Source organism: Oryctolagus cuniculus, chromosome 3, assembly GCF_051225735.1.
Source record: "Oryctolagus cuniculus isolate XC-2025 breed Fujian yellow rabbit chromosome 3, ASM5122573v1, whole genome shotgun sequence".
Classification (NCBI taxonomy): Eukaryota; Metazoa; Chordata; class Mammalia; order Lagomorpha; family Leporidae; genus Oryctolagus; species Oryctolagus cuniculus.
In genome coordinates this window covers 32,214,208-32,358,386 of record NC_142869.1, presented here as the reverse complement: position 1 = coordinate 32,358,386, position 144,179 = coordinate 32,214,208, and the positions used below count along the sequence as shown (strand labels likewise).

General features: G+C 42.7%; 2 protein-coding genes across 27 annotated transcripts; one reads left to right on the top strand and one right to left on the bottom strand.

Annotated features, from left to right (window-relative positions):
- The first annotated feature begins 43,076 nt into the window (after window positions 1-43,076).
- On the top strand, window positions 43,077-119,645 carry CREB1 (cAMP responsive element binding protein 1). 26 transcript variants are annotated; one of them, XR_011387141.2, is made up of 11 exons: window positions 43,077-43,263; window positions 65,602-65,723; window positions 71,063-71,209; window positions 71,935-71,976; window positions 74,758-74,823; window positions 79,553-79,653; window positions 81,978-82,120; window positions 88,361-88,543; window positions 90,581-90,731; window positions 113,484-114,051; window positions 115,356-119,645. XR_011387141.2 is itself a non-coding variant. In XM_070070302.2 (10 exons), the coding sequence occupies exons 8-10, from the start codon at window positions 88,438-88,440 to the stop codon at window positions 113,626-113,628; spliced, it is 402 nt and encodes a 133-aa protein (XP_069926403.1). In that variant the 5' UTR covers window positions 43,077-43,147; window positions 65,602-65,723; window positions 71,063-71,209; window positions 71,935-71,976; window positions 74,758-74,823; window positions 79,553-79,653; window positions 81,978-82,120; window positions 88,361-88,437; the 3' UTR covers window positions 113,629-119,645. The 26 variants fall into 26 exon arrangements, 16 of the variants coding, with proteins under 16 accessions (XP_069926403.1, XP_069926402.1, XP_017198551.1 ...); XR_016231924.1 differs by lacking the exon at window positions 74,758-74,823 and having other exon boundaries at window positions 43,077-43,147; XR_016231926.1 differs by lacking the exon at window positions 65,602-65,723.
- A 3,371-nt stretch (window positions 119,646-123,016) lies between these two features.
- METTL21A (methyltransferase 21A, HSPA lysine) lies at window positions 123,017-143,101 on the bottom strand. The gene is made up of 4 exons (XM_002712604.6): window positions 141,079-143,101; window positions 140,076-140,251; window positions 138,689-138,800; window positions 123,017-126,451 (listed from the first exon to the last, which is right to left on the bottom strand). Exons 1-4 carry the CDS (start codon window positions 141,530-141,532, stop codon window positions 126,054-126,056), a joined length of 1,140 nt encoding a protein of 379 aa, XP_002712650.2. The 5' UTR covers window positions 141,533-143,101; the 3' UTR covers window positions 123,017-126,053.
- Between the last annotated feature and the right edge of the window lie 1,078 nt (window positions 143,102-144,179).

The window sequence follows — 144,179 nt, the reverse complement described above, 5'->3', positions numbered from 1 at the left end:
CTGAGAGCCAGTCCGTTTTCTTGCCTGTTCTGATTTCTAGCAGCTGCCACAGTCCTTGACTTTGGGACCTCCTCTGCTTCTCCCTTCAAAGCCATCAATGGCAGTTCTTTCAGTGCCATTTCTGTTTTGCCTCCACCTCACTCATTTAAAGGCCCAGGATGGTCCCCTCCTTTATATAAGGCCAGCTGAAAAAGACAACTCCACTTGGCTAATCCTCCACCTGCGGCGCCAGCACCCTGGGTTCTAGTCTGGCTCCTGGCTTCGGATCAGCGCAGCGCTGGGCGGCCATTAGGGGAGTGAACCAACGGAAGGAAGACCTTTCTCTCTGTCTGTCTGTCTGTCTGTCTCTCTCTCTCCCTCTCTCTCTCACTGTCTAACTCTGCCTGTACAAAAAAAAAAGACAACTCCAATTTCTTCTGCAACCTTACTTCCCCTTGCCAGCTTATATAACATAACATAGTCACAGGGTCTGGGATTAGGACACATGTATCTTTCAAGGGCCGTTATTATGTCTTCCACAGCACATAAGAGCCAAAAAAAAGGGGGGTGCGGGAGTGGGAGAGCACAAAGGATGAAATGACGATGAATGGACACAATGGAGTGGCAGCACTGGTGACAGTAAATAAGTCTAGAAACACATAAGACTTTGTGCATTGGACAACAAAATTCTGGATCCATGCCAAAAAAAAAATGCCTATTCTATGCCTTAGCTCATTTCAAGCATATGCATACACACACAGAGAAAGCTGTATCCTGATTAGCTGATGCCCTACTGGGAATATTCCTGTTGACTAATATTAATCAAGAAATGAATGACACATCTGTTATTTATAGAGCCTTCGTAGAAAACATTCCCAAATTCCTTTCTTCCTAGAAAAAAGTTTTTTTTCTAGTCCCTTCCAGCCTCGTTCCCATCTAACATTTCTGACAACTGCAACCATCAGTTTCAGTTTATATGTATTTTGACCAGTATTTAAGATGATGCCTGATGGTGATTGTTAAAGTGCACTCCCAGGACTGGCCACAGGCAGCCAGAATTAGAGGCGGAGGCTGGGAAAGATCGCCCTCTGGTGCAGAGAGGCAGAGGAGCCATTCTCCACACAGCTCCCAATCCAGCCTGCGTGAGGACATTTCTTGGCATGCCACAGAAAATGCTTATTTGGAGAGTGAAGTTCCCCAGCATTAGAACCAACCATTTTCATCTTTTTAAACCTACTTATTGGGAAAAATACTCTCTAAAATATATTACACAAAAAGGATAATTATATTGAGTCAATACTGCATGAAAAGATATAATAGTATATAATAAATTATTCATCCCCTTGCCATTCAGAGTACTCTGAACGCATTTTTAACAATTTTTCTGGCTGTGAAGCTCAGTTCTTATACTGTTCTGTGCAGTAGATAGAACACCAACCTTCTTTTGCATGTCTATGTTATTTTTTAAAAGGTTGTTGTTGTTTGATTTGGTTTGGCTTGGTTTGGGATTTTGCCTCCTCCTATTGCTGTCAGTGGTCACTTTTTTGTTTTGGTTTTGTCAGAGTATAACACCCTCTAGCAATTTCCTTCCCCTTTTCTTTTGCTTTGGAAATAGTAACCAGGATACCAGTCAAGTTAGAATTGTGTAAAATGAGGTTAAATAGGATCCAAATAAAACCCCCTCTTATAAGTGAAGTGTTTGCGATTTAAGACAAAACCAGAGTGACATTGCACACAGGACAACCTATTCCATCTGGAATCCATGGCTTTCTGTCATGCATTTGGCTACTTAAAAGCCATTATTACCTCTCTTCCTTTTTGGTTCTGAATAGGTTAGTGTGAAATAATTGTGTTTTGGCAAGAAGAAACACTGAATGTGCCAAAGTCTTGAACTGGATTAAAGAAGGGTCCTGAGCCCCAGAACTAAATCCCTCACCAAAGCCAGGATCCATTCAATGCTTATGGAAACTTGCTATATAACCAGTGCCACGGCCTAGATGACTTAACAGGAAAAAAAGCACAGCCTGACCCTTCTGTGTATGAAATACCATGCAGCTATGACCTGTGCACACTCTCTGCAGCTATATGCACTGACTGGGAACTATGCTGTCATATGGTTCAGTGGAAAGGGGAGGGCTGTTACTTTTAAAAATACCTCCAGGGGCCGGCACTGTGGTGTATCCGGTAAAGCTGCAGCTTGCAGTGCCAGCATCCTACATGGGTGCTGGTTCAAGTCCCAGCAGCTCCTCTTCCAATCCAGCTCTCTGCTATGGCCTGGGAAAGCAGTAGAAGATGGCCCAGGTTCTCGGGCCCCTGAACCCACATGGGAGGCCCAGAAGAACCTCCCTGACTCCTTTCTTCTGATCAACCCAACTCTGACCATTCTGGCCATCTGGGGAGTGAACCAGCAGATGGAAGACTTCGCCCTCTCTCTGCCTCTGCCTCTCTGTAACTCTGCCTTTCAAATTAACAAATAAATCATTTTTTAAAAGGTATATTTATTTATTTGAGAGGCAGAGTTACAGAGGGAGAAACACAGAGAGAGAGTCTTCCATCTGCCGGTTCACTCCCCAGATGGCCACAACAGCCAGAGCTGGGTTGATCAGAAGCCAGGAGTCAGGAAGGTTCTTCTGGGTCTCCCACTGGGTGCAGGGCCCCAAGCATTTGAGTCATGCTCCGCTGCTTTCCCAGGCAATTAGCAGTGAGCTGGATCGGAAGTGGAGCAGCCAGGACTTGAACCAGCACGCTTATGGGATGCCAGCACCACAGGCGGAGATTTAAACTACTGTGCCACAGTGCCAGTCTCTCAGTCTTCACTTGTGAGGTTAAGAAAGCATTGTCCAGTGAGGACATGGAGTTTTGAGCTGCCTTACCCATATTGCAGCCACGGGAGCAAAGTCTAGAGAATGGCAGAGAAGCTGCCTCAGAAGGCTGGCATCATTGGGCCACCTCCAGACAGCTCATCCTGTTCAAGTCGATTTTAGTTGAGTTTTCTGTTGCCTGCAGCTAAAAGTACTTTATGGGATACAAGTGACCAAAGTCCTATTTAGAACTGAAGGCAAAGGGACAAGCCACCTTGTGGGGAAGAGAGTAGGCATGAGCCAGGCATCTTCTGATGTCCATAGTCCCAGTTTGTGGAGAATGGGGGTCTTAGAAAAAACAGAGACAAAAGAAGGGGGAGTGAGTCCCATGGTTTCGATTTTTCAGGCAGTAAATTCCTTTTCTCGCCTACGATAATTCACTTTCTATCACTTGCAAATAAGAGTCCCGCCTAATATCAGTTTGAGTTATTCTTGTTTTTGAAAAAACAGAAAGAGGAAAGAGTGGGTGCATGGGTGTGAATGTGTGTTCCTCTAAGCACAGAAAATGTCTGGATGGATCAGTAAGCACAAATCCCTGGGGAATAAGGAGGACTTGTTATGAACTTGCTAATGTTTAAGCTTGTTTTAGCAAGCTTGTGTCACTTTGTAATTTGTAAGACTGAAAAGCTGCAGGAAAGCTCTGAAATAATGAAAGTGTTATTTTTTTAACTTTTATTTAGCAAATATAAATTTTCAAAGTACAGCTCATGGATTACAATGGCTTTTTCCCCCTAAACTTCCCTCCTGCCCGCAACCCTCCCAACTCCCGCTCCCTCTCCCATTTCATTCACATCAAGATTCATTTTCAGGCCAGTGCCGCAGCTCACTAGGCTAATCCTCCGCCTTGTGGCGCCAGCACACCGGGTTCTAGTCCCGGTTGGGGCGCCGGATTCTCTCCTGGTTGCCCCTCTTCCAGGCCAGCTCTCTGCTGTGGCCAGGGAGTGCAGTGGAGGATGGCCCAAGTCGTTGGGCCCTGCACCCCATGGGAGACCATGATAAGCACCTGGCTCCTGCCATTGGATCAGCGCGGTGCGCCGGCTGCAGTGCACCAGCCACGGCGGCCATTGGAGGGTGAACCAACGGCAAAAGGAAGACCTTTCTCTCTGTCTCTCTCTCTCACTGTCCACTCTGCCTGTCAAAAAAAAAAAAAAAAAAAAAAGATTCATTTTCAATTATCTTTATATACAGAAGATCAATTTAGTATATATTAAGTAAAGATTTCAACAGTTTGCACCCACATAGAACATAAAGTGTAAAATACTGTCTGAGTACTAGTTATAGCATTAATTCACATTGAACAACACATTAAGGGCAGAGATCCTACATGAGGAGTAAGTGCACAGTGACTCCTGTTGTTGACTTATTTTATACTGCTGGGTTTGAGGTATACAGCAATAAAAAATAATTCACAGAGGGAGTCATTACAAACTGGATAACTATTGCTTGCAAACCACAGACGGACAAGCATAGATCTCAATCCCACAGAAAACCAGTAATAACATGCTGAGTGAAGGACTTATGCTGGGAAGTTGTATCTAACTGGCCTGTGACCATGGCCTGCGGTGATGTCCACCCCCACAACCACCACCCTGTGTGCACACATAAAAATCCAACCCCAGAAAGCCCACAGCCTAAGTTTAAATAGCAAAATCTAAAACAGCATGCTTGATCTATGAAGGCAGCGTCTAAGCAAGTTCATTCATCGGCCCTTTCATAGCTCAGTACATTCCTAGATGGAAAAATCTTGAGCCTCCACAGGTCAATGAGTATGTGTAAAAAAGCCTACATGCTAAGGGAGGCAGGAAACACGCTGGATGAACCTACACACAGAGATTGATGGGATGGAGCCAGGACTAGAGAGGATGGGATTACAGGAAATGGATACAGAGCCTGGCTCGGCCACGGGCCATTTAGCAGACAACCGGAGCACATAGTTGTAGAGATATGACATTCTAAGGGTGGAAACTGTATTAGCAAGTGGAGCATGGAGAGCTAGAAAGCAAGCAGGGGACAGTTCTGAGTGATGCCAACAGGACCCTACTGATGGCCAGAGGGTGTCTGGAACAGAATCCCAGAGAAGACTCGCAAGAACCTGTGTAGGGCTAGGGGTTTGGAGGCAGCCTCCAAAGGTCGGTGAGACCCAGATTTCTGGGCCAGAACACTGAGGCAAAAATCCAGAGTTATGAATAGTAAGGGCTACTTCCTGTTAACATGCACACTCACTACATGCCAAGTGCTCTAAATTCGTATTTCACTGAATTCTCCCAGAACTCTGTGAGGAGGGAACTTTTATCACTTCCAATTTTCAGATGACGAAACGAAGATAGACAGAAGATACGTGATTTGCCCAAAGGCTGCCATAACAAAATAGCATAGACTGGCTGGCTCAACCCTATTTTCTCGTCTAACATCAAGGAGCTGGCAGGGTTAGTTCCTAGTGAGGCCTCTCTTCTGGGCTTGAAGACTTCTGACTTCTTACTGTGTCCTCGCGTGGCCTCTTCACTTGTGTGCTTGTAGAGGGAGCAATGTTTCTGGTTTCTCTTCCTCTTCTTGAACAGACATCAGTCCTGTCTGATTAGGGCCCCATACTTTTGACCTCAGTTATCCATAATGACCTCCCTAAAGGCCCTATCTCCAAGCATAGTCCCTGGAAACTGGGCCCTCAGCACATGAATTTGAGGAGGACACACGCCAGCTCATAACAGCTAGTAGGCAGCAAACACACAGTAATCCAGAGCCTCATCTCTTTTCATGTGTTTATCTTAATATCCACCTTCTTGGGGAGTAATTTAAATATTACAGGTCAATGCATTTTGAACTCATGAACCCACAATCCATGTAACCCACTTTCCTGTCAAGAATGTAGAATCACATCGTATTCTTCACCACCCCACTTTGCCAGATGATGTGATGACAGGAAGTCCTGCCAGAGGGAGGATCATGGTGGCAGCCAGGAGACATCTCTGCAACCATAGACATGAGGTCCACTCCCAGCAGGTCTTGGCTGAGCTTCCTCCCACACATGCACACACCCTCTGGGCTCTCCCGGTGCACAGGCCTTCTGCTCTGCGTTCCAGGAGACTGGCCCCGGAGAATTCTGTTTCCCACCATATTTCCCCCTTCCTCTCTGCCTAAAGTAGCATCTCAGCATCTCCTCTGTAGGAGGAGAGCTGAGCTCTCTCTGTAGTTGCAGCTACAGCAGTTTTCCACCAGATGATCCTAGTCTGTCCTCCCTACTGACCTCAGGTTTAGCTTTTTTAGCGTTTGCATTCTCCCACCAGGCATTGTTGGGCTTCTCTGCTCTTCCACCCCCCCGAACAGCCAGTTGCCTGCATTAACTCCCTGAATTTCAAACACTCAGCATGGTTTACCTTTTGCTGGCGATACTTTCCTAGTATACAGACACACTCCCCACTTGTCTGACTGGCTTAGAAACTAGGGTGTTTTGGTAACAAGATGGAGCCCACGCACCGGGGCTAGGGGCTGGAGGACTCATCTGCTCAGGATTCTCCAACAGCACACCAGGGACTGTTTTTACATTTGTTCTCCACTTGCTGACATTCTCTCGGCCCATCTTGTTTGCAAATTCACACTCTTTCTCCCATTCGTTCATTGCTCATGGCTCACCTGCTTTTCAGGTGGATCCCTGAAACTTGTCAAGTCTAGAGATGGCTTTAATCACCTGCTTCTTCAGCCATTATGGACAGTAAAGGTACTAATTGAATTTTCCAACCTGTCACACACTTTCAAACACTGTGCCTGTTGGGGCTGGTACTGTGACACAGTGGGTTAGAGCCCTGGCCTGCAGTGCCAACAACCCATATGGGACACCAGTTCCAGTCCTGGCTGCTCTACTTCCTGTCTAGCTGTCTATTGCGGCCTGGAAGAACAGTGGAGGATGACCCAAGTCCTTGGGCCCCTCTACACACGTGGGAGACCCAGAGGAAGCTCCTGGCTCCTGGCTTTAGATCAGCCCAGCTTCGGCCACTGCAGCCATTTGGGGAGTGAACCAGTAGATGAAAGAACCTCTCTGCCTCTGCCTCTCTCTGTAACTCTGTCTTGCAAATAAATAGAATAAATCTTTTTTAAAAAATGTTTATTTATATATTTATATAACTGGTTGGAAAGGAAAGGGTAAGAGGGCAAGATGGAATATGCCAACACCGGGGAGCCCTCAGCAGCCGGTGGGCATCACCAGGGTTCCTGTCAATCAGCTGGGGGTGGGAGAGGAAGCAGAGGTCATATGCCTCTAGTTCCAGGTTAGTTTACATTTGACCCAGGATAACTGTCAAATCCGTATCAAGTTGATCCCCGTGTCTACTGCAGAAGGATCTCCATCTCTAGTTTGGCTGCAGAACTAAGCCTTGCCTTCCAAAAGCCTTGGGCTTTAGGAAGGAGAACCAGGAGGCAGCCTGCATCGACCAGCTCCATGGCCTACAACGCTGCTGCCAGGGCCTCCGCCAGAACTGCAAGAGTTAAATTTCCCCTCTTCAGCTCACACCCTGCACCCAGGAAGCACAGGTGCTGGCCTGCCCGGTCACTGGAGAAGCCCCACTGTCTGGGGGAAGAAGGAAAGCAGACAGTTCCCACCTCTCTTTCATTCTCTACGTGCTAAGTTACTTCAGCCGGCAGAAGAGAACGGCTGTGAAACGAGCTTGGCAGCTAGTGGGAGAAACGTAACCCGAAAAAAAGAAAGAAAGGAAGAAAGAATCCTGTTAGTCACAGAGCTTTTCATCAGAGCCACGGAACAAGCCCTTGCTTTCCGTGGGAAAAATAAAATCACAGCTCTCTGCTCTATCAGCCCCTCAGACAAAGCACCTTCCTCACATGTAACTCTTCAGGGTTTCTGGGCTGGATGTCCTTGTCACTGGGTAAAAGCATAAATTATAAAGGGGGGGGCTAAGTACTCTTGAAAAAGTCAAAAAAGTAAATAAGCTTGCGACTCACTCCAGGAAAACAGGGGCTGGGAGGCTGTGCCTCTCTGTGGTCTGCTCACACCTGGTGAACAAACAGTCTCTGTCCCAGCTGGAATTTTCCCACAGTGGATGGCGAATTCAGAGGCCCAGCAGGATGCTAGGGCTGTCTTCCAGACCTTGGAAAACGGGGTGAGAAGGACAGGTTGGAAGGGATAGTTAATGATAAAGGGGAAAAAAATCACAAAAATTAAAAGTTATCACAGAAGGGCCCCAAAGCATATTACTCATGGTAAGGTGTTTAGGATTAAAAAGAAAAAAAAAAATACTCTGTAGAGAAGTGTTTAGCAAACACACACACAGAGGACATATAGTATTATAGGAACAAAAGACTATCCCCAATAAAAAGTGGGTATGGATTTGGTTGTTTTCGCATCAAGGAAGCCTAATTCAGGCCTCCTAAACTTGAGTCCCTGTGAGGTAGGGAACTGCACACTCAGTACTTCTCTTTCCATCCTGCCCATCCCCACTCCTCCCTCCTCTGCCTTTCAGCGCTCCCTCCCTGCAAAGGCACCCAGACACAACCCTCCCTGAGAAGAGTGTTCCTCTAAATTATTCATACTAAGGGCTACTGACTTCCTGTTGTTTCCCTCCCAAAAGTATTCACTATGTTACAAGCCAGTGAAAGTGAGCAATGCTTGAAGCACATGATGAATCACTCCTGGTAAAATTTCAGGCACTTGTAGCAACTTCATAGGGCAGGGCAAGAAGAGGAGTCTCTTCCCCACATCCTACATGACACCACACACATAAACAGATAATAAACTTGGCCCTTTCAAAGTGGCAAATTCACACTGCACAGGTGGTACAACTTGTTTTATTTTATATTTTAAAGATATAGGTTTTCATTTTGAAAGGCAGAGTTGCAGAGAGAAAAAGAGAGGGAGAGACAGAGGGAGAATCTTTCATCTGCTGGCCCACTCCCCAGATGGCCACAACAGCTGGGGCTATGTCAGGTCAAAGCCAGGAGCCTGGAGCTTTCTCTGGGTCTCGCTCCTGGGTGGCAGGAGCCCAACCCCTTGAGCCATCTTCTGCTGCTTTCCCAGGGGTATTAGCAGGGAGCTGGATCAGAAGCAGGGCAATCGGGTCTTGAACCAGTGCCTATATGGGATGCCAGGATCACAGGCAGCAGCTTAACCCACTATACCACAACACCACCCCAAATTTTGTTTTATTTAAACACAAAATACATACATATTCCTGGAGCACTGTGTGATTTTTCTTCCTATTGCTTTTATTAATAATTGCACATATTTATGGGCTGTACTGTAGTGTGTGATTGTGTGTATGCACTCATATACACTGATCAAATCAGGGTGATCAACATTTCCCCTTCGACATTACTTTATGATTGGAGGCTTGGAGCTTCCTTCTCTATTTATTCACACAATATTCAATAGGTTATCACAACCTGTAGTCTCTGCCCTCTTCAGCATAACACTGGCACTTATTCCTTTGATCTAACTCTGATTTGATACTCATTATCCCATCTTCCTCTGTCTCCCCTCCTCCATTCCTCCCAGCTGCTGTTAATCACCATTCTGTATCAGACTGAGCAGTATTTGCCTTTCTGATTTATTTCACTTAACATGATGTCCTGGGGCCGGTGCTGTGGCACAGCAGGTTAAAGACCTGGCCTGAAGTGCCGGCATCCCATATGGGCACTGGTTCTAGTCCCTGCTGCTCCTCTTCCAATCCAGCGCTCTGTTATGACCTGGGAAAGCAGTGGAGAATGGCCTAAGTCCTTGGACTCCTGCACCCGCGTGGGAGACCCAGAGGAAGCGCCTAGTTCCTGGCTTCAGATCAGCACAGCTCTGGCCGTTGCGGCCATCTGCGGAGTGAACCAGTGGATGGAGGACCTCTCTGTCTCTACCTCTCTCTCAGTAACTCTGTCTTTCAAATAAATAAAAATAAATCTAAAAAAAAAAAAACCAACTATGATGTCCTCCAGTTGCATCCATTGTGCTGCAAATGAGAGAAATTCATTTTTTAGGGATGAATAATAATATTCCATTGGTACATATACCATATTTTCTTTATCTGGTAGAACATTATTTTTTAAATGCGGTTGAAGTCATTAACTTTCAACCAAAATAGCCATGCATCTAAAGAGGACTAACGGAAAGATACCAATAAACTTACTCCCAGCTTGTGTTCTTATGCTCACCTTTGACTTTGAACTTTTACATCAATGAATGATGCCTATTTGATCTTGCCATACTTCTTTTTCTATCAGTTCAACCAAAAAAATTTGCAAGTGTTTTATCTAGAGCACATTCTAGTCCCAATAGTGATAAAAACCAATAAGTGGCAGGTCAATATCCATATGAGAACAATAAGGGATCTCTGTTATTTTGGCATTCTCATTCCTGATGGTAGTAGAATATTGCAGAGACAGCTACAATAATCCCTTCCAACTGCACGTTGTTTTCTGACGCACTTTTGCCACTCCTCTCATCAGCAGGTGAAGTTGGTGTCCTCCCTGACTGAATCTTGGCTGACTTCATGGCTACTTTGACCAACAGAATGCAGGAGAAGAGATGCAGAGCAATTGCTAGGGCTATGCTCTAAGAAGACTTACAAGTTCTGTTTTGCCTCTTGGAGCCGCAAGCCTCCATGGAAGGAAGTCAGGGCTGTACTGCTAGAGTCTCCTAGACACTGAGGTGCCCCTGCTGGCAGCCAGCCCCACACATATGAGGGAGGCCCTGCTGGGTCCTGCCCCAGACAAGGTCAGTGCCTGTGGAGCAGAGGCAAGCCTCCTCTACCGAGTCCGGCTCCAAGTGCAGCTCCACAGACTCATAAGCAAATGACTGCTTTGAGTTACTGTGTTTTGAGGTAATTTAGGGTAGAGCCTTAAGATGACCAAAACATTGACCTTATACAAAACTGACTACATTTGTACACCCAAATTGGACAGATGGAAGATGGAGTACTAGAAAAAAAATGAGATGCTTGATCTCAGGAAGCATAATCTCAATGCAAAAATGTAAATGATCAAAGTCCAAATAATGCTCTTAGACTTTTTTCTGTTGTTATAGCAGAATATATAAGATTTGGCATTTATAAAGGTCTACTTTAAAAAAAAAGATTTATTTATTTATTTGAAAGGCAGACTCACAGAAAGAGAGATCAAGAGAGAGAAGTCTTCCATCCACTAATTCACTCCACAAGGCCGCAACAGCAGGAGTTGGGCCAATCTAAACCCAAGGGGTCAGGAGCTTCTTCTGGGTCTCTCATGTGGGTGGCAGAGGACCAAGTACTTGGGCCATCTTCCACTGTTTTCCCAGCCATTAGCAGGGAGATGGATAGGAAGTGGAGCAGCAGGAACTCAACTGGTGCCCATATGGGAGTCAGTAGCTCTATGCCACAATGCTGGCCCCTAAAGGTTTACTTTTGCTTGCAGATTTGGAGGCACAGTGATGGTGAGGGCCTCAGACAACTTCAACCCATGGTGGAAGCAGAAGGGCAAGCAGTCATCTGCAAAAGAGACAAAAGGGATCTTGCTTTATAGCAACTTTCCCTTGTCGTAGCTAATCCAGTCCCAACAAAGCGAGAACTCAGCTCATGTGAGAAAGGAATTCATTCATTCAAAAGGCTCCACCACACAACCCAAACACCTCCTGATAGGCCCCACCTCCCAACACACCTTCAATGGTAATCCAATCTCAAATGAGTTTCAGAGGGGACAAAGCATATGAAACCAAAGCATGGTCCACATCAGAGGCTGCTCCTCCAGTAATCATTCCCCTACCTGGGTAACAGCATGTCTCGAAATGAAATCTGGACCAGTGTGATCAGCAACACATGGGAACTTGTTAGACATGGGAAACTGGTATTTTACTGTGTGAGCAACTCAGGAGATGGGGCTGAGCAATCTGGGTTTCTGTAAGTTATGCAGTTAATTCTAATGTGTGCTATATTTTGAGAATCACTATTCTTTTCTTTAACATTTGTTTATTTATTTGAAAGGCAGAGTGACAAAGTGAAAAATATATATAGAGAGAGATCTATATATTTATATATCTTCCGTCCACTGGTTCACTCCCCAAATGGCCTAAACAGCAAGGCCTAGGCCAGGCCAAAGCCAGGAGCAGGAACTGAATCCTGGTTTCTTACATGAGTAGCAGGGGCCCAACCACTTGGCCATCAGCTGCTGATTTCCCAGGCCCACCAGCAGGGAGCTAGACCAGATGCAGAGCAGCTGAGACTTGAATTGCCAGCATCACAGGGGGCTGCACCACAATGCTGGCTCCAAAAATCACTATTCTACAGCAAAATAATCTCTGCCGTCTACCTGGTTTACATAGTGACCTGGATAAAGACTAGGTAATGCAGGGACCAGCGCTGTGGCATAGCGGGTATAGCTGCCACCTGCAATGCCTGCATCCCACATGCGCACCGGTTAGAGTCCTGGCTGCTCCACTTCTGATTCAGGTCTCTGCTATGGCCTGGGAAAGTAGTAGAAGATGCCCCAAGTCCTTGGGGCCCTGGCTGCCTCACCTGCTACTATGCCAAAGTGCCTACCCCATCAAGGAAGGAGGTACCTTTCTCTGAAGGGAGGAGAGAACTTCCACTTTGACTATGGCCTTGTCTAAATAAGATCGGAGTTGGCGAACTCAAGAGGCTTTTTTTTTTTTTTTTTTTTGACAGGCAGAGTTAGACAGTGAGAGAGACAGAAAGAAAGGTCTTCCTTCCGTTGGCTCACCCCCAAAATGGCCGCTATAGCTGGCATGCTGTGCCAATCCGAAGTCAGGAGCCAGGCGCTTCCTCCTGGTCTCCCATGAGGGTGCAGGGCCCAAGGACTTGGGCCATCCTCCACTGCCTTCCTGGGCCACAGCAGAGAGCTGGACTGGAAGAGGAGCAACTGGGACAGAATCCGGAGCCCCAACCAGGAATAGAACCTGGGGCACCGGTGCCGCAGGTGGAGGATTAGCCTACTGAGCCGCAGCGCCAGCCTCAAGAGGCTTCTATAGCCTTGGCAGCTCATGACAAGAGCCTAGGGTGATTACTGACGTCATAAATAAGAGTGTCAATTTTTAAATCAACAGGAGTCACTGTGCACTTACTCCCCACGTAGGATCTCTGTCCTTAATGTGTTGTACTATGTGAATTAACGGTATAACTAGTACTTAAACAGTACTTTACACTTTGTGTTTCTGTGTGGGTGCAAACTGTTGAAATCTTTACTTAGTATATACTAAATTGATCTTCTGTATATAAAGATAATTGAAAATGAATCTTGATGTGAATGAAATGGGAGTTGGGAGGGTTGCGGGTGGGAGGGAAGTTATGGGGGGAAAAAGCCATTGTAACCCATGAGCTGTACTTTGGAAATTTATATTTATTAAATAAAAGTTTAAAAAAATGATAAAGAATCCAGCCTCAGATATGTTGTTATAACAACAAAAAAGAACTAATACAAAGATTTAATAGTTACTCTCACTTCCTTCACCTACTGAGAAATTCTTTAATAATAATTTTTAACACAAGAATACTTTATGCTCTTTACTTGTCACAAGTTGTCTTAGATTGTTTATTTCTTTATGTGTTTATTAACTCTTTTGCTGTCAGGAAGTCCCAAAAAAGCAGTTTTGCTTTGTTTATCATCAAGTCCCAGCATTCAAAACATTTCTACCTTCACAGTAACAGCTTGCTGTATATCTAATGAATTGAATGAACAGCTGGAAAGATAGATATAGGCAAATGAAATTTCGTCCAGTTTCTCAGCACTGATAACCGAATAAGCTACAAAATAAGTCTTTCTTTTAAACACCTGATGTTTGCAGCAGGCAAGTGGTGTAGCTATTGACTCGCCACTTGGGACTCCCGCATCCCATATTGGAGTGCTTGGTTCAAATCCTGGCGACTCCACCTCTGATCCAGCCTCCTGCTAATGTGAACTCTGGAAGGCAGCAGATGATGGCTCAGGTGCTTGGGCTCCTGCCATCTAAATAGAAGACCAGATGAAGTTCCTGGCTTGTGGCTCCTGTGTTGATCTGAAGAATGAGTTAGCAGATGGAATCTCTCTCTCTCCTCTCTCTCTCTTTCCCTCCGCCCCCTTTCCATCTCTGTCTCCCTCCACCCCACTTTTCAAATAAAATGAAAATAAATAATTAAAAACTAAATATGGACTGTTCAAGAAAACTTCCCCTGCCTCTCCACAGCCCACTTCTGTTTACATTTTAACCTGAATCCAAAGTGATAATAACAATATCCAACACTTAGTAACCTTAAAATGTGCCAAAGACAAATTCCAACATGGAGGCATCCTACAGTATACCTGATCAGTACTCCTCAAATTGTTAAGGTCATTAGAAATAGCAAAGTCTGGGGCTGGCGTCATGGCTCACTAGGTTAATCCTCTACCTGAGGTGCCAGCATCCCATAAGGGCGCCGGGTTCTAGTTCTGGTTGCTCCTCTTTCAGTCCAGCTCTCTGCCGTGGCTCAGGAGGGTAGTAGAGGATGGCCCAACTGCTTGGGCCCTGCACCCGCATGGGAGACCAGGAGGAAGCACCTGGCTCCTGGCTTGGGATCGGCGCAGCACCGGCCATCACGGCCATTGGTGCTTAGGAGACACAACAATTAAATGTAATAGGTGTTCTGAAACATGTTTTGGAACACAAAAGGATGTTAGGCAAAAACTAAGGAATTCCAAATAAACTACAAACTTCAGGCAAGAAGACTGATAACATATCATATTGGTTCATTAATTATCATAAATGTTTCATAGTAATGCATGATGTTAGTAATAAGGGAAACTGTTAGGTGGAGCAGGAAGGTAACACAGGAATTCTGCACTATTTGCTCACTTTTTTTCTAAATCTGAAACTGTCCTAAGAAATAGTCCATTAATAAAAGAAATGCATCAAAAGGCTATTACATATATTAACCCCTATTACATATATTAATTCTCACAAAGACAGATATGGGGATGATGATGGATACTCTTTTATAGACACAAAAAATGTACATTAAGTTCTGTTTCCCCAGGTCCTTAAGATTTACACTGTATGTTTCTTTTGGATCAAAATGTGTTTGTTTCAACCATTTAAATAATGTGTGTTGATAACTGTGTGGTGTGTGGTGAGGGGCTGAGCAAAGTCAAAGTCCCCTTGGCAGAGGGGCTTCACACCAGCCCACTGGAATGGAAAGGGCACAAGCAAACATTTTCAAGAATGTACAATTCTAAAATGTGTTATATTTACATGTTGACATCACATACACTCCTACAACAACCAGAAACAACTGAGCCTAATATCTAATTATCAAAAAAAGAGTCAATGATGAAGCCACCAGATTCACTTATTGTTAAGAACACACAGCATACATCATAAGGCACGAAGCTGATTCAGGGTTTGTGTCTCCCAGGAACCAGGATAGTGAGGGCTCTATCTCTGAGTATAATCCCTGGTCTATGCTAAAAGAACACCTCACGTGAGAAAAATCTCTATGTCACTGCATTGCTTCCTAGAGATATTCACTCCCTCAATGATTATTTTGGCTAGAAGAACTCAACATTTTCATTACTGGCTAACCTCTTTTTTAAAAAATATTTATTTATTTATTTATTTGAGAGGTAGTTACAGACAGTGAGAGGGAGAGACAGAGAGGAAGGTCTTCCTCCTGTTGATTCACTCTCCAATTGGCCGCAACGGCCGGAGCTGTGAAGATCTGAAGCCAGGAGCCAGAAGCTTCCTCCAGGTTCCCCCAGTGGGTTCAGGGACCCAAGCACTTGGGCCATCTTCTACTGATTTCCCAGGCCGCAGCAGAGAGCTGGATTGGAAGAGGAGCAGCAGGGACTAGAACCGGTGCCCATATGGGATGCTGGCACCACAGGTAGATGATAAACCTACTGCACCACGGCGCCAGCCCCACTGGCTAACCTCTTAACCAAAACAAAGATCTGGCACCTTCACTGGTCAAGTGACATTCCTAGCCAAAGTAGTTTGACCATTAAATGTTATCAGGGCTCATAATGCTAGCATGGTACCCACAGAGAGAAATAAGTTTCACTGAAGAAAACCTTAGGGTTTCACTTCCATACTCTGAACTGTAGTCAATAGGTAGTATCCAACCCCCACACAATGGGCTGAATATTTGTGAATCCCCTGAAATTCCTATGTTGAACGTCTAAACCCCACTGTGATTGTGTTAAAAGGTAAGGCCCATCGATAGGATTTGGGTCGTGAGGGTGGATCCCTCAAGGATGGGATCACTACCATCTTAACAGACCCTGGTGAGGTCTCCAGATGTTTCTCTGCCATGTGAAGATACAACAGGAAGATGGGAAGACAGCCATCTGCAGCCAGAAAGAGGGCATCGGCCCCAGAAGGTGAATCTGCAAGTGCCTTGATCTTAGGCTCCCCTTGTGTCTGTGATCTCTTCACTTCTCACTTCCTTCACTGCCTCACTCTGTTTATCCTGAAAGAGTCCACTGAAGCACTAACTTGTCACAATCTTTCTTAACCTGCTCTATGTGAACTATTTCTTTTTTTAAGACAATATTATCTCATTTAACTCTTTTTTAAGATTTATTTATTTATTTGAAAGGCAAAGCTACAGAGAGGCAGAGGCAGAGGCAGAGGCAGAGAGAGAGAGGTCTTCCATCTGCTTGTTCACTCCCCAGATGGCCGCAATGGCTGGAACTCTGCCGATCCGAAGCCAGGAGCCAGGATCTTCCTCTGGGTCTCCCACATGGGTGCAGGGGTACATGGATTTGGGCCATCTTCTACTGTTTTTCCATGCCACAGCAGAGAGCTGGATTGGAAGCGAAGCAGCTGGGACTTGAACCGGCGCCCACATGGGATGCCAGCACTGCAGGTGGCAGCTCCACCCACTACGCCACAACGACAGCCCCCTATATAGACTATTTCTAAGCACTGCATTGGTACCTTGTGGCTGACATTGGTCATATGATTTTTCACAGTTCAGTAGGATTCAAGAAGTATTGAATGGGGGGTGGCAGATTTACCCACTACACCACAGTGCCAGCGTCCCCTATGGGCTGTTCCACTTCCAGTCCAGCTCCCTGTTAATTTGTCTGGGAAAGCAGCAGAAAATGGCCCAAGTCCTTGGACCCCTGCACCCATGCGGGAGATCTGGAAGAAGCTCCTGGCTCCTTCCTTCAGCCTGGCACAGCCCCAACAATTGTGGACATCTGGGGAGTGAGCCAGCAGATGGAAGTTCTCTCTCTCTCTCTCTCTCTCTCCTTCTCTCTCTTTCTCTCTCCCCCTCCATCCCTTCCTCTCTCTCTGTGCAACTCTTTCAAGTAAATAAATAAATCTTTAAAAAAAATTTAAAAAGGAGTGTTGAACAGATGCTTATAAGGCACTATTCTTTTTTTTTTTTTTTTTTTTTTTTTTTTTTTTTTTTTTTTACAGGCAGAGTGGACAGTGAGAGAGAGAGACAGAGAGAAAGGTCTTCCTTTGCCGTTGGTTCACCCTCCAATGGCCGCCGCAGCCGGCGCACCGCGCTGATCCGATGGCAGGAGCCAGGTGCTTTTCCAGGAGCCAGGTGCTTTTCCTGGTCTCCCATGGGGTGCAGGGCCCAAGCACCTGGGCCATCCTCCACTGCACTCCCTGGCCACAGCAGAGAGCTGGCCTGGAAGAGGGGCAACCGGGACAGAATCCGGCGCCCTAACCAGGACTAGAACCCGGTGTGCCGGCGCCGCAAGGCGGAGGATTAGCCTAGTGAGCCACGGCGCCGGCCTTATAAGGCACTATTCTTAAAGTTGTCTACCTTCCTGAGGGGACAGATAACAATAACCTATAACACTCAAGAAAATGTTGGCACATATACTGCTAAGTGCTATGGGAAAAGAAAATGTGGAGCGAGATAAGGGGACAGGGTGCCCAGGACACAGAGGAGGTTCAGGTTGTAGTACTAAATAGGGGGGCTGGGGGCCCTGTAGTAAGAACATGAGGTTTGAACTAAGTCTTGGAGGAGGGAGGAACTTTGGCTCCATAGAACCTGGAGGAGAAGCACTCTGGGCAAAGGGAAGAACAAGAGAAAAGACCCTCCAGCAGTATCATGCCTTGCCAGACTGATAAACGGCAAGCAGGTTTGAGTCAGGAGCAAAGTGTAGCAGAAGTGAATGAGAGAGGAGAGAGGTGAAGCTGGCAACACTGAATCTGTGGGACATGTGGACCATTACAACAAGCTCGGCTTTTACTCTGAGCTAAATGGAGAGCTGGGTGTTGACTGAAAGAGAGACATGATCGGGCCTAGTCTTTGTAAGCTTTGCTCTGGCCACTAGTGAGAATAGAATTGTGCTGGGGCCAAGAAAGAAGCAGAAAAACCTGCTAAGGGGAAATTATAGGTGAGAGATCCCTTGGGCCAGAATTAAAGTAGCAGTAGAGGAATGCAGAATCTAGATTTAGAAACTTAGTGGACTGGATGTAGTATGCAAGGGACAGAGAGGAGTCCAGGACAACTCCAAGGATTTTGTCCTGAGCAATGTCTACCATGGAGTTACCATGAAGTAAGTGGGAGAGATCATGCAAGAGACAGGTTAGCATCCAAAGGACAAGAATTCAGGAAAGACTGTGAATCTAGTTGTTGCCTGAAAATCTTTCATTGACATTTCTTGGTGCAATGGGGCAAGCACAAGGGGAATGGATGTTAGAGATTTGGAAGAAAATTTGGGATTCAACAGTGGGCACATTTTTAAAATGCTGCATTCCTAATTTCCAACACTCCTGGTATCACAGACAACACACTGTGAGAAAAATGCAGAAATCAATGTCTCTCAATCAAAAAGTAATTCCATGGGGCCAGTGCTGTGGCACAGTGGGCTAAATTTCCACCTACAGTGCTGGCATCCCACATGGGTGCTGCTTCTGATTCAGCTCCCTGCTAATGACCTGGGAAAAGCAGTGGAAGATGGCCCAAGTCCTTGGGCCCTGCACCAGCATCGGAGACCCAGAAGAAGCTCCTGGCTGCTGGCTTCGGATCAGCTCAGCTCCGGCTGTTGCAGTCATTTGGGGCATGAACCAGTGGATGAAAGACCTCTCTCTCTCTGCTTCTACTTCTCTCTCTCTGTAACTCTACCTCTCAAATAAATAAATTTTAAAAATCTAAAAAAAAAGTAATTAGAATTAGATTCTGTGAAAAAAAAAAGATAGGAATACCTTAAATGACTTGTTTACATTTGCCTTTTTTATATATGTTCTGAGAATGAAAAATAATTTCTAAAATCTGTCTAGACCTAAAAAATGTTCATACATGTAAAATAATTTTGGTTATGAGAAATCTTCATGACACAGTTTAATTGGAAATTAATTCTAAGTGATACCAAAAAATGACAATTTAATTAGATGCAATGAAATAGAATAATAATATGCAACACTAATAACTTACAATGTCGCCCAGAGACAGTGCTAAGCAATATACATGGATTTTTTCAGATCATCCTCACAACAATACGGTGACATAGGTACCATTATTCCCCACCACCACCACCACCACCCCTCTTTTAAAGTAACTCAAAACAGTAGAGAAAACTTACATCACCTCTATGTCCTGTACAGATGTAGTACTTTGCTCAATTTTTACATTGGGAAAAATTGTTAGTTTATTTAATAATTCCTTACACTTAAGGACTTAGCAAGGATCTTCCATGCCCGCTCTGTCTGTGCTCCAAGGATGGCTGCAATCTCTGCTCCACATGGATCTCTAGTCTCAGTTTCTCGCATCCCGGGTTTTGGGTGCTGAATTTGCTTCGTGCTGCACAGGTGAGCAGACAGACTTAGAAGGAGATACTGGAGCTAAAGGGATGAGTCATTACTCCTGGCCTTGAGGCACTTCCAGTCTAATGAGTTAGACAATACATAAATGAGTAATGTAACTCATAACATATGGCAGGTGTTCTGCCCCTGGGTGTGCAGCAAGCTCTGACAGAGAAGGAACAACTTAGGACAAGCCCTTAGGGAAAGCAAGAGAGGATTTAGGGGGGACGAAAACAATCCCTTTGGCCTCATCCTATATTACAGAGAACTCCACCAAGCATTCCTGGGCTGCAGCAAGCCACTTAGGGAATGGGCAGGTTATAAGGCTTTCCTATCTTCTATCACGCAGGACTCAAGAGCACACTCTATTTGTTTAATCTTGGACTAAAGATGATAGACTAGGTTATGTAAAAGTTCTGAAAATGATCAAGTTCTAGCCTCCTAGGAAAAGCACAAGAAATTCTGACACACAATTACAGAAGCAGGCTACTGTCTCAGCTCAAAATCACAGTTACAAAGACCACTGAGCATCTGCCACAGGGTAAATATTAGTAACATTTCTGGGGTAGAAGACAGTAACATATTAGACAGTAACAATGTCCTGGGGAGAGAGAGACACAAAAAGGACATGGCTTAGAAGTTCAAAGTCCTGCTAGGAAGACTCTGAAGTTTAATTAGGAAAGCACACTGTAGAGGCCGGCTCTGTGGTGTAGAGGGTAAAGCCACCGCCTACAGTGCCGGCATCCCATATGGGCACCAGTACACGTCCCCGGCTAGTCCACTTCCAATACAGCTCTCTGCTGTGACCTGAGAAAACATGGAAGGTGGCCCAAGTCCTTGAGTCCCTGCACCCACTTGGGAAGACCCAGAGGAAGCTCCTGGCTCCTGGCTTCGGATTGACACAGCCAACTGGGGAGTGAACCATCAGATGGAAGACTTCTCTCTCTTTACAAAAAAATAAAATAAAATAAAAACACTGTAAAGAGCCAAGGCTGAGAGCATACCAAATTCTAGCAAATTCAACTTCATTCACCATTTATAACCCTAATTCATAATTTGAGAATATATGTAGTAAGAGGCCTATTATCTTAAAAGGACCTCAGAATTTTAACTGTGGGTGCTCCAACCAATATGTTAAGGTAGAAAAAAAATTTTTTCTGATGTACAAATACAAAAGCCTAATACAAAATCTGCTTATGCAGGGCAGGCATAAACATGTGTGATTTCTTCTAAGTCTTATTGGCAAGAAGATAGCTCCTGGAAGAAGTAACACTGTAGTTAATGTAATGTGCACAAATACACACACTAAATCACTGTCATTTCTTATAGGCCCTTTAAAAAACGACATGTCAAATAGCAGAACGAAATAATTTAGCTAACAGAAGTACATACCTTGCTAAAGTGAGGCCACACAAGAAAAGGATACTAGTGATCTTGATATAGGATTTTTTAAGGGTTCCTATTTTGGTTTGCGGCCTATGAATGTATACAGAGGAAAAGATGTATTCTCAGATTTATTCTCACTACTGGAGATCTGTCAGCATAGTAGCTATTTAATAACAATGTAGATCATGCTTTAAAACTGCATGAGTAGATCTTACCTTGAAAAAGACCTTGATTTGCCAAAGTGATCTTGAGCAAATAGAACAAAGCAAGAGGCCTTATGCTACCTGACTTTAATATACACTACAAAGGTGCAGTAACTAAAACAGCACAGTACTGGCTTAAAAACAGATCCATAAACCAATGGAACAGGATAGAAACCTTAGGAATAAACCACACAGGACATCCAATTGATCATTAACAAAGGTGCTACTTTGCCAAACTCTTCTATGAGTTCCAGTAGTCTCTTAGTAGAGTTCTTTGGATCTCCTAAATAAAGAATCATATCATCTGCAAAGGGGGATAGTTTGACTTCTTCCTTCCCAATTTGTATCCCTTTAATTTCTTTTTCTTGCCTGATGGCTCTGGCTAAAACTTCCAGAACTATACTGAATAGCAGTGGTGAGAGTGAGCATCCCTGTCTGGTACCAGATCTCAGTGGAAATGCTTCCAACATTTCCCCATTCAAGAGTTTGCTAGCCGTGGGTTTTTCATAAATTGCTTTGATTGTATTGAAGAATGTTCCTTCCATACCCAGTTTGCTTAGAGTTTTCATCATGAAAGGGTGTTGAATTTTATCGAATGCTTTATAAAATCAATGCACAAAAATCAACAGGCAATGCCACGGCTGAGAAAGAACTGCTAAGATTAATCCCATTCACAGGCCGGCACCCCGGCTCACTAGGCTAATCCTCCACCTTGCAGCACCGGCACACTGGGTTCTAGTCCCAGTCGGGGCACTGGATTCTGTCCCAGTTGCCCCTCTTCCAGGCCAGCTCTCTGCTGTGGCCCGGGAGTGCAGTGGAGGATGGCCCAAGTACTTGGGCCCTGCACCCCATGGGAGACCAGGATAAGTACCTGGTTCCTGCCATCAGATCAGTGCGGTGCGCCATCTGCGGTGGCCATTGGAGGGTGAACCAACGGCAAAGGAAGACCTTTCTCTCTGTCTCTCTCTCTCACTGTCCACTCTGCCTGTCAAAAAAAAAAAAAAAAAAGATTAATCCCATTCACAATAGCCACAAAAACAATCAAATATCTTGGAATAAACTTAACCGAGGACATTAAAGATCTCTATGATGAGAATTACAAAATCTTAAAGAAATAGAAGAGCATACCAAAAAATGGAAAAATCTTCCATACTCATAGATTGGAAGAATCAATATCATCAAAATGTCCATTCTCCCAAAAGCAATTTATAGACTCAATGCGATACCAACCAAAATACTTTGTGTTTCGGTGTGGGTGCAAACTGATGAAATCTTTACTTAATATATACTGAATGGATCTTCTGTATATAAAGATAATTGAAAATGAATCTTGGCCGGCGCAGTGGCACACTAGGCTAATCCTCCACCTTGCAGCGCCGGCACACCGGGTTCTAGTCCCGGTTGGGGCGCCGGATTCTGTCCCGGTTGCCCCTCTTCCAGGCTAGCTCTCTGCCATGGCCAGGGAGTGCAGTGGAGGATGGCCCAAGTGCTTGGGCCCTGCACCCCATGGGAGACCAGGAGAAGCACCTGGCTCCTGCCTTTGGATCAGCGCAGTGTGCCAGCCGTGGCGCGCCAGCCGTGGCGGCCATTGGAGGGTGAACCAACGGCAAAAGGAAGACCTTTCTCTCTGTGTCTCTCACTGTCCACTCTGCCTGTCAAAAAAAAAAAAAAAAGAATCTTGATGTGAATGGAATGGGAGAGGGAGCGGGAGATGGGAGGGGTATGAGTGGGAGGGAAATTGGGGGGGGAGCCATTGTAATCCATTAACTGTACTTTGAAAATTTATATTTACTAAATAAAAAATAAATTTAAAAAAAAGAAGTGGAGCAGCCAGGACTTGAACTGACATCCATATGGGATGCCAGTGCTGCAGGTGGTCTTAATTCACTATGCCATAGCATTGCCACCTCCTCCCCCCCATGACTATTAAAGAACGCAAAGCAAATGTCCATACTCAATGTCTTAGGGCTTAAAAACTGGTGCTTTATTGTGATAAAGTAAACTACAATTTATTATAGGCTAAATTCCAGAAGTGCCAGAGAACGTATTTCTTATTGAGAATTATGACATTTCTTTTGATATGTGAGTGAAAAGCGTGAAATGGTCAGCACTTCTGCCAAGCTTAATGCAGAAGTTCACATGCATCTTGATAAAACTCTTCTGTTCTCTGGGCTAGATGTGGTTCAGTTATGAATGTTGTCTTGGTAACGCTGGAAAACAGAACACAGCAGACTCATGCCCTAACAAGACTTGTTACCACCTAAAACCACATACAGGATATAGTGGTTCAAACCATGTTCTAAGTAGCATCCCCTCCCTGAATAGCAAAAGGCTATCACCTACCCACCAGTTACTCCCAAGTACCTGCAAGAGTCAGGACTGGGTTAGACTGCAGCAGGTCTCCCATGTGGGTAACAGGGACCCAACTACTGGAGCCATCACCAGCTGTCTTCCAGGGTGCACAATAGCAGGAAGCTGGAGTTAGCCATGGAGCTCCAGGCCCTCTGAAGTGGGATGTGGGCAAACCCAATGTGTCCTAAACCACTGCATCAGATGCCTGCCCTCTGTCACAAGTTCTTATTAGTCATTTCAGTGTCAGTCCAGCATGTGTTTTTCTGCTCGTTTTAAATTATTTTATGAAGTTATAATTAAAATAAGCAATATATACACTTAATGTAGATTATTTTATCAGTTTGGAAATAAGTACATACCCATGAAACTGTCATCACAGTTAAACCCACAAATGTGTCCATCACCTCCAAATTTTCTCTTGCCTTCTGTATTTGTGTGTGTGTGTGTGTATGATGAGAATACCCGCTATAAGATCCACTGTCTCAGCAAATGCTTAAATATACAATCTGGCATTGTTAACTTTAGGAACTGTGCTGTACAGTAGAACTTCAGCACTTCCTCATCCTGCATAAGTGGGACTTTGTAACTCTTTGGCAGTACATCCCTCTTTCCTCCTCTCCCAAGCACTTGACAACCAACATTGTACTCTCTTCTTCAGTGAGTTTGACTATTTTAGATTGTGCATATAAGTGGGAGTAATGTAATATTTGTCCTTATGTGTCTAGCATATTTTGCTTTGTATAATGTCTTACAGGTTCATCCATGTTCTTGGAAGTGGCAAGAGTCTTCCACTGTACATATTTATGGGATACTATGTGATGTTTTGTTACATGTATACATTGTGTAATGTTCAATCAAGGTAAATACATTATCTTTTCCAGCATTTAACATTCTTAACAGAGAAAACATCAAAAAATTCTATCTTCTAGATGTTTTTCATAGAGAAATATACAGTAAATTGACATCTATCTACACCCTACTGGACAGCAGAACCCCAGAATTTCTTACTCATAACTAGCATAGACTAGTACACATCAATCAACCTTTCTCCTTTCCTCCTTCCCACTTCCTTCCCAATCCTCTGATAACCATGTGTGCATGTGTGTATCTTCAATTCATTTTGAGCTGCTTTTTGTAAATGGTGAGAGCTATAGGAATCTAGTTTCATTCTTCTGCGTGTGGATATCCAGCTTTCCCAGAACCATTTATTTAAAAGACTGTCTCTTTTCTAGTGCATGTTCTTAGCACCTTTTTTTTTTAACTTTTATTTAATGAATATAAATTTCCAAAGTACAGCTTATGGATTACAATGGCTCCCCCCCCTATAACTTCCCTCCCACCCGCAACCCTCCCCTCTCCCACTGCCTCTCCCCTTCCATTCACATTAAAATTCATTATCAATTATCTTTATATACAGAAAATCAATTTAGCATATATTAAGTAAAGCTTTCAACAGTTTGCACCCACACAGAAACACAAAGTGTAAAATACTGTTTGAATACTAGTTATAGCATTAAATCACAATGTACAGCACATTAGGACAGAGATCCTATATGAGGAGTAAGTGCACAGTGACTCCTGTTGTTGACTTAACAAATTGACACTCTTGTTTTTGGTGTCAGTAATCACCCTAGGCTCTTGTCATGAGTTGCCAAGGCTATGGAGGCCTTTTGAGTTCGCCGACTCTGATCATATTTAGACAAGGTCATAGTCAAAGTGGAAGTTCTCTCCTCCCTTCAGGGAAAGGTACCTACCTCCCTACCTCCTTCTTTGATGACCTGTTCTTTCCACTGGGATCTCACTCGTGGAGATCTTTCATTTAGGGTGTTTTGTTTTGTTTTGTTTTTGCCAGAGTGTCTTGTTTTTCCATGCCTGAAATACTCTCATCGTCTTTTCAGCTGGATCTGAATGCCTTAAGGGCTGATTCTGAGGCCAGAGTGCTGTTTAGGACATCTGCCATTCTATGAGTCTGCTGTGTATCCCGCTTCCCATGTTGGATCGTTCTCTCCCTTTTTTATTCTATCAGTTAGTGTTTGCAGACTGGTCTTGTTTATGTGATCACTTTGACTATTAGTCCTATCATTATGATCAATTGTGAACTGAAATTGATCACTTGGACTAGTGAGATGGCATTGGTACATGCCACTTTGATGGGATTGAATTGAAATCCCCTGCACGTTTCCAACTCTACCATTTGGGGCAAGTCTGATTGAGCATGTCCCAAACTGTACATCTCCTCCTTCTCTTATTCCCACTCTTATATTTAACAAGGATCACTTTTCAGTGAAGTTTCAACACTTAAAAATAATTGTGTATTAATTACAGAGTTCAACCAATAGTATTAAGTAGGACAAAAAAATACTAAGAGGGATAACATATTAAGTTGTTCATCAACAGTCAGGACAAGAGCTGATCAAGTCACTGTTTCTCATAGTGTCCATTTCACTTCAACAGGTTTCCCCTTTGGTGCTCAGTTAGTTGTCACCGATCAGGGAAAACATGATATTTGTCCCTTTGGGACTGGCTTAATTCACTAAGCATAATGTTTGCCAGATTCCTCCATCTTGGTGCAAATGACCGGATTTCATTGTTTTTGACTGCTGTATAGTATTCTATAGAGTACATGTCCCAAAATTTCTTTATCCAGTCTACTGTTGATGGGCATTTGTGTTGGTTCCAGGTCTTAGCTATTGTGAATTGAGCTGCAATAAACATTAAGGTGCAGACAGGTTTTTTGTTTGCCAATTTAATTTCCTTTGGGTAAATTCCAAGGAGTGGTATGGCTGGGTTGAATGGTAGGGTTACATTCAGGTTTCTGAGGAATCTCCAGACTGACTTCCATAGTGGCGTAACCACTTCTGATCCATCTCCCTGCTGATGGCCTGGGGAATCAGTGGAAGATGGCCCAAGTGCTTGGGCTCCTGAACTCATGTGGGAGACCTGGAAGAAGCTCCTTGTTCCTGCCTTTGTATTGACCCAGCTCCAGCCATTGAGATAACTGAGGGTGAAGCAGTGGATGGAAGACCTCTCTGCATCTCAAATAAATAAATAAATCTTTAAAAAGAAAAAATAGTCATCAGGTAGCACAGACCTAAAGCCTGAAGGGAAAGGCACAATGACCTAATGAGCCAGTTAAAAAGGCAGGAGAATCCCTATCGTTTGAGTTATTACTACCAATATTTGCGATATTTGACTGTTGAAATAAGTATTAGAGTAGTAAAAAAAAAAAAGAGAGAGAGAGAGAGAGAGAATGTGAACATGAATGCAAAAAGTAAGCTTGTTATCCTTGTAAAGTTAAATGCCTCCTCCTTCTCAGGGTTACTAATGCTGTTTTCTCACAGCTTTTTGGAAAATGTTACTGTTTTCTTTGGGTTCTTTCCAGGTGCTTTATTGAGGGGGTAAGAGGGAGGAAGAGAAAGCTGTAAACAACCTAATTATGGAAGGATGGGGAGCACTAACCTCAATATGCTTAGGTTTCTTCTACAGGATTTCTTGTGAATGTAACTGTGGATGAGGAAGGATGTCAGGAAACCATAACACTGCTCATATGCTGATAGTTCTAGCACAATAATTCTCACATGTTTTTATCAAATAGTTTTGTCTTTTTAAAATTTTTTCTTTTAAGATTTTATTTATTTATTTGAGAGGTAGAGCTACAGACACAGAGAGAGGTCTTCCATCTGCTAGTTCACTCTCCAAATAGCTACAAGCTGGGCTAATCTGAAGCCAGGAACCAGGAGCTTCTTCCGGGTCTCCCATGCAGGAGCAGGGGCTCAAGCCCTTGGGCCATTCTCTGCTGCTTTCCCAGGCCATAGCAGAGAGCTGAATCAGAAGAGGAGCAGCTGGGACATGAACTGGTGCCCATAGGGGATGCAGGCACCACAGGTGGAGGGTTAGCCCACTATGCCACTGCATTGGCCCCAATAGCTTTGTCTTTATATGCTTACTCAGTGTTCCTAAAACAATTGTAATGAAAGATCAATTTAAAAAAATTTTTAATCTACTGCAGACCAATGCTTTATAAAATACACGTAAATATGAATAACCAAAAAATTTTACAAAGCAAAAATAAAATAAAATATAACCCTAGAAATTCATATTATTTTAAGACATAAAATATCAAATTACTATTAAAGTTTATAAATTCTTACTCCCAATTTCTGTACTTACCTCACTGCAGACCAGTAACAAATTTCCTAACTACAACTCCAGAATCATGGCCGGGCCCAGCACTATGGCTTAGCGGTTTAAGCCCCTGCCAACAGTGCCAGAATCCCCTATGGATGCCAGTTGGAGTCCTGGCTGTTCCACTTCCAATCCAGCTCCCTGCTAATGTGCCTGGAAAAGTAGCAGAGGATGGTTCAAGTCCTTGGGCCCCTATACCCACATGGGAGACCGGAAAAAGCTCCTGGATCCTGATTTTGACCAGGCCCAGCCCCAACCATTGCAGCCATATGGGGAGTGAAGATCTCTCTCTCCTCTTTAACTCTGCCTTTCAAATAAATAAAAAATAAAAATTTTAAAAAGTCATGTAATGAGGACTTCTAAAAAATTTTTAAATTATGGCCCATTTCACATACATATAATACATACAAACATAGAACACATGCACATTGCAGAAACACACACAGAGAAACCCATCAGGCAAAGAAAAGCTAAGTTTCTATAAATTTAAAAAACGTCTTATATTTGTACTAAATTCTAGTTTTTTTCAAACCTCACTTCATACCAAAAAAGCTGATGAAAATACAACAGCTTCCCACCCTACCTGTCCCTGTCTTCTAGTGCCTCTCCAGAGACGCAGACATCGCACAAACCTGTCCATTCCCCACCCCCACCCCCTGCAACATGACCTTCCTCCTGGAGCTCTCAATCTCAATTTGTTCCTGAACCCACTGCACACATGGTGTTGTAGGTATTCATTTGCACCCTCCTATGCAAGGGTTTCCTTTGAGATAGATTGTATTATTGTCCAAAATATTTACTGTTCTTTCACTGGAGTGGACTCACCAAACTGTAGATATCAGAGTTGACCATGACTTGTGTTGTCCCGCCCTGTAGAAGGATTTTACATCTCTGCCTTCTGGAACTCAGAAGAGATCATGTGATTTGATTTGGCTAGTTATGTGTCAGTTCCAGGCAGAAAGTCAACAGACAGATACTGTGGGGAGTAATCCGGACTAGACTGAGTTACTGGAATTAAGACTTATTCTATGCATCTGCTCTCCCACAATATGGCGCTGGGAGAGAAGTAAACAGCTTCCGCACAGCTGCCTCCAGTTCAACCAATAAACTGTAGGACTTGCTCCTGATTGGAGGAGAGCAGCGTACTCGGCGTGTGGGCAGCCGAGTTGGGATTGGCGGAGGAGGACTATAAAGGAGGAGAGAGACGGCATGCACCAGGAACATCTATGGGGAACATCTAAGGGGAACATCTAGCTGAAGGAACACCTGTGCAGCCCCCGAGAAGAGCCGGCCGGCGGTGTGCCGCTCCCCTGCGGAAGTGGGGAATGTGGCCAGGGGGAACTGCCCTTCCACGGAGGTGGAAGGGATAGTAGCCAACCCGGGAAGAACCAGCAGCAAACCCGGGGAGGGCCGAGCAGACGAAAGAACAGCGCAGGGTCCTGTGTCGTTCCTCCACGAAGAGGGGGAGCGACAAGATACACCATCTTTCTCCCTTTTCTCTCTGCCACAAGATAAGCAATGTCCCAGACAGAGAAGGTGACAAGGAGTAGAACTACAGCGTACCCATGGTGGACATGTTGGGTAAGAAATAAACCTTTACTGCAAATCATGGAGAGTTTGGCGTGGTTAGTTACTGATTCACAGCCTAAGCTGATGGATATACCCTGTTTCCTGTATCTTGTTTCTTTCCTTCATCTAGGTAATGCATATCTCCTGGTAGTTTCCTAAGAAAGTGTTCATGATAGGCAAAGGCCTAATTGTCTAAAAATAACAGAATACTGAATCTGAAATTATGTACCCTTAGAATTAGAAAGCATTCATATATTGCCTTCCAGCTCTCAGTGATGCTGCTGGCAAGCCCAGAGCCATTCTCATTCCAGTCCTTTGTACGTGATCCTTAATCTCCCTACAGGATGACTGGTCCTTTTGTTTAACTGGCACTTCATGGTCATGTGCCTTGAGATGGGTCTTTTTCAAGAGATGTGAACACCTTGAGCCAGCATTGTAGCATAATGCGTAAAGCCGCCACCTGCAATGCCAGCACCCCATATGTACTGGTATGAGACCAGGCTGCTCCACTTCTGATCCAGCTCCCTGCTAATGTGCCTGGGAAAGCAGCGGAGGATGGCCCAAATGCTTGGGCCCTTGTACCCACAAGGAAAACCCAGAGGAAACTCCTCACTTCTGGCTTCGATCAGGCCCAGCCCTTGCTGTTGTGGCCATTTGGAGAGTGACAGGAGATAGAAAATTTGTCTCTTTGTAACTCTTTCAAATAAATAAATTAAAAAAAATTTAGCTGTATTAAAATTCTACATCATAGTTTGAAGAGTCAACAGATTTCTCAGAGTATTTACCATCAAAAGTGATAAGAATCATGAATTCTTTGAGCTGATTCTTTGGTATCAACTGTCACATCTCCAAATAGCATGCTTTAATTGTGGCAACTTGGTATTTCTGCTTTAGGCATTGTTCACTGGCCTTTCATTATGGAAATGAGGGTTTACGCTCTTCCTCCTCTGCATGCCCACCACATACACACACCTCTCACTGTCATTATTTCAGTTACATTAATAATCAGTATTTACACAGTTAGAATCTTACATTTTAATCAGATTCCAGCCATAGAATAAAGTAGGATTACTTCCTCCTAACATTTTGTCTTCCCTGGATAGAATAGCTGTGATATCTTATCCATCTACTTAGTTTTCTAAGCACAAACCACTAATGCAAAACTCTCCACCACTTATTCAAATCTCATCTCAATAGATTCATACACATCAGAGTTTCTGTTTGGCTGGTTAATTGGTTGGACAGTCTGTTGGTTTCTTTCATGCTGAACGATTTCCTTAAATGTATGCAAATCTCTGATGTCCAGTCATATTTAAGAATAAAGCAGTATCATGATAGAAGGCAGCTCTGTGTACATGAGCAGGACTTGACAAGAAGGTTCCTCTGAGGGTATCTGCAGCGAGCAGAAGCCTGCATCAGAGTGCCCCCACAGGGAGGGCCTTCCTCTGCATTTCTCAAGTTAGGAGGAGAGAAGATATTTTTAGTTAGTAGCTCATGGGCTAGACTTACGAACATTAAGTATTGAGCTAAATGTCCTACAGGCCCTTTCTGTTTCTCTTTTCCTGGGCTCTGCAAATGGAACTGAGAAGGTGTGGCCCCTAGTTCCTTCTGCAGCCAGTGAGGCTGCAGCTTCCTCTACTCTGCCAAGTCGGTTACCTTTCCTCTTTCTGCTTTCCATCTTCCAACAAGGTGCTGAATTCCCTCAGCTGCTACTGTCTCCTTTACTATTCTGTCTGTGGAGAATTACACTGGTTTCTTTTCTTTTTTTTAAGTTTAGTTATATGTGTATTTATTTATTTTAGGATTTTATTTATTTGAGAGGTAGAGTTATAGACAGTGAGAGGGAGAGACAGAGAGAAAAGTCTTCCATCCCCTGGTTCACTTCCCAAATGGCCGCAATGACAGGAGCTGGGGCGATCTGCAACCAAGAGCTACTTCTGGGCCTCCCACAGTAGTGCAGGGGCCCAAGGACTTGGCCCATCTTCTACTGCTTTCCCAGGCCATAGCAGAGAGCTGGATTGGAAGAGGAGCAGCCAAAACTAGAACTGGAGTCCATATGGGATGCCAGCAACCCAGGCAGAGGATTAACCTACTGCACCACAGCACCAGCCCCGTACTGGTTTCTCATTGTCACTGTAACAATTACCACAAACCTAAAGGCTTTAAACAACATAACTGATTATCTTGTACTTCTGAGGGCCAGAATCCAAAAGCCATCCCAGTGGGCAAAAATCAACATGTTGGCAGTGCTGCATTTCTTCTGGAAACTTCAGGAGAGAATCTATTGCTTTGCCTTTTATTCCTCCAAGAGGCTGTTGACATTCCTTGGTTCATGGCTGCATCTGCCATCTTCAAAGCCATAGCTAAACAAATTCCAATTTCTCTCTCCCTCTGTCTCCCTTGTTTCCCCTTTCCTTAGCAATTTGTGACTGTATTGGACCTACCCAAATAATCCAGGATAATCTCCCCATCTGAAACTCTGTAACTTAATTATATTTGCCAAGTCTCTTTTGCCAATGAACATATTCATGGGTTCTAAGAATCACAATATGGACATCTTTCTCGGGGTATTGTTCTGCCTAATGTAAGTGTTTATATAAGGGCCAGGAAAGTGCAGACCAAAAAGCATAAAGTGAATGACCTTATTCATCAGGAGCCCAAATAGTATATGTCCTGGTTTTCTAATCTCTGAGAATCTTCTCAGATGTTTCTGATATAGATATGATATTAGCATAGAAATAATAGAGATAACCAAATGTCACTAATGCCCTCAATCCATACACTAGATTAGGACAGGCCCCAGGAATGTTATCATCGTTTGCAAAAGAAGCTGTCAGAATAAAAACAGGAAGGGAATAACTAAACAAGGAAAATGGGGGGGGGGGGGCAAAAGTTTTTGAAGGAGGTATGTATGATAAGATTCTAAAATATATATTTGTTACTTAGTGATATGAGCCCTATTAGTAGACAAAGATCAGAGATGGGAACAGGAAGAACATCGTGCATTTTTTTAAAAAGAAAGCTAAAGTTAAAATTCCAGGTTCTAAATTCATATCTCAATTCTTAAAATTACAGTGTAATCACATACAGGTCAATTAGGTATCATGAATATATGAGGGAACTGAAACCCAGAGAAGTTATCTCAATTTAAATTAGCAATATACGTGAAAGACCTTAGCAAGACACCTATCACATGGCAGTTGGATGGTGTTGACACTGCTGCAGAAAGAGGTACTAACTGCTAAGTACCATTATGGCATTGGCAATGATACCTTAACATGAAAACTCAACAGCTGGAAGGCAGGCAAAAAGAAAAAGAAATATTTTCCATTTCTGTAAAAAGATGGAATAGTGGGGCCAGTGTTGGGGTGTACCAGGTTAAACTGTCACATGTAATATCACCATCCCATATAGGTGCTGGTTCGAGTCTCAGCTGCTCCACTTCCAATCCAGCTCCCTGCTAATGTGCCTAGGAAAGCAGAGGAAGATGGCCCAAGCACTTAGACCCCTGCATCCATGTGGTTCTCCATGTAAGAACACTTTTTGCATGAGTGTTCTGGCCTTCCATGCCTGAAATGCTCTTGTGGGCCTTTCAGCCAGACCAGAATGCCTTAAGGGCTGATTCTGAGGTCAGACTGCTATTTAAAGTGATTGTCATTCTAAGAGTCTGCTGTGTGGATTGCTTCTCATTTTAGAGCATTCACCCCTTTTTAATTCTATCTATTATTATTACCAGACACTTAATCTTATCCACATGATCATTTTAACACTTAAATTGGTATTTTTACCACCCAGCTTAAAAAAAATGGACTATCTTAGCCACAGAAAATTCACCTTAATATATGATTTTTTAATAGATTCCTTTAAAGATTTACTTATTGATTTGAGAGGCAGAGAGAGAGAGAGGTTTTCCATCCCCTGGTTCACTCCCCAAATAGGCCCAGCAGCTGAAGCTGTGCCAGTCCTCAGCCAGGAGCCTGGAGTTTCTTCCAGGTCTCCCATGTGGGTGCAGGGCCCAAGGACTTGGGCCATCCTCTGCTGCTTTCCCAGATGCATTAGTAGAGAGCTGGATCAGAAGTGGAGCAGCCAGGACTTGAACCGGCGCCCATATGGAATGCCAGCACTGAGGGCGGAGGTTTTATCCACTACACCACAGCACAGGTCCCAATGTATGGTTTTGATCACAGATATTTTACAAAAATACCACTTTCATTCATCAAAAAAAAAAAATCTATTCAACCTCTTCAATGTGCCAAACACCATGTTAAGCATTAAGAATACAGCAATGGGACTGTCACTGTGGCATAGCAAGTTAAGCTGCAGCCTGCAGTGCCAGCATCCCTTATGGGTGTCAGTTTGAGTACTGCCTGTTCCACTTTCAATCTAGCTCCCTGCTAATGTGCCTGGGAAACAGCAGAAAATGGCCCAAGTGCTTGAGCCCATGCACCTACATTGGAAACCTGGAAGAAGCTCCTGGCTCCTGCCTTCCATCTGGCACAACCATGGCCATTGTGGCCACTTGGGAATTGAACCAGCAGATGGAAGATTTCCCTCTCTCCCTGCCTCTGCCTCCCCCTCTCTGTAACTCTGCCTTTCAAATAAATAATTTTTTTAAAAAAAATTAAAGAATACAGCAATGAATTAAGACAGACACAATCCCTGATCACACAGAGGTTAGAGTTAGTAGAGAAGCAGACAAATAATGAAAAGTGTGACAGGTGCTTTGATGGAAATAGAAACAGAGTTTAGGCACCTAGTTCAGACCAGGGTGTTGATTTGGGAGGAGAGGGCAGAGGGAGTTAGGGAGGGGTCTGAGTTAATGATACACCCTCTAGAGAACAGCTAAAAAGCATGAGCTTGTGAAGCAAAGATGAAGGGGAGGTGTTTGGCAACACATTTCAAGGAGGCCACTTCTTTGCCTCGGAAAACTGACAAGGCATCTTGGAAGCCAGAGAGCCTGATTCTTGTGTCACACATGAAAATAGCAACAGGGCTGACACCAGGAGAATGTTCTTGGGTTACTATGGTGCTTCAGAATGACAGAATTATATTGGTGGAGTCATAATTGCTTTCTTTTTCAAGCAAAGCCCCTTCCCCCTTTCATTCTGCAAGCAGGCAATGGAACACAGAATGCTAAGAATGCAGGCTCCAGGGTCAGACTCCCTGGGTTCACATTCTGTGTCTGCCACTTGCTAGCTCTAAGACCTCAGACATATTTCCTCTCTGGCTTCAGGTTAATCATCTGTAGAATGTTCCTAATATTAATATTCCACTCACTTGGTTGTTAGGAGGATTAAATTAGTTAATACATCAGAAAGTACTTAGCATAAGGTAAGCACTCAATAAATACTTGCTGGCATTACTGGTTTTCATTGTCAACAAATGATCTTTCTTGCACTTTCTAAGAGTTAGGTCATTTGACTTTGCTTCCACGATGACATGGGGCAGGTGAAGAAGGCAGCAGCACTAGTACCTTATCATTTGGTCCTCAAGTAATAAATAAAACACACAAGAATCTTGCTGATCAGTTCTTCCTCAGTTCTGACGTTGGGACCTGGGAAGTCCACAAAGCTTCAGAGGTCTTCGTCTCTTTCAGATTAAATGGAGCTGAGACAGAAATGGCAGGTGGAGGTGGGTGTAGGGCTAATAGCTTTCATCAAGGTAGTAAAAAGAAGGGCCTCACAGAAATAGGGGCATCAGGGCAAAGGCCTGATGTAGAAATCAGGTCCACAAGAAGGCACCTGGGTGGAGCCACCATAACTCAGGCCACAACAGAGAAACACACTATTTATAGATGCATCCAGAGGTGATGGGGCTGAGAGACAGCTGTGCATGCTAACCAAGTGCCCAAAAGATTAATAGTAAATCCAGGGTTCCAACTGAATTCATTCAACAAGTATTTGAGTGCCAACTACATAGCAGGCACTCTTCTAGGATGCAGTGGTGGAGGAAAAGAGAGAGAGAGAGAGAGAAGTCCCTGCCCTCAAGGGAGCATCAAATAAATGAGCTGAAACACAGCATACTAGAAAGTGACAGATGCTATGGAAAAAAAGAAAGTAATATAGGGAGAGCAGATGATCAGGGAGGTAGGTGTAGGGCTAATAGCTTTCATCAAGGTAGTAAAGAAGGGCCTCACAGAAATAGGGGCATCAGGGCAAAGGCCTGAGAAGGTGGGGAACACATGAGAATGTCTGAGAGGGGCACAGGGAGCAGAGGGAATGAGTGCCAATGTCCTTAGGAGAGAATGTGCCCAAGGGTTTGAGAAACAGCAAGGGCACCAATAAGACTGAACAGAGAATGGTAAAGGAATAACAACAGGAAGTGAGATCAGCAGCACTGAGATCCTGTAGGACTAGTTGTAAGAATCCTGCCTTTTCTTCTGAATAAGATGGGAGCTACTGGAAAGTTGTAAATGGAGCTTTGATATTCTGTGCTTTATGTTTTAAAAGGATCACTCTGGCTGTTGTGTAGGGAACATAAGTGTATGGGTAGCTGATATGCAATCATAGTCAAAGGCCACAGCGGTCTGGACCAAAGTGCTCTCAGCAGAGCTAGGGAGCATGGCTGTGGATTTGAAGAGAGAGTAAGGGGATCTGCTGACAGACTGGGTATGGGGTGTGAAGGAGGTACTGGGTTACCCTCAGCAATCAAGTGATGGAGCTGCCATTAACTGAGATATTGAAGGCTGTTTGTCAAGGATGTTTTTTTGAGGGAAAGGTGGATCAGGAGTTGAGATCAGGAGTTTAGTTGATATATGGCCTGGGAAAGCAGAAGATGGCCCAAGTCCTTGAGCCCCTGCACCTGTGTGGGAGACCCGGAGGAAGCTCCTGGCTCCTGGCTTTGGATCAGTGCAGCTCCAGCCATTGTGGCCATCTGGGGAGTGAATCATCGGATGGAAGACCTCTCTCTCTCTCTCTCTCTCTCTCTCTCTCTCTCTCTCTCTCTCTCTTTCCCCTTCTCCTCTCTCTGTGTAACTCTGACTTTCAAATAAATAAATAAATAAATCTTAAAAAAAAATATTGAGCACCTACCACATGCCCATTACTAGGGATGTAAGTTCAGCAAAACAGAACATTGTTGTTAGGGAGCTCATTGCGCAATAAAGACAAGCAAGTGAATAATCACAATGTTATAATTATTTTTAAAAGGTCCATGTATATATAAGGGACAAAAATTATTTAAATAGTTAACTATTCAGTAGAGAGGGCATTTGGGTCATTCACACTTGGTTTTGCCATTTCAGAGGATTTCAACTGATTTCTCATCCAGAAATATTTATTAGTATCTATTACATAAAGAGTATGGGAGGGATGGTCATTTGGTTCTGTGGTTAAGATGCTGCTTAGGATGCCTGCATCCCATTTTGCAGTGCCTGCATTTGAATTCCACCTCCATTTCTGATCCAGCTTCCTGCTAATTTGCACCATGGGAGATAGCAGATAAAGGCTCAGGTACTTGGGGCCCTGCCACTCAAGTGGGAGACCTGGACCGAGTTCCAGGCTCCTAGCATCAGCCTGACCCGGCCCTAATTCTTGTGGGAACTTAGGGAGTGAACCAGTGGATATAAGCTCTTTCTGTGTCTGCCTTCCCCTCTCTCTGTGTGCTTCTACCTTTCAAACAAATAAAAAATAAATAAGAAAATAAAGACTGCAAATCCCACCACATGGAAAGAAATCCATCATATACCACCTAAATGAGCAACCAAGAAAAGAAACCTGAACAGTTTAAAACACCTGAGACAGAAAATAGGCAAGCTAGAACTCATTCAACAAATATATATATATATATATACATATATATAAAATATATTAAGTACTTACTATGACGGGTAGTAATACTAGTAGTACTTACTATGACAGATAGTTCCAAGTGTTTAAGATACATCATCAAACAAAGAAACAGCTTTTTAGGACTTGTAACAGAGGAAATAATCAACAATAAATATAAAAAGTGGCAAAGTAGGTAGTCTTTTGAAGGTAGCTAAGTCACAGAGGATGGAAGTAGACGATGTGGGTATTAATTTGTAGTTTTTATCAGTGTGGTCAAGGCCTGAGTGAGAAGACATTTTAGAAAAGCTTTGAAAAAGGTGAGGGCATTAGCTGTGGATATTTGGGAGAAGAGCATTTTAAGCACCAGAACAGCCCCCCAAATGAAAGAAGTGTGACTGGTGCATGACAAGGGAGGAAGTCGGGAAACTTCCGCAGAAGCCAGTGCAGTAAACCAGAGAAGAGCTGAAAGTTTCAGACCCTGCTCACTTGCAGCGGTTTGGGGATACATTTTGGAGGCACACTCAATAAAATGTCCCGATGGAATGTGGAAGGCAGGCAGGCGTTAAGAATCAGGGATAGATTTTTAACCTTGGCAATTAACACTGGAAAGGCTGCAGGTGCAGGAGACAAGCAGTTCTAACTTGAGATGTCTAGTTTACAGCAGCTCAGCCACTCTGAGTCTGGCTTGCCTGTGTGGTTTTTGGCAGTTTATTCTGCCTCTACTGCCAATGGCCAACCAATTCCAGGCTATACCCACCCATAGCACGTTGTCTCACAGCCAGACCCACATTTTCTAAAGGTCTGTTGGGTGCCACACAAAATGGAAATGTTTATGTGTGCATTGGGCATGTTGAATCCGGGAGAGTACTGTTAGCCTCTCTTTGACTCATTCTTGACTTCCTCCCCTGATTCACTGGTTTTCGCTACCCTCAGTGCCCTTGATTCTACTCCCTAAGGAAACAACAGCACAGAAGCTTTTGCCTCAGGTCCTACTTTCTGCAAGAAACCAGCTAAGGCAATGTCCAAGTGGAGAAGTGAGGGGTTAGTTGTTTAAGCGAGTCTGGATTTTGGAAGACTGATTTTGGGAGAAAATCTAATTTTGAGAGTTGTCAAAATATTCACAATCAGGTGACTGAATGGGAGCACAGCAAAATAAAAATAAATAAATAAATAAATAAATAAATAAAAATAAAAAAATGTCAGGAAAGTAGAGAAGTTGAAGATTCTAATGTCTCCAAGAGCAGAGGCCAACTATTTTGTTCCCTGTTATATGTTTAGAAGAATACATGGCACAAAATAGGTGCTCAACGGGGACTTCTAGAATAAGTCAACTGGGTCACTGTGGTCTGGGGTTAGGTGTGAAAGCAAATCAAGTCACAAGAAATGACCTAAAAGTATAGGCTGGGTTCACGGACCTTGAGTTCACAGTAAAGGTGAAAATTAGGTACAACAGCAGAAGCAAGAGAAAAACAACAGGAAAAGGAAGCCGTGGTCAGAGAAAAGCTCTCAAATGTAACTTTCTCCTTGAAAGTTTTACAATCATCTCATGAAACCTGCCCCCTATCTGGACCTTGTTCAAGATTCATCAGTCTTATTGTACATTCAAGTTAATTCCATGTGCTGTCCTCTACTTTCGTCTTCCTGTTATTGACCATATTTTCCCAGTTGGGAAGTTGAGTCAAAAAGGGAAATGGCTTCTAAGTCCCAGAGAGAAAAACTGGATGCTGGAAACTTAACATTTCTGGTCCACATCTGCTTTCTGGAGATACCACACTAGATTTCAAACCTGGCATACACCCAAAGTGTTCAGTAAAATAACTTGCACTTGAAAGAGTGGTCATGTGAATGAGTAAACAAAGTTAGGAGGGAACACAGCCCACTAGAGCAGAATTCAAGAACACATGATTTAAACACTGCTGAGGCTCACTGGTCTGACAGAATGGCAAAAAATGAATTGGATAAGTAGTTCTCAAGTTAAAAAGCACCTAGGATTAGTAAAGCAACTGAGATGCGATAAGCCCTAAGGGAAGGTCACTATGAATAAAAAGAAACAGGAAATTTTGAAATGAAAAATTACCATGGGGCAGGTGTATGGGAAAGCAATTAACACATTGCTGGGGCTCCCACACCCCATATTAAAGTGCCCATGTTTGAGTCCTGGCTACGCTTCAGATTCACCTTCCTAACGCACACCCTAGGAAGCAGCAGCTGATAACACAAATACTTGAGTTTCTATCACTCACAAGGGACACCTGGGTTGAATTCCCAGCTCCTGGCTCAGCCTAGCTGTTGCAAGCATTTGGGAAGCAGTAGTTGCAGATCTGTTTCTCTCTTTGCCTTCCAAATAAATAAGAAGTTTTTTAAAAAATTTACTTATTTGAAAGAGTTAGAGAGGGAGAGACAAGTCTTCCAGGCCTGGTTCACTACCCAGATGGTGGCTGCCTACACCTAGGCCAGACAGGAGCCTAGAACCATCAGAGTCTCCCACAAGGGAAGAAGGGCCCCAGCACACTTGAACCAACTTTCACTGCTTTCCCCAGCATGAATAGCAGGGGCTGGACTGGAAGTGGAGCATGCTTATACAGGATGATAACATTGCAGGCTGCAGCTTAATCCACTGTGCCACAATATGGGCCTCAAAATAAAATGTTTTAAATTGTCATATTCAATGGGGATTGGTGTAGGCCAAGATGAATCCAGAATCTTGGTATCATATAGAACCAGTCTAAAGAGCAGGGGGTCCAGCCTCAGTATTGCCTACAATGCCAATGCCAGCACCAGTATCCCATAGGAGCCCTGGCTGGTGGTACTGGCAGCTCCACTTCCAATCCAGCTTCCTGCTAATGTGCCTGGGAAAGCAGCAGCAGAAGGTACAAGTAGCTGGGCCCCGGTTATCCACTTGAGAGACTCGGATGAAGTTCCAGGCTCCTGGCTTCAGCATGGCCAAGCTCTGGCCATTGTGGCCATTTGGGGAGTGAACCAGAGAATGGAAGCTTTCTCTCCCTCTCTGCCTTTCAAATAAGTAAATAAGAGCAGGAAGAGGATACACTCAATTTAAAAAATGTATTTGACAGAGATTTCCAATCAGAAGCTAGTTAAAGGCAACATTTTATTAACATTTATTACATGCCAAACATTGATCCAAGTACACAGTATCAGGTAAGTGCTATTATCACCATTGTTACTTTATAGATGGGAAAACTAAAGCACAGAGTGAACAATTTACCCAAAGTCACTAGCAGTAAGAGCTGAACTTGGGCAAAGAGCTGAAGGTTTGTGCCCTCCCCAAATTCATATGGTGAAATCCTAACACCCGGTATGAAGGTGCCAGGAGGTGGGGCTTTGGGGAGATAAATGAGCTCTGCGAGGGTGGAGCCTTTATGAATGGGATCAGTGATAAAGGAACCCCAGGGAGCTCTCTTTTTCAGCCCTGTGAGGCTGCAAGCAGAAAATGGGTATCTGCAACCTGTAAGAAGGCTCTCAGGAGAACCTGACCAGCTGGCAGCCTCCCGAACTCTGAGATTTATTATTTCTGTTGTTTATAAGCCACCAGTCTGAGGCCTGACCCCCCCGAGAGTGCCAGGATTTGAGCTCCAAAATGTTAGTGAGATTACAGACATTCACCATTCAATGAATATTTAACCAACATTGTTATATTCTAGACATTGTGCGTTTTTCCAGGTGGGAAAGGAGAGAGAGGGTAGATAATGAGTAAGGTATTACTCGGACACTAAGCAAATAATTACTAGCATGACGAATCAGAAAAGAGAGTGATAAATTACAGGTAAGTAGGAGGAGTGGATGAGGGAAAAAACTACCAGGGGAAAGGAATGGCATGTGTTTACATGCCTTGGAGCAAAAAGAGACTGTGGTAGGGACAGAGAGAGAAAAACACGTTGGAGTGCAGAGAGCTAGGCAGTTGGAGAGGGTGTGGAGGAAGACAAGTCCAGATAATAGAACTCACACTGTGTGGTAGCCAAAGGGTAGACCATTCAAGGACCCAAAGCAAGGTAGCAACTTAACCAGAACTGTCTTTTAAAAGATTACTGTAGTGGGGACGGTGCTGTGGCACAGTGGGTTAACGCCGTGGCCTTAAGCGCCAGCATCTCACATGGGCGCCGGTTCGAGACTTGGCTGCTCCACTTCTGATCCAGCTCTCTGCTATGGCCTGGGAAAGCAGTAGAAGATGGCCCAAGCCCCTGGGCCCCCGCACCCATGTAGGAGACCCTGAAGAAGCTCCTGGCTCCTGGCTTCAGATTGGTCCAGCTCCAGCCATTGCGGCCATCTGGGGAGTGAACCAGCGAATGCAAGATCTCTCTCTCTGCCTCTCCTTCTCTCTCTCTCTGTAACTCTTTCAAATAAATAAATAAATCTTAAAAAAATAAAAAATTACTGTGGTGTCAGTGCAGCAAATGGACTGGATTGAGGCAAGGGCAATTTCTGAGGTCCTGGATGGGGCTTATCATGAGCCATCAAGCAAGAGATGAAGGCAGCTTAGACTAGAGGTAGGAAGGAAACAGAGTTCACAATTCACTTTTTCAGGAAGCAGACAAGTCTAAGTGACTCTGATCTGTTAGAGATCCGTAAAGTTTCTGGCTTGAACTGAGCAGATGGAGAGAATGCACTTTACTGAGCCAAGGCTATGGGAAAAAAGGTTTTGGAAGGAATATGATACTACGAGTACAGGTTGACATTCCTCAGTCATCCAAATGAACTGCAGCAAAGGCAGTTGGAAATAACGTGTCCACGTTCGAGAGGAAGGCTTTGGCTTGAGTTTTAGGATCAGACAGGTCTTTGACAGAGGACACCTGAGGCCCTGGAAGAGTATGAGACAGCCTTACAAAGCACAGGAGGGGCACTCAAAAGCGGCCCAGGGAGCCCATTACACGAGTGGGGGTAAAGCAAGGACAGGAGGCTGCGACTGCCCACGAGCTAACAGGTGGAGTCGCTGAAAAGGCGTTTACCATGGGTAGAAATAAGCATGGTTAAAATATTGGTGCAGAGATGGCAGGAAGGAAAGCCTGCAAACAACTAACGGAAAGGGGATGGCCAGCAACAGGAAGGAGAACTCTCTTCCTAGCAGAAGTCAGTGGGTAGCAGGGCCAGGTCTACTCCAGAAAGACAAGTCGGCTTCAAGGGACACGACTTCACCCAGGGAGAGGCCTGCAGGAGCGGAGAGGAGACTCGGTGGTTGGCCTTGGGCGACCTGGGGGAGCAGTGCCAGCAGCCTGGAGGCCACGGAAGTCACAGTGTCAGCCTTAGGGTGGGGGTGGGTGCGCAAACCACTGCGGCAGAAAGGCGGCGAAAAGAGAATGAGGCACAGGATGTCGCCCCAAGAAGGGCGGGCAGGTGGGGTGGGGCCGAATTTCGAGCGCCGAGGAGGAGCAACCTCGCTCCGACCGAACCCCAAGACGGGCTGCCCACGTCGCAGGGCTCAACCGCGAATTCCGGAGCCCCTGCCTTCCGGACAAAGAACGACCCCGCTCGCGGCCGCTGGGCAGCCCGCGCCACCAAGGCCCTGCGACGCCCCCCGCGGCCTGCTCGAGCGCCAGCGCCCAAGCCAGGCCCCGGGCCTGCGGGTGCCGGCCGAGGCGCGGTGGCCCTCGCTCCCCTGCCCGGTGGCCGCCGCACCCACACCGTCCCCGCCGTGTTTGAAAGTTCCCGGGCCGGCGGCGCGCGGGGGCTCACCGTGGCCGCCCTAGAGCCCGCCGCTTACCGCCTCGGGGTAGGCCTGCGGGGGGTTTCCAGCCAGTCACCTAGAACCCTTGGGAATTCCCCCACCGGGTCACACACCAACCCCGCTTCCTCCTGCAAATTTCCGCCGCGGGGTTTCAGCGCCCCGAACGCCACGCCGGGGTAGAGAGCGCTCCTCCCCGCACGGGTCTCAGCCCTCGCCGCCCGGCCCCTTCCCCGCTGAGCCCCGCTCCGCCTGGCGCGAAGGAGCCCGAAGGCCTTCGGCAAGTTCCGCCTCCAACGCGGGGGCGGGGCCGCTCGAGCCGCTCCGGGCCGCGCTCGGCTGTTTCCGTGCGCAGCCGCTGCGCACTCGGCACTGGGCGGCGCTGGCTGGCTCCCTGGCTGCGGCTCCTCAGTCGGCGGCGGCTGCTGCTGCCTGTGGCCCGGGCGGCTGGGAGAAGCGGAGTGTTGGTGAGTGACGCGGCGGAGGTGTAGTTTGACGCGGTGTGTTACGTGGGGGAGAGAATAAAACTCCAGCGAGATCCGGGCCGCGAACGAAAGCAGTGACGGAGGAGCTTGTACCACCGGTAAGAGGAGCAGGAGGAGGAGGCAGGAGCCGGAGAGAGCCGGGGGGACGGAGGGGGGACGGGGAGGCGCCGGACACCCGCGCTCGGGGCCTTCCCCTCGCAGGAGGGGCCGCGGTAAAGATGGAGCCTCCGCCCGAGCCCCACAACATCGCCGCCGCTCGCAGCGAACAAAGAATAATGGCGGCGGACTGGAGCCAGCGGCGGCCGGGGCGGCAGCGACTCTGCCTGCAGCCAGCGGCGGCGCTCATGGCGGGGGGCGGCGGGCGGGCAGCGGGGTGGGAGCCGGCGGCCGGGGTGTGTGTGCGGGCGGGCGGGCGAGCGAGCGGGCGGGCGGGCGGGCGGCCTCGGCGAGCTGGCGCCCGCGTTCCCGCCGCCGCCGCCGGGCCGGGCGCGGAGCCGGGAGCCGGGAGCCGCCCCGGGGGAGGCCGCCCGCCCGGCCCGGCGCTGCCCCCCGCGCCGCCCGCTCGCTCGCTCGCTCGCCCGCCGGCCGGCCCCCGCCGCCCGCCTCGCCCCCGGCCCGGCCCGGCCCGACTCGGCCCGGCGGGGCAGCCGCGGCCGGGGAGCCCGTGGGGGGTGGAGAAGGAAGAAGAAGGCGACGGTCGAGGGCAGAGGAGGTGAAGGTGCCTGCCGCCTTCCCGGTAGCCTCCGAGCCCGGCGTGCCCGCTTCGCGCGGGCAAGAGCCGCAGCGTCTGATCCGCTCTCCCCTCCACGCTCTTTTGTGCAATAAAGTTCGAACCCCAAGCTTTCTTCTCGTGCTGTATTTTTCTTGGTGCCCTTTTCCGCCCCCCGCTCCCGCAACGTTGGGGAAAGGCTGTCTTCTGCCCTTTTGCCGCTCAATTGAGATGATGAGAGGTCGTGCTTTTTTTAGGGAATTTTTGACTCTTTCCCTTACTGCCCCCTCCCCCCCGCTTCTTTTTTTAAAAGTCAGTAGCCATGGAAATGCATTCTTTTTGGAAGGAACGGGGTGCTAAGAAAAACATTTGTAATAACTTTAAGAAAAAAAAAAGAAACCTGTTGGGATCTTGTAAAAGGGAAGCTGGTGTTTGAAACAGTTTCGGTTTTAACCCTTTTCAGTTAGGTAGTAACCAGTTGAGGTCTAACATTCTGAAACACTTCGTTGAAACGAGCATTCGCAGACGTACTTTTGTTTTGCATCACTTTGAGGGGGGTGCACACATGTCAGCTGGGTGAGTCACCTGGGTCTCTCCTCACCCCCTACCAAGTTTCCCACGGATCTCTTTATAAACTTTAATGAGAAATGGATGTCCTAACAGTGCTAAAAGTAGACATTAACAGTATCCATGATCTGTCTTGCATACAGTGGGGAACCCCATTCTGTAATTTAAGCCACAAAACTTACTTTTCTTCGTCTTTTGAGAAAAGGGACAGCAGTAAAGTCACTGACACAAGGTTAAAACACCACATTTTTAAAGGACGTGCAGTATGACCTACTTAGATTTGTCGCTCCTTACCGAGTTTCACTCTAGCCTTAGCTTGCCCTTAGGTCTGTCTTCTGAAGGTTTAGTGTAAGATCCTTTTCGGTAGCTGCCTATTGACAACTTGTACTTTTAAGCATTTCCTGATTTAAAAGTGAAGCCCCAAACGGTCGTTTTAGATGGTGAGAGAGATGAACAGATAATTTGTTCTAAAAATACTCACCTGTCACTGTGTGATTGAATTGTGATTGATACATGCAAGGCTTCTTCTGGTTTAGGGGTAAATCCTGACCGGCGGGAGCAGCATTCTCTTCTGACTTTCCTGTATCTAAGTCAGTTTTCTTGTAGTTGTGTTGCTAGTCTTTAAAAGACCACATTGGCAATTTGTCATTGCTGAGAAACTTGAGAAGATGCAAATAAAGGGAATTTCCTTTTTTATTTCCAAACACTGAAGAAGTTATTGGTGGTGGTAGATTACTGTTTTTTCCTTAATAAATTTTTCCTGCAAACCAGTTAGATTTTTTTTCTGAGTTTTTTAAAAAGTTTCTAGTGCATTCCTTCTTCAGTCTTATCCAAAAGGTCTTTAAAATTTATAGATTCATAATTTTTGAATATTAGCAAATCCAAGTGAGATTTCTCAAACTTTTATAGTCATTAATATTTGAACATTCACCAGGAACATGGCATGAAATTAAACCTCTGTGCTGTCCTAGGTTCAGTAAAAATTACAGCTGGGTCTACTTAAATTTTTTTTTTTTAGTGGACACTTGCATTTAGAAAGCTAATGAATTCTTTGTGACATAATTTTCCTGAAGAGTGTTCTTTTGGAACTTAAAACTCTATAATGTTACTACTTTTGAACGACTTTTCCTCACATAACAGCCTGAAAAAAAACTTAACCCATTATGTCCCATTGCACTGTGTAAAGAACAACTCTAAATACTTAAATTGAATAACAAATATATCACTAGTGGTAACTTTGAGATAAATGTTAAGTCATTGAAATATTCACAGAAAATGGAAACTTGGGGCTTAAAGCCTGATTCATGAAATGGTACCTTTTTCTTTTTGAAACTAATTAGATGTGATTAGTGGATAATTTGTTTTCTTCAAAAAGAAATGGCTTTATTTTGTCTCATTCTAAGTTATTTGGTTTTGTTTCTGTACAGCATGTTATAATGAAACCAGCTGTTCCATTTCACATCATTTAAGTATTTTCCCCACAGTGCAGAAAATTATTTACATGTAACTTAATGCTTATAGTGTGTCACTAGAATTTATAATTTCATTTATTCCATAAATATCAGATTTGGCTACATAAACTTGTTTTTAGGCAACCTAACCTGTAACATAGTCTTGGAAAATTCTTGATGTGCTGTGTGCCAATGGTGGATTATTTATTTTCTAGTTAGAGCCTAGATCTGAATTTAAGAATGTAGTAGAGAATCTTTGAAAATGCAGGAATTTTTTTTATTACCCATATGTGAACTCAATTTTATAATTTGTGGTAATTCAGATATTTATTTAGCAATTAAGTATGACAGAATGTAGTTGAAAGACATCTAGTTGGAACCATAGGCCTGAGTTTGAATCCAGTGCTAAAGCTGTGATGTGAGCTATGGGAAGTTTCTTAAATCTTCCTCAGCATGGATTTCCTTGTCTTAAAGTTAGAATAATACCACCTACTTCATAGGGTTGTGAGATCAGTGTAAAGTTCCTTAGGGAATCATCTCACTAGTTACTAGTTGGCTGTTTATCTTAAGCTTTTATTTTAGCTTCCCACTTGGGGGACCTTGGGCAAGATTCTTCTCCACACCTCAACTTTCCTTGGTGATAACCATACAATAATAGCCTGGTATTTTACAAGTGCTCAATAAGTGTTACCTAATTTTTTTTTTTTAAGTTTATTATTGTTAGCACTATGTTAGTAGACTTAAGCAGATCCAAAGATGTTAGTGTCTTACCTCTATCCCCAAGAAAGTGTTGGGAGCATAATGAGTAGTAAGAATATGCATCAGAAGAAAGCATTTAAAAGAAAGACATCACCGTTTGTGAAGCAAAATCTAGCAAATTATATTTTCAATTTTGTTTTTGAATGAGTAATTCATTCAGAAGTTTCAGAACATATACGGTGTAACAAAATATCCTGTTCTCATCACCCAGTTTTATTTTTTATTTTATTTTATTTTATTTTTAAGATTGATTTGAAAGGCAGTTACAGAAAGGCAGAAGCAGAGAGAGAGGTTGGTCTTTGATCCACTGGTTCATTCTCCAAATGGCTGCAACGGCCAGGAACCAGGAGCCTCAGAGGGGCCCAAGGGCTTGGGCCATCTTACACTGCTTTCCCAGGCCACAGCACAGAGCTGAATCATAAGAGGAACAGCTGGGAGTTGAACCAGCAACCATATAGGCTGCCTGCAATGCAGGCGGCAGCTTTACCTGCTGTGCCACAGTGCCAGCCCCATCACCCAGGTGTTAACCTTTTTTATTTGTGTTTCCTGATATTTAATCCATGTCCTCCTCCCCTTTATACAAATGATACATACTATAATATCCTATGTTTTCCTCCCTCCCCCTTCACTTACTGTGGTTTAGCAATTAGATGGTATCCCCATCAAGAGTTTCTTCATTATGTATAGATATAGATGTACTTGTATCTCTTAACCAGTGAGTGAACTGATTTCATTTTTAGCTCTTATATGACCTTTTAAACTAAGGAAATTCGCCATTATACCTTACTTCTTTAAATGGAAAACATTTCATTTGAATGAAAAACTGTTTTTGATAGGAAGTTGTCATTTGAACTGCCTTATTCTTTATTGCCATTTTTTGAAAGTTTTAGTGAAATAAATGATAAAGATATGTTAGGGATTTTTGGAAAATTGATGAATTTCAAAGTTATTTATAGCAAAATAAACATGTTTTTATTCCATTCTCAATGAACTTTTTGAAGTGTCTTCCTATATGAGGCAGACAAGTCAGCTGTGTTGAGTTAACTTAATGGTCTGTTAAAATTCTTACAGTCTGGAACAGATTGCCACAATCAATTATTTTGGCAAAAAAATTGAGAGAATTTCGTATAGTCGAGTTTATGTTTTTTAAAACAGATAGCTCATGCGACATCATTACCCAGCATGGCTGTTATAAAAATACACATCTTCCTTGAATTTATTTATTGGTTGTATACTCATTAACTTACCTTAGTGGTTTTCCAAAATTTCTTAGTGTAATTATTAGTGGGTTTTGTATTCTGTACCTACATTTGAAACATAACTTCCCCTATGTGACTGAGTGCTAAGATTATAAACCTTACAGCTTAGATTTTGTTTCTTTTTTAACTCTGAAAGTCCTTGACCAACCATTTGGACCAAGTACTACACATTTCAGCTAACACACACAAGTTTCAGTGCCTCTCTGTTTTTCTTTCATGGCTCTTCAAAGCAGCATTAGGCAATAGTGTATTTTAAATGCATGTGCTGTTAGTATATTTATCTTTAAAATACATGTGCTTTAAGTTTTTATCATTGATTAAACTCAAAAAATAACTAATGCAGCAGCTGGGACACAAATAAAACTATCATTAAATAGTGTCATTCTTTGTATGCTCAGGTTATAGTAAAGGTGTTGTGATCATAGATACTAAAGTTTTTTTTTTTTTTTTTAAGATTTATTTTATTTATTTGAAAGTTACAGAGAGAGGTAGAGATAGAGAGAGGTCTTCCATCCGATGGTTCACTACCCAGATGGCCACAATGGACAGAGCTGCGCCGACCCAGAGCCAGGAGCTTCCTCTGGGTCCCCAACGCGGCTGCAGGGGCCCAAGTCCTTGGGCCATCCTCCACTGCCCTCCCAGACCATAGCAGAGAGCTGGATCGGAAGAGGAGCAGCCAGGACTTGAACCAGCACCCATATGGGATGCCAGTGCTTCAAGCCAGGGCTTTAACCCGCTGCGCCACAGCGTTGGTCCTACCTAAAGTTTTTAATTTGAGAACACTTTACGGTTATCTTGAAGTTTTACTAGTATTTAATGTAAAATATTAATATGTGCTGTTTTTACTGCTAAGTGATTAAAATGTTTACAGAGCACTTATCTTTACAGCTTTGGGGGTGAGGATAGTATAGATAATTGAAATCTATAAAGGCAGAAACTTTTCCTTCTGGGACATATTTTTAGGCTACCAGAGAGCTCAGTGACTTCTCACAGTGTCATGAAATAGTAGATTGTCTCCTGGGGTATGGGCAGACATGATTAGATTAGAGCAAGAGCTGACCGTGTAAAGATGGCTTTTAGTTTTCTGCCATTTTAATGTACCCATAAGCACTTCACAAGTTCATGGAAAAGTATACATAATTTCAAAAGTTTTTGACACTAAAATAAACTTCTAATTCCATTTTTCACCAACTTTTATGAAATACTCTCCAGTTATTATATGAGACCAACTCTGGTTAGTGCTGATGCTGTAAAGAGAGTCTGGTTTTAAATTTTTTCCACACTTATCAGTGTGTAGGTTTTTTGAGGTGAAACTTGGATAAGAGTAAACCATTAGTTTTTCTTTCCATAATTCACATCTCTCCCTGTAAAACACCCATACACTTGTCTCAACTCTTTTTGACCTCCTAAGTTTTGTTTTGCATTTTTCTCCTCTGTTATCTCTGCCAAACAAGACCCTGTGAAGATATGTTTCACATTTTTCCCAGATTGTTGCTCATCTATGTGTTTAATCAATTCTTGAAGCTAGTAAATCTCAGCTTAAACAAGTCCTCCATAAATTTTTGACTGCCTAAGTTGCTTTTCCTCGTGGTTGAGGTAAGGTTATAAAGGGGTTTATCATAAATGAACCCACTGTGTGGACAAAGATATTGAGCACCTGTCAGTTTTCTTCCTCATACTGAATTAATCTAGGATCTCTAGATAACCAAAAAAGGGACAAGACTTGGAGAAGAGGTCTGAGGATTGATGGTGAGTTTTTTTTTTGAAAGGACAGAAGAAAGGACCACTTTCAGTTGGAGAAGTGACAAGATAGCCAAGAGAGGACCTTGGTGTAAGGGTGGAGGTGAAATATACCAGTAGTGATAGAAAGTGTCTTTACCAAAGGTGAATGAATTTTGTCTGAAAGTAAGATTTATTTTAAATATTTATTTATTTATTTGAAGTGCAGAGTTAGAGACAAAGAGAAATATCTTCCATCTGCTGATTCACTCCCCAAATGGCTACAACAGCAAGGGCTGGGCCAGGCCAAACCAGGAGCTTCATCGTAGCTTCCCAGGTGCCTGGCAGGTAGCTGCCTTCCCAGGTACATTAGCCAGGAGCTGGATCAGAAGTACAGCAGCTGGGAGTCGAACCAGTGTTCATATGGGTTACCAGCATTGCCTGTGGTATCTTGACCCTGGAAACAGATTTTCTTTTCCATCAAAAAAGTGTCCCTAATGAGCTGGTTATATGAGTTTTTCATAATTATATGACAGTATAGATATAACTAAAAATGTAATGTAGACAAGTTTGAATAAACATTATTGTTGAGGGTTATTATTCCTGTTTGTAAAGTGGTTAACAATAGTAGACTCAGAAATATCTTATTTTCATCACTGAAGTGAAAATCAATGCTTATTCTGAAGTATTTATACTTTTTTTTTTTTAAATTTGACAGAGTTAGACAGTGAGAGAGAGAGAGAGAGAGAGAGAGAAAGGTCTTCCTTCTGTTGGTTCACCCCCCAAATGGCCGTTATGGCCAGAGCTATGCCGATCCGAAGCCAGGAGCCAGGTGCTTCCTCCTGGTCTCCCATGCGGGTGCAGGGCCCAAGCACTTGGGCCATCCTCCACTGCCCTCCCGGGCCACTGCAGAGAACTGAATGGGAAGAGGAGCAACCTTGACTAGAACCCGGCACCCATGTGGGATGCCAGCGCCACAGGCAGAGGATTAACTGAGCCACAGCACCAGCTTCGGTATTTGTACTCTTAAAGGGGTGTCATTTTCTTGTGTTACTTTATTGTTGCTGTGACCAACTTTTTATTTTTCTTTCAATTTATGTGTAAGACAGCTCCCATTCCCAAATGCCCACAACAGCCAACACTGGGCCTAGTTTTTCCTGTAAGCGGCAGGAACTCAATTGAGCTATTACTGTTAAATCCCAGGGTTTAATGATGGAAAACTGGAGTCAGGAAATGGAGCCAGAAACTGAACCTAGGACTCTGATGCAGGGCCACAAGCATCTTAACCACTAAGCACCCACTCCATGCTGTGACCAATAACATTAATGCGTTGGTTTTATATACTGCCATTGACTCATTTATTCAGTGCAAATTCATTGACTCAACTTTATTGTTGAAGAAATAATCACAAGAAAGTGTATTCAGGGCCGGCGCCGTGGCTCAATAGGCTAATCCTCCGCCTTGCGACACTGGCACACCGGGTTCTAGTCCCGGTCGGGGCGCCGGATTCTGTCCCGGTTGCCCCTCTTCCAGGCCAGCTCTCTGCTATGGCCCAGGAGTACAGTGGAGGATGGCCCAAGTGCTTGGGCCCTGCACCCGCATGGGAGACCAGGAGAAGCACCTGGTTCCTGCCTTCGGATCAGCGCAATGCGGCGGCCATTGGAGGGTGAACCAACGGCATAAGGAAGACCTTTCTCTCTGTCTCTCTCACTGTCCATTCTGCCTGTCAAAAAGAAAAAAAAAAAAAAGTGTATTCAGTCCAACATTTAGAAAAGTAATAACCTAGGGGCTGGCGCTGTGGCACAGCAGCTTAAAACCCTGGCCTGAAGTGCCGGCATCCCATGTGGGTGCTGGTTCGAGACCCGGCTGCTCCACTTCTGATCCAGCTCTCTGCTATGGCCTGGGAAAGCAGTAGAAGATGGCTCAAGTCCTTGGGCCCCTGCACCCACATGGGGGACCTGGAGGAAGCTCCTGGCTTCGGATTGGCACGGCTCCAGCCGTTGCGGCCATCTGGGGAGTGAACCATCAGTTGGAAGACTTCCCCTCTCTCTCTCTGCCTCTCCTCTCTCTGTAACTCTTTCAAACAAATAAATAAATCTTAAAAAAAAAAATAATAACCTAGATGTTAAGTGAAGATTGTTCTAGTTGCTGTGAACAATAAAGCCTGCATATATCTTTCCTACCCTCAAGGAGATTAAGGTATAGTGCGGAGGATGAAATAAGAAAGAATCATTTATATATGGCAGAATGTTAATTTTCACTGTTGTCTTGAAGGGCTACAGATTTCAGAAGAGAAGAGGCTTCAGAGAAGTTTTGTGAGAAAAGTAGAATTTAAATTGAATACCTGAAGAACTTGGTTAGGTAGAGATATGGAGCATATTCTAGGTGGTAGAATAGGCAACAAAAACAAAGACTTTGAAGTAGAATGAACTTGGCCAGCACCGTAGTTCACTAGGCTAATCCTCTGCCTAGCGGCGCCGGCACACTGGGTTCTAGTCCAGGTCGGGGTGCCGGATTCTGTCCCGATTGCCCCTCTTCCAGGCCAGCTTTCTACTGTGGCCTGGGAGTGCAGTGGAGGATGGCCCAAGTGCTTGGGTCCTGCACCCGCATGGGCGACCAGGAGAAGCACCTGGCTCCTGCCTTCGGATCAGCGCGGTGCGCCTGCTGCAGCGCACCGGCTGCGGCGGCCATTGGAGGGTGAACCAACGGCAAAGGAAGACCTTTCTGTCTCTCTCTCACTGTCTATTCTGCCTGTCAAAAAAAAAAAAGAATGAACTTGATAATACTCCCAAATTGTTTAAGAAAATGTTAGTGTAGGCCTATGTTATTAGGAACCGTGAATGAGGTAGAGAGCTCTAAATTTCAGTTGAGAGGAGAAAAGATACAAACCAAAGGAATGATATGATGAATTGAGCTAAAATGTATATTTCCTGACTCCCTGTCTTCTTCCAGGGTATGCATGTGTGTATGTTTTATGAATTTATATTGTGGTTAAAAATTGTATATCTTAGATCCTTTTTAAAAACAGATACACACACATGATACAATTCACTGATTTTTGTGTATAATTTGGAGGTTTTAGTATGTTCACTAGTTGTATATCTATCTCCTTAGTCTTAGGACATTTTCATTATCCCAAAAGAAACTTCACATCTCAATTATCACCTTTTAATCTCTCCATATCCCAGCCCAAAGCAACCACTAATCTACTTTGTCTCAGTAGATTTGTGTGTCTAGATACTGTATATAAATGGAACTGTATAACCAATATATTGTCCACTGTGATAAACTGCTTTCAATTAGCAAAATGTTTTCAAAGTTCATGTTACAATACATATTCATTTTTTAATGTCAAGTAATAGTCCACTTTATGAATATTCTCCATTTATGAGTTTATGAACATTTGAACTTTTTTTTTTTAGCTGTATGGATAATGTTACCATGAACATCGATCCATGTGAACTTGGGTTTGTTTCTCTTGTTTATATACCTAGGAGTGGAATTGCTGAGTTAAATGGGAACTGTTTAATCATTTCGTGAACTGCCAGGTTATTTTTCAAAGCTACTGCATTTTTTTACATCACCACCCATTATTTGAGGTTTCTAATTTCTCTACATCATCACTAATAGTCATTATTACCTACCCTTTTTTATTGTGGTCATTCTAGTGGCTATAAGCAAGTTTCATTGTACTTTTGATTGCATTTTAACTAATGATATCAAGCATTTTTTTCCACATGCTTGTTTACCATGTTTAGATCTTTGGGGAATTGTTCATTTAAAAAAAAAAAATAATGGATTTATTCGTTTGAGAGGTAGAGTTACAGACAGAGGGAGAGACAAAGAGAAAGGTCTTCCGTCCACTGGTTCACTCCCCAGATGGCTGCAGGCTGGGCCAGTCTGATACCAGGAGCTTCTTCAGGTCTCCTTCAAGGGTGCAGGACCCAAGCACTTGGGCTATTTTTCACTGCTTTCCCAGGCCATCAGCAGAGAGCTGGATGGAAGAGGAGCAGCCAGGACACGAACCAGTGCCCATATGAGTTGCTGGCGCCTCAGGCAGAGGATTAGCCTACTGTGCTACAGCATTGTGCCTGTTTGTTCATTCTTAAATTGGGGAGTTATCCTAGATAACCAGTCCCTTATCAGGTATATGATTTACAGAAATTTTCTCACATTTTATAGTTATCTTTTCATATTTTTCATGGTGTCCTTAAGCACAAAAGATTTTAATTTTGATTGTTTCTAGTTCATCTCTTTGTTTTGTTTTAGTGCCAATGCTTTTGATGTCATATTTTGTACATCATGACTTGTTTAATTATTATATAAACACTTGTAAATATTTCTGTGAAAGCCCTGCTAAACAGAATGAAGAATTACTGAAGCCTCCAATGAGTGGGGTTACAGTCTCCTTTCTGCTCTTCCTTTATTCTTTGTCCACATTCCTCAGTTTGGAGTGACAACTGGAAAGCAAAGATCAAAATCAAGAAATGACAACTTTGAGTGAAACATGTTAATTGGTAGAACGTTGTGAAAAGTATTGATTATGAGAATTTATTATGTCTGTGTGGGTGTAGTCTGTTACTCATAAACTCAGTTATATTTTGGAAATTCAGTTACAGAATTTTACCCATGAAGGGAGTAGTAATTCCTTCATATTTTACAAATGACTAAACTGAGCCCTGGAGAATTTAAGTGGTAAACTTGCTTTGTGGAGCCACACAGGAAGGCATAGTCTTCACCATTTCCATAGTGTTATCTCTTTGTAAGTAAAGTTTGCAAGGTTCTTGCTTTATTAATAGCTACTATAATGTTTGTTCTTAAGCCGTATTTTGTCTTATAAATAGTTCACGTGAAGGAAATATTCTTGCCAGTGTCACAAAAAAAAAAAAAAAATACTGATGTCATTATAATATTAATCAGCTCTGCACCAGTGGAAATAGAAATCTGCCTGAAAGGTTGGACTTGACGTTGATTCTTTAGGTAAAGATGCCTGAACTTGAAGCAAGTCTTTTATCAAAACTGTACTTAAAGAAAAATACTGTATAATACTGTAATGGTGGATACATGTCATTGTTCATCTGTGTAACTCCATAAACTATATAACACCAAGAGTAAACCCTCACACAAAAATAAATAAACAAGCAAATTCTACATAAAGTCTGTGCTGTTGTCTGCATGTCATTTACCAGCTTTGTAGATTAACCATAGCCAGTTTTTAAATAGCCTGTTATATCCTTGGTACCTTGGGTTTTGAGTTTGTTTGGCCTAACTAGTAAGCAAAATGTAATTAAAATGATTAACATGTTGCTTGTTAGTCCATGCAGTTCCAGTGCCAAATATATAAAGTATTCTTCACTTTTTATCATATTGAATGCTATGTGGTATTGGTCTGAATCAGATTTCATAAGATCTCATAAGATTTCATAAGCAAATTTCATAAGATCTCTACTTCTGCATCTGTGAAGTCAGAGCTAAAACCAGAATTCCTGTGTTATGACTCTTAATATGACATGTGTTGTCTCACTTCAGGAAAACTGGATTTTCACTATTCACTAGTCTAATTCATAAATAATTTACCAAGAACAGCATTTAAAAATTTAGTTCAGAACAGAACTATCAAAATAACATGTTGCTTCACAAACTTGTTTTTAAAAAAGCACTTGAGCATTCATTTCCCATTTGAATGCAGTGGTTTTCACATAGTCACCTAGGTTTGGTTAAGTAGGTGGACTAGTAGGCTACAAATATTTAACTTCTGGGGTAACTTTTGGGTCCTTACATATCAGCATTGAGCTATTGAAGCAGAATATGAAATTTGAAGACAGCGCCAATCTTTAGTTAACGTAAAATTGCTTTTATAAAAGTAACTGTAGGAGGTATATAATCATTTTTCCTTAACACTCCTAAAATTCATTTAGGAGCAGTTCGTATGTTGATATATCTATAGAATCATTTTCAGAACCTCAAAAGTGTAAAAAGCTGTGAACATAGTATGCGGTGGGTGTTTGGCAAGAAACGGGAACAAGAAGAGACGGGATAAAAATGTTACCTAAAATAATGCATAGTCATGGTTGATACTTTGCTAAGCAACACTGTTTGTCTCTTGGTGACCAAGTATATGAAGGCATAATGAGTAGTCTTAACCTGAAGAGAAAAAAGGAACTAAATTTTGCCAATACCTTAAAAATAAAAACTATAATTTGGGAAAGTACTAAAATTTTTTTATTGAAAGGTATTGGAAACTTATTAAGTACTGAAGTTTCCTTTTTGCTGTGTGTCATCCTCTTTTCTTTGGTGGTGGGGGTAGCTGATAAGTTATATGGTATTTGCTGTTAATAAAGAACTTAAAAATTTATAAACAAAAATGTCAACCTTTTAATATAAATCATTTAAATTTCACCAAATTCAGCTAGACTAGAAGCATATACATATATATAACTAGACTAGAAGTTGAAATATGAATTTGTTGTATATACATATAATTAGACTAGAAGCTGAAACGTTGATTCATTCTCCATTTAAGGGGAAAGATGTTGGTAGAAGCCCAGAGAAAACTTTCTGAAAACTAAATCACAATTTGCTTAGCTTGATAAGGATACCAATTTTAGTTTATCAGAGTTACACAGACAGAGAAGAGAGAGAGAGGTTTCCCCAATTGGCCGCAACGGCCGGAGCTGCGCTGATCTGAATCCAGGAGCCAGGAGCTTCTTTCTGGTTTCCCATGCGGGTGCAGGGGCCCAAGGACTTGGGCCATCTTCTGCTGCTTTCCCAGGCCACAGTAGAGAGCTGGATCAGAAGTGGAGCAGCTGGGACTAGAACTGGCGCCCATATGGGATGCTGGTGCTTCAGGCCAGGGCATTAACCCGCTGCGCCACAGCATTGGCCCCCAGATTGCCTATTCTAAGTCATTACCTTAAAATGTTGATAACATCATTTTGTTAATAGTGCAGTCAGTCTAAAGTTTATACAGATAAGGTTGGTCTGTTGAGTGTATACATATTTACACATATAACATTTGAATATGCTTTTTTCTTGTCTGATTTCAATGAAGATGTGCTCTGTTTATCACACCTTAGACTGTTACTAGCATCAGAAACCTGGAATATAGCTAAATTTCCAATATTAATTGTATAAATCTTTATTCTGCTAGATTGGACATACGACAAAGAAAAAAGACGAGTTTCAAAATTAACAACTAGAATTGCACAAGGAAAAAGAAAAGCAACATGGTTGTTGATTCCTGGAAACTTGAAATCTGTTGAGTCTTGCCACTTAGTATATCATAACACTTTAGAAAATTAAGATATGTTGAAAATGTAGGAGTGTGTTAGTAAGGCTTTCTGATAGTTACCCTAAAAACTAAAATATAGGTACAAAATAACTACACAGAAACCATTACACATCACATATACGTGTTTCTTTGTATACTTCAGAATATTTTTAGTAATATATTTGACAACAAAAATAGTCATTTAGTTTTAAAATCATGTGCCAGAATACACCTTTTGCTATGGTTCCTTTGGAGACCTTGGAGTTGTGCTATGTGATATCCATAAATCCCAGGAATTTTGGATTGGTGAGAGTTCAGGAGTAGTTACCTACTTGATAGCATGTAAGGGAAAAGTTTTGGTTTTTTTTTTCCACTTCTAATTGAGGTCTTTTCTATTTTACATCTTTTATAAAACCATAGAATGTGTTCCATTAGGAATGTATACTTTCTTTTCATCCACAATTCAGAATTCTCTGAGTATTTCTCATCCTAAATGGTATTAAATTTGTCACAAATTGGGAGGCTGTTAATTTAACTTGGGGGGAAGATGGATTCGTTTTTCATAGAATTGAATGACAGTGTTAAGAGTTGTAAGGACTAGAATACTTCTTAAAGGTCAAAATATTTTACTATAAAAAACAAGGGAAAGGTACACAGCATTCTTCTAGTGATTATAAACAGAAGTGGTTATATGAGCTTGCTTTCTTTGATGAGCTTTTAGTTTGCAGTTTAGTAAAGATTTGTGTTAACTTGCTGTTGGCAGATAGATAAGAAAATAGTGCTGGTAGAATTTATTCCTGATGCAGTGTAGTTCTGGATAGGTGCTGAGTGGGTGAATTTTAAATGTTACTTTATCAATAAGGATTTGGTGACCTTTATAATACTTTCCCAGCTTTACTTTTCTACACAAGACTTCTCACCATCTGACTTGTGATGCATTTTACTTCATTTTCTCTCCCCTCTCTCCATATTCTAGAATATAAGCTAGGAAGGGCAAAGCTTTATCCTCAGGAGCTTAAACTGTGTATGTCATAAAATAAGCACTTGGATGTGATACTCTACAACATATAGAAGTGTATGATAAAATTTAAGACTACATTGTTAGTTTTAGAAAAGTGAATTGTTATGTATTCCTTCAGGGTTTATTGCTGTAGAGAGGCGAGGTAAAATCCATTGCATAAGAATACCAAACCTAATAATTTACTTTTTAAAATAATATGTATTTTATTTATTTGAAAGGCAGAATGACAGCAAGGGAGAGAAAGAGGTCTTGCATCTGCTGGTTCACTCCCCAAGTGTCTGCAACCACCAGGGCTTGGAAAGGACAAAGCCGAGCCAGGAACTCCATCCTGGTCTCATGCTGGGGTGCAGGGCCATCTTCAGCTGCTTTTTCATATGTGTCAACAGGGAGCTAGATTGAAAGTGGGACAGCTGAGACTCAAACCAATGCTCTGATCTTAATCTGTGCCACAGCGGCCACCCAGTAACTGTAAGAGACATCATTCTCCTGTTTTCATTTTGCCAGTTAGTTGTCAGTTACTTTAGAGTGTTCATTTGGTATTATCATTGTCTTTTTTTCTTTGCTTGCGTTAGAAAGATACTAGTCACTCACTTGTTTCGCTAACGGGTTATAGTTCAAGCCTTTGCACATACTATTTATCAGAAAAGGTATTCTTCTTCCCCAAATATATCACTGTATTCATGTTTAATGCTTTTTTTTTTTTTTTAAGATTTATTTATGTACTTGAAAGAGTTACACAGAGAAGGAGAGGCAGAGAAAGAGAGAGGTCTTCCATCCGATGCTTCACTCCCTAGATGGCCGCAATGGCCGGAGCTGCGCTGATCGGAAGCCAAGAGCCAGGAGCTTCTTCTGGGTCTCCCACACAGGTGCAGGGGCCCAAGGACTTGGGCCATCTGCTGCTGCTTTCCCAGGCCATAGCAGAGAGCTGGATCGGAAGGGGAGCACCAGGACTCGAACTGGCATCCATATGGAATGCCAGCACCCCAGGTGGCAGCTTTACCCACTACGCCACAGTGCCAGCCCCACATGTTTAATGCTTTGGGGGGGCGGCAGCACTGGTGCAGCAGGTTAAAGCCCCAGCATCTGGGCACCTGTTCGAGTCCCAGCTGCTCCACTTCTGATGCAGCTCCCTGCTGATATGGCTAGGAAAGCAGTGGAGAATCGCACAAGTCCTTGGGCCCCTGCACCCATGTGGAAGAGCCAGAAGAAGGTCTGGCTTCTGACTTCAGATAAGCTCAGCTTCAGCAGTTGCGGCCATTTGGGGAGTGAACCAGTGGATGGAAGATCTCTTTGTCTGTGTCTCTACCTCTCTAACTCTGTCTTTCAAATAAATAACCTAATCTTTTTAGAAAAAAAAAAAATGCTTTGGCATTCTACCGTGCTCTTGGCTTTTGCAGAACATACTGTCTTGAATGGCATGAAAGCACATTTGACACTTTACTGATGTGTTTATTTAAATTACATTTTAAACTTTTTAAAAAGATTTGATTAATTTTTTTAGAGGTGGATTACAGAGTGAGGGAGAGACAGAGAGAAAGGTTGTCCATCTGCTGTTTCACTCCTCACATCTGGAGCTGGGCCCATCTGAATCCAGGAGCCAGGAGCTTCTTCTGGGTCTCCCAGGTGGGTGCAGGGGCCCAAGCACTTGGGCCATCTTCCACTGCTTTCCCAGGCCATAGCAGAGAGCTGGACTGGAAGAGCAGCCAGGACATGAACTGGTGCCTATATGGAATGCAATGCCACAGGCGCAGGTTTAGCCTACTATGCCACAGTGCCAGGCCATTGTTTTAAACTTCTTGATATTTACTGCTACCTTTAATATGGAAGGGTACAAAAGTAACATAGCCCTTTGTTTTTGGGAAACCTAATCAGGTAAATTTCTTGAAGCTTTCTTAGATGGAAAGGAGAAATTGCTTAATCCTCTTTGAAAATTAAGAAAAAGTTTAAACTGCTGAATAGCTGTACCAGTTATGAGCAGAGTAACAATATGTAAGACACTAAGTACAAATAATCTCAAATTGTATTGCCTTCTTATGGTGTTATATAAAAATGAATGAAAGGGGCAGCGCTGTGGTATAGTAGGTAAAGCTGCCGCCTACAGTGCCAGCATCCCCTATATTCAAGTCCCAGCTGCTCCATTTCTGATCCAGCTTTCTGCTGTGGCCTGAGAAAGCAGTGGAAGAAGGCCCAAGTCCCTGCACCCATGTGGGAGACCTGGAAGAAGCTCCTGGCTTTGGATCAGCATGGCTCCAGCCATTACAGCCATCTGGGGAACGAACCATCAGATGGAAAACTCTCTCTCTGTGCCTCTCTGCCTCTCCTTCTCTCTGTAACTCCACCTTTCAAATAAAAAAAACTTTAAAAAAAAGAATGATAATTCTGTCTTTGCCCAAGATCAAAAAGCTAAGTGACCCATTCTTTCTTGTTTTGTCTTTTTTTTAAAGATTTATTTATTGAAAGGCAGAGTTACACAGAGAGGAGAGGCAGAGAGAGAGAAGTCTTTTTTTTTTTTAAAGATTTATTTATTTACTTGAAAGAATTAGAAGGGGAGAGAGAGAGAGAGAGAGAGGTCTTCCATTCACTGGTTCACTCCTCAGATGGCTGCAACGGCCAGAGTTGCGCGGATCCAAAGCCAGGAGTTTCCTCTGGGTCTCCCACATGGGCGCAGGGGCTTTCCCAGGCCATAGCAGAGAGCTGGATTGGAAGTGGAGCAGCGGGGTCTTGAACTGGTGTTTGTGGGATGCCGGCGCTTCAGGCCAGGGCATTAACCCGCTGCGCCACAACGTCGGCCCCGTCTTGTTTTGTTTTTTACAATATGTCTTTACATCTTTTACCATCAAATACTACCTTTACCATAAATATTTTATTTAGTGGCCATAGAATTATGTGTATGTACACACATCTTTTTGTGGTCTCAGTTATTAGGATCAGAGGATTTAAGATTGGGAAAAATATTTTAATCGTTCTTGTTTTTACAGATGAGGAAACAAACATAAAACTTACAGTCATTTGTCCAACAACCCCTTGCTGACAATGCCACTTCATGACAAACCCAGCTTTCAGCCAAATGTTAGTTAGGCTTCCTTCCCCAGCTACCTACAGTGGCATTTTTTTGTTTCTGTCAAGATTAGGTAAACAGAAAAACTTCACTTTTTTTTCATATTAGGAAGTAGAATTTTGAAGATAGTTATAGCAAAATATTAATATCTTTGTGAGTTTGCTAAAGAAGTTATTTCTTTTAGACAGTATTTTGAGATTTTTTTACAAATGCATAGTTTGCAAAAGATTAGTCTTAAGTTAGTTTTTAGGAACAAATCATGAAAAATCTCAATCTTAAGCACCAATCCCAAATTAATTTTAAACTTCAGAATTATAAGAATTTTACATTTCAAGTGAATTCTAAGGTCTATTCTGTTTCCAGGGTTCCAAAGCTAATAATCATAACATTCTGAATTCATATGTGCCTGGTCTTTTTCTTATTTTAGAGCATTCTTCAATCTTTTTTAACAGTTTTTTTAAAAAAAACCTTTTGATTTGTTAGTGAATTAGGAATGTTCAAACAACTTTGGAAACCCATATATTATCTCTAATAATTTAATCCTGTGTCCAGAAAACAACACTGCTGTCCCGACTGATACTGATTGAATAGGAAGATTGAAGATTTCTACACATAATAGTATACCATCTCTTCTCTGCACATGAGGATATAAACAAAAACAGCAAAAGCTTTTAAAGTGCAACAGAAATGCACCTACTTTAAATGCTAGTTCAGTTGTCTGGGAGACTGCTCTTCAGCACCTTCAAGGTGAAAACTAAAAGAGGAGTGTCTGTTTTAGTTGATTCAAAGAGTGTTTTATCTGAAGTAGTTGTTCTTCCTTAAGTAATTCTCATCACGTTAAAAAAGGCCTAAATTTTCTAATGAAAGACCATACTCTTATGGGTACTGTTGCCCAAGTGGCTGATACCTCCTCAAGGTAAGTTACTAAGGTTAGGAAGGCTGTCCCTGTCCTGAAAAAGGATTGATAGGCCCCCTGAATGAAATAGTAACAAAACACTACCAGTTTAAATAGTGGCTCCTGTCCATTGGAAATACCCTACTTCATTTTAAAAAGAAACAATATTACTCACTTGGGCAAGGAAGAAGGATGAAATTGCATTACTTTTGTGATTGTGCCTTTATAGCTATAGTTAACTTTATATTAGCTTTATTCCTTTATTATGATACAGGAAATCTTCCATTTTCTGAAGCAAAAAAGTTGTAATGATGCCATTTACTTTAAATATCAGGAAAAAAAGTAATCTCACTGCGTCAGGGAGAAAATTAAAACTGAAGAAATATCAGCCTATGCCTTAGATTGCTTTTAATCAAATGTTAAATGTGCAACTTTATTCCAGACCAGAAGTGTGGATAACTTTTAGGATAGGTGAACTTTTCTTGTTTCTATTAACATTTAACATCTTTCTTAAATGTTTTAATTTAAAAGAATGAGAATTATAGACATTTATACACAACAGCTAGTTATCACAAAAATAAGGTTATTAATTTTTAAAAGTTATTTTTAATATTTGAAAATATAGGGTAAACAACTAAGATGAAATGTAAACAAAAGTGGGAGTTTCATAGAAAAAGTGAGATTTGAAAAATTTTGGGAATGGTGTCTTAAAATCATGATTGAACTTTAAAAAGTTCATGGAAAATGGATTTAAAAGTTCATTTTGGGAGAGTATTTCAGGCATGGAAAGCCAAGACACTCTGGCAAAAGATCTCTGTGAGTGAGATCTCAGTGGAAAGAACAGGTCTTCAAAGAAGGAGGTACCTTTCTCTGAAGGGAGGAGAGAACCTCCACTTTGACTATGACCTTGTCTAAACAAGATAAGAGTCGGAGAACTCAGAGGGCTTCCATAGCCTTGGAAACTCATGACTGGAGCATAGGGAGATTACTGATGCCATAGACAGGAGTGTCAATTGGTAAAGTCAACAACAGGAGTCACTGTGCACTTACTCCTCATGTAGGATCTCTGTCCTTAATGTGCTGTGCATTGAGATTTAATGCTATAACGAGTACTCAAATAATATATTTCACTTTGTGTTTCTATGGGGGTGCAAACTGTTGACATCTTTACTTAATGCATACTAAACTGATCCTCTGTAAAAAAAAAAAAAAAAGAAAAGAAAAGAAAAGAAACTATCAACTCCCAACTTGACTCTCACTGGGATTAAACATGACAATAGGTCTGATCTGATTTCATCATCATTAAAAAAAAATCATCTATTATTTTTCACTTTATGTTTCTGTGTGGGAGCAAACTGTTGAAATCCTTACTTAATGTATACTAAGCTGATCTTCTGTATATTAAGATAATCGAAAATGAATCTTGATGTGAATGGAAGGGGAGAGGGAGTGGGAAAGGGGAGGGTTGTGGGTGGGAGGGACGGTATGGGGGGGAAGCCATAGTAATCCATTATTCGTACTTTGGAAACGTATATTCATTAAATAAAAGTTTAAAAAAAAAAGTTCATTTTGGGCTTAAAAAACACATCGTTTTTCAAAAATACACATTTTCCATTAACTTTTCAAAAGATACTTTGTAGTTTTGGTTTATAGCTTTGGTTTATATTTTTAAATTAGCCATGACTTCAGATACTAAAGCTTTCTTTTCTTAATTGCACAAGTAATCCTGAATCCATTCACATGGGAAGGAAAAAACCTCAATGAGTACTAAAATACTAAAGTATATTAAAAGTAAAATGTGGAAGTCATCATTTTATAAAATTCTGCCAAATCCTATTCCCCTCTATAGAGCTACCATTTACAGATTGGAGTTTAATTTAAATCTTTTTCATGCCTATTCCTTAACTTTAATGGGATTCTGTATTACATTATACATAGATTTCATTCTTTGTCAAGACTGTAATGTTTTTAATGGTCCCACTAATAATGGATGCTTGCTTCTCATTTCCTGCTGTTAAAAAAAATTTCTGCAGTGAATACCCTGGAACTATATCTTTGTGAACTAGTCTCTAATAATTGTTTCTTGCTGACTAGTAGTAGTGTATTTTGGATGTTACTGTGCTGATTGTGGTAGATACTTTTCCCAGTGCACTTGTATTGCTGGCTTTATGATTGTTTTAAATAATAATGTAGTCAAGTCGTCGTCTTCTTCCTTTGTCATCTGTGTTTAATGGTTTTCTGATATTTCTAAGCTATATTCATTTCCATAGAGATATTTTCACTTCCATTTTTAACTGCCACATGTAAAGCGCTATGTTTTGTAGAACCTTGGGAATGACAGTCAGGTGTATTAATATGTAATACATTATGATACTATGCAGTAATCATGTAAGGATTAGGATTAATTTTGACTATCAATTTTCAGAATTCTAAAAATGTAATATATTCTGGAAAAACTTTGGGGTTTTGTTATTCATGGACTCACCTAAGCATTCCCTCACTATTAATAAATTCAGTTGGGGCCAGTGCTGTGGCATAGTAGGTTAAGCTTCCTATATCCATGCCAGTTTGAGTCCTGGCTAATCCAGCTCCCTGCTGATGGCCTGGAAAAGCAGCAGTGGATGGCCCAAGTGCTTGGGCCCCTGTACCCATGTGGAAGACCAGGAAGAAGCTCCTGGCTTCCAATCAGCCCAGCCTTGGCTGTCACGGCCATTTTGGGAGTGAACTAGTAGGTGGGAGATGTCTCAGTCTCTGTCTTTCTCTCCCTCTCTGTAACTCTTGCCTTTCAAATAAATCCTTAAAGTAAATAAAAAAGTTTCCGTTTTAACAGGTAGCATGCTAGGCACTAACAGTGGTATACTGGTATGCTTCCCGGTTATCAGACATTTCTCTAATCTCCACATTACTACTGCTACTAAGAATTGCTCTCCAATTAACTTTTGCTGCCATCCAGTTCCAGACTACCCAACTAATACAATATTCTCTTAGTAAAGCAAGGCCCAAGAGAGATCAGTCTTTATTAGCTTATCCAGAATTTTATAGAGCTAAAAAAATGGGGGGATATTTTTCTATGTGTGTTTGTATGTATGTAATGTAGTGTTGTACCCTATATCATAATTTTTTTGTGTTCGGTGCCTGAAATTTGACTCTGGCCCATTTATTCACTTTCCTACCTTGATATCCCACAACTTAGACTCTAAAACTTGTGTTAATTTTGACCTACCACCACTCATCTGTGGAATTAGTTTACAATTTCTCTGCTTCTTCTTAGAGTAGGAAATACCTTTAGAGATGGTACCATGAAGCCAGCTTCTCATAGACTCTTACCATCAGTTCATTTCTTTTCTCTGCCTTTTCTCTGTACTTGATTGCTACCGTTGGAAGAGACAATTTTTCTGCCACACCTTCTCTCCCTGTTAGAAGGGGAGATTCATGGAAGAGAGGAATCCATTCTTATTTTTTCCAGATGCGGCAATATCCTATTGGGAATTACCAGCCAAGGGAAAAGAAAGGTTTTATTCGTTTTTTAAAGGGACTACAACTCTTGCAGCTCAGTCATTTTGGACAAGTTTGACAGTAATTTAGCTACAATATATTTTAACTAGATTTCTAAGTGCATTCGCCAACGTAACTACCATATATACGTATTTGTAACCTGAAGTTTGCCTTTAAAGTCACAAAAGCACAAAGCACTGTAGTGCTCGTAACACTCTTCCGTATTATTGTAGGTAACTAAATGACCATGGAATCTGGAGCAGAGAACCAGCAGAGTGGAGATGCAGCTGTAACAGAAGCTGAAAACCAACAAATGACAGTTCAAGCCCAGCCACAGATTGCCACATTAGCCCAGGTATAAAATACATAGAGAGATTCCAAGTCGTCTCTTCCAAGAGAATTTAGTTCTTATTACAGAGATATACATAGAATGAGCAGAGGTGTTCTTAGAATATCAAAATTCTTATTTACTTAGCATTAGTCTATGTTTAGAAATACTAGTATTAATTCAGTAACATAACAGTAAAATGTGGTGTTAAACACTAATACAGTATTTATAGTTCCATGATCCTGAAAGAATGACATCTTTAATTAATGGCTAAGTTAATTGGCTCTCATAAATAAGGAAATAAAACCTTGGCTATGACAACTGCTTTTTTTTGTAATATCATATAGATTTATTTTGGGGCACAGAGATAAAGATAATATGAAAGCTTATATTCTTAAACTGAAAAAATAGGATAAGCAAATACATTGATATATAATAAATCTTAATGATGATAATTTTTGTGTCCTGTATATTTTAAATCTAATTCCTGATTCTTTCATTTTGTCTTTGGCCTTAACACCCTGTTTTAATAACATACACTCTCTCTTTTTTGTTCATATATTTTTCCTCAAATATTAACTATTTTCATATATTTCAGTGAGAAAGGTGATAGTATAAAAATGAAATAGCAAACTTCAACCTTTTAGGTAAAAGTATGATATTGCCTCTTTTAGTTGAAGGCTCCCAGGAGAAGATAATCCTAGCAGAAGCTCTGTGTCTAACTTCCATTTCCACAAGCATTTAAAGACTCCCAAGAGAGTTACTAATCAATAATGAAACTTGGTAACAGAGGGCTCAACAAAGAAAATACACTACCAGCAGGCATCTTGGTGGTGACAGTCCAGATATACCTGTCTTGGATCATGCTGGTCTGTCTGGTCTGGCTGTCTGTGTAGTGTCAGCCTGGGAACTCCTTTTACCCTGCTGTCTCTCTGGTGGAGTTAGTGTTCTTGATATATTCAAAGCGTATTTTTCAGTCGTTTCTTAAAGGTTTGACTATGAAAAGAATTCTTGTTAAAAAAAATATTTTTTTAATTTTTAAAGAAGTCCAGTGACGACGATTTTTTGTTCTTATTTGAAAAGCTAAATTAATTTTTCATTTTGTATCTTTAGTTATCTTACAAAATCTGTTCAAGGTACTTCAAAATTTTATTATGGGTTTTAGTTTGCAAACATTTTGGTCCATGTGGGCCGTTTTATAGTGGAAACTCATGTCTTCAATTTTGGACAATTTCTGTCAATTATTTGATTAAAATTTTCCCTCTCTTCTTTCTCATTTCTCCCTAGAATTTTTGTCATCCAGATACTATATTTCTAGGACTGTTTCTCTTAATTTTCTTTCCTTTTTTCTCCTGTTTTCCATCTTGTTACTCTGCTTTCTGAGAGATTTCCTCAATGCATTCCAATGTTGAATACTTAATTTCTGATGTTCTATTTCCAGGAGTCTCTTGTTCTCTGAATAATTCTTTTATGTTTCATTAGCATAATGTTTCATTAGCATCACAAAGGCAATATTTTCTATCTCTGAGAATATTATTTTGTTTCATTTTAAGTTTTCTTTTCCCCACATAGATTTTCCCACCCTTTGTTTTGGTCTCCATCTTTCATATTAGATGCTTTCCTCAAATGTTTCATCATTTGTGGCTGTTTTGCTCAGGTCAGGTTCAAGAGTATGGGACCAGAAAGCTGTATGGAAGCTCTGTGGGTGTTGAAGAGTTAGCAGTATGAGCTTTGCTGTAGGGTGATTGTGGTGATCCTGATGTCAGTATCCTTTAGGTTTTTACTATTGGTGTCGGTTACCCCCAGAGAAGGTGTCAGAAATTTTGTGCTTATAGGATACAGGCTTGGGAGCCAAGTAAAAGAAGGGGGCTGGGATTTCTGCTATTGTTAATCAATTGGAGACCGCTGTCCAGATAATAAATTTCTGGTTTTTTCTTTCATGGCTGGGTATTATTCTCCTTGGGGAGGGCATCCAGTTGCTTCTCAGAGAGCCTTCAACAAGCCATCTTTATTGTCGGCCTCTCTTTGCTTGAAGTGCTATAGATTGTGAACTTCTTGAGGATTTTGTGGTACAAATCAGGCTTTCTCTGCCTCCATCCCAGCTCATAAATTGGCCTTCTGAGGTCTTCCCAGTTCATTACCATTCATCTGTCCTCCTCCAAAACTATTACTTTATCTCCTTCCCATTCTGTGTTTGTGTTTTTATGTCTATAAAAGTGAAATCAATTTCAGGAAGTTAACTGGCAATTCAGGTGGGAGAAAAATTCTGTGTACACAAGTTCAGTTTATCATCTTTATCAGGCAGCCCTTTAGCACCAACACTTAAAAATGGAGTGACAGTATCAGATTTGAGTTTTAGGGAAGCTAGTGTCTGTTTCCATTTATATGTTTTTAATTCCTTTTATTCCCAGTTAATGGGTTTTTTTTTTTTTCATTTGCTCATCAAAGTTCCTTAACACATACATCTATTTTTGACATAATTACCTTTTATAATTCTTACTACTTTTTTGTACTTGGAAAGTAGAATGAAGTTGTCAGATAACCCTAAGATCATTGTGCTTCGATAAAAAGCAAATTCAGCCTAAATGGTAAAGGAAGAGGGTCAATCTAAAACAGTAATGAGAGATACCTTATTTTAGCTTTGGAATTTAAGGAAAGTTTTTAAAATTGAAAAATTTTGGATTTGACTACAGGAATATAAGTTTTTACAGTTTTAAGCAAAAAGTTGGGTTAAAGAATGTTTGTTGTAGTGTTCTTGTAACAGGCAAATTTAGAAACCTAAATATCCAATGATAAGGAATTTATGAAATATGTAATTTTGCCTATTATGTAGCCATTAAAATATTAAAGAAGACTGTTTATAGTATGGAAAGATATAATGGAATTGAGAAATAAAATAGATTTAATGATAATGTGTTGTAAAAATTGATTGTGTGTAAGTGTCTTAAAAAACAAAACACCTACAAGAGCCAGAGCAAAAACATTAACGTGATTAACTCTGGATGGTAGGAATACAATGGATTTTTATTTTATTTTTGGGTAAATGTATGTTATAAACTTACACCAAGAAGAACCTTTATGTTGAATGATCAGCCTAGAAAAGGGATTATTTACCTAGTTAGCCTATTATTTTTACCTTAGAGAAGACTCAGAAAAGAGGACATAATAATTGCTTCAAATATTAGAAAAGCTTTTTTATATATACTCATATTTTCCTCCCTCACCCTTTCCTTGAATAACTTTAAGGTTGTGGTTCTCAAATTTTAGTCTCAAGGAAAGTATCCTTGGGTCCTTCTTATCATCTAATATTACAAACAAGGCACCCCATGTGACTCTAATACAGGTAGTCCATGGATCACATTTTGAGAACCAGCTTAAAACTAAGCAAGACTTAAAGTAGCTGAAAAAAAAGTAATTAATGAGGACATCCTAATTGTCCAAAGATGAAAACTCCATGGTTCAACAACTTATGTGCCAAAGACTGTATCTACAGTAGGGATCTTCCTCCAAGATTCAGAGTCACATGTTTTAAGTTCCTGCTAACCATCTGCATACCCAGATGTCAGGTCAGTTTCATCATCTTCTACCACAACTCCAGCCACCCAAAATCTTGTCCTTACATTCTCTGTTTCAGTTGATGACACAGTCTACCAATTTTCTTAGAAACATAAAACATATGAGTCATCTTTGATTGCTCTTTCATCTCCATTCATAAAACCCCTCTTGATCTGCCTGCAAATTTTCATAAAATTACTTCTGCTTCTCTTATTCCCTTCCCTGCTACAATGCCGAGGACTGTTACTACCACCACCACCACCTTATTTCTGGTTCCTATCAACTCACCCTAACGACTGCTTAGCCTTCCAACCTCTAGTTATTTCACTCTGCCACTAAAGTGATCTAAAATGCAAACATAATGAGAGGAATTCAAAAGCCCTTCAGTGACTTTCTGAATAACCCCAAAATGCAGATTCCTTAATGTGATTTACAGGGTTGTTTTCGTTTGTTTGTTTACAACTAGTTCATCCAGCCTCTTCCTGCCTCTTGTTTTCTCTCTCCCTCCTTCCTACATTAAATAGTAACCATACTTAAGTGCTCCAGTAGTACTGAATTGCTGGTTATTCTTCTCTGTCATGTATAGCTCCTGCTGTTTCTCTTTGCTTTGGTTAGTGTTACCTTCTCTACCTGAAGTTCTGACTCTCTCCTAGAAGTCATAATAATATGTCTGACTTGTGTTCTTTGTTTCAAATTCACATTCTTGCCTAGTAGCCTCCTGTCCTTAGTTTGGGTAGCTCTCTTCAATGTGTCTATGTTCCTCTTGTAAACCTCATTATTTCACTTGATTGTGTTTACTTCTGTTTCTCCCATTCTTTCACACACAACCCCTAATCATTTCCTTGAGATCAAGGACCCATATCTTATCCTTTTTTTATAGTTTGAGATTGAACATTGTTCCTGACATGTAGATCCCCAGTAACTGTATACTGAATGAACAGGTAAAATTCCTCGCCCGAATGTGTTCAATCATAGGAACAATAAATACCATCTAATAGATACTTAAGACTTAAGGGTCACTTCAGATTGGATATTGACTCATTAAATTGCCTTCCTTGTGCCTCAGGAGAAAATTATTTTTTCTTATATGAATATTCTTTCAACTTTGCCCCTTTATTCAAGACAAAAACAAATTCTTGAACTATCAACTATTACCAGTTCAGTAATAGTTGATTTTGAGGAGGAGAGGAATAGAGATTTACAGTTTATAAAACTTGTTACTATGTTCTCACTAATGAAAGCTATGCCATATTGTAAGATGTATATTTGTTCTGGACTTACTTTACATTAATTTGTCCAAGCTTGAAAACAATTAGAATTTAGAACATAGCTATTTAACACATATACCACAGACTGTTTCTTCAAGGCTAGTGTATCTGCTTGACTTTGGGTACATTACTTAATCTCTTTGAGCAGTTATTTTTTGTCTTTAAAATGGGGATAATCCTTATTACCCAGTCTTCAATTTCTTTGATGAACAACAAGAGAAATGGGGATATTAAAGCAGTTGGGAAAATCTAAAGCACTATACAAATAAACCGGTGCTTAGTATTAAGAGGAAATCTGTGTTACATGTTTTGACATTACATTATATTACATTACATTACATTACAATAACTTTTTTGTCATTTGGGAGGAGTTGAAAAGTAGAATGGGAGACTTACAGGTTTTGTTTTTAAACAATGATAAATTGCATGTTTAGTTTATTTCCTATCAGTATTTTTGCCTCTAAAATGTTACTTCATATTGAACATGAGTAGTCCCAAGGAGGTATCTGTGATAGTAATTTTTTTCCATGTTCAACATTATAGGTATCTATGCCAGCAGCTCATGCAACATCATCTGCTCCCACTGTAACATTAGTACAACTGCCCAATGGGCAGACAGTTCAAGTCCATGGAGTTATTCAGGCGGCCCAGCCATCAGTTATTCAGTCTCCACAAGTCCAAACAGTTCAGGTATGTGTATAAAAAGTTCTGTATCCACTTTTGTGTCTATTATTCATAGGCATATCCCTCTCCTTTCATTACTTTTGAAAATAAGGACACATCTAGTTTGGAGTTAATTTTACTTCATATGGTAAACAAATGGGCTGCGTCTGTATAGTCACCTTGTGTAAAGGAATGGATATGTATAAAACAGACATGAAAGAAAATTAAGTCATAGAAGGAGAATAATTGGCAAAAAAAGTACATGAGATGAAGTGGAAGATGTGGGAGACTGTATAAGGCTGATTGCCTCAGGGAAAATTGAAATACAGAAGTAATAACTTGTAATTATTTTCTGAACCTGCAGTTGGAGAAAAATAAACCTTGATCAAAATTTAATAACCTTACCTGAGATTTTTGAACTTGAAGGGATCACATAAGCATTCATAAAATGGGCTGTGTTTAGGGTTTACCATGAGAGCATATAATTTTGAAATAATGTGTTCAGAAAGTTTATCTTAAGGGTCAGGGATTATACTATGAATGTCTTATTCTTTGAGGATATTGTTCCTTTGGGTTGGATTCCAAAGATTAGTAAAGGCACTGTAGACCACTGAAGGTGACTGCACTACTTAACTGTAGGGAACCAAGAAGCGGTGTAGATCTTGCGATTGAGCTTATTGAAAGAAAGACTTGAACATTCATTCAAGTAGGCCATAACCCCAGCCTCCCATTTCATATTTTTTACTTCACAGTCTTCCTGTAAGGACTTAAAAAGACTTTTCTCCGGAACACAGGTGAGTCCTAGGTCGTAGATTTGAAGAGAACTATTATTAGAAAGGAAGGTGAGAAATTATTATTTTTGTTTTTTTCCTCCTCTATAAATAATGGAATTTGAAGGTTTTGTTTAATGGTAGACATTTCTAGGTCTAGACCAAACTTGTTGCCTACCTGACCCTTAGAAATAAAAATTTCTGTATATAATATTTTTCCTGTCTTCCAAACGATAGCCCAACTTTACTTGAATACTCTCAGAGAAAGGAAGTTCTATATCCTGAGTAACCTACCTATAATTAAGGATGAAATTGCCAAAATACTCTTTTCAGTCGTGAAAGAATATAGCTTTATACAACTTGCCTAGTGCTTGCAGTTTTATCCTTGCGTTGAACTGAATGGCAAATCTTAATTCTTTTTCTGTTGACTGATTTCCTCAGTCACATCTCTCAGAAACTATATTTTTAAGAAATTGCCAGGGGTGGTCATCTGGCACAACAGGTAAAGCTGCCCCTTGGGACACTTGCATCCATTTTGGAGTGCCTGGTATCAAGTCCTGGCTGCTCCACTTCCAGTCCAGCATCCTGCTAAAGCACACTGTGAGAGACAGCTTGAGTACTTGAGTCCCTGCCTCCCATGAGAGACCCAGATGGAAATTGCAAGCTTCTGGCTTCAGCCTGTCCCAAGGCTGGCTATTGCAGGCATTTGCTGAACCAGCAAATAGATCTCTCTGTCTCTCCTTCTCTGTCTCCCTCGTTCTTGCTCTCTCTTTACTTTCAATAAACTTTTTTTAAAAAGAAAACTTCAACTTAACAAACTCATATTTTTCTTCAGCCATTTATTACATGGTGTAGTTTTGATTTCTCTTCAGCATCCTGGTTGTTTTCTTCTGGATGAGAGCAGTTTTGTTTTCTGTGCATATGGTAGCCAGAACTGATTAATATTCATAGAGGGGCAGGAGTGCCTACTTTGTCCTGGAAGCATCCTGTTAATATCATCAAAAACATACTAGGTTTTGGCCGGCGCCGCGGCTCACTAGGCTAATCCTCCGCCTAGCGGCGCCGGCACACCGGGTTCTAGTCCCAGTTAGGGCGCCGGATTCTGTCCCGGTTGCCCCTCTTCCAGGCCAGCTCTCTGCTGTGGCCAGGGAGTGCAGTGGAGGATGGTCCAAGTGCTTGGGCCCTGCACCCCATGGGAGACCAGGAAAAAGCTCCTGGCTCCTGGCTCCTGCCATCGGCTCAGCGCGGTGCGCCAGCCGCAGCGCGCTGGCCGCGGTGGCCATTGGAGGGTGAACCAACGGCAAAAGGAAGACCTTTCTCTCTGTCTCTCTCTCACTGTCCACTCTGCCTGTCAAAAAAAAAAAAAAAATACTAGGTTTTGTCAATCATTTTATACTATTGAATCATTGAGCAGCTGTTACCACCTATATTTCATTCTGTTCTTATGCTTTTGGTTTGCTTAAGTGGGAAAAAGAAATAATGTTTTCATGTGAAATCTTGAATCATGTATGAATTTCCATAAGATATTGGGGTTGGAATTTTTTAACAAGTAGGATACAGTGTTGACCAAGTGAAGAACTATGAAGTTGATATTTCTGTGGAATCACAGTGACTGAGCAGTATTTCTTTTTCTCAGTTTTTATTTCATTGAATGCTACCTTATCTAATTCTCCATATTGTGCTATGCTAATTCCCCACCCATATCCTCCTATAGATAATAATGGAAAGAATTAGGCTTACTAGTCAGGCAACCTACACGCCAGACCCAGTCTAAGATTGTAATTTTTGGTTATATTATGTGATATTTAACTGTTGATTGTATTCTTTATTTTAATCTTTATAGGGGCAGCCTAATGTGGACCTAGGGATTATATAATCATTAACTTTCTAGAAATATGGATTCATCTTTACAACAATACATATTTCCATTAAAGTGAACTATTTAATTTAAAGTGTGTGTGCTTGCAAAAGAAAAGTTGGGCTTCTTAAAGCCTGGATTTTACAGATATACTATTTTTTTAAGATTTATTTATTTGAAAGGCAGAATGACAGAGGGAGAGGCAGAGACTAAGAGAGAAGGAGAGATCTTCTATCCACTGGGTCATTCCTGAAATGGCTGCAACCAAGGCAAATGCCCAGAATTCTGTCCTGTTCTCTTGCATGGTTGGCAAGGGCCCATGGGCCATGATCTGCTGCTTTCTTAAGCACAGGAGCAGGGAGCTACTTTGGAGACAAGAGTAACCAGGATTTGGACAAGTGCTCCTGTATAGGATGTTGGTATCTCAAGCAATGGCTCAACCTTCTGCAACACAGTGACAGCCCCTCTTTTTATTCTTTAAAGCTTCTAAACCAAGGAGAATTTATTAAACTTCTGTGTTCATTATAACTGATTGAAAGTGATTACTGTTAACTAGGAAGTAGTTTATATCAGGGATGGTCACTCAAACTTCTAGATGAGAGAATGTTAGTTTTCCAGAACAAAGTTTCCAAAAATATGCAAGGTACATTTCTCTTGATAAGAGAATAAGATATTAGGACTTCTGTTATATATTTTAATTTAAAAATATTAGATTTAGCTATATTGAGATTTCATATACATTATGTATGTAAGTACATGTATGTGAATCAAATCTCACATAATTTGTGAGCATCCTCACAGAAATAGTGTGAATTGTATGATGTAATGAAATTCACAGTGGCTTCTTCCCTTTTCATTCATTAGTTTTGGCCACATTTCCATATAGTGCAGTTTAAATGTGCTGGACAGAGGATTTATGGATTTTATTACATCCATTCTTTCAACAGATGTTGGTGATCGTATGCTAAGTGCCAGTCACTGTTCTAGTAGTTGTGAAAGACAGTAACGAACAGGTAATACCGTTCATTCTAATGAAGATCATGTTTGAGTGAAAAAAGAAACTCTGGAAAGATATATGAGTCGAAGATAAGTGTTAGAAGAATAAAGCAGGGAAAAGAAATAGAGAATGTTATGGAGGGAAGGGCGTGTTTTATGGAAGGTGATCAGAGATGAGCAAAGACCAGAGGACAGTGAAGTAGCCTAAATCATGCAGATAATAATAAAAAAATCAAGGGTTTGGAAGTGAATATGCTTGGGATGTCAAGGAATAGCAAGAAGACTATGCTGGACTAGAGTAAGAAAGGAAGAGAGTCATTGCAAGTACTATTTTTGATAGAATTTTACAATATTTTATTATAGGAGCAACAGTAAAAATCTTGTGCAACATTAGAGGTTCAGTGATTATCACATAGCAAGTTTTTAAGAATTGTCTAACAAAAAGATGAGTTATTTGAGTTTTCTTAAGACAAGTGTTCAAAAATTTTCCTTTTACTAATGGCAAGCAAGGACTCACAAGGGATATTTTACCTAACAGGTACTTTTGAAAAAAGAAAACCATTTGAACAGCCCTTTCTTGGGGGTGGGGGGGGGGGACATTTTACCATGACTGACAGAATAACTGCTTTGTGAAAGAAACTTGTGCTCTGAAGAGATCCTTTTTTTTTTTTTCAATCATAAACAGTGTAAATTTGTTTTCTCTAAAAACTCAATTCAGGAGCTGGCATTTAGCCCAGCCATTAAGATGCCCACATCCTGCATGTGAGTCCTCGGTTCTATTCTTGGCTCCATTTCCTGACTCCATCCTTCTGCCATTGTAGACCCAAGGCAGTGGTGTGCCTTGACTAATTGGATTTCTGCCACCCACATCAGAGACCTGCATTGTGTTCCTGGTTTCTTGCCTCAGCCTCACTGTATGGGCATTTGAGGAGTAAAACAGCAGATGGGCACTTTCTATTTCTCTGCCTCTCAAATAGATAATAAAATGTAAAAGCCCTCAAGTCTACTGACTTTCAAGACCCTAGAAACAGGATTCTAAACTGCTCAGAAGTCTTCCAGAGTTTTAGTAAAATGTTAAGTTTGTTTGTTAAAAATGTTAAATTTGGCCGGCGCCGCGGCTCACTAGGCTAATCCTCCGCCTTGCGGCGCCGGCACACCGGGTTCTAGTCCCGGTCGGGGCGCCGGATTCTGTCCCGGTTGCCCCTCTTCCAGGCCAGCCCTCTGCTGTGGCCAGGGAGTGCAGTGGAGGATGGCCCAGGTGCTTGGGCCCTGCACCCCATGGGAGACCAGGAAAAGCACCTGGCTCCTGGCTCCTGCCATCGGATCAGCGCGGTGCGCCGGCCGCAGCGCGCCGGCCGCGGCGGCCATTGGAGGGTGAACCAACGGCAATGGAAGACCTTTCTCTCTGTCTCTCTCTCTCACTGTCCACTCTGCCTGTCAAAAATAAAAAAAAAAAAAAAAAGTTAAATTTAACACCTTCCTATTAGAATGCAGTTAATGATGTGGAGTCAAGGAGATGAAAATATACTAGAGAGAGCTAGTCAGAAGTGGTAAATTAAAATGAAAAATTGTTATTTTGCTTGGTAAGCACAGCCTAATGCATTTACCTTTGCTATCTACATATCATGAGTTATGAGTTCCTTTTTTTTTGAAACAAACAGATGTTAAGATTACATTTTGGGCTGGCACCGAGGCTCAATAGGCTAATCCTCTGCCTGCGGTGCTGGCACCCCAGGTTCTAGTCCCAGTCGGAGCGCCAGATTCTGTCCTGGCTGCCCCTCTGCTGTGGCCCGGGAGTGCTGTGGAGGATGGCCCAAATCCTTGGACCCTGCACCCGCATGGGAGACCAGGAGAAGCGCCTGGCTCCTGGCTGCGGATCAGCGCGGTGCACTAGCCACAGCGCGCCGGCCGCAGTGGCCACTGGGGGGTGAACCAGTGGAAAAGGAAGACCTTTCTCTCTGTCTCTCTCACTGTTCACTCTTCCTGTCAAAAAAAAAAAAAAAAAGATAACATTTTAATTTAGAATCATATTTCTAAATCACTGTTATATAAAGTATTAAATGACTTAATAAAGTATATTAAGTCACAGTCTATTAGAAAATTTAATCTATGCAGCTTAGAAATTTTTAATATTTATACTTATCTTAAGAATTCTTTTATAATATAAGTAACACACTTCTTAATGTTTGCAAATAAGATGTGTATACTTAGGTAAGTTTTTCTTATTTATAAGGAGAGATCTGCAGATCAAAAGAGTTTAAAGGATCACTGTTTTAGACTTTCACTAAGCTTCTTGATCCAGTGAGTAAAAAACTGAACCTAAACCATGGCTCCCCTCTACCCAGAAAGTACTTAAGTTTCTAGGGAACCTTGTACAGTTCTAGAAAACATGTAATAGGGTCTGGCACTGTGACACAGTGGGTTAAAGCCCTGGCCTGCAGTGCTGGCATCCCATATGGGTACTGATTTGAGTCCTGGCTGCTCCACTTCCAATCCAGCTCCCTGCTAATGCACCTGGGAAAACAGTGGAGGATGGCCCAAGTCTTTGGGCTCTTGCACCCACATAGGACACCTAGAAGAAGCTCCTGGCTTCAGATGGCCATTGGGGCCATTTGGGGAGTGAACCAGCAGATAGAAGACCTCTGTCTCTGTCTTCTCGACCTCTCTCTCTGTAACTTTGCTTTCAAATAAATAAAAATAAATCTTAAGAAAAAGAAATCACCTATTATTACTGTTACTTTGATTTAGTTCTAATCACTATGTAGTTTATTTTGAAATTCCAAATAATTAAAACCGAGTTTTTTTCCCCCATATATCAGAAGATGTGGGTTTTAAACAAACCAAAGTTGAGAAATACAGATAGAAAACTTTAGAAGTTGTAACTTTGGCTTCTTGAAAGCTTTTATGACTTACTTATAAATGTCTGAAACTAAAGACCTATGTAAAGAACTTAAGAACTTAGAGAAGATGAGGAAGAAAGGGTTCTGTCGTTGGAATGTGATGGTAATCTGTGATAGTTATAATTGGGATGTAAACTCTTGATAATTCTTCACAAAATTTTGTATTTATTTTATCTTTGAGAGGCAGAAGAGATCAAGCTCCTCCCATCAGCTGGTTCACTCCCCAAATGCCCTCAATGACAAGGACCAGGAATTCAGTCCAGGTCTCCCACATGGGTGTTAGACACCCAGTTATTTGATCTGTTATCACGGCCTCTCAGGCCTCACAGCACTGGCCCCATAGTTTGTGGTCATAGTTCATGGTTTTCAGAGACTGTGTTGGATTGGCTAGTTAAAGCAGCTATTGCTTAACAGGAAAATTTTCTGTCTGCTCCTTTGACCATAACTACATTGTTACTCTGCCAAGAATCCTGCATGAAATTCAGCCTTGCCCACCATTTGATCTGTTATTGTTAGATTCATTAAATATTGCCTGTTGGTTTTTAGATTTATAAGACTGTTTATACTTAAATTTGGATGGGGCACATTACTTTAGATATATTTTATGAACCATTACTGGATTTTTGTTTTAAAATGAGCATGCATATCATAAAGCCCTATCAGTGCCCACTCTTCTAGAACCTTTAGGTTCATACCACGTAAAGAACACCTTTGGGATTTCTCAGCTACTTGTAAATATGATTTTTCTTACTGCTATTTCCATACATTTCATGTGTAGCTAACACAGAGAGATCTTTTTGCCTTGATTAGATCTAAGTCTCTGACAGCATCGTGTGTACCTACATCAGGAAAGAGCATGAGGCTCCTGCTGATTAGACTAGAGGAACCTGGCAGAATAAATTTGACAGGCAAGCATACTTAGGTTAGTAATTTCTTGGTCCAGAAATGGTCTTAAAATGCCATCTGGTTCCTGCTTCTGTCAAAACTGGTATTTGAGACTGGAACTACCAGGATTTTGAAGCTGATAAGGATGTGTAAAATGGAAATGCTAAATATTGTTCATGGCTCTATTACTTCTTAGCTTTGTGGTTTGTAACAGTTACTTAATCCCCTGGTGCCTTACTTAGTTTTTCTATATATAAAATGGATATAATAGGAATGCCCATCTGGCCCCTATGTTACTGTAAGTATTAATGAGTGTTAAATATATGTAAGTGCTTTAGCATGTAACACCTGGCACATAGTAAGTTAGTGATGAATTCTAGTTTCTAGTATTAACATTCCATGCAAAATCTTTATTCACCTCATTATTTTTCAGCCTGGGAGCACCTCTTAGGAATGCAGAGTTCTTTACCCTCAATTTTTTCTTAAAAGTAATTGTAGAATGCCAGCTTTGAAATACCTATATATGTAACAGATGACTGTTTCCTAACTTGATAAAATAACTATCTGGAATGTATTGAAGGATTACTGATCTTATTTGGACAAATGTTAATACATTCATAAGTTTTTACATGGTAGTTAAAGGAAAATATTGGTGTGCCCACTATTCCCACATGTCAGAAGTAATACTGATGCATTTAGGATTTATTACGTGGAGTCATTCATTTAAGCTGCAAATGTTTAATTTATCTGACTTCCTCTTAAATAGTCTATAGTGTATTTAACAAGAGGGAGAAAAAATTGGTGTGACTATAAACACATGCAAAAACTGATTTTTTTCCCCCTCTACTTAGTTGTGTTAAGGTTTATGTATGTACTTTTGTATATGACTTTTTCTTAAAATTCATTAAATTTTATTGGAATTAAATTTGATTATCAAGATAAAGTTCTTCTTTATTTTCAGATTTCAACTATTGCAGAAAGTGAAGATTCACAGGAGTCAGTGGATAGTGTAACTGATTCCCAAAAACGAAGGGAAATTCTTTCAAGGAGGCCTTCCTACAGGTACAGAATTTAACAGAATCAAAGATATGCAGGAAACCCTAGGTGACTGGATGAAAAGATGTCAGATGACCATTTAGCTGTTCTAGCCTCTACCATATAAATTACTTTTCTTAATCTTGAGTTAATTCACTCAAATAAGTTAAAGTTTATCATGCACATTTTAAGGGCACTTGTTACTCTCAACATTGTTAGATAAAATTTTTTCTGGGGCTGGCGCTGTGGCTCACTTGGTTAATCCTCCGCCTGCGGCGCCGGCATCCCATATGGGCTCCAGGTTCTAGTCCTGGTTGCTCCTCTTCTAGTCCAGCTCTCTGCTGTGGCCCGGGAAGGCAGTGGAGGATGGCCCAAGTGCTTTGGCCCCTGCACCCGCATGGGAGACCAGGAGGAAGCACCTGGCTCCTGGCTTCGGATCGGCGTAGCTCCTTCTCTCTCTCTCTCTCTCTCTCTCTCTCTCTCTCTCTCTCTCTCACTGTCTTAACTCTATCTGTAAAATTTTTTTAAAAAATTATAATAAATAAATAAAAATTTTTTCTGCCTTTTATAAACTCTGCTGCTTACTACTTTTATATAACAAAGTTTGGAATGCTTAAATTTTAGTATTTTGTAGTTATATGTCAGTTCTGAGGCCATGCTATTTATCTGTTTAGCTGTCATCACAAACTGTTTTTTTTATGTGATGGCATTTAGCAGATTATTACTTGTTAATTTAATAGTTGTCTTAAGATGATACTTTGCTAACATCCCCTAACATTAGAGGCACTTTAATATAGCCTTTGTATTCAGCTATACATGTTATCTAGGTAATACCTTGCCTCCAAGGTGTAGACCAAAACTAATTTTTATATGTAGAAATTAGCTCTGTATTATGTATCTGCTAAAGGGGCAATTTGCAAATCTTGATAAGCTTACTTCAGAGTTTAGTAAGCTTTAGATTTATAGTGAGCTTCCCTGTTGTTAGTCTAAATTATTTGTATTTGTGCATAATCCTACTTTTTAAAGGAGTGGATGATTGTCCCTCATTCAAATTTGTCTATTAAGCTAACCCTTTTCTTTGTCATCACGGTTAAATTATGGATCTAAATGAATATCAGTAAGATGTTGTTGAGGTCTTAAGAAATTTTATCTTAGCAGGTGTAAGTGTAATACATTTATTCTCATTGTTTTGTTTTAAATATAGCCAGTATTAGATTTTAACTTTGAAGCATGTCTCATGTTAGTATATTACACCTTCAATCCTGAAGCATATCAAACCAGGTATTCAGAAACAAGCGGGGCCAGTGCTTTGGCACAGTGGGTTAACACCCCGGCCTGAAGCACCGGCATTCCATATGGGCACCAGTTCTAGTCCTGGCTGCTCCAATTCTGATCCAGCTCTCTCTGCTATGGCCTGGGAAAGCAGTAGAAGATGGACAAGGTCCTTGGGCCGCTGCACCGGTGTGGGAAACCCAGAAGAAGCTCCTGGCTCCTAACTTCAGATTGGCTGAGCTCCAGCTATTGTGGCTATTTGGGGAGTGAAGCAGCAGATGAAAGACCTCTCTTTCTATTTCTCTCTGTAACTCTGTATTTCAAATAAACAAAAATAAATCTTAAAAAAAAAAAAAAAGGAAGGAAGAAGCTATATAGCTTCTTTTCTAAATTCTAGGTTAATTTTAGCTACGGACTTTTTGAGTTTCTAAAATATGAAAGACTATAGCAGCCAAGGAAAAGAGACTGAAACAAATAAAATGAAATGGGAGTGATAATTGGGAAGTTTTGAACTTGAGTATAAAATAAAACTGGTTATTCAAGTATAGGACTCTGGATTAAGAATTCTTTTGAAAATATTACTGGCGTTTTTAATTATAATTGATTCAATATAGTTGAAAAAAAGCCAATACACTGTAAGGCTACATTAGTGAACTGTTATCTAGAGAGGATGACCAACATGGTCTAGAACAATAATTTGAAAGACTCAGAAAATACTAAGAATGATCAGTTGCTTTAAGTGTGTAGACTTTCATGCAGAAGAGGCATAGATTCATCTACAGGTCTAGAGTTTTAAGCTTCTTTGACCCCTGTCCATAATAAGAAATACTATGTTTACATTATTTTCTGTATCATGCATACACATAATGCACAAATAAAGCATAAATATATGTGGTTTGGGTTTTTTTAACTATTTGTATAATTTCATTTGAATTCCTTGATATATTTGGAGTACTGTTACAATTGGTATGTTTTGAACTTCTGTCATAACCACTAGCAACTTTCTTACAGTTTTCTGATCTTGTTATATTTAGTAAGTTTTACCTTTTTTTTAATAATATAGCTTTTCATTCTTCTAGGAAAATTTTGAATGATTTATCTTCTGATGCACCAGGAGTGCCAAGGATTGAAGAAGAGAAATCTGAAGAGGAGACTTCAGCACCTGCTATCACCACTGTAACGGTGCCAACTCCGATTTACCAAACTAGCAGTGGACAGTATAGTGAGTAATAGATATTTCTGTTTTGAAAGTGAGTAAAAAAAAGTAGTGGTTCCATTCTCTTTAAAGGAGTCGTATAAGTGTTGAGTCTTTGCTCAGCCTTACTGCCATTAGTATATTTCCTTTACAGTGGTCTGCAATGGGTATGTTTTATTTTATTCAGTTTTAGTTAGGATTACTCAACTATATAAGCCTTTTGATGTCCCCCTGTTTTGCACAGATGCGTGAGGAACCTGAGGTATTATTTTTATGGCCAAGAATGGTTTGTCTTATCCATCTGTTTGTTTATGTATGTCAGTGATTTGTCTTTCTCTCTAAAAGCATTTTAAATCTTTGTATTTAATAACATTTCAAGTGAAGATGAGATGAATTGGTTACCAGAATACTCAATATTCATATAAAAGGTGTTGTGAATTTCAATTATAAATATAAGGATGCTAAAATTAACAGAATACTTTGCTTTTTGGATCACGGAAAGCTGAAGTTTTTCCTGAAAAAATTATTCAGCTTTCCATTTCTGTGATGTCTGTGGCACTTAGTTCTCTCATCTTGTCTCTTTCTTATATTTTGCCTAAAGCCATTATAAATTACTTACGAATTATGGTTTTGTTTCATCAGAGCCATTTATATGAATGCTATACTTCTCTCCTTTTTTCCCTATACCTTTGCTTCTCAAAATTCCTCATACATTGACTTTTTAATTTTGATTTGTTCATTGAACCCAGTGCTGCCCAATATATATCCCCCCCATCTTAATTACAGATTAAATGTACACATTGACATTCTTTGAGCATTAGTTTTCTAATGCCCAGAGATGACCTGTATCAGAAATATGTATAAAACTTAACTTTAGGTTACCTGAGTTTTAATTTCAGCCCAGCCTTGGTTTGTGTAACTTTGATTTGCACTCCAAATATATTAAAAACAGATACCCAAAGCTGAAGCTTAGGATAAAAGTTAGAAGGAAGGTATTTTTAACTAAGCTTCTTGTCTACTAATCTCAGTGAGTTTGTTAAGTGAGTTTGTTACTCTTTTTCATTGAATTCTTTATTGGCAGATATAAGGAAGTACATTCCTATATGTGTGTACTTTCAGTTTGAATAGCTTCATATCCAGAGAGTTAACCATTTCTCAAGATGTGTTTGTTATAAAAGGATGATACATAACATTTTCCCCTATTCAGCGTATCAGAGGGATACGACATACTCCTCTCAATAACAGATTCACTTATTTTTAAAGATTTCTGTATTTGAAAGAGAGAGGGAAAAGTTGATCTTACATCTTAAGATGTAATACATCTTAGGCCAGCGCCGCGGCTCACTAGGCTAATCCTCCGCCTTGCGGCGCTGGCACACCGAGTTCTAGTCCCGGTCAGGGCGCCGGATTCTGTCCCGGTTGCCCCTCTTCCAGGCCAGCTCTCTGCTGTGGCCAGGGAGTGCAGTGGAGGATGGCCCAAGTCCTTGGGCCCTGCACCCCATGGGAGACCAGGATAAGTACCTGGCTCCTGCCATCGGATCAGCGAGGTGCACCGGCCGCAGCGCGCCAGCCGCGGCAGCCATTGGAGGGTGAACCAACGGCAAAGGAAGACCTTTCTCTCTGTCTCTGTCTCTCACTGTCCGTCCACTCTGCCTGTCAGAAAATTAAAAAAAAAAAAAAAAAAAAAAAAAGATGTAATACATCTTAAGATCTTACATCTACTGGTTCATTCCCCAAATGCCCACAAAAGCTTGTGCTGAGGCATGCTAAAGCCAAGAGCTAGGAACTGCATCTAGGTCTCCCACATGGGTGGCAGGAACTCAAGTTCTTTGACTATGGCAGGCATTAGCAGGAGGCAGAGGTGGGATTCAATCCCAAGCACTCTGATATGGGATTCATTATTTTAGAGATTTTTCACTTGAACTAGAAAGCATGCTCCTTAGGAAAGAGCCATATCAGAATCTGGAAGAGGAAGTATAGTTTAGAGAAATACCATTGCCTGCTAGGTGTTTAATTTGGCATATCCCTCTCCTCTGGCAGTTTTGCTACATTTAAGGGAATAGTACTTTGAGATTTTTAAACTTGTTGTCTTTACTCCTTGTCGTCTTTGTATAATGTTTACAAGGCTTTGATGGAACTCATCTATGTTCTTTTCATTAAGAAGCAATAGAACGAATACATATATAGGACCATTTATATATTTCTTAATGTATAAATATATGCAGTGACAGGTGTTGTGGTATGGTGGATAAACCGCCACTTGGGACTCCCACAGTCTTTATCAGAATACCTAGATTCAAATCTCACCTCTGCTTCTGATTCAGCTTCCTATGGTTACACATCCCTGGAGGCTACAGGTGATGACTCGAGCACTTGGGTCCATGTTACCCATGTGGGAAAGCTGGATGGAGTTCTGGGCTCCTGGCTTCAGCCCTGCCTAAGCTCTGAGCTCTAGCAGTTTGAGGCATTTGGGAGTGAACCAGCAGATGTAAGATATCTCTGCCTTTCAAATAAATAAGTAACTTAAAAAATTAATATGTTTGTCAAAATTCAGTGCCAGAGTTTTATAGTATTAATAAAATTAAAACTATTTATCATCACTCCTTAATAGTAAGAGTGATACATATTGCTCCATTTTTTTCATTCTATTTATGTATACAAATATTTTCATGGTTTTTTACCCACGTGAGACCTACATTATTTATATACCATAGACATATATGATGGGACTTCTAAAAGTTTGTGGAAAAATGTTTATTATGACAAAATCATGTATGAATTTCAACGTTTTTTGCATCAGAATAAACTTACCTTTTGATTCCATTTTCCATAAATTTTTAGCCATGTCTCAGTGGGATAGCATCCTAGGAGTGACATTGCTGAATTAAAGTATATTTTAGCCAGTTGTCTTTCCAACCAGCTGTACCAATTTGCATTTCTAATATAAATTTAATTTTTTTAAATTCATGCTATTCCTGCTAAGTAAAGTTTTGTTAGAGAGATTCTGTTCTTAGCAGGACAAACATGTGTCTACAGTTTTGAGCTTGAATTTTTTGTTTTTGTTTTGATATTTTTCTCTTTATTCTGGCTACTCAGAATCTCAAGTTTATAGTCAAAAATATTCTTCACCTGATCTAAATTTTCAGTAGAATCATGTATACACCCAAAGATACATTACTTTTGTTGCAGTATTTTTTGTTTCAGTGAATTTAGTTTTATTAAAGGGTATCTTGGATTTTTTTCTTACTTAATCAAGTGTAAATACTATAGAGAAGAACCATGTTCGTGTTTGATAGAATCAAACTTCAGATTTCAAAGTATTTCATGACCTTACTTGATGTTTACAATTGTATTCAATAGCTAGAGCCAGATTTTTTTTTTTTTTTTTTTTTTTTTTTAAGATTTATTTTAGGGACCAATGCTGTGGCATAACATATAGCTGCGCCAGCATCCCATATGGGCACTAATTCAAGTTCCAGCTGTTCCTTTTCCAATCCAGTTCTCTGCCATGACCTGGTAAAGCAGTAGAAGATGGTCCAAGTCCTTAAGTCCCTGCACCTGCATGGGAGACCTGGAGGACTCTCCTGACTCCTGGTTTCCCATCCACTCAACTCCGGCCATTGGGGAGTAAACCAGTGGATGGAAGACTATTCTCTTTGTCTCTGCCTCTCTGTTTCTGTAACTCTACCTCTCAAACAAATAAATAAAATCTTTTTAAAAGAAAAAAAAAGATTTATTTGAAAGAGTTACAGAGACAGAAACAGATATCTTCCCATCTGCTGGTTCACTTCCCAAATGGCTGCAACAGCCAGAGCTGAGCCAGGAGCTTCTTCCAGGCCTCCCACGTGGGTGCAGGGGCCCAAGGACTTGTACCATCCTCCACTACTTTCCCAGGGTCAGCAAGAAGCTGAATCAAAATTGGAGCAGCCAGGACTTGAACTGACATCCATGGTGCAAGCACTGCAGGCCAGGGCTTTAACCCACTACGCCATAGCATTGGCCCCCAGATGTTTTTCTTTTTATAGAAGAAGACAACATGATTTGATAACAGTTTAGTACTGAAACTTGAACTAGAGCCCACATTTTCTTTGTTACCCCCTCCCTTCCTTCTTCCCACCTTTCCTTCATTGCTGTATAGGCAAGAAAAAAGCCACAGTGATAAATACTGTGGAATTTGCTTATTAGCGCTGTATAAAAAAATTATAGTTTAATGATGTTAACCTTCTAAAACTTCCAAGTAATCTTGCAAAATTAATCTTAGAATAATTATTTTCCCTTTTCCCCACTTTATGTAAGTAAAACTTAAGGAATTAGCTAAAGTTGATAAATTGTGTATGCTAGTGTCTTAATCCCTACAGGCCTCATTTGCTAATATAATCAAATCATAGCCATTGACTCTTCTTGTTTCTTGATTAAGCTGTGGTAATCAATTTCCATGTCCAGATGACTCAGGATATAATAATTTTCCAGAGCTTGCTTATAATTGATCCCAAACTAAATCTCTTAATAAACTGTGACATGCTTATGTCAGACATGTTGACATTCTTGCGTTTTTTACCTTTCTCTTTGTTAAAATCCATTATGCAGTTTTTTGTGTAAATTTGTGACTTTTGCTTTGTTTTGTTTTGTTTTGTGTTTTTTTGTGGTACTTCTCTTTTCTGGAAAACTTGAATCCTAGCAGGGAGTGTTATCTAGAGAAGATCCAGACAACCACATACTTTAATGCCGGTATCTAAAGAGATTACTTTGTCTAAATGAAGTAATAATCTTTGTCTTTTATTAACTTTTTCCATGTACTGTAGCATAAAGTTGATTTCCATTTTTTATGAAGGAAAACAGCTATTAATATGAGCAAAAGTTGATTGATTTACTTTGTAGCAGATGAATGGCGAGTGCAATTAATTAGTGAATAATCAGCAAAGGATCTTCTATTTGGATGCTTGGATATATAACTTAGAAATGACAGTAAAAAAAAATTTTTCCCTAAATGTTGATTTTTGAGCTCAGTGTTTAAACTCCATGAGAGATTCTGTGCTAACTAAAGATTTATTTATTTATTTATTTGAAGGCAGAGTTAGAGAGGGAAAGAAATCTTCCATTCTTGGGTTCGCTCCCCAAATGGCCATAATGGCCTGGATAGGGCAGGCTTGAAGCCAGGTGCTAGAACTCCATCCAGGTCACTCCCACAGGGGTGTATCTGCCTTCCCAGATACAGGGAGCTGGATCAGAAGTAAAGTTTGCCAAGGCTTGAATCAGTGCTCCTATAGGTTGCCAGTGTCATAGGCAGCAGCTTAATCTGCTGTGCCACAATGCCAACCCCTTCATAGGCCATTTTAGTTGCTTAATTGGATAGACTTTTGCTTGAAGAGCTAGAGAATGGAATATGATGAAGAACTGCTTTATTAATTACACTTTAAAATAGCCTTTTACTAGAGCTTATTACATACCCACAATTGTGCTAAGTACATGAAAGTTGTGAAGAAAAATCCATATTTTTTTTTAAGATTTATTCATTCATTTGAAAGGCACAGTTAGAGGCAGAGAGAGAGAGAGAGAGAGAGGTCCTCCATCCAGTTGTTCACTCCCCAAATGGCCGCAACGGCAAGAGCTGCACCAGTCTGAAGCCAGGAGCTTCTAAAGAGTCTTCCACTTGGGTGCAGGGCCCAAGGATTTGGGCCATCTTCCACTGCTTTCTCAGGCCATAGCAGAGAGCTGGATCAGAAGTGAAGCAGCCAGGACACAAACCAGCACCCATATGGGATTCCAGCACCGCAGATGGCGGCCTTACCTGCTATGCCACAGCACTGGCCCCAAAAAATCCATTTCTTACCCTCGATAAATTTATTTAAGTGGGGCAGTAAATAAGGGGAGGGTCTTCAAAAAGTTTATGGTAAAAATTGAATTATGTTAATTTTTCACAAACTTTTACTTACGTCATTAATGATGGGATAAAGGAAAGTGAGGTGGAACTTCACAGAACCAGATAACTTCAAAAGAAATATAACATTTTCCCTGACCTACTTAAAAAAATTGTTAAGCATTGTTATTAAAAATTACAATGTGGTTCAGAGTGCCTTTCTATTCTAAAATCTGGATGTAGGTTTCTGAGCAGAAAGTTAACTTGAATATACCAAATGCTTCTTAGTGATATTATTTACTGTAATAATTTCTCCTAGATTATGTCTCATAAAATAGCCTACACTGAATTTAGTTTTAGTTTATGTGGTATTAATTAAACTTGTAACAGTAAAATCCATTGGGTTTTAGTTGCCATTACCCAGGGAGGAGCAATACAACTGGCTAACAATGGTACCGATGGGGTACAGGGCCTGCAAACATTAACCATGACCAATGCAGCTGCCACTCAGCCGGGTACTACCATTCTACAGTATGCACAGACCACGGATGGACAACAGATCTTAGTGCCCAGCAACCAAGTTGTTGTTCAAGGTAAGGAAATTCGGAATTCACAAGTATAGTACATTCTGTAAACCATTAAAATTACATAAACCCTCATAAAAAAGTAAGTATCATATTGCAAAGCCTTGTTAAAATGTAGTTAATTTCATTAGAGACAGTATTTTTCATTATTCCAATTGGACCAAAATGTCATGGCATAAAAACAACTATTTTCAGGTTTAAAAAAATAAAACATCTACTTTTAACATCTTTAGAATTAGGGCATAGGAAAAACAAGGTGGGATAGAAGGAAAGACAGTGAAATCAGAAGTTAAGAAGGACATTTTAGATCTAATTGCATGAATCTGCTATGAGACCTTGAGCAAAACCCAGCTTCTCTGGCTCTCATTTTTTTTTTTTTTTTCATGTGTCAAATGAGTATTTTGCTAAATCACTGATAAGAATCTTTGCAGGTTCAGAATTTTGTTACTTATTCAAGAGAAATTTAAATCTTTTTTAAAGTCTTATTTTCATCTATCTGAAAGGCAGAGAGATAGATACTTCCATCTGCTGGTTCACTACCTAAATGCGTGCAATAGCCAGGACTGCATCAGGCTGAAGCCAGGAACCTAGGCTCCATCAGGATCTCCATATCGTTAGTGCAGGCTCTGCCACTTCAGCCATCATCCGCTGCCTCCAAGTATACTTCAACAGGAATATGATCGGAAGCAGAATAGCAGCACTTCAATACGGGATGTCAGAGTCCCAAGCACTGTTCTTCCTGCTGGGCCACAATGCCTACCTCATGTTTTACTATTTTTAAAAACTTTTTTGTTTTCTTTTTATTTCAGGAATCTATAGATAGGAATTAACCAGTTTTCTTTGCATTCATTTGAATAGTTCAAGAATATAATTTATGCCCAATGATACATTTACATGTTGAGAAAATAATAAATTGCTTCTGAAAATATTTGCATTAATAATGCATTTTCCATGTGTCAGGTACTGGCAGTTGTATCCCTTTACCATGGATGATAGTTCTTGAAAATTTTTAAAACACAAGTTAGGGTCCTAATGTATTCACAGAATATGTTCTGTTACTGAACGAATAGTATTTGAAAAAGATAATATTTTGCTTATTGATGGGAATAAAACCCCTTTTCACTTTACATGCAGGTACTCAAAAATTGTAAAGCAGATGTCAGTGAATTTGAATTCTGAACGTCAGTTTGAAGATGGTAACATGTTTAGTATATAAATCTTTTCCACTCAAACTACACATTTTAATTGATATTAATAACTAATATGGATTCTTTTATCAAGACCTTTGAATTCTCTTAAATGATGCTAGGTTTCTTAGGAGAGCATATGAAACTTCTTAGAAGCAGTTTGGCAAATAAGTTACTATGTTTCTTTCACAAATATTGGACCACTTAGTTAGAAAAATAAACTTTCAGTTTATTTAGCCATTATCATTTACATTAAAACACTATGTTTACAATAATATAATTGACCTCAAGTGCTACACTTCATACTTTCAGTTTGTTTTAATTAGAAATTTACAATAGTTGACCATAATGCTTTATTTTCTCTTCCATTTTGCTATTTTATGAAAAAAAAAAAAAAAAAAAAAAAAAAAAAACATGGTCGTTTTTATGTCGTGGCAAGAGTCTGCTTGAAATTTTTTAATATGAATTTACCAAAGTCAAAGGAAGACATTGAGAACTATACTGTGTCTAGGAAGATCATCCAAGCTGTGCCCTACTTCCCTATTAGACTTAAGGTTGGTAAGCTTGTTAACAGAATAGAAGTGCATTCTGGTCAAAAATAAATGTGAGACCCAGCAGACATCAATTAAGACGCCTTTCACTCAAGTGTCTAGACTAATAAATACAATAAATTGGGAATTGTTTCTCAGTAGTGACCCAAAGAGTGCTGATTTCTTTGAACATTTTAGCCTGAATCATCTGTTCCATTTAATTTCCCTTTTAATCCAAAAAGTATGCTTAGATTGGTGATTGACACACACATGTTACTGACACACTGTTTTTCTGTGTCTTATACCTTGTTCACTGTTGTTCTTTTCAGCTGCTTCTGGAGATGTACAAACATACCAGATCCGCACAGCACCCACTAGCACCATTGCCCCTGGAGTTGTTATGGCTTCCTCCCCAGCACTTCCTACACAGCCTGCAGAAGAAGCAGCACGGAAGAGAGAGGTTCGTCTAATGAAGAACAGGTATATATATTTTATTTACTTAGATTGCTGTGGGCAAATCCCTCTTCAAGTTCTGCTGAAAATAGATCTTTACATTGATTTTTTTTCCTGGTAGGATTAATAGATCTTGCTAAAAATCTGTATTTAATAATTAATTTATGAGATTGTAGATCAGTCTTTAATCATAGAATAATTTCATATAATTTCCCCACAGAATATTTAATGCACAATGTTGCTATATTTGTACTTGGCTCCAACCAACTACCTAAGTTATTTAAAAAAAAAAAAATTTATAGAGTTAACAGACTTATAGACAGAGAGAGAGAAAGGTCTTCCTTCTGTTGGTTCACTCCCCAAATGGCTGTCACGGCCGGCACTGTGCCAATCCGAAGCCAGGAGCCAGGTGCCTCTTCCTGGTCTCCCACGCGGGTGCAGGGGACCAAGCACCTGGGCCATCCTCCACTGTCCTCCCAGGCCACAGCAGAGAGCTGGACAGGATGAGGAGCAACCAGGACTAGAACCCGGTGCCCATATGGGATGCCGACGCTGCAGGCGGAGGATTAACCAAGTGAGCCACGGTGCCGGCCCCTGGGAGGTTTTAAAATATATTTATTTGAGGGGCAGAATGACAGAAAGAGGCTCCCAAATGCCCACTACAGCTAGGGCTAGTTGGGTAGAGGTTGAAGAGAGGGTCCAGGAATGCAAGCCAGGTCTCCCAGGGTAGGTGGCAGGAACCCAATTACTTGAGCCTTCACTGCTGCTTCCCAGGATCTGCATTGGCAGGAAGCTGAAGTCAGAAGCGAGAATCAAGAATCCAGCCCATATACTCTAAGTCTTAATTGCTAAACTAAATGCCTGATCAAAAAAAAAATTTTTTTTCATGAATAGTAATCAAGATCAAGCTTCATAAATGTGTATTAATGTTAAATATTAAATTTAAATTGTATTTATATTAATTTGTAATAAAGTAACTATGATGGCCAGTCCTTTTTTTAAAAAAGGGTATTTATTTGTTCATTTATTCAAAAGGCAAAGTAACAGAAAGAAAGATGTTTCATTTACTTATTCACTCCCCAAATGGCTGCAGCAGCCCAGGCTGGGCCAAGCTGAATCTAGGAGCCAGGAACTCTGTCTGTTCTCCCATGTGAGTGGCAGGAACTCAGGTGCTTGAGCCATCTTCTCTTATATCCCAGTCACGTTGTCAGGGAGCTGGATCAGAAGCTGAGTAGCTGGGAGTCAAACCAGTACTCAGATATGGGATGCAGTCATCTCAAGTGATAGGCTCAGATGATGCTTCACAATGCCCACCCTCAGGCCATGGTTTCAATGAATATTTTCTTTACTCATAATAATAGTTTAATGCCTAAAGATTCTCTGAAAATAGATTCATTCTGAGAATACCATGTTACTGACAAAATCTTAAAATAAATGTATTCAACAATGAAAATACTGCAAGTCAAATTTGAGAAATGTGAGCAAAGCAATTGTTAATTCGTTGTTATAAATGATTTTACCATCTAAAAATAGAATTTAAATTACTAAATATTTTAATATGGAAATGACTAAAACAGACAGATCAGAATGTTAATAGGGGACAGAAATTTAAAAGTTAGAAATTGGGGCCAGCGTTGTGGTGTAGAATTAAAATCTATATAAAGAACCTAGGTAGGGGCTGGTGCTGTGGCGCAGCAGGTTAACACCCCAGCCTGAAGCACCAGCATCCCATATGGGTGCCAGTTCTAGTCCCGGCTGTTCCTCTTCCGATTCAGCTCTCTGCTATGGCCTGGGATAGCAGTAGAGATGGCCCAAGTCCTTGGGCCCCTGCACCCACGTGAGAGACCTGGAAGAAGCTCCTGGCTTTGGATCAGCGCAGCTCCAGCCGTTGTGGCCACCTGGGGAGTGAACCAGCAGATGGAACACCTCTCTCTCTGTCTCTACCTCTCTCTCTAACTCTGTCTTTCAAATAAATGAAATAAATCTTTAAAAAAAAAAAAAAGAAGAACCTAGGTAGTGCCCTATACCCATATACCCAGATGAAGCTCCTGGCTGAGGCCTGGCCCAGTCTCAGCTGCGGTGGACACTTGGGGAGTGAACCACCTGATGGAAGTTCTCTCTATGTTACTCTGACATTCAAATAAATAAGAAAACCTTTTTAAAAAGGAGAGGCAGAGAGAGAGATCTTCCATCTGCTGGTCCACCCCCCAATTGGCTGCAATGTCCGGAGCTGCAGCGATCCGAAGACAGGAGCCAGGAGCTTCTTCTGGATCTCCCACATGGGTGCAGGAGCCCAAGGACTTGGGCCATCTTCTACTGCTTTCCCAGGCCATAGCAGAGAGCTGGATCAGAAGTAGAGCAGCTGGGACTCAAACTGGCGCCCATATGGAATGCTGGCCCTGCAGATGGCAGCTTTACCCACTACGCCACAGCACCGGCCCCAATAAATAAATCTTGAAAGAAAAAAAAAAAACTGCTTGCCTCAGATCTTCAGGAAAAGCTACCTGGCTTAATCAGGGATTTTTTTTTTCCATATTTATTTATGTGTTTATTTGAAATGCAGAGTTACAGAGAGGGAGAGAGAGATCTTCCATCTTCTGGTTTACTCCCCCAATAGCCACAACAGCCAGGGCTGGGCCAGGCAGAAGCCAGGAGCCAGGAGCTTCATCCCGGTCTCCCACATAGGTGCAGGGTCCCAAGTACTTGAGCCATCTTAACACTGCCTTCCCAGGAGCATTAGCAGAGAGCTGGATCGGAAGTGGAGCAGCCAGGACTCAAGTTGGTACCCGTATTGGATGCCGGCACTATAGACAGCAGTTTAACCCATTATACCACAGCACTTCTTTAAAATACTTGTGCTCAGATTTAGTTACAGTATCCTTTAAAAAGGAAGCTTCCTGTTGATTTTGCTACAGTTCCTTTAATTTTTTTAATATTTATTTATTTATTTTTTAAAGGCAGAGTTACACAGAGGCAGAGAAAGAGAGGTCTTCCGTATGCTGGTTCACTCCCCAAATGGCCACAACAGCCGGAGTTGGGCTGATCCAAAGCCAGGAGCTTCTTCCAGGTCTCCAATACAGGTGCAGGGGCCCAAGCACTTGGATCATCTTCTACTGCTTTCTCAGGCACATTAACAGGGAGCTAGATAGGAAGTGGAACAGCTGGAACTTGAACCGGTGCCCATATGGGATACCAGCACTGCAGGCTGTGGCTTTATCTGCTATGCCACAGTGCTATCTCCTAGTTCCCTTTCTTTCACTACCAGATTACTGGTGCTTCTTTCAGCTTTCTGATAAAATTTAGTTTCTGTGAACATTAGAGCCACTATATGTATAAAAAAAAGGTGCATACTCCTGCTTGGCAAGTCTCTTTTCAATTTTACAGTTATGGATTATTTAACACTTTCAATTACTCCTTCCCCTAAACTCTTCTTTGGCTTAATATTTGGGTTTCTGGGGTTTGTTTTTTTTTTTTGTTTGTTTTTTTTTTTTGGTTTTTTACTTAAGTTTTCCCTTAGAATGTTAATCCCTACCATGTATTTCAGGCATTACGTTTTTGCCTAATAACCTTCTACTTCTTTATAGTCTTTGATTTTTTATATGCTTTGACTTTTCCCCGATATAGTATTTATTAATTCCCAGTATGTACAGGGCACTATGCCTAAGTTCTTTATATAGATTTTAATTCTACCTACAATGATATAGAAGCTTATCCCCACTTTTCAGAGAAGGAGAAAGTAAATATCAGAGAGAAGTTCAATATGTTGCAAAAGATCAACCTTTTTAAGGAATTAGTAGAACTAGGGCCAGCACTGTGGCCTGTGATGCCAGCACCCCATATGGGTGCCAGTTTGAGTCCTGGCTGCTCCACTCCCAATCCAGCTTCCTACTAATGTGCCTGGGAAAGCAGTGGAGGATAAGCTGAGTCCTTAGGCCCCTGAACCCACATGGAATACCTGGATGAAGCTCCTGTTTCCTGCCTTCAGCCTGGACCAGCTCTGGCTATTGCATCCATTTGAGGAGTGAACCAGAAGATGGAGGGTAACTCTCTCTGTTTGTATCTCTTCCTCTCTTTTTATCTCTACCTTCCAGATATGTAAATAAACCTCCTTTTTTAAACAATGAAAAAAAAAAATTGGTAGAACTGAGATTTGAGCCTGTGTTGTGCCAAAGCCTGTGAAGATGCTGCTCATAGAATCCAGTATATAATTTCCTGCTATGCCTCAAACCAGAGCACATGGCAGTGTGCTGAGATGTATAGCACCGGAAAGTAAACATGGAACGCTTTCCTTGAATGTTCATTTTGCGGAAAGATTTGAGAGGAACAGCACTGTTTTTAAAGTAAAATAAGAAAAAAAAATTTTTTTTTTTTTTGACAGGCAGGAGTGGACAGTGAGAGAGAGAGACAGAGAGAAAGGTCTTCCTTTTGCCGTTGGTTCACCCTCCAATGGCCGCTGTGGCCGGCGCGCTGCAACCAGCGCACCGCGCTGATCCGATGGCAGGAGCCAGGTACTTATCCTGGTCTCCCATGGGGTGCAGGGCCCAAGTACTTGGGCCATCCTCCACTGCACTCCCTGGCCACAGCAGACAGCTGGCCTGGAAGAGGGGCAACCGGGACAGAATCAGGTGCCCCGACCGGGACTAGAACCCGGTGTGCCGGCGCCGCAAGGCAGAGGATTAGCCTAGTGTGCCACAGCGCTGGCCAAAATAAGAAATTTTTAAAAAATTCATGCCACTGATGCTTTGGGCTGTTGTCCCCTGAGAATCCCCTTATTTAATTTTCTCTGCTGTTGTAGGTAACTAAGTAGAAAATTTACAGAAGCACTTTCCTCCTGAACATATTCATGAGCATGATTGGCCCTTACACATTCCAAACACAGACTGGCCTGAATTAAATAAATGGGAAAAGGTTATGGCCCAAAAATTCCTACACTATCCAAGTTGCCATTTATTCCAGAATTAAGGTACTTAGTAAATATTCTAAAAGAAAGTATAGATGGTAGTTATATTAATATGTGTTGCTACAGTAATAATCAAAAAACCTCAGTGACTTAGAACAATGAAATTTCTTCTACACTTACATTACACATTTCATTTTGGCACCTGCATGTCAGTTACCAGTGGCTCTTTTATTGTGCCATCTGGTTCTGATCCCAGCCAAAGGAGCACCACTGCTTTGAGACATGCCATTCTTGTGACAGTGGCAAAAAGACAATGCTTTTCATTTTTATTTGTTCATGTATTTTATCCTGAAAGCCACAGTTACAGAGAGCTTGCATTCACTGGTGCACTCCCCGAATGGCCACAATGACTAGGGCTGGGCCAGACCGAAGCCAGAAGCTGCTGCTGCTGCTTTTTTTTTTAAGATTTTATTTATTTTATTTGAGGGTTAGAGTTACAGACAGTGAGAGAGAGAGTTAGAGAGAAAGGTCTTCTCTGCATTGGTTCATTCCCCAAATGGCCGCCACGGCCAGAGCTGCACCAATCTGAAGCCAGGAGCCTCTTCCCGGCCCCCACGCGGGTGCAGGGGCCCAAAGACTTGGGCCATCTTCTACTGGTTTCCCAGGCCACAACAGAGAGGTGGACTAGAAGAGGAATAACTGGGACAGAATCTGGTGCCCATATGGGATGCCGGCGCCGCAGGCGGAGGACTAACCAAGTGAGCCACGGCGCCAGCCCCCACAGGAGCTTCTTAACAGTCTCTTACCTGGATACAGGGGCTCAAGAAATTGGGCCAATTTCTGCTGCTTTTCCCAAGCATGTTAGCAGAGAGGTGGAGGGGAAATGGAGCAGCCAGGAGTTGAACCAATGTCCATATGGAATGCTGTCATCACAGGTGGCAGTTTTACACACTATGCCATGATACTAGCCCTGACAATACTGCTTTTTTTTTTTTAAGATTTATTTATTATTTTATTTGTTTGAATGACAGAGTTACTGAGAGAGAGAAAGAGGTCTTCCATCTGCTGGTTCACTCCCCAGATGGCCGCAACGGCCAGAACTGTGCCAATCCGAAGCCAGAAGCTTCTTCCTGGTCTCCCAAATGGGCACAGGGGCCCAAGAACTTGGGCCATCTTTTACTGCTTTCCCAAGCTATAGCAGAAAGCTGGATCAGAAGAGGAGCAGCCGGGACAAGAACTGGTGCCCATATGGGATGCTGGCGCTTCATGCCAGGGCTTTAACCTGCTGCGCCACAGCACTGGCCCCGACAATGCTTCTTAAAGCATGTTCTTGATTGTGGTGAACATGGTGTCCACTCATGTTCCATTGGTCACAGCACAGGCAAGGACAAACCCACCATCAGTAGAGCAGGGATAAGTATTCTTCCAAAATAAGGAAGGAAGGAAAATCGTAAAATTTTAATGCAATCTGTTACCCTGTCTTTATGTAACTTTAGAGTACAGGGGATTTTAATAGCAAATTTCCTTAAAGGCAGAAATAAGAAAAGAAAAGGTTAGATAGATGTAGACATTTAAAAATACAAAATCTCTATTTAGGGAAGAAAAAGGAGCAAAGCAAACAAACTAGGAACATTTTCATAAATAAGATCAGAAGACTAATGAATTGAGAATATAAATAAATTCATAGAAAATTAATAGGGTAAAAGTGTGTATTAGATGCAAATTAAGGTACATCCATACAACTGTATACAGCTAGTCATTAAGAATAAAGGTACTTGTAGTTTTATTGAGATGGGAAGATTTTCTTGGTGGACAAATGCAGGCTACCCAAAAATATGTATATTAGAATTATTTTTAAATTTTTTATTATACAAGTGAAACATGCTTGTTATAGATATTTGGAAATAGGGCCACCACTGTGACGTAGTAGGCTAAGCTTCCACCTGTGGTGCCAACATCCCATATGATGCCAATTCGTGCCCCAACTACTCCTCTTCCCATCCAGCTCTCTGGTATGGCCTAAGAAAGCCGTGGAAGATGGCCTAAGTACTTGAGCCCCTGCACCCACATTAAGAGACCTGGAAGAAGCTCCTGGCTCCTCTATCTTCCAATCCGCCCGGCTCAGCCGTTGCAGCCATCTGGGGAGTGAACCAGCAGATGGAAGACTTTCTGTCTCTCCCTCACTTTTTCTGTAACTCTACCTCTCAAATATTTGGAAAGCAGACTAAAATTTAATCGCCTCTGATTGCACTGTTGAAAATGTTAAAATCTGGGGCCCACGCCGTGGCTCACTTGGTTAGTCCTCCGCCTGCGGTGCCAGCATCCCATATGGGCACCAGATTCTAGTCTTGGTTGTTCCTCTTCCAGTCCAGCTCTCTGCTGTGGCCCGGGAAGGCACCCACATGGGAGACCAGGAGGAAGCTCCTGGCTTCGGATTGGCACCACGCCAGCCATAGCGGCCATTTGGGGAGTGAACCAACGGAAGGAAGACCTTTCTGTCTGTCTCTCACTGTCAACTCTACCTGTCAAATAAAAAAAAAAAAAAGAAAGAAAATGTTAAATTATAAAGTTTGTTTCCCTGAAAAATGGTCTTTTTTTTTTTAAGATTTATTTTATGTATTTGAAAGAGTTACAGAGAGAGGTAGAGACAGAGAGGTTTTACATCTGCTGGTCCAAATGGCTGAAACTGAGCTGATCTGAAGCTAGGAGCCAGGAGCTTCTTCCAGATCTCCCACATGGATTCAGAAGCCCAAGTACTTGGGCCATCCTCTGCTGCTTTCCCGGGCACATTAGCAGGGAACTGGATTGGAAGTGGAGCAACCAGGACCAGAACCAGCGCCCATGTGGGATGCCAGCTCTGCAAGCTGGAGCTTTAACCCACTGCACCACAGCACTGGCACCAAAAAATATCTTTCTTTATTTTTTTAAAGATTTATTTATTTCAAAGGCAGAATTAGAGAGGGAGAGACTGCTAGATCTTCCACCAAATCACTCCCCAAATATCCACAACAGCCAACGCTGGGCTAAGCTGAGGCCAGGAGCCTGGAGTTTCTTCCAGGTCTCCCACATGGGTAAAGGGTCTCAAGCACTTGGGCTATCTTCTGCTTCTTTCCTAGGTGCATAAGCCAGGAGCTGTATTGGAAGTGAAGCAGTCAGGACTCAACCTGGTACCCATAATGAGATGGTAACATTTCAGGAGGTGGCTTTACCTACTACATACACCACAAAACACTGGCCCATAAATTTTATTTTATTTATTTATTTATTGACAGAATTAGAGAGAGACAGAAAGGGCTTCCTTTTTCCATTGGTTCACCCCACAAATAGCCGCTACAGCCGGTGCACTGCGCCAATGCGAAGCCAGGAGCCAGGTGTTTCCTCCTGGTCTCCCATGCGAGTGCAGGGCCCAAGCACTTGGGCCATCCTCCACTGCCTTCCTGGGCCATAGCAGAGAGCTGGACTGGAAGAGGAGCAACCGGGACAGAATCTGGCGCCCCAACCAGGATTCGAACCTGGGGTGCTGGCACCACAGGTGGAGGATTAGCCAAGTGAGCCACAGCACCTGCCAATAAATTTTATTTTTAAATATTTTTATATTTTTCAGGAAGTTGTAAAATAGTACAGTTCCAGATATCCTTCGTTCAGCTTCCTCTAATTTTAGCTTATTACATAACCAGAGAACATTTATTACAATTAAGAAATGCCTGGGTACAATATTCTTTACTTTGATACATTTTATTCAAATTTCCCATGTTTTCCTACCTATATTCCTTTTATCTTCTGTATTCAATCTGGGTACTACATTGCATTTAGTTTTCATATCTGCCTCATCTCTTTCATTCTGTGAAAGTTTCTCTTTGTCTTTCATGACCTTGCCACTTTTGAAGAATAGTGATCTGGTTTTTTTAAGAATATCCCTGAGTTTGGATTTGTCCAGTGTTTTCTTAAGATTAGATTGAGGTGATAGATTCAGAGGAAAGATACTAAAGAGGTATGGTGCGCCTTTGTTACCTCGTTACCAGGGAGCACATGCCTGTGTGCTTTATTGCTGGTGATGCTAACTTGAACCACTTAGAGTGCTATCCAGGTGTCTCCACTGTGGGGAGCAACTCGGACTAGACTAAGTTACTGGAATTAAGACTTATTCTATGCATCTGCTCTCCCACAATATGGCGCTGGGAGAGGAGTAAACAGCTTCTACACAGCTGCCTCCAGTTCGACCAGTAACCTGCAGGAGCTGATCCTGCTCCTTATTGGAGGAGAGCAGCGTACTCGGCGTGTGGGTAGCAGAGTTGGGATTGGTGGAAGAGGACTATAAAGGAGGAGAGAGACAACATGCACCAGGGAACATCTAAGGGGAACATCTAAGAGGAACACCTGAGCAGCCCCCGAGAGAGCCAGCCGGCGGTGTGCCGCTCCCCCGCGGAAGTGGGGAAAGTGGCAGGGGGAACCGCCCTTCCACAGAGGTGGAAGGGTCAGTAGCCAACCCGGGAAGAACCAGCAGCAAACCCGGGGAGGGCTGAGCAGACAAAAGAACAGCGCAGGGTCCTGTGTCGTTCCTCCGCAAAGAGGGGGAGCGACACTCTACTAGAGTTGCCCTTTTAAGGGAAGGAGAACTGAACTCCACCTCCTAGAAAGGAAAGTATCAAATAATTTGGTCGTATGTTATGATTGTATTAATCAGTGTATTTGGGGGTGGATACTTGGAGGTATGCAAATACCTTCTTTCCCTTTAAAGTTTCGCCCTCTAAATTTTAATACAGCTTGAATATCCCTTATCCAAAATACATAGTACCGTAAGTACCATAATCTGAAACTTTCTGAGCACCCCATTGGCACTTTTCAGCCTTGAAGTATTCAGACTTACCGTCATCTCTCAATCCCTGAAAACCACTGAACTAATTTTTTTTTTTTTTTTTTTTAGATTTAAAAAGATTTATTAGAGTCAAAGACCTCCAGCCAGAGTGGCATGGAGTGGAAAAACCCAAAGGACACTGTGGTATTGGGGTTTTTAAGTACAATTTTGAAGGAAAAAAACTTTAATCAGATTGGCATTTGGTTCCCAGGTGGGGACAAAACCCATCAAAAGACCTGATTTACAATCCTTTATCCTATCTGGCTTGTACATGATAAAACAAAAAACATCCAGAAGCGCAGGATAAGTAACTTGTTTTCACAATAAACTTGAGCTCAGGAGGATGGAATCACACTCTTCCTATTCTCAAGGTAAATTTGGATATTCCTAAGGAAGGAGGGCGGACATTTTGTTCTTACTAAAGATAACCTTTTCGGAGGAAGTAAGCGTTCTACACCCCAAATTCCACTGTGATTGCCCTGACTACCTGTTAACCCATCTGACTCCTCAAATTCTCCCCTCAGCAAGAATGGACCCTAAAATCTGTTAGGGGGACTGGGCAATGGTCTGTCTGGCTGCTTCTTGTTGAAAAGGGGCATCTTTGGGAAGGGCAGTCAAAACAGGGTTGCACCAGGGGGATACAGTACCAGCTTGCAGAAACTGCTTCCACCCGAGATTTCATGTTCATGGCCAACTAGAATTTTATTTTTTCTCAAGTCTGGAGAAAACAAATCTAACAAGCAGTTTAAACTCACAGGATCTAAAACTTAGAACAGAGTCATTATTAGAGGCCCTAAAAAAGATGCTCTCTAAACCACAAGCAAGTTTTCTCATTGAGAGGCAAATAGAAACTGACAGAAGGAGCTTGATAATAATTAGGTGGGCTTTAAGGCCTTGCCAGTTATGAAGCCCAGACCTGTCTGTCTCTTCACATGGTTACATCATAAGGGAGGTGTGAAGCTCCTCCATAACCTAGCTGGCCTGGGAGGAAAGCTGGCCAGGTGAAGGCAGGTGGCATCTCCCTAACAGGAAATTTTACAGCTCTGCCTGCAATGTTGTTGACCCTACTTGGCTATCCCCTCGACAGCAGTGGTTACTTTGGAAGCTGGGTCGAGTGAAGGGCTTTTCAGCTTAGAGCCAATAAGGCCTGCAGCTCTGATCTGGAAGTCCTTCAACTCCGGGGCAGTTCTTTTTCCAGTGACCCAACTCTTGGCTGGCAGAGCTGCCAGGGCTCTTCATAAGCTGACTTCTGCTGAAGCCCTGGCTTTCCATATGAAAAACCAATGCAGTGGACTGGCCTGTTGGGTCTCCTTGATGGAAGATCACTGTGTAAGACAGCCATTAATTGGCCTGCCACCTATCTTTATATTGCTTCTGCAGCCCAACTTCTCTTCCTCCTGGTTTTTGTTAAAGCAGACCAGAGAAAACCTTTAAGAGGATACAAGTTAAGGGGTACTCAAGTCCCATCTCTAATCTTTGGTGTTATAAACTAGAAGTCTATAGTCATATATAGTCATAGGCATGTTCTGGTAGTGGTTTTTCTCTGAGATAGACAATGCACATGAGGAAAGCTATGTCCTCACTTTATGAACTAATTTTTTTAAAGATTTATTTATTTATTTATTTGAAAGTCAGAGTTACACAGAGAGAGGAGAGGCAGAGAGAGGTCTTTCATCCGATGGGTCACTCCCCAATTGGCTGCAACAGCCAAAGCTCTGCCAATCTGCAGCTGGGAGCTTCTTCTGGGTCTCCCACACAGGTGCAGGGGCCCAAGGACTTGGACCATCTTCTACAGCTTTCCCAGGCCATATCTCAACTAAACTCCTGATCCATATGGGATGCCGGCGCTTCAGGCCATGGTGTTAACCCGCTGTGCCACAGCAGTGGCCCCCATATGAACTAATTTTTATCCATATAATTTTTGTCTTTTCAAGAAATCTCATATGAATGAATCATCTACTTCTTTAACTTAGTAAAATGCACATAAGATTTAATCACTGATCATTGTTGCATAAATCAGAAGTTGATGTCGTCACTGAATATTCCATTGTGTGGATGGACTGTGGTTTGTGTATCTTTTTACCATAAAGTGCATCTTGGTTATTTTTAGTTTTGGAGGAATAAAGTTACTACAAGCCTTTATGTGCAGGGTTTTTTTTGTTTGTTTGTTTTTGGGTTTTTTGTTTGTTTTTTGTTTTTTGACAGGCAGAGTGGACAGTGAGAGAGAGAGACAGAGAGAAAGGTCTTCCATTGCCGTTGGTTCACCCTCCAATGGCCGCCGCGGCAGGCGCGCTGCGGCCGGCGCACCGCGCTGATCCGATGGCAGGAGCCAGGAGCCAGGTGCTTTTCCTGGTCTCCCATGGGGTGCAGGGCCCAAGCACCTGGGCCATCCTCCACTGCACTCCCTGGCCACAGCAGAGAGCTGGCCTGGAAGAGGGGCAACCGGGACAGAATCCGGCGCCCCGACCGGTACTAGAACCCGGTGTGCCGGCGCCGCTAGGCGGAGGATTAGCCTAGTGAGCCGCGACACCAGCCTATGTGCAGGTTTTTTAATGAATTTTTGTTTTAGATTGATTTATTTGAAAGGGTAACTGAGAGGGAGAGACACAGAAAGAGAGGTCTTCCATCTGTGGTTTACTACCTAATAGGCCACAACAGCCAAGTCTGGGCCAAGCCAAAGCTAGGAGCCAGGAACTCCCATCTTTGTCTCCTAGGTGGATGGCAGGGGTCCATATACTTAGACCATCATCTGCTGCCTTCCCAAATGCATTAACAGGAAGCTGGATCAGAAGCAGAGTATCCAGATCTCAAACTGGTACCATGATATGGGATGTTGGTATCACAAGTAGCAGCTTAACCCAGTACACCACAGTGTCAGCTCCCTGTATGAACTTTTGATTCACTTATGTAAATATCTAAGAGTAGACTGGTCAAGTACACTCAGTGTATGTATTTAACATTTTTATAAACTATCCAGTTTTTTTCCAAAAATTTCCAAAAAATTTTTTTCATTCCCATCCACAATATGTAAGAAATTCAGTTACTCTGTATCCTCACCAGAACTTGCTATTATCAGATTCACTTCTTTTTTCCTCATTCCAGAAGGTGTACATTGTGGCGTTTTTTGTTTTAAATTTATTTATTTGAGAGGCAGAGAGAAAGAGTGCATGTCCATCTGCTGGTTCATTCCTCAAATGCCTGCTACAGCCAGGACTGGGCCAGGCCAACACTGAGAGCCAGGGGAACTCAATTCAGGTCTCTACTGTTTGGGTGCCAGGAACTCAACTGCTTAAAGCCAGAGCTGGAAATCAAACCCAGGTATTGGTATTCCAGTTTGGGATGCGGGCTTTTTTTTTTTTTTTTTTTAAGATTTACTTTATTTGCAAGGCAGATTGACAGAAAAAGATTTTTCATCTGCTGGTTTGCTCCCTGACTGGCCACAACAGTTGGTGCTGTGCCAGGTGGAAGCTAGCATCCAGGAACTCTGAATCTCCAGTGTGGGTGACAGGAGCCCCAGGACTTGGGCATCATAATTGCAAGGCAAACTGCTGCCCCATCATTATGGTTTTAATTTAGATTTCCCTACTAATGGTGTTGAACATCTTTCATGTGCCTGTTTGGCATTTATGTTTTCTTTGATGAAGTGTCTATTCAGATATTTTGCTTACTTCTTTTATTGTGTATTGTGCTTTTTTTTTTTTTTTTTTCTTTTGAGAGATCTTTATTCTGGAAACAGGTCCTTCGTTGGATGTATGATTAGCAAATAATTTCTTTCAATCCATAGCTTGACTTTCACTTTCTTAATACTGTTGTTTGCAAAGCGGGAGTTTTCATTTTGATGAGGTCCATTCCATCAGTTTTGTTCTATTATAGAGCATGGCTTGTGTTACTATAATCTAACAATTCATTGCCTAACTCAAGATCACACAGATTTTTCTCCAGTTTTCATCTAAAATGTCATTGCTTGTTTTACATTTAGATTATCTGATCACTTCTGAATTAACTTTTACATAAGATATGAGGATTGTATCAAAATTCATTTTGTATATGTAGATACCCACTTGTACCAATACCTTAAAAAGAGGATCCTTTCTTGATTGAATTGTCTTTTCTTTTTTGTCAGAAATTGACCATACATGGGTTGGGCATTGTGGCATAGCAGATTAAGCTGCCACTTAGTGCTGGTTTAAGTTCCACTGCTTTGCTTCCAGTCCATCATCCTTCTGATATACCTGGGAGGCAGTGGATGATGGTTCCCAGATGAAGTTCTAGACTCCTGACTTCAACCTGGACCATCCTCTACTGTTGTGGGTATTTGGGGAGTGAACCAGCAGATACAAGATTCTCTCTCTCTCTGTCTCTACCTTTCAAGATGACAATATATTTTTTTAACCATATGTGGATACCTCAGAAAGTTTGTGGAAAGATGAAATTAGAAAAAAAGTTTAAACTCACCTGTTAATGCCCTTTTTCCAAGAACTCTGAAGTGTACCGTGGTTTTTTGTGTGTGAATCTGTTTCTGGACTACCTTCTTCCATTGATCAGTGTGTCCATTCTTCCACCTATGCCACACTGTCTCCATTACCTTAGCTTCATAATGAACCTCGAACTTGACAGTATGAGTCTTCCAACTTTTGTTCTTGCACAGAATTGTTTTGGATTTTTTTTTTATTTTCATGTGGGTTTTAGAATCTGTATTTATTGTTTTTTACCGGCAGCTTGTTGAAATTTTGATTAAGATTGCAGTTTGTCTATAGATCAGTACTTAAGTCTTCTACAGCATATTCTTCATTTTTCAGCATACAGATCTTACATGTTTTATTAGATTTCTACTAAATTATTTCTGACTTTTTAGTTTTTTTTTTTTTTTTAAGATATTTTATTTATTGAAAGACAGTATGACAGATGGAAGGGAGGGAGATAGGAATCCATATTCTATCTGCTGGTTCACTCCCCAAATGGTTGCAATGACCAGGTCTGGGCCAAGCCAAAACCAGGAGCCAGGAACTCCATCTTGTCAGGGGCAGGGGCCTGAGTCCTTGGGCCATCTTCCACTACTTTCTCAGACACATTGGCAGGGAGCTGGGTCAGAAGCAGAGCATCCTGGACTAGAACCTGCACTCCTATATGAGATGCTGGCATTGCAGGCTGTGCCACAGCGTCGGCCTCTAAGTTCTATATTTTTATTTTGGGCTGGTATCCTTGATAGTTCATTCTTGGTGTATAGAAATAAAATTGGCTTCTATAGGAGAAAACCAAATTGTTTCTCTATATCTCACTAAATAATCAACACAGAAGACTACTGTGATCAAATGTAGTATGGGGTTGGAGGGTGAATTTTCCCCACACCAAGCAAGTTCTGCAGGGATACCAGTTGAGTGTCCACTAATACAAATCAGTTCTAAAACTGTCCACTTGGAGATGGTGTTGAGGGCTCAGTCCTTCAAGACCACACCTCCATGTCACATGCCAATCAAAAGCTCCAGGTTATTTTATTTTGCCCGCATCTTGGATCAACTAGCAATAAATTGATGTTTCCTTGACCCCCTTCTTAGGTTCAGTTAATTTGCCTAGAGCAGCTCCCAGAACAAAGGGAAACACCTGGGTTTTCCAGTTTTATAACTGATATTTTAAAAGATACAAATAGTAAGATGAAGAGATATGTAGGGTAAGTTCTTAGAATTTCTGAGTCCTGGCCGGCGCCGCGGCTCACTAGGCTAATCCTCCGCCTTGCGGCGCCGGCACACCGGGTTCTAGTCCCAGTCAGGCTGCCGGATTCTGTCCCGGTTGCCCCTCTTCCAGGCCAGCTCTCTGCTATGGCGCGGGAGTACAGTGGAGGATGGCCCAAGTGCTTGGGCCCTGCACCCCATGGGAGACCAGGAGAAGCACCTGGCTCGCCTTCGGATCAGCGCAATGCGCCGGCCGCGGCGGCCATTGGAGAGTGAACCAATGGCAAAGGAAGGCCTTTCTCTCTGTCTCTCTCTCTCACTGTCCACTCTGCCTGTCAAAAAAAAAAAAAAAAAAATTTCTGAGTCCTAAGCTCAGGTGCTTCCATCCATGTGGAGATGGGTACACCACCCTCCCAACATATGGATATGTTTCTTCTTTACCTTCCTAAAAGCCTCCACATCTTCAGCTATCCAGAAGTTCCCAAAACCAAGTCTCCTTGAGTTTTTAAGTGAATTCCATTAATTAAACTTGATTGGTGAAATCATGAACCATTGGTGATCAACTCAAGCTTCAACCCTTCTTCCTTCCCTGTGCTGGAAGTCACAGCCTTCTAGTCCTGCCTTGGTCTTTCTGGTGGCCCCCCTTCATTCAGAAGCTACTTGTGGACAACCAGCCATCAGTCAGTTCATTGGCATAGCAAAAGACGTGTCACTTTGGATATTAGGAGCTGTAGACTGGGAAACAGGAGAACCAAATACACATTTCATAGTATCACAGCTGCTGAATACTTAACTTTTTACCCTGTGACTGGTAGGTAAACCAGTTCCAGAAGATGCACATGTTTGTAAGCATAGGCACTTTGGGATTTTCTACATAGACAGACAATTGTAGGGTTTTTGTTTATTTTGTTTTTGGGAGGCAAAGAGAGAAACTCTCATATCCCTTATTTACTCCTCGGTTTACTCACCAGATGCACATGCCAGATGCACACAATGGCTGGAATTGGGCCAGGCCAGGTGGTGGGAATCCAACTAATTGAGCTATCACCATTGCCCCCCAGGGTCTGTGTTAGCAGAAAGCAAGAATCAAAAGGTGGGAGCCAGAGCTGGGTATCGGACCTAGGTGGGACCTGAGTGTCTTAATCACTAAGGCTAAATACTCACTCCAAGGACAGTTTTAATTTCTTCTTTCTAATTTGTATGCCTTTTATTTCTGTTTTCCCTTTTTGCAGTGTCTAGGATTTCTGATGTGATATTGAGTAGGAGTACGGAGAGAGGACAGCCTTGGTTTATTCCCGTTTATCACAAAATACCACAAACTGAATGGCTTAAGCAATACAATGTATTATTATCCTCCAATTCTGTAGGATTGAAGTCCATCACAGGTCTTAGTGAGCAAATAGGACTGCATTCCTTCCTGGAAATTCTAAAGAATCTGCTTTCCTGTATTCTGTAGTTTCTGACTACCCAGCATTCCTTAGAATGTAGCCCCCTTCCTCCATCTTCAAAGTCAGCAGTAATACATCCTTCTGTGTCTGCCTTGTGTAGCCACCACCTTTTGTCTTTCTCTTTAAGAATTCTTGGAATTATCCTAGGCCTACCCAAATAATCCAGGCTAGTTTCCCTATGGTAAAGTTGACTGACTGCAATTTTAATCTCCCTTTGCCACATCACATAGCAAATTCACTGACTTTGGAGATCAGGAGATGGATATCTTTGGGGGATTATAATATGACACTTCTAAGTCTTTTGTAAATGCTTTTTATTTGTTTTAGAAATCTCTCTTCTGGGTAAATAGTTGTTAACTTTTGTCAATACTTTTGTTCAATCTATTAAGGTGATTATATGGTTTTTCTTATTTTGTTAATATGGTGAGTTATGTTGATGTTCCAATTCCTGGAGTGAACCACCACTTGATCCTGAGGTATTATTTTTACATAGTGCTGGACTGAATTTGCTAATATTTGGTTTAGGGTTTTCACATCTACGTTCATCACTAATGTGGGATTTTAGTTTTCTTTTGTTGTTATGATTGATATTAGGGTAATGCTGGCCTCATAAAATAAGTTGGAAGTGTTCCTTTCCCTTCTGTTTTTCTGGAAGAGGTTGTGTAGAATTCGTGTTATTTATTCCTTAAGTGTTTGGCAGAATTTTCCATTGAAACCACCTGGGCCTGGAGTTTTCTTTTGGGAAAGAAAGATGATTTCTTCTTCAGTGTGTTTTGGATGGCATTAACCCAAGTACTTGAGCCATCACCTGCTGCTTCCTAGAGTGTACATTAGCAGGACACAGGGATCAGAAGAGGAGCTGGGACTCAAAATTAGCCACTCTGATAATGGAAAGTGGGTATCCTGTAGAGCATCTTAACCACTGTACCAACCACTCCCTTTGTAATGTTGAATTGAAAGCCAGACATGTTGTGTTCAGACAGTAGGTGCTGAGGTAAGGGAAATGGTTTGATTTTTTTTTTTTTTTAAACTCATCTACTGGGTAGGAGGAAGGGACAGAGCTTCCATCCACTGGTCCACTCCACAAATGGCCGCAGTGGTCAGGCTGGGCTAGCCTGAGGCCAGGAGCCTCAAGCTCCATCCTTGTCTCCAGTGTGGGTGGTAGGGACCCAAACACTTGGGCCATCTTCCACTGCTTGCCCAGGCGCATTGGCATGGAGTTGGATCAGAAGTGGAGCACCTGGGACACAAACCTGCACTCAAATGGGATGCTGGTGTCAGGGGTGGCTTAACCCACTGTGCTACAATGCCAGCCCTAAAGTGGATACTTGCTAGGACTAGTCTTTGTTGTAAGTGCCTGATGGGACCCATGGAGAAAAAGCCTTTAAGAACATACAGGCTTGGGGCCACCACCTTCAGTGCCAGCATCCCATATGGGTGCCATTTTGAGTCCTGGCTGCTCTACTTGCGATCCAGCTCTCTGCTATGGCCTGGGAAAGCAGTAGAAGATAGCCTGCGCCTACATGGGAGACCCGGAGGAAGCTCCTGGCTCCTGGCTTCAGATCAGCGCAGCTCCGGCCATTCCATCTATTTGGAAGTGAACCAGTGGATGGAAGACCTCTCTCTATTCCTTTCTCTGCCTCAGCCTCTGCCTTTTTGTAAATCTGCCTTTCAAATAAATAAATCTTTATTTTTTTTTCCATGGGTTCCAAATCATTTATTTTTAGAGGTTTTAACAAAAGAAAGATCAATAAATTTCATGTAATAGAAGGTTGGATGAAAATAAATAAAATGAATTCACCTTTTGTTTAAAGCATAATTTCAGTGGAATGTTTGAATATTCTAAACTCAGTCATTTTTCACCATGGAATACATTTCTTGTCCATACCAGATGGAGTAATAATTTTAAGAGTAAAGAAGATAAATAATTATACTAAATAAGACAAAGTATCCCTTGATACATTTTGGAAGGTCAAATAAATAAATCTTTAAAAAAAAAAAAATACAGGCTCTTCCAGAGTTTGCACATTGACCCACCGGTCTGTCCTCTGTCCTGCATCAGATTTTTACTTACTCTAAGTGAAAAAGCTAAAGACTTTTTTCCATTGTCCTTGGTGGGGATGTGTTTGTTTCCTTCCTTCCAGAGGCAGTATCTCCTTAGATTTTGTATCAGTTTGTTGTGTAATCTTACGTCTCTTGATGGGTTTGGAAAAATTCATGAATTTGAAGTTAGTCTTCTTTTTTTATAGAATTCTTTAGAAAGTCTCAATTCTTTTTTGTAAATGGAAAGAATACAAGCGGTCTTGCGTTACAGAAATTTTTAAAAATTGATGTATTTGAAAGGCAGAGTTACAGAGAGACAAACCAGTGGGGGGTTGGGGAACAGGGGTATCTTCCATCTCATCTGTTGGTTGAGTCCTGAAATGGCCACAGCAGCTGCGGCTGGGCCACTCCTAAGCCAGGAGCCTGGAACTCCATCCAGGTCTCCCACATGGATGCTGCTTTCCCAGGCCATTAGCAGGAAGCTGAATCAGAGTAAAGCACCAAGGAGAGGGTAAAGCAGTGGAGGATGGCCCAAGTGCTTGGGACCCTGCCACCCATGTCGGAGACCTGGAGGAAGCTATTGGCTCCTGGCTTTGGCCTGGCCATCACAGCCATCTGGGGAGTGAACCACCAGATAAAACATCTCTCGCTGTGACTCTCCCTCTCTGTTAACTCTTTCAAATAATTAAATAAATATTAAGCAAACAAACAAAAAATTGGATCAGCCAGGATTTAACTGACACTCTTATGTGATGCTGACTTTGCAAGCAACAGGTTAACCAGCTTGCCCCAAATGCTGGTACCTGTATTATAATATTTGAAAATATTATTAATATACTGATCATGGTGGCACAAAGTTGGGAGATACTCACCTATAAAGTCATAGTAGTTTAATTTTGGAAAACCAGCATGTAGATGTAGCATGCTATTCTACTTGTGGACCGTTAACTCTCAGCTAATGGGGAGGAGAAAGCAAAGAAAATAAGAGTGGTCAACCCTGGCTGAAATTAAACTTGTGAATGTGCATACAGTCTACATGTTTTTATATTGTTGGAATTCGCCAGACACAGCCAGCCAATTGACCTGCATCATTCCCACTGTCCTTTTTAGATCACCATTTTCCTCTTGGCCCCAAAGCACCTCTTGGCTTCTCTTCTTTACTGTTCAGGGGAATGCTGAGTAGATTTTTGCTATTTCCAAAGAAATTTTCTCCAGTGGTAAAATGATGTAGTGGATTGGATACTGCCCATATCTCTGTCACGAAAAGTACAACATTCAGTGCAATTCTGTTTTTCCAAGTCAGTTTGCATTAGAAGCAAACACTTCTTTTATCTGAATTGATAGGCTATGTGAAGAGAAAAACATGGACAGAATTAGAGTATACTACTATTCAGTTATCTAGAAAGAATAATAGCTAACACAGGTACACATTTGTAAAATGCCAGAGAGTATTTTATGTACTTTACATATATATGAGCCCATTTAATCCTCATTAGTTTTTTTGAGGTAGATAATAATATCCTCTCTTTTTGTTCAGGAAACTGAGAAACTGCTTTAACTTGATTTTTGAAGGATTGAACCACTTAATTCAGTAATCTGGCACTTAAGATAAAACTAATTGCTACCCCTGTTACAATTGAGTGACTGAATTGCTGTGTTTTCCACTTTTTTAGAAACTCAGAATCATTTTGCTTTCAACTTTTATGTCCATTCAACAATTAATAAATACCTACCTTGTGCTAGTGACTGAAGTAAGATGTAGCCCTTGATCACACAGAAGAGTTTACTAGTTGAGACTTAGCAGCTTGCTAAAATATTTTTAATGTTTAATATGTGTTACAATTTTTAAAATTTTTAATTGGAAAAAATATATAAGTTTCAACATCTTGGGCCGATGCCATGGTGCAATAGGTTAGTCCTCCGCCTGCGGCACCGGCATCCCATATGGGCACCAGTTCTAGTCCCAGCTGCTCCACTTCCAATCCAGCTCTCTGCTATGGCCTGGGAAAGCAATGGAAGATGGCCCAAGTGCTTGGGCCCCTGCACCCTCGTCGGGGACCCAGAAGGGGCTCCTGGCTCCTGGCTTCAGATTGGTGTAACTCCGGTGCAGCTCCGGCCGTTGCTGCCATCTGGGGAGTGAACTGACGGAAGGAAGACCTTTCTCTGTCTCTCCCTCTCACTGTCTGCAACTCTACTTTTCAAATAAAATAAACCAAATCTTAAAAAAAAAAAAAATTCAACAACTTAACAGTTTGAAAATGTACAGTTAAAAGTATGTTCACATTGTGGTGCAACAGATCTCCAGAACTTTTCCATTTTGGAAACGTGAAACTACCCATCAACCAACTCCCTCAAGCCACTGGCGGATACCATTCTTTCTATATCCTGTTTCTGTGATTCTGATTACTTCAGATGTAAGTCAAGTTAGGCATAGGCATACAGTGTTTGTCTTCTTGTGACTGGCTCATTTCGCTTAGCATAATGCCCTCCAGGTTCATCCCTGTGGTAGCATGTGTGGTGATTTCCTTCCTTTTCAAGGCTGAATAATTCCATTGTATGTATATAATACATTTTCATCCACTGATGGACATTTGGGTTGTTTCCACCTTTTGTCTATTGTGAGTAATACTGCTATGAACACAGTGTGCAAATACCTCTTTTGAGACGCGGCTTTTAGTTCTTTTGGGTACAGAATGAGAAGTGGGATTGCGGGTCAGAGAGAGAGCTCCTGTGCGCATCGCTGCTGCTTCACAGGGTCTGCACTCAGAGAAAGCTGCAGTCAGGGGCAGATAGGTCTCAAAGCCAGGTACTCCACGGGGCACACAGCCACCCTACCCAGCGGAAGCAGGCTGGGTATTAGCCCCTTACTGGGCATATTATTTGCAGGTATTTTCTCTAATTCCATATGTTTTAATTCTTTAATGTGTCCTTTGACGTGCAGAAATTTGATGTAGTTTTATATGTCTACTTTGCTTTTGTTTCTGTTCTTGGAGTTACATCCATGAAAACCGTTCTCTTCAGAATTTTTATCATTTTAGGGCTTACATTTAGGTAGGTTATCTATTTTGAATTGCTTTTTGTAAATGAAGTGAGATAAGGGTCCATCTGCATTCTTTGGCCCTTGAATATCAAGTTTTTCCAACATTCTTTGAAGACAGTGTTGCCTTAGATTTTTTTAAATGCTCAGAAATGATGAATTTATAAAATTTTTGTTTAAACTGGTTTTTTTTCACACTATAATTTAGTGTTAACTATTGTCTTATTTATATAGATTGAATTTCAAGTTTGTGACTATGATGCAGAACATTCTCATTTTTTTAAAATTAACCTCCTATGCTATGTTAAAATTGAAATATGATATAAAGTAATTTCCAAGTCAGAATTCTGTATCTCTTGGCCAGCGCCATGGCTCACTAGGCTAATCCTCCACCTTGTGGCGCCGGCACACCAGGTTCTAGTCCTAGTCGGGGTGCCGGATTCTGTCCCAGTTGCCCCTCTTCCAGGCAAACTCTCTGCTCTGGCCAGGGAGTGTAGTGGAGGATGGCCCAAGTACTTGGGCCCTGCACCCCATGGGAGACCAGGAGAAGCACCTGGCTCCTGCCATCAGATCAGCGCGGCAGCCATTGGAGGGTGAACCAACGGCAAAGGAAGACCTTTCTCTCTGTCTCTCTTTCACTGTCCACTCTGCCTGTCAAAAAAAAAAAAAAAAAAAAAAATAAAGAATTCTGTATCTCTTTTTGAATGCCTGATATGTATTACAGTGTATGTTGCTTTGAGCTATTTCTCTAAAACAAAGGTATTCTAATCTAAAATAAAAATCATCAAGATCATTTGTGTGATTCTTCTGTTCCTGGTTTCTTGCAGGGAAGCAGCGCGAGAGTGCCGCAGGAAGAAGAAGGAGTACGTGAAGTGTCTAGAGAACAGAGTGGCGGTGCTCGAAAACCAAAACAAGACGCTGATTGAGGAGCTGAAAGCACTCAAGGACCTTTACTGCCACAAATCAGATTAACTTGGGATTTAAATTTTCACCATTAAGGTGGAAAATGGACTGGATTGGCCACAACCAGAAAGACAAAATAAACATTTTATTTTCTAAACATTTCTTTTTTTCTATGCGCAAAACTGCCTGAAAGCAACTACAGAATTTCATTCATTTGTGCTTTTGCATTAAACTGTGAATGTTCCAACACCTGCCTCCACTTCTCCCCTCAAGAAATTTTCAGCACCAAGAATCATGAAGAGACTTCTGCTTTTCAGCCCTGCCCTCCTCAAGAAGTAATAATTTGTTTACTTGTAAATTGATGGGGGAAATGAGGAAAAGAAAACCTTCTTAAAAATGATTTCAAGGTTTGTGCTGAGCTCCTTGATTGCCTTAGGGACAGAATTACCCCAGCCTCTTGAGCTGAAGTAATGTGTGGGCCGCATGCATAAAGTAAGTAAGGTGCAATGAAGAAGTGTTGATTGCCAAATTGACATGTTTTCACATTTCCATTGTGAATGCTGTAAAATGGTTAAGAAATATAATATCCTCTAAAAAGAGTTTTAGAATGATGTGGAAGAAGTTAAGAATGGATTTGGAGTACTTTCTGTGTACATTCTTTTCTGCAATACTGAAAACTTGTCCTTGGTTCTTAAAACATTGTGTTACCTCCAGCTCTTCCACAGGGCAGTTGTTGCTTCTTGACTCAGTTCTGTGTGTGTTCAACATTTTTGAATACATTAAAAGAAGTAACCAACTGAATGAAAAAGCATGGTATTTGAATTTTAAATTAATTCAAACTAAATAAAAATACAAAGCTTATTTTAGTTAGCACTAAATTCTTAGTAAAAAGATGCTGATTAGTAAATCAACCCCTTGAGTTACCTAATAAGGTTTTTAAATAAATGTTTCTGTCCTCGCCTTCAAAAATATTTATATTGTCACTTATTTACTTAAAATCACATTTCTAATTTACGGTTGCCCTTTGCACTTACATTAAACCACCAACAGGAAAGCCTTGAGAATGTAAAATAAAACGAAGTGGTATATTTGTTTAGAAATGCTATGTGTTAAAGAAAAATACCAGTTTAAAAACTTTTCCATATTAACATACTTCAACAGTATCTCTACTGAGTTTTGTAAATCAAGGAACTTGGAAGGATGTTGTTCTGAAAGTAGTGCTTGATCGCACAAGGAAAGTACTATTCTTAAGACACATTTGAATGTCCACTATCCCACAATATTTGGATTGTCACTCTTGAAAAACATTTTTTGTTTGTTTTCATCTGAAAAAGGTAGTTAAGCTTCAAATTTCCAGTGTGTTGTCTAGCCTTTGTTGTGTTACAAAGGAGTTACCTATGTTAACTCCTGGTGTAGTCTGTACCTTGTGTGTATTATTTCCAATATTATTTTTAATACTAATTACTCATTTATTCACTAAGACTGGTAAACCTAGAAGTTAGTTACTCTGTTATAGAAAAATGAGGCAGAGGTGGATTTTAAAAATTGGAACCTGACATAATTAATGTTAGATTATAATTTCTCGCTTGAGAAGGAAATTACTTAAAAAAAAAAACTTAGGAAATTGTGTTTGCTCTTTAGTCATGGGTTATTTAAGAAAGCTGAGGTTTTTTTAAAAACATAAAATATGCAGATACAAGTGTTAATTATTGGGTCCATTTTTAAAAAGTAAGATTTTTTTTGATATCTGTAAATGATGTACTGTTGTTTATAACAAAACATTGTCTTTTTTCAAGGATGAACAGAGTTTATGAAGGAGCATCATTCTAAGAATTGAGTGATGTAATCTTTGTATTTGGACAATTCACCAGATTCTCAAGAAGGCTTTCAAACGACTAAAGTTTGATGTTTGTCCTGCTGAGCTATGGGGAAAGTTATAGCATAAAAATTGTAAACCAACATAGATATGTCTTTTTCTCAAATTGGAGTAACAGATACCAAGCAAAGTCACAAATCTGTTCACAAACTGGATTTCTTACTGAATCAAAAGGTCACACTGAACATTTTGAATGTTAAAAGCATTATAAATGAAAAATTGCCTGATATCTAGCAAGCTGTATTCTCTAAAGATACCTGTTTTTCAAAAGTTGAGGCTTTCTGGTCATTTAGGAACTTGCTGGTCCTCTTGGTCCCTGATAAATCAAGGCAGTCACATATTAGCAGGGTGGATTTTTAAGTTATCAAAACATCAGGTCCTTTATACCTTGAGGATGGCTGCACTGGTTTGAAATTAATTGACTTAATGGTGAGGTGAGAAATGAAATGTATTCTGTTGCTAAATGTGTTTTAGACCCTTGGAGAGACTTGAAGATTTCAGTTTATACAGATAGAAATCAAGCATCTTTTTGTGCAGGTTATTTTTTTTTAATACAAGAATGGGGGGAGGGTTGTTTTTAAGCTTGAAACTTTTGAGAATCTTTACTAAGAAAATAAATAATTAAAAAAAAATCTTGTAGCCAAGAACATATGTGGCCATGTTACCAGTAATAAATGTTTCTCTCTTCATATTGGCCAAAAGGGAATGAAAATGCCATCATAGGAATCTGTATATATGCTACTGATTTGCCTAGAAAATAGCAAGTTTGGTAGTGCTCACTTTGCAAATATAGGGCCATATGGCACTTTTATCTATAGGACAGATTAACTCTAATAAAAATGAAATGGGGAGGGGTTTATTTTTGATATTACTCTTCTGAGTTTTCAAGCTTTGATAGTGTTTAACTGAAAAGTGGTTTAGAAAGGGCTAGATCCAATGTGTTCACATTTAAAAAATTGATATCAGATACAGTTTTTAAGTTCATTCTTTATCAAACTCAAGTACCATATTGGCAACCATAATGTCATAGGTGCTCTATTCATTTAGATATTCTTGGGGTGGGGGTGGGGAAATGGCATTTGTATAATATATGTGTAAATATATATATATATACATACAGTATATAATCTAAAGCTCTGAGAGCTCTTGCGTCAGGAATGCTGAGTATTATAGTATATTGAGGTCAGATGAAATTTTACATTTTTGTGTGTTCTATTGCATCCCTTCTGGTAGTTTCTATGACTGCATTACTCCAGCACTCATGATTGATTTTTATCTTCTAATTTTCTTCCAAGTATTTGTTTTTAATTAATTTTCTTTGGCTTGATACTCTTAAGTGTGTTGGTATTCACTTGAAAACTCCCCCCTCTCCCCTAAAAAAATATTCAATTTTTATGCTTTGTCTCTGGCAGCTATAACAGTGGTAAGAACATTTTGAAGACAGCTTTTTAAAGGAACCACTGAGTTTTTCAAAAGTCATCCCGGGAGAGGAATTACGGTGTCCCATTTGAGCAGGGATTTTATCAGAAAGTGTGTTTGGATAGTGGGTCAGCAGCAGTGCTAGTATCTGGAAGCACAATACCACTCTGGCAGGCTGTCCAATCAGAAGTCATCTGGCTAAAGTTTGTCTCTGTCTCAGGACTAATCCTCACCAAAGGTCTTTTTGACTATTTGGGGTAACGTGTGGAGTCATACAAAGGCTTAGGAAGAAGCAAATTAATTTAAAACAGGATGCTTTCACTTGAAATGACTTCAATCTAGATTTCTTTTCATATTCAGTAAGTTTTTAACTCTGGTCAGCTACAGTCAACTAATATAAATTATCTGTTTTGAAGATCAAACACTGCATCATTTTGCTGGATTAAATCTAATATATCTCAAAGTTTAGATTTTGAATTAAAGTGGGTTTTTGAAACAGTGGCTACATATCTTTTCAGTTACTTTCAAGAGGCTTTGTTTTATTGCCATTGTAGCCCTGGGAACTGTTGGTATATTACTGTTTCCCAATTGACTTAACACAAAAGTTGTATATTTATTGGAATTATTTTTACATTATATTCTTTGTAAATGTTTGATGTAACTTGCACTTTTAAAAATTACCCAGCTTGGGTATTAGCAACTTATTATCAATTAATTATCAGTTGACTTTTTGGTCTTTTTCTCCTGTCTTCAATCATGAGACTTTTAAAAGGAAACTTTACATTGATTAAAATATTCTAGCATCTAAAAGCTAGCCTTAAAAATAGCTGTAAAAGAAAAATACATTACTCTTTTTTATAATAGATAAAGATTGAAGGAAAAATTACAAGAAAATAACATTTTCTTCAATTTTAAATGGTAGTTATCTTCACCCCAACATTAATACTGCCTGTGGTATGCCCAAAAATCCATTAATTATCCAAAATAGTAAAGGATTTTTAAAGCAACTAAATCTTTTCATGAAGACCACATTCGTAATCATTTTACTAAATTATTTTCATTTGAAATTGGCTTTGTGAACATCAAAGATACTGCCTAAATTTTGACTAATTTCAGATGAGGAGGGGAAAGTGAAGTGTGGTTAGTAAACCTGTCGATGATTAGTTGTGGGATAAATTTGTTCAGTTGTACAAAGCACAACTAGAATTTTTGTTGGGTGGCTTACGTACAGCTTAAATAGTTTTAATGTTAATAATGTTGACTTTTTTTTTTAAGTTGACTACATAGTCACTGTATGTGCTAGGAACTGGTTTCCTTGACTTTCTAAAATCAATGGCCAGGAGAGGCATTAATCCTTGAGGGGTTGAATTTATCATGAAGCTGAGTCAGAATGGAAGAATTTCAAATAAATCAAACAGGGTGCTGAAGTTCCATCTGTCTCATTTGCCATGGTAAGTTCTTACTGATCAGTGAATGTAGCTTAAGCCTTTGTATGGGTCCTCAGGGGGCAGACAGACTTTAAGAGGGACCAGATAACATTTGAATGGAGGGATTATATTTCAGGTGTTTTAGCTTGAAATTTATTTTTTAAAAAAAATAAAAACTAAAAAAATACATAGAACAAAGCCTGTGATGCAAGTTATAAACAGGCAGAATTGTTTAGCACAGAGAAAATACTGACCTGTCTGCATTCTGGTACAGTGAGTGCAGGTCTCAGCTGAGTATAACAAGAGTTTTAATTATTCTCACCAGCAAGTAAAGAAAATGAACAATCTTGAGGCAGCATCTTTGAAAAGGGTCAAACAGTAGGGAACGGAAATGTGGCCTACTTTACACAGGCATTATGTACTACTTGCCTGTGGAAACGTGGCATTTCCAAGTTCTGCCTGAGGAGCATCTGGAGAGATCTGAGAGTAAATCTGAGATTGTTTAAAATTGGTAGGGAAGGAAGAAAAATCCCTGCAGATAATGATCTTAGGTTAGTTGGCAAGTGAAATAACCTATCGTTGTGTTTGGGAGGATTTGTTTTCTTATGTTCTAAAAAACAGAATTGGTTAATGCTTTATAGACGTTTTTATCCAGGTGCCACTCCAAATTGTGTATGTAATGAAATTATTTATATTAAAAGTGGGAAATGATTTGTCAGCATTTTTCTGTGAGTATATGAGGGGTGGCAAAGAAGAGTGCTTGATAGCAGCTCCCCACGTGACGTCGTCGTCCATACATCAGTTGTGACCTCTCCCCTTAGCCCCCGCCCCTGCAGGAGGAATGAGCTCTAACCCAGATGTACCACTTGAAACTTTTTAGAGACAAAATATAATCAGGGAAGTTCCTAGAAAGGTGTTTTTGCTTTTTGGTTTTTTCTTTGAGGATTGGGGTAAAGAATACCTCCCCCTAAACTATCAGCACAAAACAGGGTATTGATTTTTAACTCTGATGTTTCTATTGGAGTTGAATACTAAATACATAACTAGTGAGGGGAATACATTTCTAATAAAATTCCCTACATTCTAAAAACATCCCTGTTTTAATTTTTTTACCTAAATCTTGTGCTTTACGTGTAAAGAAAAAATGTACTGAGTTACAATGCATTTTATTAACACTATGTACATATTAGCTGCTTTGTGTTCAGAATGGTAGCAATTGCTTTGTATATTAAAGTGATCCTTGTGAATTTGTGAAATATTGTCATAAAGTGCTTTTTCTTACTGTAATCTTTGTGGTATCAACTGTCATGCCCTTTTTACACAAACATTTATGTGCAGTCACATAAACATGCTTTTAAAAACTCTGTAAGTCTCTTTTTTGGGGGGAGGGATCTTGTATTTTAGTTTTTCATTTGTGTTGTCGTATTTTCTTGGATTTAGGTTTATCTTGTTAAATGAGCAAAGGTTATAAGGTTATTCTACAGTATATCACGAGCTTATGTTGTACATGTGCAGCAACAGAAAACTAATTCAAACAACAAGGATCTGAATCTTCAGTTAGATTTTACTGCATTCCTAAGTTTTAATGTAAGACTTCTTCTACAGTACGATTCAACAGTGCCTATGTAAGGATTTGGAGGTACTGCCCTGTTTAGATAACTAATGACTGGCTGTCTCTGATGTCATAAAATGCATTTTGCATTGAAAGAACAATAAAAACATAACTTCTTGGGTTCTCTTAGAATTCTGAAATTATGTGTTCATATAAAACAGAAGGGAAAAGGAAGGGATGTGGTTAATCTTTGTTAAATTGGGCGTAAGAATTAAAGATTCCCTCCTATGCTACTGACTCAAGTTCTAAAAACTGTTATTTATCCCTAACTATTCTTGTTTCTAATTGCCAGGTTTATTAATCTGCTTTACCTGCCATTATGTGGAAAGAATTACCCGAATTTCATTTTTTTCCTTCTACAAAGAATGGTGACAATTTATTGCACAGATGTTTTTGAGATTCAGTGAAAGGCTGATAGTAATTACATGGGGACAACAAGCATAAGCCAGAATTGGGCTGAGAATGGTGGTACCTGTGGTCAGCCCATCTGTAACCACATCCACATGCTTGGCTCTCCAGTGTGACACTTAACAGATACATATATTGACACACTTGTGAGGAGTGATGTGGCAAGAATTAAGTCCCTTTCCAGGGCAGGCATTTGGCACAGCATTTAAGATGCCACTTAGGAAGCTTGCATTATCAAGAGGGTGTGGGTTCAAGACCCAGCCTTGCTTCCAATTCCAATTTCCTGCTACTAAACATCCTGGAAAGCAACAGGTGATGGCTCAACTGCTTGGGTCCCTGCCACTCAGGAGATCAGATTGATTTCCAGGCTCCTGGGGTCAGCCTGGCCCAGCCTGTGCTAGTGTGGGTATTTGGGGAATAAACCAGTGTATAAAAGCTCGCTCTCTCTGCTTTTCAAAAATAAAGTGCCTTTCATCAAGATGCTGTAAGACCATACACAACCATACAGTTCTGAGAACACCTTTTAACAGTTACAGCCTTGACCTCCAGTGAATTCTAGACTCAGACGGTATTGCCACTCAGATTGCAAAACACTGGTCTTAATTTCTCCCCCAAATATTCTCCATCAGCTTGCTTCTCCATCTTGTGAACGGTGCCACAGTCCACTCAGGTAAGGCAAACTCAAAAAAAGCGCTACTGCCTCAAAAATTACTCTCCTTCCTCATGGCATTTTTCATTTCTCCACAAAACTGACCAGCTGGGCTGATAATTCTAATAAGGACCTAACATCAGATGAAAAGAATGGTAATCTAGGAGTTTGAGTACGGTCTCTGCTTTTTAATAGAAGTGCAGGTTACAAAAACATTTCAGGGTAACAATTAGTGTTGTTTGTGCAGTCACCACTTCCATCGAGTAATGAAACATCATCCCAAATTGCTCCCTGAACCTCCCCCTTCCCTCTCTCTGGCCCCTCACAGCCACCAGTGTACACGCTTTCTGTTTTTGAGGGGTCATGAGATGTGTACTTTTCTGGTTTCTTGGCCTTAACGTTCCTGAGGCTTATCCACAGTGGAGCGCATATCAATACTTCATTCCTTTTTATAGCAGAACACCATTGTATTATGTATGTACTGCATGTTTGTATATCTGGCCATCTGCCGAAGGACTTTTGGGAGGTTCTCTACTTTGGGCTGTTGTGACAGTGCTGCTACAAATAATCATTTACAAGTATCCGGATGAGTCCGTTTGCTATTCTTAGGAGTATGTGGTAATTAATGCTGGGTGACTGAGAAGCCATATCCTTGGTATTTGAAGGTTCCAATTTCTCATTGTCACCAACACTTTTTTAAATATATATATTGTATCTGCTTTTTCTGTTTCCTTCCTTATCTTCTTTCTAAGATTTATTTATTTGGAAGTCAGCCTCACAGAGGCAGGGGAAGAGACAGATCTTCCCGCTGGTTCACTCCCCAAATGGCCAGGGCTGAGCAAGACCAAAGCCAGGAGCTTCTTCCAGGTCTCCCACATGGATGCAGGGTCCGAAGCTCTTAGGCCATCTCCTGCTGCTTTCCCAGGCACAATAACAGAGCTGGATCGGAAGTGGAGCAGCCAAGATATTTGAACCAGAGCCTATATGGGATGCTAGTGTCATAGGCGGTGGCTTTACCTGCTATGCCACAGAGCCAGCCCCATCAACATTTGCCATTTTTAATTGTAGTCATCCTCATGAATGTGAAGTGATGCCTTATAGTTTTGATTTGCATTTCCCTAATGGCTAATGATTTCAAGCATATTTCCTATGTGTGCCGGCATCCCATTTGGGCACTGGTTTGAACCCCGACAGCTCCACTTCGGATCCCGCTCCCTACTAATATGCCTAGGAAAGCAGTGAAGGATGGCCCAAGTCCTTAGGCCCCTGCACCCATGTGGGAGACCTAAAGATCCTGACTCCTGGCTTCAGCCTGACCCAAACCCTGGCTTTTGCGGCCATTTGGAGAGTGAACCAATGGATGGAAGACCTGTCTCTCCTTAACTCGGCCTTTCAAATAAATAAAATGCCCCTTTAAAAAAAAAGATATTTCTACTCTTGTAATTTATATTTTCTCTCACTGTTTCTTTTCACTTTGACAATATTTTTACCATTGTTTTAAAATAAGCAACACTTTTAGAAAACTGAACAGTGTGAAAGAGCAAATAGTAAAAAGCAGTCTTTTTTTTTTTAATATTTTTATTTTGAGAGGCAGAGTTACAGACAGTGAGAGGGAGAGACAGAAAGGTTTTCCCCCTGTTGGTTCACTCCCCAGATGGCTGCAGCGGCCGGAGCTGCGTGGATCCAAAGCCAGGAGTCAGGAGCCCCCCTCTGGATCCCCAACGTGGGTGCAGGGGCCCAAGAACCTGGGCCACCTTCCACTGCCTTCCCAGGCCATAGCAGAGAGCTGGATTGGAAGAGGAGCGCCACGGTGCTGGCCCCATCAGTCTGATTTTTTAATGATAATCTGTGCATACACATGTAAACACAGTATGTATTTCTTCCTCCCGCCCCGTTTTTACACAGACTGGCTTCCAAACTGTTCCTGTAGTACGGATATACTACAGTTCATTTAACCACGACTCTTTTGAGTCAGGTTCTTTGAAACTTCGGGCTGTTACACACACGAGTTAGTACAGATATATACAAGCCAGTATACCTCCAAGACACTGAGAAGGAAGAATTACTTATGTTGAAGAGCGTTTTTATTTCAGGCCTTACAGCGCACATTTTCATTTTTCAGGAACAACCCAGCCTTCCTCAGGGCGGTGACATGCACAGCTTTCCTTCCTTCACCTGTGCTGTTCTCCCTTCTCTTCTCAGAACAACCGCTGTTGGCCAACAAAACATTCTCTACTGATACTAAAGTTTCCACCCTCATTCCCTGGTTGCAGAAAGAAGAGTGTATTGTGACTTTAGGGCAGAAAGAAACTTGAACTCTAATCCTCAAATTCTGAAGTGAAGCAGGGCTGACTGAGCACAGCCCAGATTCCACACTTTCAGTGTGAGTGCTAAGAGGCATGAGTGTCCACCTGCTGTGGACTCGCCCCATTCTGCAGGTGCCACCTGCCTCTAGGTGGAGGTCCGGGGGGCAGTAAGTGCTAAGGTAGATTCCATGTCCAGTTCACCAAATACCAAGTCAGGCTCCAGATCCAGGTCCACCTACAATACTGGGCACATTACATAGTAATCTCTTCAAAGTACATTACGGTTCTATTTTTGATGTGTTCAGAATTGGTGCTTCCCATAAGTAAACTAAAAGTATAACAAATGGTAGTTATTGTGGAGATAAATCTTTTACACAAACTCATGGTAATTTTGTTGTGAGTATGAGGTTATATGTTAACACCCCCTAGAATCTACTGCCTCCTTACTGTGGGCAAGAACACAGAAACAGAGAAATTTAGGTAGGAAGAAAGCTGTAAAGGGATCTCATTTCGTGAGTCAGTGTTCACTGAACTCCCCTGATGAGCAGGGTACCAAGTTCACGTTTGAAGTCTGAGGATAAGGTACCACCTGTATCCTCTCGAAGCACAAATTGTGTTTGCTAAGATAAAACATGCCTGCCAGCGTTCTTTTGCCCCACCAGTGGGGCAATCTAGTATTCAGTGAACTTCAAGAATTCTGATCAATTAAAATGCTGATCCTTTTGTGTGAAACGACAAATAGTTTCTATTAGAAACTATTTTAAGACTGTACCAGGCTTCACACCCCACCCTTTGGAGGTAACTCAGAAATGACGAACATTCTTTATAGTGGAGTTCTAAGAACATGGGAGTACTTAAAGAAGTTCATGGAATATGGGATTAAAAAATATGCTTATAACCCTATTCCAGTCAAAGATTGTAGGCACTTTCAAAAAATAGCTAAAACTGGGACGGGCATTTGGAACAGCAGATTAAGCTGCAGCTTGGGGTGCCAGCATCCCCTATCAGTACTGGTTCAAGTTTCAGCTACTGCACTTCTTTTTTTTTTTTTTTTTTTTTTTTTTTTTTTTTTTCTCTTCGACAGGCAGAGTTAGTGAGAGAGAGAGAGACAGAGAGACAAGTCTCCCTTCCGTTGGTTCACCCCTCAAATGGCCACTACCGCCGGAGCTATGCCCATCCGAAGCCAGAAGCCAGGTGCTTCCTCCTGGTCTCCCATGCGGGTGCAGGGCCCAAGGACCTGGGCCATCCTCCACTGCACTCCGGGGCCACAGCAGAGAGCTGGACTGAAAGAGGAGCAACCGGGACAGAATCCTGCACCCCAACCAGGACTAGAACCCAGGGTGCCGGCGCCGCAAGGCGGAGGATTAGCCAAGTGAGCTGCGGCGCTGGCCAAGCTACTGTACTTCTGATGCAGTTCCTGGCTATTGTACCTGGAATTCAGCAGGTGATGGCTCAAGTATGTGAGTTCCTGCCACCCATGTGGGAGACCACGATGGAGTTGCCAGCTCCTGGCTTCAGCTTGGCCTAGCCTCAGCCTCTGCTGTTGCAGCCATCTGGGGAATGACACTTTCAAAATAAAACTTTGGTAAAATAAACATATATATAAGGGGCCAGTGTTGTAGCGCAGCAGATTAAGTCACTGCTTATGACACTGGCATCACACATCAGCGTGCCTGCTCTAGTGCCAGGTCCTCTGCTTCTGATCCACTTCCTGCTAATGCACCCGAGAAAGCAGCCAGGCGCCCCTGCCACCCATGTAGATGACTCATATGGAGTTCCAGCCTAAGCTATTGGCAACCATTTAGGGGAGGGAACCAGCAAAGAGATCTCTCTCCCTCTGTCTGTCACTCTACCTTTCAAATAAAAAGTAAAATAAATCTTTAAATATATATAGAAAACTAAAAATCTGTTTTTATTTATTCCTTTATTTACATACCTAAAACCATATCAAAAGCATGGTATGAGATTCCCAGAAAACTGACATCATAATTAATGGTTAACATCTAAATGGACCAAAAGATTTAAAAAGCACTAACTGCTTGAGGAATGTGTGTTGAACCTCGTTTTCTATTCAGGGAATTTGGCAACTGGACACAACATGATATATCTCAGAGTGTGTTTAAAACAACTGACAAGAGGGGCTAGCGCTGTAGCACAGTGGGTTAAAGCCCCGGCCTGCAGCACCAGCGTCCCACATGGGTGCCGGTTTGAGTCTTGGCTGCTCCACTTCTGATCCAGCTCCCTGCCAATGTGCCTGGGAAGGCAGCAGAGCATGGCCCAAGTGCTTGGGCTCCTGCACCCACCTGGGAGACCCAAGAAAAGCTCCTAGCTTCAGGTTCTAGACCAGCTCAGCTCGGGCCATTGCAGCCATTAGGGGAGTGAACCAGCATATGGAAGCTCTCTCTGTAACTCTTCCAAATAAATTTTTTAAAATCTAAAAAAAAAAAAAAAAAAAAAAAAACCTGAGAAGACACGACCTGGTAAAGACATCTAGAGAGCAGTGCGACCATGTCATCCGTGAAATGGTGGAGGGGCAGCAGCCCGGGACACAGACACGGATACAACACAACCCAAAGCCCACACTCTGCTTTAATGTCCATGAAAGTGCAGAGGGCATAAAATCCAAGTAGACGCCGGCGCAGGATGAAGCACTGTGGTGTTTTAATTCCGTACAGGTGTTCTGGCCCTTGCGAAGGTCTAGTTACCCTTTCTGTACAGGAAACTGCTATGGCTGGAGTCCTGGGCTAGGACCCCGGTTGACACACTCGATGACGCTGTGCTTGCGAGTTCTAACCGACTATAATTCCTCCCTCTGGTTTCTCTTGTGTGCTTTGTAAATATGGACGTCTTTCTCAGGATCATAATGAACCTTACTCACAGTAAACTGCTGCTCCAGCATTGCCAGGAAGTTGTTGTCGCGTTCATAGCGGATTCGGCAAGCTAGAAGGATGACAGCCTGCTCGCTACAGAGATGCTCCAGGGTCTGAAGAAGGTCCGCAAACGTTTCTTCTAAATAGATGATGTCAGCTCCAAGTATCAGGTCAAATTCTCCAGGTGAGAAACTCCCCAGGTTTTGTCCCCACGTCAGCTCCCTCACAACAGCTTTGGGTTGGACGTGGGGAGGTAGGTTGGCTTGAACGTTTGATTTAAGAAATTCTAACGCTACTTTTCGATCTGTGATGGTCACGTGAGCACCTACAAGGTGGGATAGAGAGAAAGCAACATGCAGGTCAGCACAGCTCTGCTACGTAGCGCGGGGCAGGAGTTCAGGGTGGGGTGTCTCTGACACACACACGATAGGCAGCCTCCCACGCCTCTGTGAGCTGCTGCAACAGAGCAGGACACCACCAGAGCCTCCTTCCGCAATGCCCTCTGCTGGATGAAGGCTTCCCTGGTCTCTCTAATGCTCCTGCTCTATGCGGACGTTGTGACACTACACTGCAGTCACCAAGTGACAGACGCTGACGCTCCTGAATTCTGCAAGATCAGCTGCTCATCCACCATGGATAGCTGTCACTACACTTCATTCATTCACCTGCCATTGTCACGTTAGTAGGCCTCAGAGTAAGATGGAATCCAAGGAGGAATGTGGGAGCACACTACTATATGGAGATGACAAGATACCAAAAATAGGAAAAGGCTGTTGTGAGGGTTAAAGTCTAGAAAAAAAGTCACTGAAGACAGAAATCAGATGCTAGGTGAGATGAGCATTTAGCCTAGCAGTTAAGATACCTACATCCCAAGGGGCTGGCATTGTGGCATAGTGGGTAAAGCCACTGCCTGCAGTGCTGGCATCCTATCTGGGCACAGGTTCAAGTCTCAGCTGCTCCACTTCTGATCCAGCTCCTTGATAACTCACCTGGGAAAGCAGCAGCAGATGGCCCAAGTACTTGGCCCTGCACCCACGTGGAAGATCTAGAAGCAGCTCCTGGCTTCAGTCTGGCCCATCCCTGGCCATTGTGGCCATTTGGGGAGTAGATTAGCAGATGGAAGATCTCTCTCTCTCTCTCTAACTCTTTCAAATGAATAAATCTTGAAATAATAATAATAAGATGGCCACATCCACATCAGAGTGCCGGAGTTTGATTCTTGGCTCTGGCTCCAAATTCCTCTGCTTGCAGAATTCATAAGAGCCAGAAGTGGCTCCTGACCCCAGCGTCCTAACACAGACCCCGAGAGGCAGCAGGGATGATCAAGTAATTCGTTTCCTGACTTCCGGCTTCAGCCTAGTCAAGGCCTGGCCATTGCAGGCATTTGGAGAGTGAACGAGTAGACGGGAGCTTGCTTTCTGTGTGTCTGTCTCTAAAAGAAATTTTTAAAAAAACTTTTTTTTTTTTTTTTTGGACAGGCAGAGTGGACAGTGAGAGAGAGACAGAGAGAAAGGTCTTCCTTTGCCGTTGGTTCACCCTCCAATGGCCGCCGCGGCCAGCGCACTGCAGCCGGCGCACCACGCTGATCTGAAGGCAGGAGCCAGGTGCTTCTCCTGGTCTCCCATGGGGTGCAGGGCCCAAGGACTTGGGCCATCCTCCACTGCACTCCCTGGCCACAGCAGAGAGCTGGCCTGGACGAGGGGCAACCGGGACAGAATCCGGCGCCCTGACCGGGACTAGAACCTGGTGTGCCGGTGCCGCAGGCAGATGATTAGCCTATTGAGCCGCAGCGCTGGCCTAAAAAAAACTTTTTTAAAAAAAATTCATTTGAAAGGCAGAGTTACAAATGGCTGCAATGGCCAGAGCTGGGCCAGTCCAAAGCCAGGGGCCCAAGGACTTGAGCCATCTTTTACTGCTTTTCCCAGGCCATTAGCAGGCAGCTGGAATGGAAGCAGAGCAGCCAGGACTCAAACTGGCACCCATTTGGGATGTCGGCACCACAGTGCTGGCCCCTGAAATTTTTTTAACTGGCTACTAAGAAAGCCCAGTACACCTCTTTCTATAGGCTGTCTTGAAGTCGTCAGTCTCTGTGTGTTTATGTAATACATATATAAGGGCCCTTCAATTTCTGGAAAAAATGAAACCTGAGTCCATTTTGGCACAAGAAATTTTTCCAAAATCCACCCAGAGCATTTTCATAATACACATTTTCCACATATTTTGAAAAAAAAAATTTTTTTTTGACAGGCAGAGTGGACAGTGAGAGAGAGAGACAGAGAGAAAGGTCTTCCTTTGCGGCCGGCGCACCGCGCTGATTCGATGGCAGGAGCCAGGAGCCAGGTGCTTTTCCTGGTCTCCCATGGGGTGCAGGGCCCAAGCACTTGGACCATCCTCCACTGCACTCCCTGGCCACAGCAGAGGGCTGGCCTGGAAGAGGGGCAACCAGGACAGAATCCGGCGCCCCGACCGGGACTAGAACCTGGTGTGCCAGCGCCGCTAGGCGGAGGATTAGCCTAGTGAGCCGCGGCGCCGGCCGGAAAAAAATTTTTTGAATCATTTTAAAATGACATAGGTTAAAATGCTAGATCAAGTGCTAAGTTCCCGGCTGGAAAAAAATTTTTTGAATCATTTTAAAATGACATAGGTTAAAATGCTAGATCAAGTGCTAAGTTCCTACTTTCAGTGCAGAAAATTAATGAGGCAATTTTTCTATCAATCTGACTCCTGTGGGTTGTTGATGGGCAGCCACAAGTTGTAATTTTTTGAGCCAAGGTGGGTGAGAAAAGGCTGAGCTGCAGTTACCCTTAAGGTGAAGCACTCCGTTAATGGCGAGCCCCGATACACCTCAGCCACACTGCAGCAATAGTCTAAGAAGGCATCTGGTTTGGTTTGGGCCCCAGAAATTCTGAGCTGTGAAACTATTTGATGAAACCATCCGCATGCGTGTGTTATCTTCCTGGGGGTCCCGTGGGACTGCAGACTCGCTCAGTAAGTGCCACAGCAGCAGCAGCCTGCACAGTGTGCTAACGTCACACTGGGACAGTGTGCAATTCATCTCCACACTTACAGCCCACTGGGATGCCAATGAAAAGTGCTCAGTCTTAGCCTGGACAGGCCCGTACCTGTCATCGGACCAGTCACCGCCTGGCAGAGTGTGGCCCAGCGAGCAGAACCCAACAGTTTTCAGCTCTTCTGATAATTAAAACGGTAGGCAGCCTTTTCCCGGCTTGACTCAGAACTGCCCCTCTGGATTTCCTAGCACTTCACGGCAACACTGGAGTGACCTAGGATCTCACCCATCACCTCCATATCACCTCTATGTTCTGTAATGTCTGCCACAGGGATTTCAGAGACTACTTAACCTGCTAGGGAGTCCAGAAGTCTGAGCAGGATCTTAATGTCATTCCCTGTCACATCCATCAATTCTACAAATACCTGAGTGGCTGCCATCAGCCTTGAGACAGACCTCTTCCCACCCCTCTCATAATAGGGGGATAGGCAGTCAGTTGTCTTTTTTTTTTTTTTTTTTTTTTTTTGAACAGGCCAAGTGGACAGTGAGAGAGAGAGAGAGAGAGAGAGAGAAAGGTCTTCCTTTTGCCATTGGTTCACCCTCCAATGGCCGCCACGGCCGGCGCGCTGCAGCCAGAGCATCGCGCTGATCTGAAGCCAGGAGCCAGGTGCTTCTCCTGGTCTCCCATGGGGTGCAGGGCCCAAGCACTTGGGCCATCCTCCACTGCACTCCCAGGCCACAGCAGAGAGTGGGCCTGGACGAGGAGCAACCGGGACAGAATCCGGCGCCCCAACCGGGACTAGAACCCGGTGTGCCGGCGCCACAGGCAGATGATTAGCCTATTGAGCTGCGGCACTGGCCGTAAGTTGTCTTTTAAAAAGCAGAATATGTGGGGCCGGCAGTGTGGTGCAGTAAGTTAATCCTCCACCTACAGCGTTGGCATCCCATATGGGCGCTGGTTCAAGTCCCAGCTGCTCCTCTTCTGATCCAGCTCTCTGCTGTGGCCTAGGAAAGCAGAAAAAGATGGCCCAAGTCCTTGGGCCCCTGCACCTGTGTGGGAGACCGGAAGAAGCTCCTAGTTCCTGGTTTTGGATTGGCCCAGCTCTGGCGGTCATGGCCATTGGCCATCTGGGGAGTGAACCAACGGATGGAAGACTTCTCTGTCTCTCCCTCTTACTGTCTATAACTCTACCTGTCAAATAAATAAATAAAATCTTAAAAATAAAAAGCAGAATATGGATATGTTTGTTGGTAAAAACAAGCTAAGGGGGAAAGAAACACAGTAGTCTGGCCAGCACCGTGGCTCAATAGGCTAATCCTCCACCTTGCAGCGCTGGCACACCGGGTTCTAGTCCCGGTCGGGGCACCGGATTCTGTCCCGGTTGCCCCTCTTCCAGGCCAGCTCTCTGCTGTGGCCAGGGAGTGCAGTGGAGGATGGCCCAGGTGCTTGGGCCCTGCACCCGCATGGGAGACCAGGAAAAGCACCTGGCTCCTGGCTTCGGATCAGGGCGATGCACCGGCCGCAGCGTGCCAGCCGTGGCGGCCATTGGAGGGTGAACCAACAGCAAAAGGAAGACCTTTCTCTCTCTCTCTCTCTCACTGACTATACTCTGCCTGTCAAAAAAAAAAAAAAAAAAAAAAAAGAAAGAAAGAAAGAAAGAAACAAAGTAGCACAGAGACATCAAATGTCAGGAAGTGAGAGAGAATGAAGCTACAGACCAGGTAGACAGGGAAGGTGGCGCTTAGGTGACCTGGAGAAAAGCCAAAACGGGAGCGAGGGATAGCAAATGCACGCTGGGGAAAGACCCTTCCTGGCAGGTAAATGAGCAAGTTCAAAGGCTAGGAGGGAGCGGGCAGAGGCTGGCACCACGTGAACCACAGAGGTGCAGAGCCGAAGTGGGAGAAGTGTAGGAGAGGCAGATCCTCCAGGGCCTGGCAGGTCAGGTTCTGAGAGGCTTCAGCTATGACTGCAGGAGGCGGGAAGTCACAAACAGCCTGACAATAGGGCAAGCTAGAAGCAAGGAACCCAGGGAAGAGCCCCACCTAATGACCAAGGTGAACCTGCTGTGGTTCGCACCTTGCTACAGTGGGCCCCAAGCACCCTCCACAAGCAAAAAAAAACAAACAAACAAACAAAAAAAAGCCCCTGCCACTCCCTCCAGGCTCACCCCCACAGGTGTCCAGCCCTGACCATCATGGCTTTGGCTCAGGCTTGGCTTTGCTTAGGGAGCTTTGCTTGCTTGATGTGGGGGATGACAAATTCCCCCAGTCTTGGCTTTGCTGTTTGTGAAGCTTAGCTCCGTATCTCACGTAGATTTGTTTGAGCTTGATACTTTGAACCTCAGCCTATTTCAGAGGTGGTGTTACTCTTCACCAAGACAGACACAGTGCTTGGTAAGTTCTACCTCTGTCACATGGTGGCCGCTGGTTCTCAATGCCCAGATCTTGAGCCCAGCACGTTCCCTTTGCATTGGCTGAGAAACTTCTGTAAAGACAGGCTTTTCTCAATTACTGTCCAATCACTCACTTTGTAAAGGCACAGTCAGAACAAGAAAGGTGGGATACATTTGACTTCCCCATCTCCTTATTCATAAGCCAGATTTCAAAGCAAAGTGCTGGGGGCTGGGGCAGAGGCATAGAGGGTAAAGCCGAAGCCTGCAGTGTCAGCATCCCATATGGGTGCCGGTTCTCAAATATCAGAAAACACAAATAAAAAAGGTTAACAACTGGGTGATGGTGCTGGCGCTGTGGCATAGCAGGTAAAGCTGCTGTCTGCAGTGCTGGCATCCCATATGGGAGCCGGTTCAAGTCCTGGCTGCTCCACTTCGGATCCAGCTCTCTGCTATGGCCTGGGAAAGCAGTAGAAGATGGCCTGCCTGAGTCCTTGGACCCCTGCACCTTTGTGGGAGACCCAGAAGAAGCTCCTGGCTCCAGAAAGGCACAGCTCTAGCCATTGCAGCCATCTGGGAAATGAACCAATAGATGGAAGACCTCTCTCTCTCTCTCTCTCTCTGTAAAAGTGCTGCTTTCTCCACATCCTCAAAAAGATGACCAACTGGGTTGATTTTATGGTTACAAACTCCCGGAGGATATCAGTAGAATGATTTGTTGCTGACTGCAGTCATTACTAAAGTTCAGGCTGTGTCCTATCTTTCGCAGTGGCTGTTGACAACCTCAGAGAACTTCCTCGCTCTCCAGTATGCCAGGCAGGACATTCCAGGGTCACCTTACACATTGCCTCCCACCAACCAAAGCAGCAGCCACTGAGGCAGCTTCTCCTTTCACTTAGGGTGGGGAAGAGAACCCAATTTGCATGCAGATAGGCGTGACCAAGGAGAAATGGGGGAGGCACCAGTGCAGGGCAGCTCAGTGCAGCACAGACACCTGTAATGCTGGAGGCAGGCTGGGGAGGCTACGGAAGATCTCTTTGGACTGGTCAGTGCCAGCCTGCTCAGAGAAAGAAGAAATGTCATTGGCTGAGAGTGAGAGCGGAGGAAGAAGGCCTGGAGATCTGCAGGAACAGAAATATGAATGAGTCAGTTCGCAGCGGAAGAGAGGAAGTGGAGCGTGACTGCCCAGCTGCATCGCGAGCCCCCTGGAGGGGTCTGAAAAATGTAAAGCCAGGCCCAGCAGCAACGTCTCCTGCAGCCTAGCTTAGCTCAGGGACAGAGACACAGGCGAGCTGGGCTGTTGTCAATCCAGTGAGTAAGAGGAAGCAAGGACAGGCAGCGAACACGAAGTTGGTGAGACACTCATACTGAGTAACAGAGACGACATCCAGAGCACGAAAGACAACGGAAACTGACCCACTAAGACCACCTGGCCTGCGGGTCGCTCAGCACTGGAAGACGGTGTAAATGCGGGTGACCACTTCAGGTGTGTGAGCAGTGCCGAAATGTATTCAGACGTCCAAGCACAAATGATGTGCTAGATACACGACAAGCAAGAACGTTCTTACCCGGAGGGCAGAAGCTCCCGCGGGAGAGACATAAGCAAGAGCGTGACTCGGGTTGGGAAGGAAAATAACAGGAACGTGGGTGTGCACAGGAAACCATGTGGTCACCATGAAGAAATTCTTCAAAAGCAGCAGCGGCCAAGGAAAGACGCCCAAAGCACGGGAACTCTGGGCTGACTCCTACGCAGCATCACCCGGGGGAGAGAGAGGGAGAAAGGGTATTCAAAGCAGAGGGGCAGACCGGGAACCGTGTGTGTGTGTGTGTGTGTGTGTGTGTGTGTGTGTCTTGGGAACTTCTCAGGGTGAGGCCGGAGAACAGCACACAGCATGGCCAGGAAGCCGGGGATTTAAAGCAGGCACAGCAAGGTTTAAACCCAGGACTCCCTGTTAGGTAGGAAGTCAGAAATGAGCTTGTGTGTGTGTGACAAAGGCCTAAGAAGTTGACATCTAGGTCCAGCATCTGCATCTCAAAGTTACCCCGATAACCTTCCAGGTGTGGTCCAGTATCTGCACTTCAGATGCCCTGCCCCTTCTACCAGATAACCATCCTTCCTCAAAGGCTCCTCTAAGGGGGGCCACGCCAGCCAGGCTTCTCCCACTCTGATAACTTAAGGGGGAAAACTCAGAAAGGAATTTTTCCTATTTACATCCAAAAAGTCCTTTGTACCAGGAGGAGAAGAGGCGGGAAGACAAGACCCATCCCCTGAAAAACCCTGGCCTAAATGTAAACTGTGCGCTCAGCGCTCCGCCTCTCCGCTGAGCCGCCCGCCTGGCCTGCCCAGGTGTATTCTCTCCACTCAACCATGTAACCTCGCTCTCCCCCAGTCTGAGCGACTGGGCACTCTCAGGTTCTGTCTGGAGAGGTGCCCATCTGTCCTTACAGACGTCCCTACCCTAAATAAACCTTGCTATTTTGCTTTCTACTACTCTCTGCCTCATGCCTGAATTCTTTCTTGCACGAAGACAAGAACCCTTGCTTCCCTGGTAACACTCCCCAACCATCCTGCCGCTTTGGGCCACTGCCAGCTGCTGAGAACGTGGGTTTAAGAAACCAGGCAGAGGAGAAATCCAGGTGGGAGGGTGAGTGCTGGAGCCAGGCAGTGGGAGTGGAAGGGTTCTGAGAAATCCATTCACCTGGTGGCACAATGGTAGTGTCTGACTCCAAGAAAAAGGTAAAGACAGAACCAGCAGCGCTCAGGGGAACCAAGGGGCAGGGGCATCTTCCAGGCTTTTCGACAATGGCTGGCTTGGGTCACGACTTGGACAGTGACGCTAACTCAGAACAAAGAAGGATGAGCTTGGTAAGGAAAGGTCGGGTTTAGCATGTGGCTGCAGGTGCTGGGAGGCAGCCAGGTGGAGGACGCCAACTCACGCAACAGAGAAGTCAAAGGTTCTGCAACGGGTGCTAGAATTGCAGAAGAGGACAAGACTGCTTCCTGCCGAGTGTTAGGTTCTAAGAAGCTGGTCCCAGGAGTTGCTCGCACTCACATCTCATAGGAAATGTTCACAATCCCCATTCCTTGACCCCAACCCAGTTTACAGAATCCTATCTTCAAGGTGGGACATCTTTCTTCTATGAATAGCTCCTATGTAGCATAAAGGTTAGGGAGATTTTCAAATCAAGAACCAGCTCCAAAGTCAGAACTGCATTCAAATTTTAACCCCAAGCATTAGCCATGTGATCCTGGACAAGACACTTAGTCCCTGTTAAGCCCCTGTTTCAAACCCGGCCATGTCCTCCTAAACAAGCAGGGTCACCGTGAGAATGAGACTGTAAATGCACAGAACCCAGGACTGCGCAGCAACTGGCAGCTGGTTTTCTTTTCAAAGGGCAGTCTCATCACCCGCCATTAGCATCCTGCACAGCACCTGCAGCTTGTTGCGTTTTTCAGTTTTGTTAGGGGGAAGTGGGAGATTCTTTTTTGGCATGTGTCTTTACCCTCCCCCTCCCATGAGACTTAGAATGGGAGCTTCCATGAGACAACCCCCTGAATTTGGGAATCAAGGACTAAGGTGACAAAAAATGAAAACACTTTAAAAAGGGGAACAGGGCGGGGTTTAGCACAGCTTGGGATGCCCACATCCCATACTGAAGTGCCTAGGTTCGAGTCCAGCTCTACTCCCAATTCCAGGTTCCTGCTGCTGAACACCATGGGAGGCAGCAGGTTATGGCTCAGGTGGTTGGGTCCCTACCATGCACCCAGGGAGACTTGCACTGAATTCCTGGCTCCCAAGCATTTGGAAAGTGAACCAGTAGATGGGAGGTCTTTCCCTTCCTCCCTCCCTCCCTTGCTGGCTCATTTTCTTCCCCACCCTCCCTCTCTGCACTAACCTCTCTCTCCACCTCTCAAATAAAATTTAAAAAATTTAAAGGGCTCAATCCCTTTTTGACATTTCAAAGCCACTACATGTTTTAGTTCTCACTGTTTCTATTTTTAAAAGAGATTACCCTTTTCTTACCTCCAGGTTTCAATATCAAACTTCCTCCAGCCTAATACTTTGTAGTGACTACAAGTAGTATGAAAATCATACAGTAGTACCAAGAAATGCACCAAATGTATACAGACAGCAATCATGTGCATGTATACAATGCAGACACATATGTATCATCATAATTACAACCATGATAAAGAAAGAAGAATGGAGGGGCCAGTGCTGTGGTATAGTAGGTTAAGCCTCTGCCTGCAGTGCCTACATCCCATATGGGTGCTGGTTCAAACCAGGCTGCTCCACTTCCGATCCAGCTCTCTGTTGATGCACCTGGGAAAGCACTGGAGGATGGATTAAGTTCTTGGGCCCCTGCAGCCATGTGGGAGACCCGGAGGAAGCCCCTGGCTTGAGACAGCCACTGGCGGCCATTTGGGGAGTGAACCAATGGATGGAAGACCCCTCTCTTATCTCTCCCTCTCTGTCTATAACTTTATCTCTCAAAGAAATAAATGTTTAAAAAGAAAAGAAAGAATGGAAAGGAACATACCAAAATGCTATAGCAATTATACTGCAGAATCGTGAATAATTAGAATCACTGGTGAGCTTTGTTTTCCCTTTAAACTGTTTTGGGTACAGTTTTACAACAGAGTTATGTTGGTTTTATCCCAAGCTTTCACGTTCATGATTATTACAGAAAAACTTCTATCTAGCTTGTTTACTTGTTATTTCAAAATATTTGAGTAGCTACTGAGTGGCAGGTGCTGTTCAAGGGCCCAAGACACGCAGATGAGACGGGGTCCCATTCCTTAAGAGCCTCAGCCTGCCGGAAGAAACAGACCCAGAAACAACTGCCTGCAAACCAGGAGAAAGAAGGCGGTGATTAAGGCTTTGGACAGGGCAGGAAAAGACAGGGATGATGGGGAAGCTGGGCCACAAGAACACTAATGCCTTTAGCTGCTCTGTGGTTCCGCCCACTCCCAGGACCGACAGTTAACACCTCTGGGATGGTATTTAAATACCCTACTCTGACTCCCCAGCCTCCCACACCCAGCTTTCTAAATCAGAAAAAACAGTCCCGCAATCACCAGGAGACATTTGCTTTGTGTCAGTCGGTGAGCTAACAGGTTTCTTTTTTTTCTAAGTTGTATTTATTTGAAAGGCAGAGTGACAGAGAGGGAGACAGAGACACACATTCCACCATCAGAGAGAGAGAGAGAGAGAGAGAGAGAGAGAGAGAAGAGAGGATCTCCCATTTGCCCACAATGGCCAGGGTTGGGCCAGGCTGAAGCCAGGAGCCAGGAACCTCCTTGGGTCTCCCACACTGGGGGCAGGGATCCAAGCACTGAGGCCATAATACTCTACTTTCCCAGGTGTGCTAGCAGGGAGCTGGATTAGAAGCAAAGTGGCCAGGACTCAAACCATCACTCTAATATGGGATGCCAAACCATGCTAGGCCACAATGCTGGCCCCCAAATAATAGATTTCTCTGCACAGTCTCATTTGATCCTCACTGTGGACTACGTAAGTAACCAGAGAAAGACAACAACAGAGGAGATTGTGCAGGTCTTTGAGTATCTATAAACACTGTGACAACCTCCACATGGTCTTTAACCCTAGATCCTTTCTACCGAAGTGTGACTGTACCATCCCTGGGAGCTTGCTGCACACGCAGCCTCTCACGGCCCTTCCAGAGCAACCACATTGGACACTGCATGTTAGCAGGAGCCCCAGGTGACGATACTGAAGTGATGAGTATAACGTGTGGCATCCTAGCAGCTGGTCAACCTCAACACTGGATAGACCAGCCTGAACCCTATCAGTCAGAAGTTGTAGAAAAAAAAAAATCAGCAATGAATAATAATGAAACAAAAATACTCTAGGCCTAAATTAATGTCTGTATGCCAAACAAAAAAAGTGACAAACCTTTTAATCAATTCAGAAATGTACACTGTTAATGCCATTTTTTCCTATAAGACATCAGTACAAACCATAGTAGTGCCAACCGTCCCTAGAAGAGAAAAACCAGCAGTGTCCTCAAGCAATGAAGGAAAGAGACCATCTGCTCTTCCTCCCCTCAGAGTTATACCTGATGGTGTATGCACTTGACCACCTGCAAACTATTTACAGGGGTAAGATTATCCTCTTTGGGTCCAGCACTGTCCTAGCGGGTAAAGCTGCCGCTGCCTACAGCTCTGGCATCCTATATAGGCACCAGTTTGAGTCCCAGCTGCTGCACTTCCGATCCAGCTCCCTGCGAATACACCTGGGAAAGCGGCACAGGATGGTTCAAGTGCTTGGGCCCTTGCACCCAGGTGGCAGACCCAGAAGACGCTCCTGACTGGCCTGACCCAGACCTGGCTTCTGCAGCCAACTGGGGAGTGAACCAGCAGATGGAAGATCTCTGTCTCTCCCTCCCTGTAACTCTGCCTTTCAAATAAGCAAGTCTTAAAAAAAAATTATCTTGCTTGAAATTCAGGTTGCCTTAGGTCACATTGTCAACATCATAGAATTTAAAGGGACAAAGCAGGGGCTGGCACTGTGGCATAGGGGGTACAGCCACCACCTGCTGTGCAGGCATCCCATATGGGTGCCGGTTCTCGGCTGCTCCACTTCTGATCCAGCTCTCTGCTATGGCCTGGGGAAACAGAATAAGATGGCCCAAGTCTTTAGGACCCTGCACCCAAATGGAAGACCTGGAAGAAGCTCCTGGCTTCAGATCAGCTCAGCTCCAACCATTACTGCCATTTGAGGAGTGAACCAGCATATGGAATACTCCTCTCTCTCTCTCTCTCGGCCTCTCAAATAAATAAATCTTTAAATAATAAAGAGAGAAAGCAATTTCCCATGAAAAGTATGAGCATCAGAATGAGAGGGAGAGAAAAGAAATGAACCTGTTAGTCTTACTGGAGTCAAGAGCACCTGGGCCCACAACTCCCAAGTACAGGGGAAAGATCAACTGGATAAGCGGAAAACTGACAGTGGGGTGGGAGAGACGTTATGGGGGGGAAGCCATTGTAATCCGTAAGCTGTACTTTGGAAATTTATATTCATTAAATAAAAGTTAAAAAAAATTTAAAAAAAAAACTGACAGTGAATTTTGTGCAAGAAAACAGCAAATGCTCCGTGAGTCCTGCTCACCAGGGAGTGAGCCAGTGCATCACACTCACCTAGCAGGGCAGCCACGATGCCCACAAGCCCTGTGCCAGCGCCCAGCTCCACGGCAGAGCAGCCCCTGAGCTCCACGGCTCCCATCTCCAGATACGTGGAAAGTACGATGGCCTGGGTGGAAACACAGCACAGATTTATGATGAAGTCAACCAGTGCTCTCAAATCTGCAGGGCTGCAGGTCACCACACACACACACACACACACACACACACCTGCTTCAACTCCACACCTCGGAGTTTAGCTGCTGCTGCAAGGCCACCTGTCCTAGAGCAGGCACAAAGCACTCCAGAGGCCCCTATCAGGGACACCAGTGCTCAGCAGCGCCACTCACACAAGACAAGGGCCTGCCGGAGGGGGGAATTCAGTGCTTAGACAGGAAGAAGCGACACGCTCACCCCCTGCGACTGTGTTTACAGGAAAGGCCGGTTCCTAAGCCAGGATCAGGGCAGTGGGGCTACAACCCCACTCCCACGGGGAAAGGAGCCCAGTGCCTGGGGCTCCCTGAGCTGCTGTCCACTTCTGTGTGGGGGAGGAGAGGATAAACTGGCAAGCCAGTTGGCTCTGCAGCCCATCCTATACAAGCAGTATCCTGCTGCTGTAACTTTTCGCTATGCATGCTGGGGGCATCACTGACAGCTCTGCTTCCTGTTGAGTCTTCAGGGCTTCCCATTCCTTGCTGTTATTTGATTCCTTGTTACAGCACTAGTTTTCACAGGGTTACCTTGGCCTGAGTTTCTAAAGGCCTGTTGCTGGCAAGTCATTTCACTTCCCTCAGCTTTCATTTAGGCACCTTTAAAAGGCAATCCCCATGGGGACACAGAGTTTGTGAGAGCCTAAGGACCAGGGCAGTGGTGGTGGTAGGGATGAAAATCTATACTGAGGCCGGCGCCGCAGCTCAATAGGCTAATCCTCCGCCTTGCGGCGCCCGCACACTGGGTTCTAGTCCCGGTCGGGGTGCCGGATTCTGTCCCAGTTGCCCCTCTTCCAGGCCAGCTCTCTGCTGTGGCCAGGGAGTGCAGTGGAGGATGGCCCAAGTCTTTGGGCCCTGCACTTCATGGAAGACCAGGAGAAGCACCTGGCTCCTGCCTTCGGATCAGCGCTGTGTGCCGGCGGCAGCAGCCATTGGAGGGTGAACCAACGGCAAAGGAAGACCTTTCTCTCTGTCTCTCTCACTGTCCACTCTGCCTGTCAAAAAAAAAAAAAAAAAAATCTATACCGAGATGGTGATGGCTGCACTGCCACGTGAATATACTAGCAGGTGAAGAGTATGGTATGTGAATTATGCCTCCACAAAGCCGTGGGCCTTTGGCTTTTGCTTTAAATGAAAACCAGTCTTATAACCAAGTGTGGACGATTTCAGAGCCCCCCACCCCAGGGCTCACTCACCGCATCCCAAACCACTGCAGCGACTCCCAGGTGCCGCCAGTCCTGCCGGATCTGGATCGTGTGGTTTGCGAAGGAGAAGGTGGCAAGCGGCTTGTGGAATTTCTGCAGCCCGACTCCCGCGGTCTCCTCATAGGGCACCAGGGCCATTGCACCCGTGCCCAGCCCTCCGCTCACACCTGTCGAGCAATCCCGGGTGCCCCTCAGCTCAGAAAGTGCGTGTTCTCCTAAGGAACTCCAAGTGCTTTTAAGGTAGATTTACAAGTTCAAAAGAAGAAACGGCACGGGGGGGGGGGGGGTGTTCGTCTAATTTCTCTTGCGTGGTTCCTCCTATGAACCTCATAGGAAGTGAGATTTGCTCTGGGTTCCGGCCATGCATGTCTTTTGGCAAAAACACCCAGAACGCTCCAGCTCCGGCCCGACACCCTATGCACCGCCGGGTTCCACTCCCCGAAGCCGGAGCCGCGCAGAGCACCGGGGCCGGAACTCGGGGGTCCGCCCGCCTGCATCTGCTGCAGCCGGCCGCCGGGCGGCTCGCGCTCTCCGCTGCTTCGGTCTCCCCGCTAGATCCGGGCGCTTAACCGTGACTACACGGGCCTGAACCTGCGCTCACACTGGCTGTTTCCGGGGTGATTATCCTGCCTTTGAACAACGTCTACCCTGTGCCACCTCCTTCAGAGTCCTCGTCACTGGCTGCCGGATTCCGAGCTGCTGGCCCCGGGTGCGGGGCAGACCCGGCGTCCGCCGCTCGCAGGCCTCCCCGAAGTCCCCCTAAACTTGCACCGCCCCCAACTCCCGAAGGGCCGGCGGGTGCTCCCTCCCTTCCAGCGGACCCCAGAGCTCCGGGAACCGTCGGGAATTGGAAAGGGGAACGGGAAGGCGGGACCCCAGGGCTCTTCGGAGACCACCCCTCCCCCAGGCTGTGCAGGTCATCCGCTGCACTCCGGAGACGCCGTGAGCTCCTGGGCGGACGGCGCCCCCGAGACGCAGCCACGCGGCTACTTACGGCTCGGGAGGCGGCCCCGCGTCGCCCGCGCCACGCTGGCCCTGCCCCAGGCTTGGTTGCGGAAGCCACCGGCCTTAAAAAGCCCCAGAGCCCGGAGGCGGGGGCAGGCGGGCGGTGCCCGCCCCGAGACACGCGTTTCCGGTGCTCCCCACCCCCCCAGTCTGTTGCGGGACAAGTGCTCTCGGCGCTCCGGGGACGGAGCCGCGGGCCACCGGGGGACGCCGAGCAGAGACTTGGGGACCTGGGCTGAGCACCGGGTCATGGCCGCGTGGAGCCGCACGGTTTCCGGGAGCCTAATCCGTTTGTCCCGCCGCCGCGGAAAGCTGGGGGTGGGGGCTCGGAGGGCGTTGGCGCTCAGGCTAGGTGAGCCTGGGTGGACGCGGCCCCGTGCTGTTTCCCTCGCGCTCGCTTGCGCGTTTTGCTTTTTAGTGTTAAACTTGGTCAGCGGACGCATGAGAAAGTTCACTCCAAGGAATGTGTGGTCGCCGGTTCGTCTGATTGTCTCCAGAAACGACGTAACCGCCCGCTTGGTGGTAACGGAGTGGAAGCGTCACAAAGGCCCTCTCAGCTGAAGCGCGAAGTGGCGGGGGCAGGGGGCGCCAGGGCTCGGGCCTGGATTTTTAAATGGACCTTGTGGGCGCGGCGGGGGCTCCGGGCTCTCGGTGGACCCGCGATCCGGACCCGGGCAGTTGCTGCCGAGTCTAGTGCCTCGTGGGGTAACCGGCTAGTGCACCTGCCCTGTAGATCCCAGTGGAGGGCGCGGGGCTGAAGCACGGCCTTCTCTTCCAGACCGGGACCCCACAGTCCCGCACCCACCCCGCAGCGATTCTCAAGGCGGGACTGCGCCACCGAAAGAATTGGCGCAAACTCCCGACACACGGACACCAGCACTCTGCCTCTCGGTTATGTGGGAGAGACGCGGAGAGCTCCGGGGGGAGCTCCCGGGGGATCCCTAGGTGCGGCCCGCACAGGCGGGAGCCACCCTCATCCCACCCCCATCCCGCATAGGGCCCCGGCCTCTCTCCAGACCTTGCCCTGCGAAGAGAAGGCTGGGGCCAGGGGCAGCCGCAGTGACTTGAAGTGAGCCTTTTGTTTGCTTCTCTCTCCGCTGTTCCTCTCCTTTTTCCTTCTCTTAGCTCCTTGTCTTTCACCTTCTGCCTCTCAGCTTTCCTTTTCCTTTTTTATACCTCTCTTTTTAGTCTTACTTTCTCTTCTGTTTGTCCCTTTCCTTTGGCAAGCCATCATTAGACACACACACAAAAGACTATGAACGTTGGGGTAAAAAAAAAAAAAAAAAAAAAAAAAAAAAAAACGCGAAATTTTAAATTCTGCCTCTGCCAATTTAAAAATAGTTCAGTTGTATGAAAGGTGGAGAGACAGATCTCCCATTTGCAGGTTCACTCTCCATATTCCTTCAACAGCCAGGGCTAAGCCAAGTCCGGAGCCCAGAACACAATCCAGTTTTGCCACGTGGGTGGCCAAGTATTTGAGCCATCACCTGCTGCCTCCAAGGACTGAAATTTGCAAGAAACTACAATTGGGCCCAGTGGAACTTGAACCCAGGCACTGGGATATGGGATGTAGGTGTCCTGAGCAGTTTCTAAATCTACTCACCAAATGCCTGCTGTGGCTGTGACACTTTAAATGGGATGACCTTGACCTCATCAGGTATCAAGTGTCTCAATCCCAAAGCCTGGCACAAAAATTCCAGTCCCTGACCATTTCTTCTCCGTGTTCTCCATCTGTTTTACTGAAATCATTATATGACTTTAAAAAGCAAACAGGTAGACATTTGGCCTAGCAATTAAAAGTGCCTGGGTTCAAGGTTTGCATCTAGCTCCTGACTCCACCTTCTTGCTAATGCAGATTCTGGGAGGCAGCAGTGATAATTGAGTTCCTTCTGCCATATTGGAGATCTGGATTGGGCTCTGGGCACCTGGCTTTGGCCCAGCCCAGCCCAGCCCCCAAAACTGTGGGCATTGTGAAATGAATCAGTGAATGGGAGTGTGCTCGCTCTCTCAAATAAGTGGAAAAAAAAAATTCCCAATCTCTTCAGTATTCTGCTAAGGTAGGACATTAACTTCATTATGTTTACTTAGAGGTTATCTGGAAAGATGTCATTGACTTTCAGCAGTAATACACAAGAGAGCCATTGAGCCCTACCTACCAACATTCTAATTGGTGCCAGCCAGCTCAGGACGACCGACAAGAATATTTAGGACCATGCACAACTTGTATAGTAGCATAGATGTTAAGCAGAGCACTGTTTGTATCAGAATAAACCAAAACAGTCAATGATTCCCTGCAAATATTGGAAAGTAAATATTTACTACTCAAGGGAAAAATTGAGTGTGTGGTAGACTGAATATGGATTTTTTTCTTTGAGAGACTGAAAGAGCGTCCGTCCACAGGCCCACTCTCCAAATGCCCATGATAATGACTGGAGCTGGGCCAGGGCAAGAGGCAGAAGCCAGGAACACACAGTCTAGGTCTCCCACATAAATGAATGGTAGAGACAGAACCACTAGAGCCATCACCTGCTGCCTCCCAGAATACACATTAGCAGGAAGCTGGAATCAGGAATCAGAGCTGGGACGGGAACCCAGGTGATTCTGTATGGGATGAGACTATCTCAGCCAGCATCTTAACTGCTGCATCAAATGCCTGCCCCATAAATATTACATAACATACTCAGTCTATCTTCTTTTTTTTTTTTTTTAAAGATTATTTATTTATTTGAAAGGCAGAATTAGAGAGGGAGTCAGAGAAAAAGAGAGATCTTCCATCTGCTGGTTCACTCCCTAAAGGGCTGCAATGTCTGGGTTGGGCCAGGCTGAAGCCAGGAGCCATGTGCTTCACTACACAGGTGCAGGGGCCCAAGCACTTGGGCCATGTTCCACTGCTGTCTCAGGTGCATTAGCAGGGACCCGAAAGGCCACAACACAGCTGCTGGCACCTGTTTTTCTGACACTCCTCCTGAAGACAATTTTGATTAACCTTGGGAGGCCTTATTTGCATAACAAGAACTTTATATGCATTCCCTCCCACAACATCAACACCTATCCCCATGCAGCCGCAGGCCCCTGTTCCTTTCTGTGGCC

Excerpts from the sequence above, each read along its gene's own strand:
- CREB1 (XM_008259047.4), top strand. The coding sequence starts at position 65,610 with ATGACCATGGAATCTGGAGCAGAGAACCAGCAGAGTGGAGATGCAGCT. Across the intron at positions 65,724-71,062 it reads AGATTGCCACATTAGCCCAG|GTATCTATGCCAGCAGCTCA; the intron begins GTATAAAATACA and ends TCAACATTATAG. Across the intron at positions 88,544-90,580 it reads CAACCAAGTTGTTGTTCAAG|CTGCTTCTGGAGATGTACAA; the intron begins GTAAGGAAATTC and ends TGTTCTTTTCAG.
- METTL21A (XM_002712604.6), bottom strand. The coding sequence starts at position 141,532 with ATGCGTCCGCTGACCAAGTTTAACACTAAAAAGCAAAACGCGCAAGCG. Across the intron at positions 140,252-141,078 it reads GCGGGGCCGCCTCCCGAGCC|GTGTGAGCGGAGGGCTGGGC; the intron begins GTAAGTAGCCGC and ends ATTGCTCGACAG. Across the intron at positions 138,801-140,075 it reads CTGCAGTGGTTTGGGATGCG|GCCATCGTACTTTCCACGTA; the intron begins GTGAGTGAGCCC and ends GTTTCCACCCAG.